Source organism: Panthera onca, chromosome B2, assembly GCF_046562875.1.
Source record: "Panthera onca isolate mPanOnc1 chromosome B2, mPanOnc1 haplotype 2, whole genome shotgun sequence".
NCBI classification, from domain to species: Eukaryota; Metazoa; Chordata; class Mammalia; order Carnivora; family Felidae; genus Panthera; species Panthera onca.
The window spans coordinates 130,558,839-130,703,017 of NC_138343.1; the positions used below are offsets into that span (position 1 = coordinate 130,558,839).

At 38.6% G+C, this 144,179-nt stretch overlaps 1 protein-coding gene and 1 pseudogene across 2 annotated transcripts; both read right to left on the reverse strand.

Annotated features, from left to right (window-relative positions):
• Positions 1 to 10,566: 10,566 nt before the first annotated feature.
• Positions 10,567 to 118,213, reverse strand: EPM2A (EPM2A glucan phosphatase, laforin). Of its 2 annotated transcripts, XM_078447421.2 has the most exons (4): positions 117,817 to 118,204; positions 78,246 to 78,420; positions 21,074 to 21,315; positions 10,567 to 12,961 (listed from the first exon to the last, which is right to left on the reverse strand). In XM_078447421.2, exons 1-4 carry the CDS (start codon positions 118,115 to 118,117, stop codon positions 12,684 to 12,686), a joined length of 996 nt encoding a protein of 331 aa, XP_078303547.1. In that variant the 5' UTR covers positions 118,118 to 118,204; the 3' UTR covers positions 10,567 to 12,683. The 2 variants fall into 2 exon arrangements, with proteins under 2 accessions (XP_078303547.1, XP_078303548.1); XM_078447422.2 differs by lacking the exon at positions 21,074 to 21,315 and having other exon boundaries at positions 117,817 to 118,213.
• LOC144616293 (ADP/ATP translocase 3 pseudogene) lies at positions 95,900 to 96,819 on the reverse strand (annotated as a pseudogene).
• Positions 118,214 to 144,179: the final 25,966 nt, after the last annotated feature.

Consider the following 144,179-nt stretch of genomic DNA (forward strand, 5'->3'; position numbering starts at 1 on the left):
CACGTGACTATTGGCCACCTGTATTTCTTCTTTGGAAGAATGTCTCTTTAGGTCATCTGCCCATTTTTAAAATTGGATTATTTTGGAAGAATCAATATTGTTAAAATGTCAATACTACCCAAAGCTATCTACACATTCAATGCAATCCCAATCAAAATTACACCAGCATTCTTCTCGAAGCTAGAACAAGCAATCCTAAAATTTGTGTGGAACCACAAAAGACCCCGAATAGCCAAAGTAATATTGAAGAAGAAAACCAAAGCGGGAGGCATCACAATCCCAGACTTTAGCCTCGACTACAAAGCTGTAATCATCAAGACAGCATGGTATTGGCACAAAAAACAGACACATAGACCAATGGAATAGAATAGAGACTCCATAATTGGACCCACAAAAGTATGGCCAACTAATCTTTGACAAAGCAGGAAAGAATATCCAATGGAAAGAAGACAGTCTCTTTAACAAATGGTGCTGGGAGAACTGGACAGCAACATGCAGAAGAATGAAACTAGACCACTTTCTCACACCAGTCACAAAAATAAACTCAAAATGGATGAAGGACCTGAATGTGAGACAGGAAACCATCAAAACCCTAGAGGAGAAAGCAGGAAAAAACCTCTCTGACTTCAGCTGCAGCAATTTCCTACTTGACACATCTCCAAATGTAAGGGAATTAAAAGCAAAAATGAACTATTGGGACCTCATGAAGATAAAAAGCTTCTGCACTGCAAAGGAAACAATCAACAAAACTAAAAGGCAACCAACAGAATTGGAAAAGATATTTGCAAATGACATATCAGACAAAATAAAGAGCTCACCAAACTCCACACCCGAAGAACAAATAATCTGGTGAAGAAATGGGGAGAAGACATGAATAGACACTTCTCTAAAGAAGACATCCAGATGGCCAACAGGCACATGAAAAGATGCTCAATGTCACTCCTCATCAGGGAAACACAAATCAAAACCACACTCAGATACCACCTCACACCAGTCAGAGTGGCTAAAATAAACAAATCAGGAGACTATAGATGCTGGCGAGGATGTGGAGAAACGGGAACCCTCTTGCACTGTTGGTGGGAATGCAAAGTGGTGCAGCTGCTCTGGAAAACAGCATCGAGGTTCCTCAAAAAATTAAAAATAGATCTACCCTATGACCCAGAAATAGCACTGCTAGGAACTTACCCAAGGGATACAGGAGTGCTGATGCATAGGGGCACTTGTACCCCAATGTTTATAGCAGCACCTTCAACAATAGCCAAATTATGGAAAGAGCTTAAATGTCCATCAACTGGTGAATGGATAAAGAAGTTGTGGTTTACATACACAATGGAATACTAGGTAGCAATGAGAAAAAAATGAAATATAGCCTTTTGTAGCAACGTAGATGGAACTGGAGAGTGTTATGCTAAGTGAAATAAGTCATACAGAGAAAGACAGATACCATACGTTTTCACTATTATGTGGGTCCTGAGAAACTTAACAGAAGACCATGGGGGAAGGGAAGGGAAAAAAAAGATAGAGAGGGAGGGAGCCAAACCATAAGAGACTCTTAAAAACTGAGAACAATCTGAGGGTTGATGGGGGGTGGGAGGGAGGGGACGGTTGGTGATGGGTATTGAGGAGGGCACCTGTTGGGATGAGCACTGGGTGTTGTATGGAAACCAATGTGACAATAAATTTCATATTAAAAAAATAAATAAAATAAATAAAATTGGATTATTTGGGGTTTTGGTATTGAGTTGGGTAAGTTGTGTAGGTTGTATTTGGGGTATTAACCCCTTCTCAGATACATCATTTGCAAATATCTTCTCCCATTCAATAGGTTGTCTTTTCATTTTGTTGGCGGTTTCCTTTGCTGTGAAAAGCTTTTCATTTTGTTGTAGTTCCAACAGTTTATTTTTGCTTTTGTTTCTCTTGCCTGAGGAGATATCTAGAAAGATGTTGCCACAGCCAATGTCAAAGAAATTACTGCCTGTGCTTTCTTTTAGGAGTTTTATGGTTCAGGTCTCACATTTAGGTCTTCAACCCATTTTAAGTTTATTATAGTGTTAGAAAGTGGTTTGGTTTCTTCCTTTAACATAGATACCCAGTTTTCCCAGCACTATTTATTTGGAAAGACTGTTTTCCACCCTTCTATATTCTTGCCTCCTTTGTCATAGATTAGTTGACCATAAAAACATGGATTCATTTCTGGGGTCTCTATACTGTTCCATTAATCTATATGCCTATTTTTGTGCCAGTACCATACCGTTTTGATTACTACAGCTTTGCATATAATTTAATATCTGGGATTGTGATGCCTCCAGTTTTGTTGTTCCTTCTCAAGATTACTTTGGCTATTTAGAGTCTTTTGTGGTTCCATGCAAACTTTAGGATTATTTGTTCTAGCTCTGTGAAAAATACTATTGGTATTTTTTAAGTGGGATCTAAGTCCATTTAGATGTTCTACTTAGAGCATCACGGGGCTCTAACTCACAACACTGAGATCAAGACCTGAGCTGAGATCAAGAGTCAGACACTTAACCAACTGAGGCACCCAGGTGCCCCACTGTTGGTATTTTGATAGAGATTACATTGAATGTATCAATTGCAGGGCAACTATTTTACGTGTGTATTTATAGGTACCTCTCTTCCTTCAAAAGGAATTATTTAAATATGACATTTATAATGGATAAGGCAATGTGGTAAAAATGGGTGGAAATACAAAGCAGGCCAAGGAGTAAAGTTAATTCAAAAAAATATCCTACATAATCCTAATTGTTACTGAGAAGAGGAAAACATAATTATTAGTAAGCTTCACAGTTGCATAAAGTATTATTTTTTTATTGCTCAGGGAAATAACAACTGTGCTTAACTCCCTGGCCAGAAGAAAATTTCTTCCATGAGATCGCTTACTGGGAGAATACTGTGCCATGTAATACAATCAAAAATATTCTTAGTGCACATAGCAGTGTACTTCATAAGGCTATTCTTTTGGGAAGGTCATCAGTGTTAGCCCACGATGACAAACCATAAAGGAATTGAATACATGCAATTCTCAGCAAGAGACTGGGTTGAAAATGCAAAATAAGATTTTATAGGATCATGGCTTTCTGATGTTGGTATATGATACTTGTTATGATCTAATATTGTTAAATACTAGTAGCATATATAGAAATAGTTGTTAAAATGCTTAAGACAAAAAAAGAACAAAAGCAAACCTTTGATAGTATTTTCATTAAGTAAGTTACCCCACCCAATCATTAACTTACATTTTAAAAAAGCTTTCATGAAATATCTTCCTCACATGTCTCTTAGATAAAATATAAATTAGATCTGGGCACAGGATTCAAAGAAGTATTTGGCTAACATAACATGGGAGTGCGCAAGAGCCTATGTTGTTAAGTGCTATTTTTAAGTCCTAGAGATGTTATAGTGCAGGGTGCTAAGTGCTTCAAGAGTAACAAACATGGGGTCTCATGAAAATGTCTGACAGGAGTAACCTTGAAGACTCATGAGAGTCTTGAAGATATCTCAAAGAGGGTCACTTTGGAGACCCAAAGGATGAGTTGATGTTGGCCACACATAGATGGGAGGAAAGAGGACGCCAGGCAGAGGAAAGAGCATGTGCAAAAACCAGAAGGCACAGAGGTCTTAGAACATTTAAGTAACTCACTGTCACTGAAGAGTACTCTTGGGGGACTTAGGAATAACAAGAGAAACTAGAGGCAAAGGCGTGGTCTAGATCATAAAGTGCCTTATATGTCACAATTGGAACCCTTTACTTTTTCCCAAGAACAATGGGGAGGTATTGGGAAACGTTGAACGAGAAAGAGACAGTATCAGAGTTGAGTTTGAGAATGGTTTCTCTGGTAGCAATGTAAAGAATGGACCAGAAAGGAGTAAGAATGGCAGAAGAAAGATAAGTCAGGATCCTTTATTAAATTATGTCAGAGCTGATAGTTGGGAGTGGACATTGCTAAGAGATACGTGGGAGGTATAATTGAAAGAACTTGTTGAGTGGTTATAAGAGGCCTAAATGGAAAGGAGATGACAAAAATGACATTCAGTTTTCTGACTTGAGCAACTGGAGAGAAGGTGTTGCCACAGTCTGCCCAACAACAACAACAACAACAACAACAACAACAAATTGGGAGACTTGGCAAAAGAAAGAAAACTTTGGTTTGTGGCATATTTACTGGGAGATGTCCAAGTAAAAATGTTTAGGAAAAATTTTTGATATAGAGCCCTAGACCCCAAGAAAGGGCTTTAGAGCCGAGATTGAGATTTGGGTGTCACTGGTACCGATAATGATCGAGAAAACTCTGATTTAAAGTGGCAAACATACTCTACCTCCTGACATCTGAATGGAAATTACAATGTAAAATTTGAAGGCAGAATTCCACCTGCCACAATGAAGAGAAAGGTAGGAAGGATTACCCAGCAGATAAGCTACTTCAGCATGAAACAACGCTTTTGGAAATGTGCCAGTGGATGAAGCAAAGGAAAGAAAGCTGTGGCGATGAGGAGATGGAGAACCTCAGGGGAGGTGGATAATAATATGTTCATCTTCCAGTAACTTGAGAGTCACTGGGCTTCATGTTCTCGATTTTAATGGAAGTTGAGAGAACATAAGAAAGTAAAAATGGGATGGTGTGGTAATTTTAAGTCTAGCATGTGCCCTCACAAATATTTTCTTTGCCATACCTAACAGATTTTTTTAAGCTAAGATAGAAAAGAGAAAGTATATCAAATACATCTTATAATTATAATAATTTCAACATGAAGGAAGGCAAAGACCAGTGGATATAAGTCAATGTCAAAGTTCTTTCCTTGTAAGGGAGAAGAAATCATTAAAGTCAAAAATAAAAACAAGACAGGAGAAAATAAAACAAAAAAAAAAAAGCAAAAACAATTTTTAAATAAAAGCTAAGCAAATAGAAATAAGCTCAAATACATCAGTAATCACTATATACAGAAATGGCTTACATCCCTGAACTTGTGAGGTACTGGGCAGATATAAGCTTTGTTTGAACACCATTCTGTAAGAAATAGAGGATGGTTACCTTGTTTGTTCACAATACAAAATCTTCACTGAAATTGTCTGGAACATAAATCCACTTTGGGATTTGTCATTTAACTTTAGAGGGCAAGAAGAGGATCTCTACTGAATGAAAATATATTTCATTTTACTAAACAACCATATAAAGCCAATTAAATTGCATTCCATGAATTCTGAGTTTTCTCTAAGAATTAATGGAAGCTTTGATAGGTGTGACAATGACAGTTATGTATTCTGTGCTGTTCTAGGTCCAGCTCTCTATTCTATCACTGTCTAGTTTCTTCCGAATTTCTCCTTTATAATCCATACCATTCTGATGCTATGCCAGATCATTTAAGACTAATTGGTTACAGTTCAGGTTTTAAATGACAGCCATCCCATTCACTGAATGCTAAGTATTATTTCCTTTAGTAATACTGGTATAGTGCCTGATACAATTATGGGACAGGAATTCATCCTTTTATTTGAATGACCCCACATTTGCTGACTTTTGGCTGTCTGGAATTTATTCGTGAGTTTCTGTCCTTTGGTCTAATGATAACTTTCAGATTGCATTAAGCTTAAAGGTTTTTCCCCATGGACAGATTCTTGGAAATCCTATCACACCCTCTAGTTACAGGAGCCCAACGCTTAACTTTTTAACTATTCCACTCCTACTAGACTGTATGTTAACCACATATTTTATGTCCACACTAAATTAATGCTAAGAAATCAAAGATAAACAAAAATGATTATGAGAACATCTTTAAAAAGTGATCAAAGAGCTTCTTGGTACAAGACCAATGATATGAAACATACAAATACATTTTTACCATACTCTTGATGACCTTACCTGAGGGAAAAAACAGCTCATTATTCAACCAAAGAATGTTTTGAATGTGAGTTGTACTAGATTTTTGAATATGTTTTATTAGATAAGAACTTGTTCTAAGTTTATAATGTAAGTGTATACCTGGAAACACTAAACACTGTCATGTGAATCGTCTAAAGTTTCTCTCATTTAAATTTCTACTTGAGAGTTCTACTTCTAAATGAGAAAACCCAATTCATATGTTCAGGGGCTAATGATTCCATTTGTAAAAAATCTCTTGTTTTTACTGCTTCTTCCTCTGCTTGCTTCTCCTCCTTCTCTTCCTCCTCCCCCTCGCTTTCTTCTTCTTCTTTCTTAACCTTTATACTCAGTATAATTTATGTCTACAGGTAGGAAGAAGAAGTCATAAACCTCAAGCCAGCTCCATCCATTTCACTTTTTTCTAGCTACTTGGGTAGATATTATGATTACCTGTTTCATATAAGGCTTGGAGACTATCTGAAGGTATAATTCTATAGAGCATATTTGTCTACTGTCCAAAAAATGGAGAACTTTCAATATCTTCCATTTGGAGTTGGCTTCCAGCTAGCTACATAAGAACCATTGCTTAAAGGACAAGAATTACAAATCCCAAATATATACATGTCCTGAAGTCTAATAAATCCACCTCAAATGGCTTTTCTCCATCACAAAATTTCAAATTGCAGGTCATAATTCAAGAGTTTCCATCTTCCTTTTAAGAACTATCCTCTGAAACCCACTTTTGGGCACTGCCCCCAGGAGAAGCAAAATGTAAAACATAAGCTGTTCAAATTATATCAGGATCAAAATGTGTTTTCATGCTACAAGTTATGACAAAAATAACTACTACTTTAAAACTAGAATGCATGTATTGGTAGCGTACCAATTACAATGTCTTCTGCCATAAACAACAGAAAATACAACTCTAACTAACTCAAACACAAAGAAGAACACCACCATACACAACAGGAAGCCAAGGAGGTGGGTAGATTTCAAGGGTAACTTAGCAGGTACCTCCAGCTTCATCAGTCTCTCTCCTCCGTCCTTTTATGACAGCTCATTCCCGGGCTGGTAGGAACATGATTCTATTAGCTGGGATCACATATCCACACACCAAAGGAAGAAAGAGCGTCTCTTCTTGTAGTTCTTTCTTTCTCCAGGATGAGAGAACTTTATCCAGAAGCCCTCAGAAATTCTTCCAGTATCTCGGGGGCCCGTGGTAAAGCACATTTTTTTCCGGTACTAATCTCTGTCACCTGGGAAAGGCTTTTTTTTTTTTTTTTTTTTTTTTTTTGCTCAAGTCTGGATCCCTGAACCAAAAATGAGAAGGTTTTCTGTCAGTGTTTAGCTGTCTTAGCAATACTATAAATGTGGCCTGACATCAGGTTAATACCTATAAAAAGGAAAACTTGGCCGTTCGGGTCCCTCCTTCCAAATTGCCACTCTCCTCCAACCTACTTGGGGTTTTTTCACTTTCCAGAGACTTCAGGTAGCTATTTACTGTAGTTTTACGGTTTGACTTATGTCCCTCCCCCAAAAAATTCATATGCTGAAGTCCTAACCTCCAATAGCTCAGAATGTGACATTATTTGGATATAACTAGTTAAGACAAGGTCATACTGGAGTTGGGGATGGGGGGGGGGGACCACTATTCCAAAGTGACTTGTACCCTTATAAAAAGGGGAAATTTGAACACAGGCATACGCCCAGGGACAACACCATGCGAAGATGAAGGCAGAGGCCAGGATGATGCTTTTACCAACCAAGGAACTGACAGCAAACTCAGAGACAGTCTGGGAACAGATCCTCCCTTACATCCCGCAGAAGGAACCAGCCCTGCTGATACCTTGTTCTCAGACCTGTAGCCTCCAAAATGGTGAAACAGTAAATGTCTGCTGTTTAAGCCACCCAATTTGTGGTACTTCTTAAAGGCCGCCCTAGCAGAGCAACACACATACTATGCCCAGTGTTTATACAGGGAGGTCATCAGATTACTCCCCCAGACCAGGGATGAAACTGTCTTACTTAGAACAAGTTAATGTTTTCTCTACGCTTCTAGTTTTCTCATCTGCAAAATAGGGGCTATGACAATATGTACCTCATAGCAGTGGTGGGAAACTGAAATAAGCTGATATGCATAAAGCATAGAGAACAGTACATGAAACACAGATGCTCTCAACAGTTACTAGCTATTCTTGGCCTGCATCCATTGGACTATAATCCAGGCTCTGACAGAGGCACTCTAGGTGAGTCACCAAACAAAACAATCTAAACTGTGGCCCTTCTGAGGCTGACATTGTAGCGAAAGGATGCAGACAATAAAACAAATAAGCAAGTTATGTAATGTACGGGCCAGTACTAAGTTCCATAAGCAGAAAGGAAGCAGAGAATGGGGAGAGGGAGGGCTGGGGTTGGACATGGCAGCTGTTGATAGGCTGGCCCAGAGAGGCATCCCTGGAGGAGGTAAGAGCCTGAGCCAGCACACCAGGCAGACAGAGAAGCAAGTGCAATTGCCCTGTGGTAGGAGCCAGCCTGGAGTACTCAAAGAGCAAGAAGGCCTGTGCGGCTACAGCAGGATGAGCGGGGAGGCCGTGGGAGAGGAGGTCACAGATGTAACAGAGGACCGGCGTACGTGTCCCAGGAGGGCTTTTGCTTGCACCCTGAATAACATGGCAAGTCACTGGAGGTTTTGAGCACAGGAATGACATGATCTGACATACATTTTATAGGATCACCCTGGCCACTAGGTGAGAGTAGATTTGAGGAAGAAGAGAACAGAGAGACTAGTAAGGATGCTGTTTCCAGAGTCCAGTCTAGAGGTCACACTGGCTCTGACCAGAGTTGGTCAGTGGAGGAGGTAAAACGTAGTTAGCCTCTAGATGCTTTGACAAGAGAAGTGCCAAGTTATCCTGATGGATTGAATGTGATATTTGAATGAAAGAGAGGAGTGAAGAATGGTCTGAGGTTCAGTCCTGAGCAACATTAACCGAATAAGGAACAGACTTTGGAGCAATGGGTTGGGGAAGGAGAGAGTGAAGTTGTTATTACCATTGTCTCACCTCTTACCTTTAGCAATTTTGCCATTATTATTGTTAGAACGACCAAAGTAGTTGCTACTATTGTCCTTCCTCTTCCTGTTACTATTATTGCTGTTGTTATTGTTAGAATTTGTTACTTTTTTGCTGTTATCCTTCCTCTTCCTGTTACTCTTACTGCCATTTTTATTGTTCGAATGAATGAAGTTGTTACTGTGGTCCTTCCTCGTCCCCTTACTATTACTTCAGTTATTGTTATTAAAGTGAGAGGTGGCTTAACCCACGCTGTCCTGTTTAGTCTCAGTCCCGTCTCCAATGGCACCTTCTTTGTTCCTTATAGGTAACAAGCCACTTTGGGGTCAGCACATCACATCCAGCTGCCCCTTTTTCCTGCTGAAATCTGGTCCCAAAGGGAAGTCAGTGGACACAGAGTGTGCCCCCCTCTCCTGGGAACATGACCTCATCTCACCCCTGTTCCTCCCATCACACCTTCCCTCTCAATCTCCCAGGACAGTCTTTGTGAAAGGAAATCCCTGCCTTTTCTTCCTTTGGAAATTCCATTGCCCTTTGCTTTTTCTCATTTTAGCCATTTTTCTTCCGCTTGCTCCATTTTCCATTAATCCTTCCCCACGCACGGTCCTGGCTGTTCTTGCTCATGAATTCTGCTGTAACCCTTCAGTAAATCTGAATAAATTCTGCGATTCGTCTTCCCAGCTTTTCCCTTCCCTCTGGCTGTCAATTCAAGCTCTTGCCCCAGGAATTGTTGCTTGGTGTCTCTGAGTGATAGTTTGCTCCTGTGTCAAATAAAGGAATTAACTAGGTCATCTGTAAAGAGCCTCTCAGTTGTAACTTCTGAACACCCCGACTCGGTGTTTTTCCTGTGCGGCAAGTTCTCCTTTCTAACTCATCTTCACAGCCTGCCTTTCACACTCTGTTTCCAGGGTCCTAACCACATTTTTTTTTTTCATCGTTATTTAACCCACACCTTAAGTTGGTCAAAAAAGGTTTATTTTTCTAGATATTTCCTAATATTACACACAAAATATTTGAGGGACAATGATTCAAGCTTAAAGAAGCAAACTTATATGGACATTTCTTAACCATGAGTGAGATTTTGCTTTTCTTTAAGAAATCTGTGACTGGAAAGTTTGGTTAATGCCAGTGACAAGCAGTTAATGGCACGGTTTCTGCTTTGATTTTCTGTGACACACTTTTGAGGTTTTCATCCTCACTTCTTTGTGGTGCCCTCACCTTTGTCTTCCTTTTGTCCTGTAACTGCCGATTTTCATCAATGACCGAAAAAATAAGAGTGACAAGGAAAAAACAATTTAGCTCAGCTGACTGTTTCTTCTACAAATAGGGAAACACAGTGTGTTCTCCTGGATTTCAGATTAAATTAATAAAAAAATTTAATCCTATAAACAGAGGTCAAAGCTTATTATTTTGAGAGAGAGAGACAGAAAGACAGAGAGAGGGAGAGAGAGAATCCCAAGCAGGCTCTGCACTCTCAGCACGGAACCTGATGTGAGGGTCAAACTCATGAACCATGAGATCATGACCTGATCTGAACTCACAAACTGTGATATCATGACCTGAGCTGAAATCAAGAATCTGACGCTTAACCGACTGAGCCACCCCCGTGCCCCAATCAGAGGTCATTTTTAATGCTTTTATTTAGCAAAATTCCAGGTGATTTTGAAATACATCAGACATCCATTTATTGAGGACAAGAGAGGTTATTCTAAAACATTCTTTAATAGCACTAAACTGATTTTGCCTATCAGGAGAAAAAGGAGAAAATCCATCCATAGGGGTCTTTCTATAGTGGTGGTTACATAGCTGAACTTCTCAGGCATTAAAGAAATTCTCACACACATGTACACACACACATAATTAGAAATATTCCATTTTTAAGACTGAATTTTACACAACACATTATGATCATAAATGGGTTACTTGGATACAATAGTTATCTCTAGTTATTTTTAGCAAGGGAGCTAGATTTCATAATACTCAATCCTGCCTTATAAATTTAACTTTGTAAACTTGCAGGAGAAATGTGAGCTGTCTGGCCTTCTCTGACAAATCAAAAGTCATCCCGCGAGTCCCACAGTGAGGACACCCCTCCCTCCTCTGAACTCCAGGGAACTCACCCATGTGTCCCCCATACGTCCTAATTCACAGTCTCTCATATCTATCAATAAATAATTATGGAAGAAAAAAAGGAGCAGAAAAATAAACAGGCATTGTAACTTAATAGAAAAAGCACAGGCATTGAATCGGACAAACCAAGCTTTGTATTTCATTTCCTCTATTTATTCACCGTGTGATGCTGGGCAGTTGATTTAACTATCTGAGCCTTCACTTCCTCATCTATGTATCAGAAGTAACGAACCGCCCTCATAGGGTACTGTGAAAGTTAAATTAAAATTGTAAAGCACCTGGCACGCACGAGGCACCCAATAAAAGTTACTTCTCCTTTCCCCTATTCTGGCCTATCATTCGTGGTTCGACCCTACAGTGTGGTTGACTGAACACACGGCTGTTTCTGTGCTGCGACCTTTTCGAAGGCAAAGTCTTGTTAATCTTTGTATTTCCTACAGAACCTAGGGTAGTGAGCTAGATATCCTGGAGGCACAGTTAACTATGTATTGTTTTAAACTGAGGGCTGAAACAGGATGGCTCCTAAACTGTGCAACAATTATTCATGGATTGGGGCTCTTTTGGTAGGACAGCTCCCCTCTTGAGCGATGGCTCCGGCCACTTGGGTGTTGAGACAGCCCATCATATTTCAAATTAGGTTGCCCAAAACATAGCCACTTTCCTAAATTCTCTGGCAACTAACCAGAATGATGTTCCATTTCTCACTGTAGACACTGCTGCAGAAAAACTGACCCTACTCTGAGAGAAACAGAATCCACTATACTGTGCCGAAAAGACAAGTTGTGTTGAAAGCACTGAGTCACCTCAACGTGGGTTTTAAACACCAGCTGGCCCCCGACTAGCCCTCAGACCTCGGGCAAGCCGCCAATGCTCCTTGAGCCTCAACTAAAACAAGGAGACAGACAATAACTCTCCTCTGGTTGTCACACAGGGTTGTGGGTAGAGAAGAAAGGTGATTCCCTAGAACCAACTTGAACAACTGTGAAGCAGGATGCCAACACGAAGTCTAGAAAGCCATCACTTTTCAGTCAATGTGAGCTCTTCCTTCGTCACAGCCCAGGCCTCTCCCCCTATTCCCTTCTCTGGCAACTAACCAGCTCTCATTTTATCATTTCAATTCAGCTGAGCAGGAAAGCAATGCACCTGTGTGTGTGTGTGTGTGTGTGTGTGTGTGTGTGTGTATCAACACACAAGTGATCAAATCTACACTCCTGCCTGTCACATCACAATGCAGCAAGAAGATGTGGTCATTAATTCGCGCAACAAATCCAGCAACTGTAAAGCAAAGGGCTGGTGTGCAGGCAGGCAGCAGGAACTTGATGCATTACTTTTCCGTCTGATGCTAGAACACTGCACAGCGCAATTGCTTGTGGCTTTTTCTCATGTGTCAGTCACAATTTCCACTGTAAAACATTTCAAAGAAAATACAGTCCAACCAAAGCATAATAGAAAGTCAGCCCCAGACTAGAGGGGGTGGGTTGTGGGAAAAGCCAAGTGACCAGTCTTGTTAGTTCTGATGGAATCTTCGTTTCTAGGTCTTTCCACTGACGTCACCTAAGGAAACTGGGTTCCTAAGGACATCAGGAGGGTGGGGAGGCAGATGGGCCATCTACACACTACACACGGAAGAACGAACCTTCCCAAATTTCTGAAAAAAATCTTCTTCTGCCCGGGCCAATGCGTCTTCATCAATGTACACAGCCGGCCTTTTGGCCATGAGGAAGTACTGCACCTTCCTCAGATTCCAGCCCAGCACGTACTGGAGCCAGCCGCACACGGCCGCGGTGGACCGGCCGACCCCGGCGTTGCAGTGAACGTACACGGTGTGTCCATTCTCGAGCAGTGCGTGGAGGAGACAGACAGCCTGAGGCAGCATCTGTACTCGGCCTGGGATTGAGAAAGCACAGCACATACACATGAATAACGAACCCCAATATCGCCACTAATAATAAGTCCTGCAGCTCCTGGTGAAATCAGTGCCATGCAGAGAGAGGCGGGGACGTTAGAGCTGGCTCCATTCCTTTGTTTTGACGGAGAAGGTGAGATGATATCAAAGCCCGCTAACGATAAAGCAGAAAGAGCCCTCCAGAGGCAATGGATCAGCTCTGAACCTTCACTTGCTTTTGCTTTGAGTGACTTCTGCATCGGCGCAACTTTCCTTTCAAAGAACAGTTAACCACTGTCTATAGTCAGAAGAATGGATTTTTACATCTATCAGATTGGCTTGTACAGATTGGGCAGAGATTTAGAGGATTTCACCTGGACTTTCTTTAATCCAAATGGATCTTCGGGATAAATGCAAAACACAGAATTAATCCATGTTCGTCAAAGGAGTCAATCTTCTTCACTCAATATATGCTAATTTTCATTTGGCCAATGAGATGCTAACATTAATTGACACACATGTGATAAACGATCATTCATTTGTTCCCTCATGAACCAGTGAGTATTGAAATGATTCCATTTCTCCTTTGCTGTGCAACTGTGATTATAGTTATTATCACCTCATGACTATTATTTTGATTATCAGGTGATCAAATGTCTTCTCTTTTACACACTGAAAGGATAGGCAATGGTCTGCTCAGGCCTGCTTGGACTCTCTTATCTCATGAGAGGCAGGAGCCCCCTAAAGTCATCAAACTCCTAGATGCCTGGAGTTTCTTTTGTACACAGGTTCTCAGAGCAAAAACAGTAAATTTGTGGCGGGGGGGTGGGGGGGGTGGGGGTGGATGACGGTCACTATAAATTATTTCAAAGGGGAATGAAAGAAGGAAACTATACGGATTACCTAACCTGGATTATGTGCCTGTGACTTGACACGCTCTAGCTACTCTGTGTTCTCGAATTCACAGGGGCACAATGGCGCTTCACGTTGCTACCCCCCTGGATAACTGGAAAGGTGGGGAAACTCCCCCCTCAAATGATTTCAATGCAGATCCTCACGGAGGCCTGGAATTCCATGGTGGAGTGGAGCCGCGAGGTCATGAGAACCACTGAAGTAAGTTTAGACTTCCCTCTTTAGATGTCCTCTTTTAAAATGCAAGTGCCCCTTAAGAGGCCAACACAACACATGGGAATCAGGGGTCAGCATCTCAGAAGAACAGATAGATGTTACAAGACCCCATCATGGTTTGAAGGCCCTCTCACTTGCCCCTCCGTCTGGGGTGGGTCCACCTTAGCCTCAGGCTCACCTTGCTCTGAGACAGGAGCAGAAACATCTACATGGAAGCCAGTACAATATTCTACGTTTGTTGCTGGCATTCTATTCATCGCTTTCCAAGGCATCTAAAGCTACAGGTCCCACACAGCAGTTTAGGGCCATTTCTGACTGGAATGTCTTTAGTCAGGGCACCCTTCGCAGTTCCTCAGGTTCCATCTCCTCCTACTGCCTGTTGCCATACGTTCGTGCTCCCTGCCTGATCGCCGAGGGCATCTGAGGTGGGGACACACCAGCTCCTCTGTGCCACTTGAGTTTGCAGGTCCAAACCCAGCCATCAAGTGTAACCGATTTGCACTTCCTCACTAGGCTGTGGGGTACTCTGAGGTTAGAGCTGGGGGGGGGGCATCCCATACAGGCAGCTGCTCATGGCACTTCCCCAGAGGCAGTCACATATCACTGGAGATGGAAAGATGCAAAATGTCATATGCACCAGAGAGCTGTCTCATTGCGTGCCTCAGGGAGAGTACTGTGTACTTGACTTACCATGTGAGCTGGGAGATCAGAAGAGGCAAAACTTCCAAAATATGCTTGAGCAGCCCTGCCAACAAGGGTGAGGCCTGCCCACGTGCAAGCCTTTTGTTCTGCGGAAGGGGTGTTAGAGGTGTAGCCCAAGTAATACTGGCTGGGAAGGGAATGACCATACAGCAAACTGTGAAGCCGGGCTCTTCCTGCTCCTGCCACAGCTGGCATCACGTGCCAAGCTCCCTGTTACAGCTGCCTCTCCAGCTACCGTGTACTTTGCCAGGAGATGAGCTGAAAACAAATTTATTTTCTTGAAATACAGCTGACATACGATGTTAGTTTCAGGGGTACAACCCAGTAATTGGACAATTCTATACTACATGCTATGCTCAGCACAATAGGTGTAGTTACCATCTGTCACCACAAATATTATAAGATTACTGACTAGGGGAGCCTGGGTGGCTCAGTCGGTTAAGCATCTGACTTTGGCTCAGGTTCTGAACTCACAGTTTGTGAGTTCGAGCCCTGCATCGGGCTCTGTGCTGACAGCTCAGAGCCTGGAGCCTGCTTCAGATTCTGTGTCTCCCTCTCTCTCTGCCCCTCCCCTGCTCACACTATCTCTCTCTCTTTCTGTCTTTCTTTCTCTTTCTTTCTTACTCTCTCTCTTTCCCTCTCAAAAACAGATAGATTTAAAAAAAATTAATAAAAAAATATAGCCTTGAGAATCATTATTAACATGGATTTTCATTAAGTGTTTAGTGTCCAAATAGTGACCATGTGCTGTAGGAGCTTCTGGAGTCAGAGCCCCAGCCCCTGTGTTCCGCTTACACAGCATCGGTGCCACCAACCTGCCCAAGCCCAGGTTCACATGGACCCATCAGGATCCCTTCCCCCAGCGCACTCTCTGGCCAGAGATTCCCGGAGGAAGGGTCTGCATCAAATGGCCCAAATGAGGCAATATCTCTCCCTTTCCTTTTTATCTGTAAAAGGTTCTTCAAGAGGCATGCATACAGCTTAGAAGTTGAAAAGGGAAATGTGTGAGTTTGGAATTTTGTGACCTCGGACATGTAGTCCTGGAAAGTAAGTGGCAGCTGCCATCGGGAAGCTCCAGAAGGCCCCCCGTTTAATTGCCGGTTTCACCCTGCAGTGGTCTTCTCCTAGAATCACTTAGCCACCTCACTTAAGAACTGCCACACAAATATTTCAATAACATAACAAAAAACTAAATGAGAAGAAAGGACAGCAGACAAGGACCTGGTCCAGGATGTCGACCTGTCTCGGCCTGGCCTCCACTGGAGCGCTCACTTATTTTGATGTCTAGGGACTACAAATCAGTCTACTTTGATTAATGACAGCTAACATCTACCTGCCCCTTCTACCTGCCAAGTGCTGTTCTAAGCACTGTGCATGCAATAGTTCATTTACAATCACCTTTTAACAACTATGAGGTTGGTACTATTATTATCCTCCATTTATACCTGAGGGAACTGAGACGAGGAGATTTGCCCAAGGTGACCATTCAAACCCAGTCAGCACAACTCCAGAGCCTCTGGTCTTAACCACTATACTACTGCCCTTCCCTAACCTGCCTGGTCTGTGGTACTTGCTGGCCCCCATGCTGTCAGTCTGAATTCTCAGCCTCTGACCCCGACCTACCTGGTTACACTGTTGCTCCTAACCCAGGTGAGAGCAACATCCTCGCTGGGGGTTAGGCCTTCTGCCCTACAGGAGCTTTCTGTGCCCAATGGGCCATATCCCTCTATTACAAAACCCATTCTAGGGAGCCTGAGCTAATGCAAAACCCACCAAGGAATAAAAAGAGGGTGTCCATAATCAGACCTTGCACAATAAACCGGTGTCAACAAGAGCCTCTAATTTTTCATGTTTCATATACTTCGGTTCCATATAGAAGTTAATTAGATAAGAAGTTTCCATGCATACAAATGATAATACCTAAAGGCAAGAGAGAAATCCAGATTTTTTATAGCAAGTATTCCAAATTTTAACTGTTGGCAACTAAGTTGAAAATTTTAAACCCTGTGCAGGTCTAACAAAACATTTAACTGTCTGTGGTTCTTACTTTGGAATTTAAAACAGGCCTTGGCTCTCCGTGGATGCTCAAGAAGCATTCATTAAGTGCATGAATAAAAAATAAAATGAAACAAAATCCAATAATACTAATTAGATCTGAGACACTACCAGACCCCTCTAATCTAACTTGTGGTCCACACCTCCTCTAGGCTAATCCGACTCTGTAATGATTAAAAGCTTCTTGAAAGCATGCAGTGAGCAAACAAAGATTGGGAGAGAGGGGACAAGGGCTTGAAATCAGGGAGAGGAGTGGAAAAGGCCCTGAAGATGCCCTTTACCTAAGGTTGACCTTGAAAGAAATTACTTCTGGAACATCTCTCAGCCTTTCCAACACATACACACACACACACACACACACACACACACACACACACACACACTCCCTCCCTCCCTCCCTCCCTTTTTTACTCCAGGCAGATTTATGGCAGGATATATGATTGTTTTATTTGAGCATATCTCCTTTTTCACCTTTGCAGTGTAATATAGATAAGGTCCATACTGTCTAGTACATCCTCTGGTAGAAAACTAAGAACTTGGGACTAAAAAATATAGTCCCAACTTTGTGATTTTCAAAGCACTTTCATATCAATCATCTTATTCTATTGTTATAAACCTATGAGGCAGAAATAATTACCCCATTTTCCAAATGCAGGAGCTAGCCTGCTTGATATCACAAAGCTCCGTGGTGGCAACAAGGCCCAAGCCCAAGGTGTTGTGGCCCCAAGGTCAGTGACCGCCTCATGGCAGGGCTGCACGCACAGGGTAGCGTTGGACAGAACTGTCCAAACAAAGGGGCAGCTGGGGACTCTGGGAAGCACATTAAGTCGTTTGGGAGGCAAGGGCAGACCATTTGTTATCACCAGCACTGCACTGATAGAGGTCAAAACACAATCGGAGTACTTCCTATGTGAAAGAAAACTGAATTTTAATGAACAGACTTGGGTTTTTTTTCAGGTGACTGCTAGATTTGGGAGCTTTTCATGTCTCAGGTGAAAGACACAAACCAATTTTTTTTTAAGAAAAGAAAAGAAAAATCCTAACTAACTCCTCTACATATGACAAAATGTACAAGAGTAAGGATCGATAGTACAATTGATTGTAACAGGCCTGTGACAACCAGTGGTGACAGTCAGGCCTAACACACTGTCTTCTTTCTCAGACTTTATCTGACAGCATTATGCTACAGCTCAAAACACTTCCAGATGGATTTTTCTCTAGAGTTCTAAAAATATTCAGCTAAATTAACCTATATGTTCATTGTGCTAATATTGTGAGCCACACAGATTAATCTACTGGTCCAAACCTCCCCTGCGACTCTGGAATGGTCATTAACCCTTTGATTACTCCCCCAGTTATGCTGAGCCAAAGAAAGCCTTCATTTAACCTTCAGAGTTTGCCACGTGGGAGCTTTCATTCACTGTCATTGGTGTTGCCAAACTGCCTCAGTGTAGAAGGTGTTCCCCTGTTGTGGTGGGGATGGGGACCTGGTGACCCTGTGACCCCCCAAAAGAATTTAACACAACTACCGTGGGCCTTTGGGGGTGGAGTTTTCCCTCAGGCTTCTGCATACCCCGAACTATTGAGCAAACACCTATTAGTCACCAGGGCCCTCGGGTAATCAATGCCTGGAATGGAACGGGACACGGCTACAGTTAGCAGCTCAGCTACTCCAAGCTTGTCTCACGTTACACTCCCAACGGGTAACGATGCTATGAAATCAGAATCAAAGCAGCAAGAATCAGAACGCTCTCTGGAAGCTACAGGCACGTGGTCCTTACAATCTTCTCTGTTTTGAAACCAGAAACACAAAGCACTTTCGTATCAATCATCTGATTCTATTGTTATCATCTTGTAAGGCAGAAACTATTACCCTATTTTCCAAATGCAGGAACTAGTTTGCTCGATATCACACAGCTACTCAGGGGCTTTCATTCTGCTGTCACCGGTGTTTGTCAAACTGCCCCGGGTGGAAGGCGCTCCACTGTTGTGGCGGGTATGGGGGCCTGGTGACTGCGTGACCCCCGCAAAAGATTTTAACACAACTATAGTGGGCCTAGATTCAACCGATGGTCTTATGTGCAAGCGAAGTTATTTTGTTTCCTTGAAAAACAGCACAGCTCTAATGGCTCAATCAAGTTTCTTTGGGCCAGCATTACCACCAAGAGTAACCAAACAATCTCCTCTTCAGGAAGAAAAATTACACCTCGTCCCGAGTGATGGTTCAGTCCAGCCCAGCCATGAGAACCACCTGAGATTCATAAAGAGCCAAGGCAGGCGACAGCCAGGTTCCCAAGGATCCTCAAGGTCTTCTGTCCCCACCTACATCCTGGACTGTTGACTCTGGGGAGACAAGCCATCTCCCTGGCAAATGGTCTTTGTCTAACTCCAGGTCATCATGAGCACAGGGGACTGAAAGTCCACATGAGCACGCAGGGAGTAGCGTCATAGCGCTGTGTCTGCAGCCATGATCCAAGTCTGACTGCCTGTGTTGAAATCCAGGCTGTGTGTCTTTCCCTATGACCTTGGCCACACTACTTAACACTTTCGTACCTGTCTCTTCCTCTGCAAAATGGAGATAACTACATGTGCCTGGAGTCTTGTCGGAATTATAGGAGTTGGGCACGAAACTGCTTAGGAGAGTGTCTGATACGTTATGTACTTTGGGGGGAAGAGGACTGAGGGTGGAGACATTTCCTGGCTAGGCATCCCTGCCTTCCTTCTTTCCCCCAGAATAGCAGTTCACCAAAGTCCCTTGCCAATGCCATTCCCACAGCCCTCTGCTGCCCCCTGCTGACAGCCGGTTGAACTAGTAGTGTAACTTGGTTCTCTCAGCTTCACTTCCCCTCATTCCTTTCCCAGAGAGAACCTTACTCTACCGCCATGCTGAAATACAGAGCATTCCTGTAAAATGCCATGCCTTAGGCCTTGACTTACACTGTTTCATCCACCTGGCATGCCCTTCCTCCCTCTCCATCAACCTGTCAAAGCCACGCCCACCTCAAATGCCATGACATTGATATAGCCTCCCTGTGCTTTTCTCCCCACCTCATAACCCATAAGGAACACGTGACTCGTTACTCACATCACATTCTTCTCTGCATTGTAATTAGTTTTGAGCTTGTCTTATCACCTCTTGCCATTAGATCAAAACTATGCCTTCTGTCTCTCTCATTTTCCCAGCAGCACACATGTCCTGACCCCTCTTCACAAAGACATGCTCAGCCAGTACTTGTGCAGTAGCTACAGCCTCACCATTGCCACCCTGCCCCCAACTGTGTCATCCCTCATTATCTCTCACTTCAACTATCGCAGTAACCTCCTAACTGGTGTCCCCAGATCCACTGAGAGCCCACCTCCATCTTTTGTCCACGGGGCAAACCGCACTTCTGAAGGGGAAAAAAAAAAAAAAAAAAAAGGTGATCTTGGCACTAGCCCAGTCTCCCACCCTTTCAACTGCTTCTTACTGCTTTTAGGAGACAGTCTAAAATCCTTATTGTGGCCCAAATCTGCAAGATCCTCTTCCTTCATTCCCTGACCTGCAGCCATACTGGGCTTCTTTTAGAACATTCTATGTTCTCCTGCAGCAGAGACTTCCTAAGCTGCCCCCTCTTGCTGGAAGCCTCTTTCCCACCTCACCCCCAGCAACCCCATCCTTTGATCTAGCTCAAACATACCTAGAAAAACCTTCCTTGACCCTCTTCCTACATCTGATTTGCCTGTGCATATGCTCTCACAGCAGTATCTTTCTAACACAAGTTTCATCGTATTTGTAAATTTCTGTTCGTAGTTATTTGATTAATGTGTGTCTTCCCTTTAGGACTATAAGGTCTATGGGGACAGGAGCTATGCCTGCTTTTCCTCACCACTGTGTTCCCAGCTGCCGGCATAATGCCACACATACATCAGGCACACAATAGACATATAGTTAATGAATAAACAAATCAAAGGAGCCATGTTAAACAGACTCTTGGCCAAATTATCAAAATATGTCAAATCTATTAAACCTAAAACCTTATAGTTATTCCATTTCTATCACTCATATTTAAGTCACTCAATTATAGACATAAAGGTAGGTGGGTAGGTATATAGGTAGGTAGACAGATGATAGATAGATAGATAGATAGATAGATAGATAGATAGATAGATAAGACAGACAGACAGACAGACAGCGATGGCTTCTCTGAAACACTTCAACAAGAAGCCAGAAAGATTTTTCTGATGCTTACCTTCAGTGCTCATATCTGGGGTCGGCATCCAGATGTAGACCAAGCCTTCTTCCTTATATAGCTTAATCATGGTGTCTGGAGTCATGGGTTCTGGGTAGCGGTTACAGCCTGAGGAATTCTGTACAATATCCCATTCAGTCTGGAAATTCATTACAGCTGTAATCCCCAATTCGTGCTTCAGTTTGATGGTTACATGCTCCACTTGACGAGGGCAGCTACCCAGCCAGATATTTGGGAGAATTCTAATGAGAATACATAGAGGCAACTATTATTATTGTTACTGTTATGGTTTGAGGTCTGAGGAGCTACAGAAAATATGTGGTAATAAAATGCAATTAACCTTTAAATCTGACACAGGAAAAGGTGCATTAACAATATTAGATGTTGTAACAGTATTATTGATATAATAATATTATTATTGAAAGAAAAAATACCGTAATGTTGTTTTTAAGGAAACAAACAATTCAATTAACTAAAATGCTAGGAAATAGGCAATAGCAAGCCAAATCCAGCAACATATTAAAATAAGTCCACCAAGTTGTATTTATTCCTTGATTGTATATGTGGTTCAACATTTGGAAACTCATCCACATATTTCAAACACTAATAAGTTAAAGGCAAAACTCCCATGATTATGGGAGTAAATCCTGTAAAACATTTACAAAAATCAGTCATCATTCCTGTTTAAAACTCTGCGTAAAAATTTCAAATAGTAAGAGAACTTTTAAACACCAGAAACTAACAAACAATAGTCTTATTTTAAACAAAATCAAAGTCAAGATTATATCTATTAGTACCCAACGTTGTCTTACATGTTTCACCTAATGCTACAAGTTAAGAAGAAATATAACTATCTGTAAAAAATCAAAAAAGAAAAAGAAAATGCTGTCATTATTTTTCAACTATGTTTCCATATCTAAATATCCCAAAGTCTAGATTCTACCCTCAAAGTTTCTGAGTCAGTAGATCTGGGTTGAGAGTCCAAGAATTTGGACTTCTCTAACAAGTTCCCAAGCAATCCTGATGCTTCTAGTTCAGGGCAAAACTTTGAGAATCACTCCTTAAAAGACTCAATTACAAAGCTATACAAAATATTACAGGTATTAAGATATATGGATTAAGGAAAATGTACCAAAATCAAACAGCTTTTCTGTGTGCCAGCAGTAGCCAGGTAGAAATGGGGAGGTGGAGGGGCGCCTGGATGGCTGTGGCTCAGTCGTCTGACTTCAGCTCAGGTCATGATCACTCAGTTTGAGAGTCTGAGCCCCATTTTGGACTGGCTGCTATCAGCACAAAGCCCACTTGGGATCCTCTATCCCACACTCTCTCTGTGCCTCAAAAATAAATAGACATTAAAAAAAAAACAGAGGGGTGCCCGGGTGGCTCAGTCGGTTAAGTGGCCGACTTCAGCTCAGGACATGACCTCACGTTTTGTGGGTTTCAGTCCCATACTGGGCTCTGTGCTGACAGCTCAAAGCCTGGAGCCTGCTTCGGATTCTGTGTCTTCCTGTCTCTCTGCCCTTCCCCCCACTCGCACTCTCTCTCTCTCTCTCTCTCTCTCAAAAAACAATTTTACGTTCATTTGTTAATAAACAATAAAAAAAAGAAATGGGGAGGTAGAGGTGAATCTCATTCAAAAATAAAAGCAAAATTATAAAACAACTAGGAAGACATTTAACCAGAAAGATTTATGAAACTTTATTGGACATTAAGAAAAAAGACAATGAATAAATAGATATACTGTGATTTTATAATAATATATATTTGGTCTTCATCGCAGTTTCTGGCACAGTTTCCTAAGTGATGAGAGCCATAAGGTGTCTTTTGCTGTGTTAATGAAGTAACTTCTGGATAGCACCTAAGGATGGCCTGGTTGACCAGGGGAACCAACTTTGTGATTAGAGGGACTGAACCTGAAGTCCCACCCCTTGGCTTCCAGGAAGAGAGAGGGCTGGAGGTTGAGCCAATCATCAGTGGCCAATGATTTAATCAATTATCCCTAGATAATGAAGCTTCCATAAAACCCAGGATTCCAAGGTCAGGATTCCAAGAACTTCCAGGTTGGTGACACAGAAAGAGTGGGGCTCCCAGAGAAGGTCTGGAAGCTCCAAGCCGTCTCCCACATTCCTTGCCCTGTGCGTCTATTCCATCCGTCTGTTCCTGAATTATATCCTCTTAAAGTAAGCCAGTAACCTAGTGAAACATTTCCTGAGTCTGTGAACTGCTCTAGAAAATTAATCAAACCCAAAAAAAGGAAGCGGTCATAGTACCTGTGATTTATAACCAGTCAGAAGCACAGGTAACAACCTGGGCTTGCAACTGACATCTGAAGTGGAGAGTGGGGGACAGTCTTCTAGGACTGAAATCTTAACTTGGGAATCTGATGATACTTCCAGGTAGATAGTATCAGAGTCAGGTCGAATTGTAGGACCCCAAGTTGGTGCCCAGAAAATTGATGACTGTATGGGGAAATCTCCTCACCTCACACACACATTGAAATTGGGTCCCAGAACCCAAAAGAAATACCATGCAAATATCATAAAAATGCAAATATTTTCCAAATCAATATATAACTTTAATGAACACTATTATAATTTATTGTGTGTGGTATATATTGTCTTCCACACTGATTATTTCACACGTGTACATTCTCTCCTGACATAATGGGTAAATACTCTATTTCAACTTTATTTGAATCACGTCACCTAGAACTTTACTAGGTTCAATATGAAGCATTCAGACAACAGTTTATAAATGATGATGGTAGATGTCACCTGATGCTCACCAGTGCTCCCAGTTATCCTCTTTCAAGCATGGAGGACTAAATTTCTTCTCTGCCTGAAAGTTAGAGCCATCTGACTTGCTTTTGTCAATAATAAGTGAGCTGAAGTAACATGTGTACCTTCCAGAAGGACATATGTAGGACCTCATGCACAGGTCTCCATGCTCTATCTTTCCCTGCAGCAATGGTCATGAAAACATGTGTGGATAGTGAACTGCTAGAAGACTGAAGTGGTCTAGAATGCTAACTAAGCTCAGGAGGCCAGCTGCCCTGGAGAGCCAGTGGCTTGTTGATTTAAGCCAATTTTGCCATTGTTTGTTACCACAGCATAACTTGACTTGTTCTAACTCGATGCCTAAATAACTAAAGCCCCTGATGTGCAGGAAAGAAACAGAGCAGAGGGACTACACTTTTATTTAGCTACTTTCAGAGTGAGCTTAAAGCAATCCTTCTCTGTTGGGGAAAATTTTGTTTCCCAAGGGATATTTGGCCACAATTATGGAGACATTTTAGATTATGACACTGGGTGGTGTTAATGGTATCTATTAGATTGAAAGTGGGGATGTTGCCAAACATCCTATAATGCATAGGGTAGCCCGCACAACAAAGAATTAGCAAATCCAAAACATCAATAATGCTGTGATTAAGAAGCCTTGGGCTGGGGGAATAAAAATGGAATAGACCTCCTTACTATGGGAGGGAAGAAAGGGAACCTGGGACAGGGAATAAGACCAACATATTTGACACAGAGTTTGTGGCTCATCAGTTATGCCATTCTGATAATACGATATTCCACGTCATATTTTAAAAACATATTTTAAAATATGTATGTAGGGGCGCCTGGGTGGCTCAGCCGATTAAGCATCCGACTTCGGCTCAGGTCATGATCTCACGGTCCATGAGTTCAAGCCCCGCGTCGGGCTCTGTGCTGATGGCTCAGAGCCTGGAGCCTGTTTTGGAATCTGTGTCTCCCTCTCTCTCTGACCCTCCCCTGTTCATGCTCTGTCTCTCTCTGTCTCAAAAATAAAATATTTAAAAATAAATAAATAAATAAATAAATAAATAAATAAATAAATAAAATATGTATGTATGTGCATAAAGAAAGAGAGTTAGAGAATGAGCAAAAGTCTAATAGTACAGAGTCGAACAGCACTAAACATTTTAAGTGTGGTGTAATGGAAAGGGCATGAAACATAAGCCAGAAACAATGCCAATCATAGCATGATATTTTTTTAATGTTATTTATTTTTGAGAGAAAGAGAGCAAGCAGAGGAGAGGTAGAGAGAGTGGGGGTGGACAGAAGATCCGAAGCAGGCTCTGTGCTGAAAGCAGCGAGCCCAATGTGGGGCTCGAACTCGTGAACCGCGAGATCATGACCTGAACCAAAGTTGGATACTTAACCAACTGAGCCACCCAGGTGACCCCATAGCAAGATAATTTTAAAAGCACTTGGTAATAACTGTGTGACATCAGGGAAATTTATTTCTCATCTCTAAGCCTTTGGCTGATCATCTTTAAAATGGGTCTAAAAATAACTAATTCATGGGAAGAAAATTCAATGTAATAAGGTATTTGAACAGGACTGATACTAGTGTATGTGCATAAATGCAAGTGGCATTAATGTCTAGTTGTTATAATTTACTTATTTTAGTAATTTACTTTGTATTGTAATGACTATTCAGATAATTTCCCATTGTTCTGTGTATCCTTCATTTGAATGCTGCAGAGTTTGGAATATTCACTCTATTTTCTTAGATGAAATCCAGCTTGTTTTTGTGGGGTTTTTTCCTTATGGCTGTTGTTATTGTAGTTGTTAATGTTAATGTAAGAAGCCAATTGACTAATCCTCAAATATGGGTATTATCCACCCTCACTGAAAATATCTCACAATATCTAGCATCATCTAAAACTTGAATCCTACTTATACTCCAGAAGATAAACCAATTTTTTATTGCTACTTGGGCTCTAACAGGATCTATTCGAGAGACAGTCATAAAGTGGCTGTGGAGTGAGGCCTAGGAGTCTGTGGAATTTTTTTTTCAAGAAATTGACTAGGGTATATATATTACATATACAGCCAGATTCCAAAACCACTAGCCTGGCAGATACCAATAAACATGCAGAAGTTTAGTACAGAGATCTCAATACCTTTTAATAGCAGCAAAAAATACGGCAATGAGAGGGAATGAAGTGCTCAGCCCTACACATCCATATGAAAATTAAGTCTGTGCCTTTCTCCAAAAATACTTTCAAGACTATGGGACGCCTGGGTGACTCAATCGGTTAAGCATCTGACTGTTGCTTTGGGCTCAGGTCATGATCTCAAAGTTCATGAGTTCAAGCCCCACATTGGGCTTCAAGCTGACAGAGCAGAGCCTGTTTGGGATTCTCTCCCTCTCTCTCTGCCCCTCTCTTGCTCATTCTCTCTGTCTCTCTCTCAAAATAAATAAAAACTTGAAAAATTAAAAAAAAATACTTCCAAGACTAAAAATGATTCCTAGACAGATTGAGGAATGGGAAACTGTTAGGAGAGTGTAGCTACAAGGATATGTATCTATGTTTATGTAGTATCTTCTAAAAAGTCAAAACTAAATCTTCTTCTGAGTCATGACAAGTATTTAATATAGTTATATTTCTAAGAATAAACTTTTGCAGAAAAAAAAGTTTTATTAATGGGAGTCTTGACTATTGCCACCCTTATTCAACCAAATTGTATTTAAATAAAATCCATCCCATTAATATTGCAACTTAACTAAAGACCAGAGGTGGGGGAACAGGGGATGGATGGATGGATGGCTGACATTCTGGAACCTTCCTTTGTTGGACTGCAAATCAAAATCAATTTCATTCATTTGGGTGAATGTGGACCTGTGGTTCTAGGTAATCACATCACAAAACTACACCGTTCGCTTCACCTGTCAGGCTGGGGCCTGTGTTACAACAGCAACTGAAGCGTATGAATGAACCAGTGCCTGCTTGCTGTACCTCAGCTGTCAGTGAATGGAGGACTTGCTGGCAATGATGAGTGCATCAGACAGAATGAGCATCCAAGCACTTTGCAAAATAAATACCGCCGGGCATTGACAGGAGGAGGGGGCATGGGATAAACAGAAGATATCAGCAAAAAAAAAAAAAAAAAAGCCAGTTATATGGACACCACATCACAAGTTCAATCACTAATGGGCTTGAAAAATGGCAGAATAACCTTTTCCTGAAGGTGAAAATTAGCATTATATTTTGTCCATAAGAAAAAAAAAAAAGTTAGGAAACACAGAAATCATGCAATCAATGAATGAACATAGGATTTGTTTATCTCTTATCACACTAAGAGACCACCACTGTTGAAAACAGTGCCCAGTTCCTAGCCGTACAAACACAACACCATTTTAAAGAGGAAGAAAATGGATTTTGCTGAGTTTCTTTATAAAACCCAGCTAAGGATTTAAAAGCAAAAAAAAAAAAAAAAAAAAAAAGATTAGCACATTTCCTAAGTTGGATAATTTTGCTGCATTTACCTTATTTAATATTTTATGGGCAATTCAATGTTAAATTAAAATGTGATCTGGCTTTTAAATAATACTTGAGAAAAAAAAAAAGTCTATCAGTCCTATCATTTAGATCTCATTAGTGGGAAAGCAAGAGAAACGTTAAAATCAACCTCCAGTAAGCTCCAAGCTTCATTAGCACATGTAACTCCTGCTGAAAATCTGTCCTCTGTGTCAACTGCTATGTTATTAATACCAAACTTCTACCCAAAAAAGGGTGCTTCTAATACACTCTAGTTAAGGCTAAATGACTGTGCAAAGACAAGTTTCAACTTAGAGAATGATACTAATTAATTTCTTTATTAAAATAGTTTTATTATAGTTTGCTTACAGGTTATAGACTACAGTATGTAGATAGCACATTCTAATTTCTACAGGTAGTTAGTTTCTTAGATTTTTGGGGGGCAGGGATGTGCTTGAGTTTAAAGCCACATGAAGCAAATATTTTTGACATATGTTCTTTTTATTTTCTATATTAAAAATGACATATAATTAATTCTTAAGGTCTGTTATGGGTTGAATTGTATTTCCTCTAAATTTCTAACCCCAGCACCTCTTCTTCCTTGGAGATAGGATCTCTACAGGGCAATCAAGTTAAAATGAAGCCCTCAGGGTGGGCTCTAATCCAACATGACTGTTGTTCGTATAAGAAGGGGAGATTTGGACACAGACACGTACAGAGGGAAGATGATGTTAACATAAAAGAAGACAGTCATCTACAAGGCAAGGAGAGAGGCCTGGAACACAGCCTTCCCTTGCAGCCCTCAGAATGAGTCAACCCTGTAGATACCTTGATCCTGAACTCCTGGCCTCCAGAACTGAGATAGTGATTTTCTGTTGTTTAAAAGCCACCCAGTTTGTGGCACTTTGTCAGACCAGCCCCAGGAAACTAATACAAAGTCTGAACATTCCAATGTAAAATATATACGTTCAATCATCCAGATTCTTCAAATATCCATATATCAAGTATGCTTAAAGTAGAACATTTTAATAGATTTTTTTCAGCTTTCATCCTGATCTCTGAAAGTCTAAATTAACTTTTGATTGTGGCATTCCAATCGTCCTCTCATACACAATACTACTCATCCACATTCCTTAACTCATGTCCTTCAGTCCATCACTTGAGCACCTGCAGCATGGCAGACAAGATCACCAGGCCCCTGGTTGGGCTATTTTGGCTTACTTCTTTCACGAATTCATTCTGTTTGTTTGCTTGTTCTCATTTTCTGAGAGAGAGAGAAAGAGAGAGAGAGAGAGAGAGAGAACACACATGTACATGCAAGTGGGAAAGGGGCAGAGGGAGGAGAGAGAAAATCTTAAACAGGCTCTGCGAACCCAACGCGGGGCTCAGTCTCACAACCATGAGATCATAACCTGAGCCAAAATCAAGAGTCAGATGCCTGACCAACTGAGTCACCCTGGCGCCCTTGGGTTTCCTTCTTGATCTAATAACTCAGTTCTGAAGTTCTGAGATATCCAGTTTTGGTAACTACAATATAGTCTTGGGTCCCTTTGCTTGGCTTTCAGAAACTGGACCTCAATGGAGACTCACCTGAAATATGTAAGAGCACAGTCTTCAGACTCACAAATTCTTAACCCTGAGTCCAAGAGACTTTGGCTTTCTGAGTTTTGAGAATTTGTCGCCCTGAAATTTGGTTTATAGACCATATCAATAGATTACAGTGGTAAATAAGACAACTGGCATACTTCATTTTCTTAAAGTCAGTCACAGGGTAACACAAAGATTGAGACAAATAACTAGGCTAAGCAGCCTCAGTTGGTTACTGTGATACAAATCTCAACAAAATGTTCTATTAAAATATCCTCTTGGCATGTTAATTTTGTTTCCAATATTGAGCACTCCTTGAAAGAGTAAAGTGTCACATTTAATACTTTTTCACATAATGAACTTGAAGGGATTTGTTTAAAATTAATCACTTGCATAATGAACGAGGAACCACTGAAGATCAAAGAAGTAATTAAAAATTAAACATAAGATTTTTTTTAAGATTGTTCCAAAGTCATTCTATCTATTCAACAAATATGTAATGATGCTTGCTTTTTGCTGGGAACTTAATAAATCGTGAGCAAGACAGTACACCCTCATTTGAGCCTACATTCTTTGAGAAAGATAGGCAATTAGCAAACAAATATACAAAATGTATACAATTAATCTGTAATGCGCTACTGAGGACATAAACAGGGAGTTAAAATAGAGGATCATGGGAAAGTTAGACAGTCAGGAAGGCCCTCTCTGAAAAGGTGGCATTAAAACCGAGACCTGATGTGGAAAAAGGAGTGAGACATTTAATGGTCTTATGGTGAGAAGGAGGTATACCTTAGGAACTGACAAGAATCTGGAGACATGGAGTGAGGTGAACAAGAAGGGACTAGGGCATGAGATACACTGAGAAGACCATGCCAGGCCTGACTGCTGTGCTAGGGAATTTGTATAACAAAACAAAAGCAATAGAAAAGCAGTGAAGGATTTTTAAGTAGAGGAGTTACACGGACTTATGTCAGCATTTTTAAAGGATGACTCCACCTGTTATGGAAAAAATGGATTGGGCAGAAGACAGAGCAGAAACTATAGAGGAAGAGGGAGGACTTTTGGGATAGTGATGGCTTGGAACACAGCGGTGCAGATAGAGAAAAGTGGATTAACTCAAAATGTACTTTAGCAGTGGAACCAGCAGAACTTGCACATTAACCAGATGAAATAGTTGAGGGGAAGGAAAAATTCAAAAATGACTCCAAATTTACTAATGTGAGACCCTAAGCTACAGTTGCTTAACCAGGTCTGCCTTCAGTGAAGCCTACCGCTCTCAGTTTGTGTATTATGTATTTTTACAAGTTTCAGATTAACCAACATTTCACCAGGCATCATGCTAATGGCATCCACATGCCTAAAAGCTTGATGATATCAAACTATTCAAACTTCCTTTCAGTGTTCCACTCAAATCTTTATTCCCGTTATAAAAGTGTTAATAACATAGGGTTTTTATTGATGTGAGAACTTTGTACACAGAATACGTTAAATCAACTAGATTTAACTCATATGAAAGAAATATCCATGTACACAATGTGGTACACAGGAAACTGATGTATCTACTCAATCAATTCACTAAAGATATTTTTTAAATTTATTTTTTATACCTGTGGGTCTTTATTTCAGCTCTAGAACAAATAAAAATGAATTTAGGAAACATGACAATCAAAAAATGAAAAAAATCATGATTTTTCTTTTTTTATGGTAATTCTTCTTCATTGCCAACCAGTCATTTGAGTGATTAAAATAGGAGTTTCTAGTGAGAAAAACAATTCTGTTCAGTACTGTCAGCACAACAGATGTTTCCATTGTAAATTTCTTTTTTCTTTGAGATTTTATTTTTAAATATCCTCTACACCCTGTATGGAAACCAATTTGACAATAAATTTCATATTTAAAAAAATAATAATAAAATAAAATATAAATAAGTAAATATCCTCTACACCCAACATGGGGCTCAAACTTATAACCCCAAGATCAAGAGTTGCACACTCTACTGACTGAGCCAGCCAGGCGCCTCTCGTTATAAATCTCTTGACAAAAAAATAAAAAAATAAAAAGATGGGATTATTCATCTAGACCAGTGATTTTCAAATATTAATGTGGAGACAAATCACCTAGGGATCACCTTAAGAGGCAGATAATGATTCAGTCAAATCTGGGCTAGAGCCTAATATTCTGCACTTTCACAGACTCCCCCGTAGTACCAAGGCTGTTGGCCCTTGGAACACACTTTGAGTAGCCAGGAGTACTCTAACAATGGTGTTGACTCTAAAAGTATTATTTGATTAAACATCACAACAGTTCACTACATTTCAGTACTCAGTACTTCAGTACTTAGGAACTCTGTTAAGCAAATGAAGTAAGATCCTTGTGCTAGAGCAAACAGAAAGACAAGCATTTTATCTCTATTACTGATGCTAATATTAGAGGCCTGATATCAACCATGCAGGGAGGCTGCTACTTTTTAAAAATTTCTCCTAATTACAGAACATTTTAAAATCTCTTTAGCCCCTGATTTTCCAGTGAAGAACCTGCAGGAAGCCAAATGACTATCTTACATAACAATCTTGCTTGGCTCTAAGACATTCCTCCTTTCTACAGCACTCATTGGCTTCTGGAGAGTGACCTAAAATTCCCTTTTGTGTTATCTTTTAAAAATGCAGTTGGAGATTTTTTGCATATAGATGCTGAAAACTGGGGAAATTTCACATAAGGCTTGAATATTACGGGGGAACTAAGGGATTTAAATGGTGGAAAACTCTAACGCAATTAGCAGTGTTGCAGCCAAGGGTGTCAGAAACTAGGTAAGGTTCCAGAAAGACAAACAATGAACACCTCCACTTCCCTACTTGATGTGAGTTCTTACGATGGTAAGAACAGAGGAGAGATGTCAAACTATTAATATTCCAATATTGAGACCTACAAAATCCCTGAGAAGCTTTGCTTCTTTCTTTCAGCCTGGAGTCAGGGCACATGGTATATTTCCCAGTGTATAGAGAGAAGACATGATAGGCAATAAACCCTCCTAAGGATGAGCAGATCAAAAAGCCCTCTGTTTTTAGTTACCTGCGGATCCTGAGGCTCCACAGATATGGGAAAAGAGGCCAGGTATCAGTGATACTTCATCTCCTTATGTTATTCCTAAGAAAGGTCTTAAAGAGTCAGACATGCAGTCTAATACAATTCTCAAGGAGGAGAAGTACCACTTATACCCAAACCAAAATTGTCATATTTAAATTGGTCATCTTTAATAACTCTACTCGTTATGAGAGTGCATTCAGTTACGTGGTGCTCTTACTTGCAGCTAATTTGTTCTGGCAAGACCTTCACAATACAGTTTTATTTAAGACCATCCATTCCACTGAGCATTTTATTAATTGAAGTGCTTAATGGGTAGAAATTGGCCTTAATTTTCCATGTTTCATAGCCCAGGACATTGTCGTCTCCACCTTGTGCTACGCAAGCACTAAGGTTTCTTTCAAGACTTTTGAAGATATTTATTCTGCATTCACAACTGGACTTAAGCGTGTGGAGAAATGTTTGGATCTCCAACTTTTGAAATATGTCTGATATCTAAAGCATATGTCCCTTAAACAATATGAACCCACAGACTCCTATTAATGATATTCAGTCTGGTGTCAAAGAGCCAATTCCTATCAAGTCCCATCTAGCACAACTGATATCCACAGAGAGAGTTTAGTGTGTTTCTATCTCAGTTCTATCGCTGTTCAAGATTACATCCCCAGGTGGTCCCATGTATCCTATTAATCACTTCCATTACCACACATACTCTCAGTGTATTCTTACTATGCTTCTGTCTCCTTCACAAACTCTGTATCCTCTACAAGCCTTTCAAGTGTAAATGTTTCTCAGAGTTTCAGAACGTAACTCATCTCCCTAATATACATTGCCATCTATAACTGACATCTACATGCTGGTAAATTCCAAAACCATTGCCTCCAGCTCAGACCTCAGTGCTCTGCTGGAATTCTCCAGTCAATGTCCCATAACTATCAACTGAACTCGTCTTCACTATCTTCCACTCTTTGCTCCCTACTCACAAACCTAATTTTCCACTGTCATTCTTCATCTCTGTAAATTATCCCACAGCTTCCCAGTCATCTAAGCCAGGTAACTTTACTTAATTCTTCTCTCTTCCCCTTCTTATAGTCATTAATCCATATAAGTCAATCTCTTAAACAGCTGTAGAATCTGTCCCCTATTCTACATTCTTATTGCTTCCCTTCAGATCTTAACACTTAAGAAGTGAATTATACAAACAGCCACCCACGTGACCTCCCAGTCTCTTTCCTTCCACAATGTAGCTAGAGTCATCTTTATAAAACACAAATCTGATCATGTGACTCCCCTGCCTAAAATAGGGAAGTGACTACCCATCACTTTCATGCAGTCTATAAGTCTTTGGCCTGATCTTTGGAATCTGATCCCCACACATATCTCTGATTCCACATCCCCATGTGAACCCCACCCTCCAACTTAGGAGAGACATTTGCAATTTTCCTGACTGCTCAGTACTCTTCCCTGCTGCTTAACCTGCTACTCTTCCTCTGGAAATGCATTTTCACGGCTCATCTTAAGCCTATCCAGTCTTCTCTGATCTCCCGTGGTCTCACTTAGGTCTTCCTTCTTTGTGTCCCCAAAACATAAACAATCACACACCTTCATTTTGAGCTCTGTCCTCTCTCACTCTGAGATGTTGGTTTTACTGAGCATTTCCTCCTCTGTACTGTGAGCTCCTTGAGAACAAGAATGATCTTATTGATATCATATTCCCATAACTGAACAGTGTATCCAGTACATTGTTAGCACTTAAAGCAAATAGGTGACTGAACAAATAAATGAATAAGTGAATGAACAACTATAGAAATGTCTACCTTTTCATGATATTTGGTTCACTCAACTACATGAGGATTCATTCAACTATCATAAACTGAACATCATTTCTATGACTTGCAAAACTGTGGTGAAGACATTTTCAGCTGTATTATCCCAAAGATATATGTATTAAATTATTGGTTGAAATTAGTCCAAAAATAACAATTTTCTCTGCGAGTGTGGAAGCTGTTTTTACCCAGAATATAAAATTATGTCCTTAGCATGTTTTACTTTTTTGCCTTAACTGCCAGAAAACTTAAAGATAAATTTAATGTTTCACAGTAGTAATTCGACCATCTCAAATCCTGGGAATTTCAACCCCATCACTTTCATACTGTCTATAAGTCTGAATTTTGATCTCCAGATGGTCCACTGCTATGCTAAATTCCTCTAATATACATGCTTTCTTTTCTGAAGTCTTCTATCATAAACAATTATAATATATTTAAGTTGCTGAAGAAGAGTGGTAAAACGTAATCCTCCAAAATACATGATTCTTCTACAATAAGTCCCAGGCATTAAACAAACACATAAAAGGTAGAGATCAGCCTCTATTTGAGCCATACTGACTTACAGCAACCTATCAGAGTCAGTCTATCCTGCAGCTATGCATGTCAAACCAAAGGCTCCATTCACATAAAACTGATTGAATATTATAGCTGCCAGCACAATCTATCTGCAATAATAAAGTTCCACTCATGCTTGCAATGTGGTCACATTTTTATTAATTATAACCCATGGCCCACATAAGTTTTATTTCATTCCATGTAGTATTTTAAATGTTAGCTGTTAATGTAGGTGTACAATTTATCAGACAATAACAAATGTGACTCTAGACCAGTGATTTGCAACCCTGGTACAGACATCTTTAGAAATACTTAAGCCAGATCCGCAATCAAAACAGAATTTCTAAAGCAGTGGAGTGGGGCTCAGCATCATTTTTTCCAAGCAGCCCAAGTGATTCTGATGTGCACTGAATCTTGGGAACACTGATTTAGACCCTGAGAGAGAGATGTGAGTTGGAGATAAAGATCTGTCATCTTCCCCTTGATAGAGGATTGCCTATCCCATTTTTTTTTAAAGTGACAATAATTCTATCTTTTAAAAATCAAACTGTAAATTCACCCCACTGAAATGGGACTAGTTATAAAAACCTGAATTAGAAAAAGGAAATTAGAGATGATTACTCATTTTTAAAAGGATTTTTTTTTTTATCTTTATAAAGGATTAATTTAAACATTTCTTCCAGTGAAGGGCAGTGATTTAACTGATCTGTAGACTTATCTCAGTTACTAATTATGCTTGTGACCCTTGCAAAGTCACTGAATCTCTCCAGACCTCACTGAGAGAACTGGATTAAAGAAGCATCTTCCCAGCTCACACGGTACCTCACACAGGTGTCTACATGTTATGTAGAGGCACAGGGTGGCCCAGGCCACAGACCCTGGAGCCAGGCTGCCTAACTTTGAATCCCAGCTCCACTAATTATGGCACCTTTGGCAGATTATTAACCTTCCAGTGCCTCAGTTTCATCGACTATAACATGACATTAATAGTAACTCTACATCTCACAGGGAGATTAAATGAAATAATATATGTAAGAGCACTGGTAAAGTATTAGTTATCATTCCTGTTACTAATGTTACACTCCTGAAAAAAGTCAGGACCTTTAGTATACTAATGCACTGGAGTCCTTCTAAGAAGGGAAAATATCATATAGCATTTCAAAAATACATTTGACCACTTAACCTTTGATTGTGGGGCTACAGCTCTCCATGGAGCACCTTTTCAGGAAAGCCATACTATGTGGTGATGGTTGTGACCTTTTCAAGGTGTGATTCATCTCTATGTCTTGGAGACCCAGAAAACTAGGGCCCATGAACCAAAGCCAGCTCACTATCTGTTTTTGTAAATAAAGTTTTAATGGAACACTGTCGTGTTTGATTACATATTATCTACATCTACTTTCACGTTATAACAAAAGAGTTAAGTAGCTACAACAAAAACCATAGAACCTAGCAAGCCTAAAATAGGTACTGCCCAACCCTTTACAGAAAAGCTTGCCAATCCCTGCCTTACATATGTAATATATGGGGAAGCCTATAGCTCTACCCAGGGTAACTTAATCACCAAACAAATTATATTTTATGAATGGGCATTTCTAGTCCATCAATGTGCTTGGCTGATGGAACGAAAGAAACACTCATCAATGTGGGATGAAAAGAGATGACGGGAGGCTCTCAATAATTGGCTGGACAGGATAAACAGCGAGGACCACAGAGGAAGAGCTGCTGATGGGGAACAAACAGAAGGCAACTGGAAAAACAGAAAATGACCTGAAGCCCTTGACCCTGGTTGAAGGTGCTAATGTATGATGGGCACTTTGTCCTATCATCTCCCCAAAAGTCTACACACCCTCCCCAAAATATTACATTTCATTTATAATTACTACTATTAATCAATTACAATCATAACAAAATGTTTTTGTTATTCTACTTGATTCTTATGTATTATTATCCTAATTTTATAATGAATAAACCAAGCCATGCAAAGTTAAAGCAACTTCTGCATATCTAATCAATGGTTGAGCTTGTAGTCACACTGGGATTTTTTTTTTTTTTGGTCTCAGATTTTCCATCATGCCTCAATTGAAGATTTTCAATTCTAGAACTGCTCTTAAGTGCAGAGAAATGCTATCTAAAATTCTGATGATCAGGATTTCTTAGGCATGGTGCTAGATAGTTGTTTATCATTGGGCAAAGTTTTACTAGGTCTACCCATACTAACGATCTGTTCCTCTCCACAAGTTTGGCTCTTGGGTGAGGGTGAGGAATAATGGGAGATGAAGGGGCAAGGTGATATAAGGCATCTGCCTACATCCTGCATAGATAGCAACCCTGATGAAATTTATCTTACCAAGAAATATAAAGAAGGGGATTCATTCAATATGAGTAAAAACACAGGAAGTTATTAAAGAACAGACAAAAAATGCAGTGTTTGAAATGGCAGCTGCAAACCTTATCTTTTATATTCCATTGCTACAAAAACTAGCCAGCTTTTCTTAGCCAAATGTGAATTAGAAGAAACATAATTTAGTGTTTAGAAAATATGCCTAATTTTCCACCAAAGCTATACAATTTGTCTTGAAGTAAGGAATTCAACATCAGCTTTTTAAAATGATGGTGATTAAGTAGACAACAATATACTTCCAATGTTCTGTTCTTTTCATTATTTGTGGCACCCTGATGGAAAGTAATTATGCTTGAGCGAATTTTCCTCTTAGATGTAATTTGGACCACTTATCTGAGATTCTCAGAAGGGAGCTGAGTTGACAACTAAAAGAGAACACCTGTTTCCATCAACGTAAAGGAAGCTTTCCTGAGAGACCTTACCGCTGCCTACCAATGCATAGCATGGATGCAATGAGAAATAGTGAGTGATGTATTAATGAATTGCCTTCTCTATCCAACAAACAGAATCAGGAATTAAGTTGTGTATTTTTTATGTTTGCATAAGGAAAGGAAGAGGAATGGTCATGAATATAAAATAACCAAAAGAGAAGAGGGAGTGTGGTGCTGATTGAGAGCCCTGAGTGATACTGATGCCCATGCTAGTGACCAACACACCTGCCATCGTATGTCCCTCAGCTACTCAGAGCATTTTTTTTAATTTTCATAATTTAGGATTCTGTTACTTTATTAAATAAGTCAAAGGGATCTGCAGAAAATGTTGGTAAATGTTTTATTGTTTCCAACACAAATTATGGATGTGAAAATTCTATCTATCCTCTTCTCGTTGATATAAAAAGTAGGCAGCTGGATGATACTTACGGTGCATAAAAGGAGGATGGTCCCATGGCTTTACTGAAACACTAAATAATTCCATTTTCTGACTAGGACCCATGAAGCTTCCAATATACTTTTAAGAGGCGTTGTTTCTTTTATGATCTATAAAAAGCTATCGTGCTATTATGTTGGCTTTTCCAATGTGTTTTAGCAAACAGCAGAAAGCACTTTCACAAATACAACCATTTGGCCTATCACATTCATGAGATAAACATCAACAAATAAAATTAGTACAGTACAAAAGATCTAAAACACAATTTAAGTGGATCTATTGAAAATCAGTTAATGGATTTCAAAAAAAAATTTTTATTTTCCTCTACCCTCTATTTTACCATCCTTACTTGTTTGTTTTTAATGGGAACCTAATTTTCTAATGGAAACTCCTGAAGAGAAATGTTACAACCAGTCATTTTGGTTGTTTATCTTTGTAATACATTAGGATTTTTTTCACTCTGTCAATTTTTTTTAAGTATTTGCAAGACTGGGTACCTGAGCTTTAAAAACTTTCTATTAAAAGAATATACATTAAAAATACACATAAGTAGACTGCTCAATACATCTTTTTACAAACTGAACATAACTGTACAGCCAACACCCAAATCCAGAAACAATTGCTACAAACCCTAGAAGTCTCTCCTCCTATTCCTTTCTAATCATGACAAGGATAGCCACTATCTTATCATTCAGAATAGAAGGAGAAATCTAAGAGTTTCGCAGACAAACAAAGCTAAAGGAGTTCACAACCACTGAACCAGCCCTACCAGAAATGTTAAGGGGGGGTGGAGGGGACTCTTTGAGTGGAAAGAAAAAACTATAATAAGAGTAGGAATCAAAAAAGCAGACAAAAGGAATTCCTACTCAAAAAGTAGGAATCAAAAAAGCAACCAAAATAAGTATACATGTAAAAACCAGTCAAAGAACTCACAAAATAAAAGGAGGTAAATTATAACACCATGTACCTAAAATGTGGAGGGGGGAGGGGTAAAGAGTAGGCTCAAACTTAAGTGACCATCAATTTAATATGGACTGCTATATGCAGATGTTATACACAAACCTACTAGCAACCACAAATAAAAAACCAATAATAGACACACACAAAATACAAAAAAAGGAATACAAGTATGTCACTAAAGAAAGCCAGCAAATGATGCAAGAAGAAGAGAAGAAAGGATGACAGAAGAACTACAAAAATTACCACAAAACAAGTAACAAAATAGCAATAAATAAATGCCTACCAATAATTGCTTTGAAAGTAAATGAACTAAATTCTCTAATAAAAAGACATAGGGTGATGGAATGGATACAAAAAAAGACCCATCTAGGGGCACCTGATTGGCTCAGTTTGTTAAGCATCTGACTTTGGCTCTGGTCGTGATCACATGGTTCATGAGTTCAAGCCCTGAATCAGCTAGGCACTGATGGTTCAGAGCTTGCTTGGGATTCTCTCTCCCTCTCTCTCTGCCTCTCCTCCACTTGCTCTCTTTCTCACGCTCTCTCAAAATAAAGAAATAAACTTTTTTAAAAAAACAAAGACTCGGGGCGCCTGGGTGGCTCGGTTGGTTAAGCATCTGACTTCGTCTCAGGTCATGATCTCACGGTCCGTGAGTTCGAGCCCCGCGTCGGGCTCTGTGCTGACAGCTCTGAGCCTGGAGCCTGTTTCAGATTCTGTGTCTCCCTCTCTCTCTGCCCCTCCCCTGTTCATGCTCTGCGTCTCTCTGTCTCAAAAATAAATAAACGTTAAAAAAAATTAAAAAAAAAACAAAAAAACAAAACAAAGCCAGAGTAGCAATACTTATATCAGACAAAATAGACTTTAAAACAAGACTATAACAAAGAAGGACACTATAAAATAATAAAACAGACAATCCAACAAGAAGATATAGCAATTGTAAATCTTTATCCACACAATATGAGAGCACCCAAATACATAAAACAGTTAATAACAAACATAAAGGAACTAATTGATAGTAATACAATAATAGTAAGGAACTTCAACACACAGTTACATCAATGGACAGATCATCCAAACAGAAAATCAACAAGGAACCAGTAGCTTTTTATTTTTTCAATTTTTTTTAATGTTTTTATTTATTTTTGCGACAGAGAGAGACAGAACATGAGCAGGGGAGGGCCAGAGAGAGAGGGAGACACAGAATCAGAAGCAGGCTCCAGGCTCTGAGCTGTCAGTACAGAGCTCGATGCGGGGCTCGAACCCACAGACTGTGAGATCATGACCTGAGCCGAAGTCGGACGCTTAACCGACGAGCCACCCAGGCACACCAGAACCAGTAGCTTTTAATGACACACTGGATCAGATGGATTTAGCAGATATATTCAGAGCATTCTACCATAAAACCGCAGAATACAAATTCTTTTTAAGTACACATGGAACATCCTTGAAAATATATCACATATTAGGTCACAAAACAAGTCTTCAAAAAGATCAATGTCATACCATGCATCTTTTCTGACCACAATGCTATGAAACTCAAAATCAACCACAATAAAAAATCTAGAAAGAACACAAAATACTTGGGGGGTAAATAACATCCTACTAGACAGTGAACGAGTCAACCAATAAATCAAAGAGGAAATCAAAAACACATGGAAATAAATGAAAATGAAAACACAATGATCCAAAATATTTGGGATGCAGCCAATGCAGTTCTAAGAGGGAATTTTATAGCAGTTCAGGCTTACCTCAAGAAGCCAGAAAAAATGTCAAACAATCTAACCTTACACGTAAAGGAGCAAGAAAAGGAAAAACACACAGAACCCCAAACCAGCAGAAGAAAGAAAAAAATAAAAATTAGAGCAGAAATAAATGATATAGAAACTGAAAAAAAACAATAGAACATATCAATGAAACCAGGAGCTGGTGTTTGAAAAAAAATCAACAAAATTAATAAACTTCTAGCCACATGCATCAAAAAACATAAAAAAAAGAGAGAGGACTCAAATAAACAAAATCATATATGAAAGAGAAGAAATAACAACCAACACCATAGACATACAAATAATTGTAAAACATTATGAAAAATTATATGCCAACAGGTTGGACAACCTAAAAAAAACAGATAAATTCCTATAAACATATAACTTATCAAAACTAAATCAGTAAGAAATAGAAAATGTGAACAGACCAATTACCAACAATGAAACTGAATTAGTGATCAAAACACTTCTAGGACCAGATGGCTACACAGGTAAATTCTACCAAATTCTTCCAAAGAGTAGAAGAGGAAGGAAAACTTCCAAATTCATTCCATGAGGCCAGCATTACCCTGTTTCCAAAGTCAAACAAAAACACAACAAAAAAGTCAATATCTCTGATGAAGATAGACGCAAAATCCTCAAGAATACATTAGCAAACCAAATCCAACAATAAATTCAAAAAATTGTTCACCATGATCAAGTGGGTTTATTTGTGGGATGCAAGCGTAGTTCAACATTCACAAATCAATCAATGTGATACATCACATAAATAAGATAAAGGATAAAAACCATAAGATCATTTCAATAGATGCAGAGAAAGCATTTGACAACGTCCAACATCCATTTGTGATAAAAACCCTCAACACAGTAGATTTACAGGGACCATACCTCAACATAATAAAGGCCATATATGAAAAACCCACAGCTAACATCATATGCAATAGTAAAACACACACGCACACACACACACACACACACACACACACACAAGAGCTTTTTCCCTAAGGTCAAGAACAAAACAAGGATATCTACCCTCACCATTTTTATTCAACATAAAATTGGAAGTCCTATAGCCACAGCAATCAGGCAAGATAAAGGAATAAAAGGCATCCAAACTGGTAAGAAAGAAGTAAAACTTTCACTATTTACAGATGACACGATACTATATATAGAAAACACTAAAGAGGGGTGCCTGGGTGGCTCAGGTGGTTGAGCATTTGACTTAAGCTCACATCATGATCTCACGGTTCATGGGTTCAAGCCCTGCATCGGGCTCTGTGCTGACAGCTCAAAGCCTGGAGCCTGCTTCAGATTCTGTGTTTCCATCTCTCTCTGCCCCTCCCCTGCTCATGCTCTCTCTGTCTCTGTCTCTCAACAATAAATAAAAGTTAAAAAAAAAAAAAGAAAACACTAAAGACTCCACCCCAAAACTGCTAGAACTGATAAACAAATTCAGTAAAGTCACAGGATACAAAATCAATATATAAAAATCCATTGTATCTCTATACACCAATAATTAAGCAGCAAAAAGAAAAATTAAGAAATCAATCCCATTTACAATTGCACCAAAAATAATAAAATTCCTAGGAATAAACTTAACCTAAGAGGTGAAAGACCTATGCTCTGAAAACTGTAAAACACTGATGAAAGAAATTGAAGATGATACAAAGAAACGAAAAGGAATTCCATGCTTAAGTGTTGGAAGTATGAACACTGTTAAAAATGTCTATGCCAGCCAAAGCAATCTACACATTTAATGCAATCCCTACCAAAATACCAACAGCATTTTCACAGAACGAGAACAAACAACGCTAAAATTTGCATGGAGACACAAAAGACCCTGCATAGCCAAAGCAATCCTGAAAAACAAAAACAAAGCTGGAGGTATCACAACTCCAAACTTCAAGTTATATTACAAAGCTACAGTAATCAGAACAGTATGGTACTGTCACAGAAACAGACACATAGATCAATAGAACAGAACAGAAAGCCCAGAAATAAATCCATAATTGTATGGTCAATTAATCTTTGACAAAGGAGGCAAGAACATGCAATGGGAAAAAGATAGTCTCTTCAACAAACAGCACTAGGAAAACTGGGCAGCTCCATGCAAAAGAATGAAACTGGACCACTTTCTTTTATCACACACACAAAAAAATAAACTCAAAATGGACTAAGGACCTAAAAGACCTGAAACCATAAAAATCCTAGAAGAGAGCACAGGAAGTAATTTCTCTGATATCAGCCATAACACCTTTCTAGATATGTTTCCTGAGGCAAAGGAAATGAAAGCAAAAATAAACTATTGAGGCTACATCAAAATAAAAAGTTATTACACAGCAAAGGAAACAATCAACAAAACTAAAAAGACAACCTACTGGATGGGAGAAGATATTTGTAAATGACATATCCAATAAAGGGTTAATATCCAAACTATTTAAGAACTTATACAGCTCACTCAACACCAAGAAACCTCAAATAATTCAATTTAAAAATGGAGACATGAACAGATATTTCTCCAAGGAAGACAGGACAGATGGGCCAATAGATACATGAAAAGAGGCTCAACATCAGTCATCATCAGGGAAATGAAAATCAACACCACAGTAAGGTATTACCTCACAACTGTCAGAATAGATAAAGTCAAAAATGCAAGAAACAACAAGTGTTGGCAAGGATCTGGAGAAAAAGGAACCCTCGTGCACTGTTAGTGGAAATGTAGACTGATGTAGCCACTGTGGAAGACAGTACAGAGTTTCCTCAAAAAGTTAAAAATAGAACTACCTTATGATCCAGTAAGTGCACTACTGGACATTTATGCTAAGAATATGAAAACACTAATTCAAGGGGTGCCTGGGAGGCTCAGTCAGTTAAGTGCCCAACTCTTGGTTTGGGCTCAGGTCATGATCCTGTGGTTTCGTGAGTTCAAGGCCTGCATCAGGCTCTGTGCTGACCGCAGGAAGCCTGGTTGGGATTCTCTCTCCCTCTCTCTCTCTGTCCCTCCCCCACTCATGCTCTCAGTCTCTCTCAAATATAAATAAACTTTAAAAAAAACATTAATTCAAAGGCATATGCACTTCTATGTTTACTGCAGCCAAATTATAGAAGCAGCCCAAGTGTCCATCAATAGAGAAATGGATTAAAAAAATGTGGTGTGTATACACACACACACACACACACACAGATATGTAAAATGGAATATTATTTGGCCATAAAAAAGAATGGAATTTTGCCATCTGTAACACACAGATGGATCTAGAGAATATAATGCTAAGCAAAATAAGCCAGGGAAAGGCAAATACCATATGATTTGACTCATATATAGAATTTAAGAAACAAAACAAATGGACAAAGGGAAAGAGACACAAACCAAAAACCAAACTCTTAAAAATAGAGAACAGATAGTTACCAGAGGGGAGGGTGGGGGGGAATGGGTGAAATAGTTGAAGGGTATTAAGACATTTATCTTGATGAGCACTGACTAGTGTATAGAATTGTGAAATCACTCTATTGTACACCATAAATTAATATAATACTGTATGTTAACTACACTGGAATTAAAGTTTTTTAAACAAAAATTTTGAGGGGTGCCTGGCTGGCCCAGTCAGTAGAGTGTGCAACTCTTGATGTCAGGTTGTAAGTTTGAGCCCCATTCTGGGAGAAGAGACTTAAAAATAAAATACTTACAAAAAAATTTTTTTGAAGACTAACCACTATTTTGACTTTTAACACAAAGATTACTTTTGCCTTTCCGGTGAGTTCATGAACTTCTATTATCTTGCTTAATCTACAGGCAGAAACAGAGGCAAGAACACCTAGGGCAGTTTGTATAATGCCATGCAGATCTTGAAGAGTGAAGTCGAGACTTCTCATCTAATAGTTTCCACAGGACTGCCTGTTCTCTAAAAGCCTCCTAACAACCAATGGAGAGTGAAATCCATATGAGAAGTGTAGCCTTTTTGTACACTAATTTCTGACTGCTTTAAATACAGGAATTAAAGGTCACTTTCTCGGCGTAATTTATCCCTACTAGCCCTTTGATCTTGTTTGCACTGATCTCTAGGAGCTCATCATCTAGGAAGAAAGATTAAGCATGGGAAAAGGAAGTAAGATATATATGGCACTCAGTCTTTCAGCTCAAGTGACAGTGCTCACCTTCCACTGGTACTGTTATTAGTTGCCACTCTACAGAGAAAGAGAACTAACTATATACATGCAGAGAGAGAAACAGATTTATTCTATGGAATTGGCACAAGCGACTAGAGACTGGCAAGTCCAAAATCGGCAGGGTAGACCAGCAGGCTGGAGACCCAGAGACCAGCCAATATTGCAGCCAAACTCCAAAGTCACCTGCTGGCAGAATTCCCTCTTCGGGGAAGGTCAGTCTTTTTCTATTAAGACCTTCAACTGATTAGAATAGGCCCACCCACATTATGGAAAGTAATATACTTTACTAAAGTCTACTTATTTAAATGTTAATCCCATCTAAGAAATACCTTCACAGAAACCTCGAGAATAACATTTGACCAGATATCTGCATAGTGTGGCCCAACCAAGCTGACACCTAAGATTAGCAATCACATGCTGCCTCTAGAAGCAAGTCTACTGTTCTTTAAACTTGTTTAATGTATACATCATTACTAATATGTTCATGCATTTAACGCTGTACCATTCCAAACGGACAGTGAGTTCTAAAAAGTCAGGGAGCTGATCCTGCATTTCTTTGATCCTCCACTGTCCTGATCTCAGAATTCATTATATTTGTTGATCAAATGGTGTGTTTTTAAAGTGTCAGTTTTACCATTTTCTGCATAGGCCGTGCAATTCTAATATTGCATAAAAGCATAGACAAGCAGAAAATTATTTCAGGACCAGGAAGCAGAAACCAAAAAATAATTAACTTTCTATGTTACTGAAAATTTTGATTGCGGGAAATACAGAAAAGGTTTTGATATGCCATACTCAGAGTTCAACAAAAATTCCCAGTTGCCTTAAGCGCTTTACAAAGTCTATCAAGCTTATTACCATCTGACCTAGATTCCAACTCACTTCTTTATTTCCCTAGCATGGGAAGGTATGAGTAGTAATCTGTTCTCACTGATATCACTTCCTGGTTACTCAAAGTTTAAAGTGAAGCAGAGGATTTAGCTTACAGTTTGATAACTAGCTCCTGGGTGGCTAATATTGAACCCAGTTTCTGCTTAGTTTGAGTCTCCTGTGCCAACAGAATGATTTTCTAAAGTTCCTGAAGTTTTGGGCAATCTTCCTGTTTCCAGAATCCCTTGCTTTACTCGTATAATGTTACACCTTTGCCACTAGTAATTGGATCTGTTTATAAGCCTATTTCCTGCTCTACACTGTCAGCTCCGTGAGGATAACATTTGTACTTACCTTTGTGAGTTGCTTTGTCTCGGCCCAAGATTGTACGGCTGGTCTGGTTTATTTGGTTTGGTTGTGTGTGTCTGTGTGTATGTGTGTGTGCATGCACACAAGCAAACACATACATGCCATGTTGACACTAAAGCAAATCTGGACTTTTGGAAGTTCCAAGAACCTGGTATTCCAAACAGCAATATTTTACCGTGAAATGAAAACAGGACTGGTCTTCCTAATGGTTTATTACCATTATATTCTATCATATGGTATGTATTTAAGGGCCTAAACATCTGTTATTATACATCTTAGAAACCATCCAAAGTTGTTACAGAACTGAAAAACCGCTATCAAGTAAAAGCTACTCGTGTATGGTTACAATGATCAAGGAAAAAACGATCCGAGGAACTGTGTAGTGACTTTGGACTATGTAGTCAGCACCCAGTCACTGAAATAAGTTACAAGAATATAGACATAAATAAGATAAATTCCTTAACAACAAAAAAAACACTTCCAAAACAGAGATCCAAATCCTCTAAAATAATAGTTGAGAGGTAGAAGACATCATTTATTTTCAAGTTTGCAAGCATAATTACTTTAAAAATAATAACTTAAAATCTGAAGGACACAAATTTGCAAGAAATGTGCTACTTGATGAAGATGTTGCTTGTTAGGCTTTAGAGCTTCCTAAATCTTTTTAAAAGAGAATTTCTTCAGAGATTGGCATACGTAAAAATTTTTTGGTTGGTATGTCTGTTGAAATGGTTCTGATGAGGGGCGCCTGGGTGGCTCAGTTGGTTGGGCGGCCGACTTCGGCTCAGGTCATGATCTCGCGGTCTGTGAGTTCGAGCGCCTGCGTCGGGCTCTGTGCTGACCTGCTCAGAGCCTGGAGCCTGTTTCAGATTCTGTGTTTCCCTCTCTCTCTGACCCTCCCCCGTTCATGCTCTGTCTCTCTCTGTCTCAAAAATAAATAAACGTTAAAAAAAATTTTTTTAATAAAAAAAAAGAAATGGTTCTGATGAAACAAAAAACTACTTTAAAAAAAAAAGGAAAAGAAAGGAAAATTGGCATTTACTAATTCAAAAATTGATTTTTAAGTTGCAAATATAAAAATTTATCTCATTAAAATGTACTACATCATAACACAGGAAACAAGCTTAGTCCTTAGTGTTGGGAAGATGTTTTTAAGAGTTGCTACTGCTGGATATCTTTAAGGTTTTGACCCAAAAACGCAGTCTGAGGGCATAGCTAAGACCTATTTTTCCTGCAATAATTGAAAAGGAAATGCTCAGAGCAAATCTAGAAATCTACTAATATGCAAAAAGGTAGGGAAGTTATCAGCTAAGATGTCAGATTTCAAAAGTCTATGATGATGATAAAAATGAAGCCACAGAGGGGTGCCTAGGTGGCTCAGTGGGTTAAGTGTCTGACTTTGGCTCAGGCCATGACCTCGTGGTCCATGGGTTTGAGCCCTGCATTGGGCTCTGTGCTGACAGCTCAGAGCCTGGAGCCTGCTTCGGATTCTGTGTCTCCCTCTCTCTCTGCCCTTCCCCTGCTCACACTGTCTCTCTCTCTCTCTCTCTCTCTCTCTCAAAAATAAACATTTAAAAACCTTTTTAAAAACAAATCCATAGAAAACACAACAAATTCTGCCACAAAAAAATCTCAAAAAGTATGACTAATTTGGCCATGTTCACGTAGCTAAATACACTTTTAAAGAAGCATATACATAGTAAACATAGGAGTCTTCTTCCTCATCCCCTAATTTTCTTTTCTGATAATGAGTATTTATTTTCACTACATTTTTTTATAACAGGACAGGATAATTCTTGGACAGTAGTCCTTAAAACCAAGAGTCCTGTGTTTGAATCCCAGTTCTGCAACTTAATGGCTACATTAAGGTGGTTAACAGATTTAACTTCTCTATGGTTTAGGGTCCTCATCATTAAAATGTGGATATTAACACCCATATTATAAAGGGTTGAAAGAATAAACTGAATTAGTGCAGGTAGTTACCCAACATAATACTCAGTAGGTAGGAAATGGCTCAGGAAATTTTTAATTACTTTCTTACTCTCAACGTTGATTTTTTCTACTGTTTTCAAGTGTTCTCCTGTTACTTGTGATTTATAAAAAAAAAATACACAAGGAATAGAAGACTAATTAAATCTCAGCAAAAGGCAGCATTTACATAGACTTCCAAAATCTTCCTCCCAGAACACACCTAACCCGAAGTCAACATAGTGAAGAAGAATATACCACCAGGTCTGCAACAAATAGAAGAGACCAACCCTATACTACCAACCTCAAGAAATGGTCAAAATGTAAAACCATGGAACCAAGTCCAAAGAATCAGCACATTACTTTATTTAAGCCTGGAAACAGTCTATTAACGTAAGTTGTACTGCTATCATTATCTTAAGATGATGCACAACAGTAAAGTAATGTACCCACAGTCCTAATGTTAGGGAGTGGCAAAGCTGGAATTCAAACCTTGGCAGCCCAACTCAGAGAATATGTTTGGTTTTTTGTTTTTTTCTTTTAAAATTTTTTATTTTAAGTAGGCTCCACACCCAGTGTGGGACTTGAACTCATGACCCTGAGATCAGGAGTCACCTACTTTACGGACTGAGCCAGCCAAGCACCCCTCAGAGCATATATGTTTAATGACCACATTACATGAGCAGAAATTAACTTTAGAATAAAATGAAAAAACCTGCCCACACATTATAGGCACATATGTACCTTGGATTCATACCAGCTGAACAGACACTGGTCTAAGAGAAAAAGGCTTCCTTCACCCCTACTGATTGGTGATGATGAGCCTTCTGATGGTCTGCAGTCCTGGCTAGGACTGACTCAAGATATTAGCTGGACTGAGTCCTATAGAGTGGATGTGCCATGCAAGACCATCCCAGTTCTATGATTTGCTTGAAGACCTCTTAGGAATAAGCATATAATTGTATTCATGGCTGAGATTTCTTACAATGAAAGGATAGAAAGCAAAATCAGCAAAGGGAAAAAGTGCATCGGAGAAGTTGGGATTTTAAACCAGTTGCAAGATTCAGAGTCCCCTCCCAGGATGTGCTGAATTCTTCAAGCAGCAAGTTGTGACAATAAATAAGAAGTGTTATCTACCAGAGTGGCTCATTAGAGACACTGTCAATGCTTTTCACTTGGGGCTACCTGAGTAGCATGCACCAAAATTCTGGACTCCCAGAAGGAAGGCGGATTTCTGAAGCATAAATACATTCTTTGCATATCTTAAGCACAGTGAGCCACCTTTACTAGTTAGGGAAAGTCTTCAATTGGTACAGAGTACCATTTACTAGCCAAATTCCCAGACAACACCAGAAGGGCCAATCTTGCAAGCAGGCTTTTCTAAGAAGAGGCAATCTCAGGCTGCTCTACTTTGTGCTGCACAGGAGACATGATCTGAGTTTCCCTCTATGACCCTGTAACACTTCCCTTTTAACATTCTACAATTCTTTATTCATAATTTTCTTATAATTTTCAATTCTTCACCTTTCTCTATGCCCACCTGCACACTTGTCCACTGAAATTTTTACTCATCATAATTAGTTACTTCTGAAAAACATCCCCTCTGAATTGCCAATGACACACGAGCAGACTCTCTGGCACTCTAGAGGATCAAAGAGGGGAGAATGCATTGTGTCTGATGGTGGCCAAGCTATGACTTCGTAGCAATCCAGTTGTTTTCCCCCCTACCCCACCCTGTGGCACCACACAAGGCCTACCCATGAGTTCCCAAAGTTTTGGGTAAGTTCTAGATGGCAAATACTAATGATCCATGAAAGTTTATGAAGTTCATCATTCAATCCACACATATAACCATCATTTATCTGCAAGGAATTATGTTCAAAGCAACCAATAAATGTGAAGCTAAATTCAGACATATCCTGCACTGAAAGAATATACTGTCTTCTTGTTAGGATGCATTATTAAATAACTTTCCCATAAAATAAGAAGTGATCAATAAGCATACATAAGCAAAGGGTAGGGAATACAAGCAAGGCTGGGAATTCAACAGTGGATGAAGTAGATACACTATTACACCACACTAACACTACACTCATTACCAGAGAACGATCCACAGGAAGTGGCATCAGAGAAGAGAACTGGTCAAGACCAGGATATGTCAGTACGATTACGTAATGTCAGTATGATGGAAAAATTAACATGGTTACAGTGCTGTTATCAAAGGAGCCACATGAAGCTGGATGGGATAATTTCCTGACCCACCATGACTATTTATTTTCTTATTCACAAAATGCCATGCACAGTATTTGATGTCTCAAAAAAAAAGTTCCTGCTCTACAGAGCTCTTTATCATTCCTTTGATAGCCTGGCAGCATGAAATTTTCCCAGTCTTGTAAATAAAAATGAACACAATTCAATATTGCATGGATAGGAGTAAAAGATCTTCTTGGGTCTTACGTTTATTACCTTATTTATTAGGAAATGCTAGAAATTTTTTCCATGTCTACTAATAGAGGCAGAATTCATTTTAATGTGAGTAACAGGTTTAGAATCAAGAATAAAATTAAAGAGTGATAAATTACAATAAACAAAAGAATATGCTCCATTTTTTTTTTATTCGAGAAATTGAATCCTTCTGATTCTAATTTTCCAGACATGTATAGTAGTTTTGTTTCTTGGGTTTTTTTTGCTTGGTTTTGTTGGTTTTGTTTTGCTGTTTTTTGTTTGTTTGTTTGTTTGTTTGCTTGTATGGAAGCTGTACTTCCTATCTGACAAGATGTAATCTCATCATTAGGATATATTTAGTTTTTCTTTCTGACCTTTGCTTTTTCTCATTTACATTCTTCTCTGTTCCCTTTCTTCTGTTTGCCCCTTCTCCCCCCATGCTAGCTTCTTTAAAACACTTGATCCATAATCAGGAATCTGTTTCAACATCAGTGGCATTTTTGTAAGAACTTGTTTGGTCAGCTGGGTTCTGAGGCTGCTACAGAGCGGGTTTTTATTAGAAGTTTAGGAACATGAGGCAGCCTTTGTTGAGTTTTTCAAATTCATTTTAAAGACTACTTTCATGTTCTAATCAAAAGACTGTCATTTCACTCTTAAAACATCTGAAGATTTACAATCTCTGTGCCCAGAGTCTGCTGAACTCAAGACATATGGGCACACAGGTAACGCATCTCATTGAACTGCGCTTTAACTTTCTCCAAAACTGATAATACCAAATTCCCACCTGCTTCCTATATCCTAAAACTGTGATTGTTTCCTCAACTGTCTGTTTCATTTCCTTTACTTTTCTCAGTACCCTAGCTGCCTTTATGTACACTCTGTATTTACTATTTTGATTTTCCAAACAAACAAAAAAATCTACTTGCATTAGCAAGAAAGCAGCCCAAGACAAACATCTTTAAATAAGTTGAAGAAATTAGTCAAGTCACCAAGATGAAATACTTTAAGCCAAAGCTGGATAGTAAATACTGTCTGCATCTGTCCAAGCATGCAGCCATATTTTACTCTTCTCTTTATTTTGCATTTTATTTATAGATATGTTCCATTAAATGACTGACCTGTTCTGCACTCCACAGCATTTTAAAATTTTACTGCCTTCTTATTTTTCATGAAGATCTGTAGTTTGGAGTCACCATTTACAACACAAGAGATGACTTTTGCTCCTAAACTCATTATTTCTCCTTATTACAATTACTAGAACTCTGAGACAGTTTCAATCAGATTTCGTTGTTTCTTACTTTTATTTCTAAAAGCAGAAATCCCAGTAGATGCCGTTCCTATTCTTTTCATTTAAAATACAACTGAAAGATCTTATTTCAGTCTCATTCTGTGATGGCACAGTTCACTGAATTCCAGATGACAGTTATGTTGTTTCCATTAAAAGTCAATTCTTATTTAAGAATAAAAAATTTGCTCTGGGATGACACACACATTATAAGGCTATTTCAAAAACCTAAATAGGTAGAAAAATCTATTTTGCCTTTTATAAGTTAAAGTAGTGAAAAGCTATAACTGCTTTCTAAATTCAAAACCCAGAAGTGGTTTTCATTCTTTTATGAAATTAACGCTGTTAATCTTGCCAATAGATTGGGGTATTAATTTAATTTTTAATCCCCATTGTCCTACTGTATTTAGAAATATTTTCTAAATATTTTCTAGATGTTTCTAGGCTTAGATACTTTTCCCTATACAAGCTCCAGAAAGATCTTTCAGACTGCTGTAGTGGAAGAAAAATTATTTTTCCTACTACCCTTCTAGGTTCTCTGGCTGAGGCTCTGTAAATTAGGCTGACAAAAGGCAGATGCATAAGAAAAAAGCATACAAATTTATTTATATTAATATATAACTTTATATATTTAATATTATATAACATTTAATATGTTTTTCATGACATAGAAGGCTTCAAAAGGAAATGAGGACCTAAAGAAGAGGTTAAACCTGAGAATGTTTATACTAGGTTTGATGAAGAGTGGGAAGTTATGGGAAAACGTCATGGGGCAAAAGGATATGAGCTATGGGCAGTAAACTGGGAGAAACTTAGCAAGGCCTGTCCATTTGGAGCCTTCTCAGTCTTCAGGGATATGGATGCTCCTTTCCTCCAGGCATAAGGAAGGTGCCTCTCACACAAGGGTCTCAATATCTGCTTTGGAGGGAGGTCAGAAAGTCCTTTATATACATGCTATTTCTCAAATTCTTTCAGCCTACTATATTCAATATCCCAAGGTGCCATATTTTGGGATAGTGTGTTCTAAACCCCATCAATGTGAAGCTGGATATGCTTGAAGATTAAATAACAGAAGAGGCCTAACTCAATCAGAGTCCCAAAACAGATGTGATGCAGGATCAATCATTTGACTTACAAACTAAAAAAACGATCAATAGAGGTAATTTCTTAGAACTCATAACATCTTGGACCACAAGTCTACTCTAAAACTTTAAAGTATATATCAACCCAAAAAATTACAATGCCAACAACCAGATTTCTATGTGGTATCTAAAATTATTACCCAACCAAGCCCTCTACATACAGCAAAGTAGTCTTTGTACGGCACAGAGCAAGTGGGGGTGGGGAAAGGATGTCATATAAAATGCTGTAAGAATCATATGTTCTGGAGTTGTGCAAAGCCATGGTCCTCTACCCAACCCTCTATGAAGTTTTATTTTTAAACAATGGTAAGAATCTAAGCACAATTTTAAGACAGTGTGCTTTACCCAAAAGGCATTTGCTGTAACTCAACAGTGCAATTATTGAAAAGATTTTATTATGATGAGAAAATAAGAATATAAGGTAAATAAAACTTGTACTAATTTCCTTAATTCATAAAATGTTAAATACCATGGACTCCCCTTTATTAAAAAATTTAAGTTTTTGTAAGCCAAGTCACATTTTATTTTCCTTAAGTTTACTTATTTATTTATTTATTTATTTATTTGAGAAAAAGAGAGAGAGGGCATGAGGAGGGGAGGGGCAGAGAGAGAAGACAAGAGAGAATCCCAAGAGGGCTTGGAACCAAGAACCATGAGATCATGGCCTGACCCAAAACCAAGAGTCGGACACTTAACCAACCGAGCCACCAGGCTCCCCAAGTCACATTTTGAATGCAGAGAGATTTTAACAGGAATTCAAGACCTTACTTCAGTCAGGGACACCTAAAGGAAATAAGTTGAAAAATCACAGAGAAGTAAAAGTAATTTAACTGGATTAATATCTTCATAGTAATATATTTAATTTGTCTCTACCATGGAACTATTTATATTTGAACGACAGACACAAGATCATGTTTAACATTATTCCCCCAGTGTCTAGCTTCTGGCAAAAAAAAAGGGGGGGTGCTTAAAAAATAGTTGAATGCATGAATGGAACAAAAACAGACCAAAGTTACCTGATTACCCATATGAAGAACAGGATACAGAAAGTGATTTAAATATGTGTTTACATATGGACTTCAACCCCATGTTGTGTGTGGCCAGTTAATAAAGTATCAAGAAGAAAATGAAAAAAACAGGAAGGATGATAAATAGGAGAAGACAGAGGAAGGATAAGAGAAAAACAGGGAAACAGAGGCACAGCAGAAGAGACAGTGGAAGACAAAGTGAGTGGGCAGCAGGAGAGAAGCAGACTGGAAATACAGAAGATGGAAGAGAAATAGAAAACATGGCAAAAAACAAGGGCAAAATCTGATCAAAAAGGCGCATTCGTACATTAAGTTTTATAAATGCCATCCCACAATCCGTTCACCCAAGCATGAATTTCAGTTTAAACTTCTCATTACTCATCTTTGAAATGTGAAATAGCTGGTTAATTACTGTTTACAGTTTTAAGAATTTTTTTTCTTTCTTAATTTGTCCCAGTCATAGTGACAGTGACCAGGACATAAACATTCCTTGGGGTATTATTAATTCAGGCCAGGGACTGATCATGCCTCTCAGCTCTAGCCTCAAAATGCTGATTCCTCTAAATGTAAGGACATCTCTTCACGAAGCGAAGAACGCTCTGTGATATAAGTAAATGCCATAGAACTTCATTATTATTCAAGTACAAAATTTTTAACATCACACAACACAATACAGGGTACATGGTATAGAATCAAAATGACACTTCTAAATTAAGCTTTTTAGGTTGTATTTTTTTCATGTAGGGAATGATGGTAAGCTCATGGAAAAGGTTTTGAAACTTGGGTGTTCTGATGTTCAAATCTAGTTCTATAATCAACCACAGGAATTTCTAACTTCTGTGATACCATTTTTATTGCCCTTTTTATTCTGTCCTGACTTAACAATATCTGATTTGAATATCCCCAATTAAAGAATAGCTCTCAAAACCCCAGCAACTGCAAATAGTGATTATTCTGGCTGAGGACCATTGACCAAAGCATCGAGAATGCTCCTTGCTCTTTCACTGCATCCCTAGGCTTTGCTTTCTTTGAAAAGATCTGAAGTAGTAAAAAGTCGTCGTCATGGCTGTAAGCAATGAGACCCGTGAAGCCCTACTCCCAAATCCCTGGTAACACCAGAAACAACAGATAACTCAGAGTGAACTTTCAAGGGACAGAGCATGCTTCAGAAGGAAATGGGATCGAAAAAAATAATCCATGTGACCACCTGCTATCCCAGAAAAACTGAATGACAAGTAGCCCACCACCCAAAAAACTCTATATTCCTTCCTCCTTCCCACTATCTTCTCTGTCCTTCCTTCTTTTTTCTTCTTTTCTAATCTTTCTAGGCTATAGTAAACAGACAAGTAGCTTTCCAAATATAGACAAACTCCACTTTGCACAACAAAATGCTCCTCATGATGTGTGTAAACCTTTTATAACAATTTAACAATGCTTCTCATCGATTTGTTGTTTTTGAGATGCTTAAGTTTCACTCCTGATTGATCATTAATTTTAGCTTTAGGTTTCTCTTCCCTCCTAAAACTAGACCCTCCCCCCCAAAAAATGTCTGGAAATAAACCCTTAAATCCTTGGGGAGGTCACCATTTAAACAAATTTTCCAGTGACTTCCTATTGAACGCAAATATGTCTCTTTGAGCTTTGGGACTTTACATACTCAGCAACCATAAAACTAAGCATGAGGAATCAGACCTCAGTAATTAAGCTGGAGTAGCAGTAGAAAACCAATGTGACATAGTTTATACTAAGAAGATCCTCTCATAAAATGCCTTCCTCTAAAACCAATATGCCTATTCATAATGGCAAGTGCAAGAAACATTGTGAGGAAAGGGTGTAGCAATGGAAATGAAGATTAAAAGTAATTGTTGGAGAAAAACAAAACAGGCCTAACAAAGGGATCTTATGGAAGAAAGCATTGTTGGGATAAGATCTACAATCTAGGAAATGAGGAAATGAGACAAGCAACTGGCACAATAGTTCAAATTTATAAGGTGGGAAAGGATAAGTGAGTTAACTACAAGGCAAATAACTGAATAAGTAATGCTTTTCAAAAAAAATGGCATGAAGGTCTGGGAGAAAGGAAAAGGTTTCAGGTTCTTATAATTAATTGAACTTATCGAGATTTATGCAGATTATATAAACTTTAAAATTTGATTAGAAAACATAAGTTGGCTCTTTTTGGTCATTTGTTTGTATTCAGAAATGCATTTGGATCAGAAGTTGGCAGTAAAATACTCTGCTACAAGAAACAGCTCTCCTTGTCTTACGAGGAGAAAACAGGCACATGGAGGAGAATCTGGCAATGATGTCAGCTGTTATGTAGCTCTGGTTTTCACTGTGCCCTCTAGAACAGGAGAGGATACTTTGTAAGATTCCTTTTCTCCCACACTCAGAAGTAGCAAAGGATTATGGAGCATTATGTTGGTTTTACTAGCCCAGTACAATCTTGTTCAACATCTAAAATTTGCTCTCATTACCCTGGGTCCTGGAGTAGTCCTGCCCCAGCACTCCGTCAAACACAAGTGGCCTGCGGGTAGAAAACAACCCTTTCATTATAAATGGAGAGCCTTTACAAGTACATGGTGTGTGTGTGTGTGTGTGTGTGTGTGTGTGTGTGTGTGTGTGTGTATTGATACACCATGTATTTTTTCAGAGTAATGTTTACACATGCTAATCAATTAAGTTAATATGTTTATTGCTACTGATTCACTTATCAAGAACAATAAATCTACATGACATTCAAAGAAAAAACTTCAAAGAACTTAGGAAAAAAAGGATGAGGAAGGTGTTTTATAATTTATCCAAGCATGAAAATGAAGATCTCATTTTTCAAAAAAAAAAGTCTGTGAACAGAAAAGTCACAATAGACTTATGATATAAAAATAACCAATAGCAAAACTGATCTTCATATACAGTAACATATGCATTTTAACTACTATTTCTGAATTGATCCCTCCTCATGGGTTTAACACTTCTATACTGTTCAGCAAAGATGAGGCTATGATCTGAGAAACTCATCAGTTATGGTCATAATCAATGATTGGCAACATGATCTAAATATTCCAACCCTCTGAAAACAAAACAGAATTCCCTGATGTATTCACTGATTCTAATATAAATACATTCACTGGTCTTCCTGAAGTGGACCTTCCATAATGGCTAAGAATAAGAAATTTAATTCTAGCTCTGAAAAACTTGTTATATAATCCCCACCCTACCAAGACTCTATTTTAATGTGCTACGTAGACTCCTTTCTGATCAGGCTAGAGTCACACAGAAAAACATAGAAAAAGGCTATCTCAGATTGTCAAAAATATTCTGTCTGTCTCCTGTACTCATTTATTATGAGAGAATAACTCTTCTTTGGTTGTCATGGCCACTACATATTGGAATTGAGAAAGTCTTGTAAAAATTAAAATTCATGAGTCAGTACATTTACATTCCATTAGTTACCCAGTCTATATATCCCACTCAAAGTCAAAATTCCTCTCTTGTTACTGTCATCTGATGACCTTGCTTCCTATTTCTCTAAGAAAATAGAAGCAATGAAAAACTGAACTTCCACACTTCTCACTATCACACTGACCTACCTGTAACCATGCCCAAATATTCTGCCTTCCTCCCATGACCTTGGATGAACTGTTTGTTCCGGATTCAGTTCACTCCTGCTTACACAAAGATTTTGCTCCTACAACTCTCTTTTTTCTTAATCATTAATTTTTCTCAACTCTATGTGATGTTCTTCAACATCAAAACATTCTATAGTAGCATCCATCTTACAAACTACCCTCCACTACCCTATAGATCCTTATTTCTCTGCTCTCTTTGGTAGTAAAAATCCATATTTATAGAATAATATTTTCACATTTTACCCACATGACGACTTAGGGATCCAATTTGCTTAATTTATATGATAGAATATCCCCTCTTTTATACTAAGATTTGGACATAACCTGAGATCTGATCATCAATTTTCCTCCTTCAATCAAGCTTCTCTCTCAATCAGCAGTGACCAAGACATTTCAATCATAATTTAAATAACATGCTGTTGATATTCAAAGCAGCACAGAATCTAGCTACTTTTTTTATACTTGTATGATTCCACAACAGCACGCAAGCAAACACTTATTTCTCCATGAATTTTAGCAGATATTTTAAAGGACTCTTAAGAAACAAGAATTAAGGGGTATGTCTGCATTAGTCCATACTACCATTAGAACGCTGTTATTTATCATTAATATTTTTGGATATGATATTGAAAATAAATCATCCCAATATAATTACGTATATAATACATAATCTACTTAACATATTTAAATATGTTTCATATGAAATATATTTTAATCATATGCAAAAGAGGATATCCATCAATTAATCTGCCTTATAAAATATGAACAACTTTATTTATAGAAGAAAAAGGAATTCTTTGAGGAATCTCACACATTCAGTTAAAACTCAATAAAAATCACTGCCTAACCAAAAGAATTCAACAAGAAGGAGGATTATGCTGTTTTCTGCTACTAGGATGAACAATTATAATCTTGGCTTCGATGTTTAAAAAAGTCTCAAATCATTCAATCAGATGTGAATGCCAACTGAAATTAGATTCTTCCTTTAACCAATGGTATCTTGAATGTGAGTTACTGAAGTGGGACAATGTGATTGATTCCTACTGCACACAAAATTGTGTAGCTATTCTTTATTTACTCCAAAAGACATTTCTTGTCAAAATTTGATTATAAATATGAGCAGTGTAAAAATATTATTATATAAGCATATACATACTTACTAAGGCTTATTTGTATACTGGCTATAAAATATGTGTATTTCCAAATATAGCTTCTGGAATTGGACTGAATGTATGTCCTTGGCTACAAAAATGAGAGAAAGTACCATCTAGAGGCAGCACTATGTGGAAGGCATTTAGTCCCTGGATCTGAAACCAGAGAAGCATATATAGAATGTAGTCATTATTCGGCCAATGTAACATGCCGGCAAAATGTTGCATAAGCCTTTGTTTTTTAAATTAATTTTAATGCTTCATTATTTCCAGAACTGCCTTTAATAGTCATCAAATTCAACCAGCTCACTTTTGCTAATCAGGAAACTGAAATCCAGAATTGTTGTTCTAAGGCTACCCAGCAATAAATGAAAGAGTTGGTTGGTACCCAAAGTCCTTACTTTCTCTCCAAAGTAATTAATTTCATTCATGTTAGAAAATGTGCTAGATACAACAGGATTTTTTAATGTGAAAAATTATTGTTCTACAGTCTTTAAAACAATTTTGAGTTTTGAAAATTATTGTATATTGTATTGAAAATACTGTTAATCTTTATAAGCCAAAGGGGCTACAAAGTAAAAGAATGCTTTCATAATACTTTCTATGAACTATAACTTTTTAAAAAGCATATAAAGTGTGATTTTCATGAAGTCTAATTTATGTCTTTTGAAATGTGTTTAGTTAGCAATAGGCCTTCTCAAGATACAGAAATTACAGGGGCACCTGGGTGGCTCAGTCGGTTAAGCGTCCAACTTCGGCTCAGGTCATGATCTCGCAGTTCATGGGTTCAAGCCCAGCGTTGGGCTCTGTGCTGACAGCTCAGAGCCTGGAGCCTGTTTCAGATTCTGTGTCTCCCTCTTTCTCTGACCCTCCCCTGTCCATGCTCTCTCTCTGTCTCAAAAATAAATAAATGTTAAAAAAAAAAAATTAAAAAAAAGATACAGAAATTACAATCCCTTTCCACTAAAGCCTCATTGAATTAGTTATCAGTTTTTAGCAAACATTTATTCTTTTGCATTAAAAAGCAATCTATTAGGGCACTTGGGTGGCTCAGTTGGTTGAGCGTCAGACCCTTGATTGTGGCTCAGGTCATGATCCTAGGGTCATGGTTGGAATTAAGCCCTGTGTCAGGCTCCATGCTGAGTGTGCAACCTGCTTAAGATTCTCTCTCTCTCTCTCTCTCTCTCTCTCTCTCTCTCTCTCCCTCTCCCTCTCCCTCTCTCTCTCTCTCTCTCTCTCTGCCCTTCTAGCCTACTAGCACTCTCTCTCTCTTTTTCTCTCTCTCTCTCTCTCAAAAAAAAGGGAGAGAGAGAGAGAAAAGAGTCTGTTCAAAAAATATATATTGAAGAGGGAGATGTAGCTTGGTTCCAAGTGTAGCCTGAATGTGGCTGATTTTTAAAATCTTATTCTAGCATGGTAGAATCTGATCTGGGTCAGAAGAATAGAATACAAGCTAAATGTGAGAAATAAAGAATGAATTGAATATTTACTGAGCTATTATTTACCAAGTTTTATGTTAGACAAATTGATTCCACATATTTAATATGAGACTTTCACTAAATCCCTTTTAAAAAACAACCTAAAGAGATTTTGTGAAAAACTAAACACACAAAGCCACAAGAAAGAAGAGAACAGGAGGAAAAATGACAAGATCAAAATTCTGGAAGCTGCAAAGCAAATGACTGATTCCTGAACAATTTAGCAGACCTGAAAAACCAAATCCTAAGGCTAGGAGTGGAAAACACTACAAACAGATGGGAATTACATTACAGAATCCCCACCAGGCTCAGACATTGGGTTCACCAGGCAGTAAGTGAAAGGAATAAGGGGAACTGTTTTCAAGTTGTTTAAGAAGCAGCCAGACCCTCAGATTCATTTTCCCACTTTCCTCAGCTGGAAAACCCTTCCCTCCCCAGTCCTGAACAAGGCTGGGAGTTTATTCTATGGAGAAAGTTAAACAAGTTTCTCGACTGGGGAATACTCCAATAATTAAATGAAGGGCTCCTAAAAAAAAAAAAAATAAAGGATGATAACAGAAATAAAAACTAAATAGCAACTGGGGTGCGTAGCTGGCTCAGCATGTTAAGCATGCAACTTCGGTTCAGGTCATCATCTCACGGTCCATTAATTCGAGCCCTGCATCAGGCTCTGTGTTGACAGCTCAGAGCCTAAAGCCTACTTCAGATTCTGTGTCTCCTTTCTCTGCCCATCTCCCACTCATGCTCTGCCTCTCTCTCTCTTTCTCTCTCAAAAATAAACATTAAAAAACCCAGTAAAACTAAATAGCAGATGATAAAATGGGTTAAAAAATATGTTAGAGGGAAAAAAGCAAAGATGTCCAAAACAGAAGAGACTGCTAGGAGTTCCAGAAAGAAAGGAGAAAAAAATCATCAAAGAAATAATTCAAGAAATTTACGTTCAAAGAAGTATCTGGGTTTATAGAATTTAAAATTCTACTCACGAGAGCCCAAAAAATAGACAAAAATACACCCACATCAAGACATACCATCATGAAATTTCATAATATTAGAAATAAAAAGATTCTCCAGGCTTCTCTATAGGGGGGAAAAAAGCAGTTCAAATATAAAGGATCAAGAACCATAATGACTTTGACTTCTCAATAGCAACCCTGGAAACTTTACATTCTTCAAAGGAGATTTAGACATTTGTGAAGAGTTAGGGGTATTAAATAGCATTTACATAGGCATACAAATAAACATGAAAAATACTGATCTCATCGAAATTACTGTATAACTATGTCAAGAAGACTGAACAACAGAAAGGATATCACAGAATTGAAAGGATATCAATGAATTGAATATTTATTGAGCTACCATTTACCAAGTTATGTTAGACAAGTTGATTCCACATATTTAATGTGAGACTCTCACCAAATCCCTTTTGAAAAACAATTTAGGGGGGCCTGGGTGGCTCAGTCAGTTGAGCGTCCAACTTCGGCTCAGGTCATGATCTCGCGGTCTGTGAATTTGAGCCCCGCGTGAGGCTCTGTGCTGACAGCTTGGAGCCCGGAGCCTGCTTTGGATTCTGTGTCTCCCTCTCTCTCTGCCCCTCCCCTGCTCATGCTCTGTCCCTCTCTCTGTCAAAAATAAACAACCGTTAAAAAAAATAAAATAAAATAAACAATTTAAAGAGATTTTGTGAAATCTCTTTCAGAAAAAAAGACCCAAAAAAAGAGCTAAATCTTCATACTTTGCAGTATGAGATCAATAGGTAATACCTAAAACTAAAACAAAGAAGCGGGAATATATTCACATTATTTATCATTGAAGGTAATTAGCAAATAATCTGCTTAAGATGTGAAAATGGTTGTCCGTGGAAAGACCAAATGAGGGGAGATGTAGGGATGTAGGTAGTCGTCTTCTTTTCATTACAAGCCTTGTAGATAAACTAAATGTGTTAAATATGTGTATAACTTGACTAAATTTTAAGACTAAAATATACCACACAAACTCTCTAAACACAGTTATATTGCCTAATGGGTCTGAATTTCTATAAAAGAATATCCATAAGCCCAGAGTGTTTATCAGCATCTCTCTCTGGATCTGAATCTTAAGAGGGCACCAGAAGGTTCTCTTCTGGACATGGTCTCTAAGTTGCCCTATGTACTGTTGTGTTATTGTAATGTGTTGTGCAGGCTAATTATTAAAAGTATCTCTTTTCACTCTCAAAATTATCCTGATTGAACAACATTATTTGCTCAGCTAAATGTTACTTTCCTACCTCTGTACGTTCGCACTTGCTATCTTCCTTACTTGACGTCCCTCTCCCAAATGTCCTCCCTCACATTTCCATTCAAGTTCTATCCATAAAGATTTCCTTGAACTAAACACTTCTCCTCCCAACCCTCATCGCACTGCATATACAACTTGAGCATAACAATTTTCACACTGTGTTGCAGCTGCATATGTTTTCATACGAACATGAGTTTCTGAGAGCAGGGATCATTGGTCTCCATCTTCAACCATCTAGCACTAAAGATGGGGGCTACACGCAGCAACCCACATGACTGTCACTGAGTGACTGAATTTGCCACATTATATAAAATTTAATTGTTGGACATTTGTAGTCTTGAAAGACGTGTCATCATGAAAGATACTGACAGCTCAATTCTGGAAAGATTTATCCCAACCATAAAAAAAAGTGCAGGCACAATTCCACTCCCATATTCAAAGTTAAAGATGATAGTTTGACATTACAAATTATTGGGTGAGTTTGAAGATCTCTATTTTTACATACGTGCAAACATATATATGTATGCATCTATTTCAACAGCTACAGTAAATTCACAACTTATTTTAGCATTATACATAGTCAAATGAATATAGCAAGCAGATAATTAGATGTTTTCAAGTTAATAACGAAATATATGAATGTCTTTACAATTCTTTTCTTAGAAACTTAACTCGCATTTTTATCTGGTCCAGTTCACATGAGGGTGAATTGTTGCTGGAATTAATTCATAAGGGGGGTTAGACTAAAATGGCTGAAAGCACAGAAGACCTTCCTCTTCCAAATTCTAAGTTACTGTCTTTATTGGATGGAGTAAGCACACATATTCTCAAACTTGTATGCCCAAAAGAATCATATGGAGAGGTTGGAAAACAAGATTCCCAGGAGGCAGTTTCAGGATGGCAGTGTAGGAAGACACTGAGGTCACTTCTTCCTGCAGACACATCAAATCTACAGCTACATATACAACAACTTTCTCTGAAAAGGACCTGAACACTAGCTGAGCAGCTCTTCTACCACAAAGGATAAAAAAGCCAAACTGAAATGGGTAGGAGGGGCAGAGACACAGTCTCATGGGAACCACACCCCTGCACAGCAACCCACAAGCAGATGGGGTCTCACAAATGCCAAGCACATCCCTGAGAACTGAGGGGTTCAAGCCCCACCTCAGCCACCCCAGCCCTTGGGATCTTCACTAACATCTTCACCCCCAAACATCTGACTTTGAAACTGAGAGTTACATCCAGGAGACCCAAAAGGCTGTTGTAAAAAGAGACTCTTAAAGGGGTCATGCACACACTCACTCTGAGCCCCTAGTGCAAAAGCATCAGGTTGAAACACATCTAGACATATGCGAAGGAGATTCATTGGCTAATCTTAAAAGCATCTGCCAGAGGGGTGAGGGTCTAGTAGAGCTGTCTCTGGGGACAGAGGTGCTAGCAGGCACAATTTTTACACTCTCTCTCTACCTCGCTGGCACCACTTGGCAGACCCCTACACTCTCCTGTGACCCTGTCCCTGTGACCCTGGTGGGTTTTCCTTGGCCCAATGCTCCCCTACAACTCTGCCCTGCTAAACCTGGCAGGCGGGCAACCCCAACCCAGTGCTCTCCCATTGCCCTGCCAAAGCCAGCAGGTGCATGCAGTCCACACAGAGGACTCCCCCTGAATGCCTGGCACTGGTGGCAAGGGGGCTTGTGTCTCTGGGCCCCAGAGAACTGAAACATCAGGGAGATAGTGCTTGGCAGATTGCCACCTATAGGTCACTGCACAGACAGCAGACTGAAGCACATCACCAGTCTTCCTGTGACCAATCCTTCAAGACTGAAAAAGATATTCGTTTTACCTACTACATAAAAATGAAACAGCTAAGCAAAATGAAGAAACACAGGAATATGTTCCAAACAAAAGAACAAGATAAAAACCCCAGAAAAAAAAAAACACCTTCATGAAACAAAGATAAGTAAACTAACTGATAAAGAGGTCACAAAAATGCTCATCAGTCTTGGAAGAAGAATGGATAAACACAGACCTAGAACATAAGAAAGTACCAAACAAAAGTCACAGAGCTGCAGAATATAGTAAGTAAAGTGAAAAGTACATGAGCATGGTTCAACAGCAAACTAGATGAAACAAAAGAAAGGATTACCAACATGGAAAACAGGGCAGTGGAACTCACACAAACAGAGCAGCAAAAAGAAAAAAAGAATTTTAAAAAAGTAAAGACAGCTGAAGGTACCTATAGGACAACATCAAGAGGAAACAACACTCTTCTTACAGTGCTCCCAAAAGGAGAAGGGAGAAAGGGTCAAAAATTTATCTGAAAAAATTGTGGCTGAAAACTGCCTTAACCTGGGGAAGGAAACAAACATCCAGATCCAGGAAGTCCAGAAATTTCCAATTAAGAAGAACCAAAGAGATCCATACCAAGACACATTATGATTAAAATGTCAACATTTAAAGATAAAAATAGAATCTTAAAAGCAACGAGAGAAAAATAACCTGTGACATACAAGGGTACCGTCCTGACAACACACACACACACACACACACACACACGACTATCAGCAGATTTTTCAGCAGAAACTGAAGGCCAGAAGAAAGTGGAGTAACATATTTAAAATGCTAAAAGAAAAATACTTCCAACTAAGAATACCCTAGGCAAGATTATCATTCAGAATTAAAGGAAAGAGAAGTTTTTCAGACAAGCAAAAACTAAACCAGCCTTACAGTAAATGTTAAAGGGACTTCTGTAAGCTAAAAATAAAGGACACTGATTAATAATAAGAAAACATATGAAAGTAAAAATTTCACAGTTAAAAATAAGTATAGTAGTAAAAGAAGTGGACTAATCACTTAAAAAGGTAGCATAAAGTTAAAAAGACAAAGATAATAATAGTGATAAAAAATTAGTTAAGGGTTACACAAAATAAAAAGATGTCAAATGTGACATCAAAAACATAAAATATGGTGAGGGTAGTAAAAATGTAGAGTTTTAGAATGCATTCAAACTTAACTTGCTATCAACTCAAAACAGACTGGTACAGATATAGATATAGAAATAGAGAAATATAGATTTGGACATGGATACATATGTAGATAGATTGATATATACAAGCTTCATGGTAACCACAAAGCAAAAACCAATAGCAAATACGGGAAAGATAATAAGACAGGTATCTAAACATAACACTACAGAAAGTCATCACACCACAAGGGAGGAGAGCAAGAAAAGAAAAGGATAGGAAGAAAAAAACTATCAAACAGCCAGAAAACAATTAAGAAAAGACAACAAATACATACTTATCTATAATTACTTTAAAGGAAATTCTCTAATTAAGAGATATAGCGTGGCTGAAGGAAAAAAGAAAAACAAGACCCATATATTTGTTGCCCACAAGTGACCCACCTCAGACATAAGGACACACAAACACTGAAACTGAAAGGTGGAAAAAGATATTTCACGCAAATGGAAACCACATGAAACCTGTGATAGCTCTCCTGATAGCAGATAAAATAAACTTTAAAGTAAATAGTTTATGGGGCGCCTGGGTGGCGCAGTCGGTTAAGCGTCCGACTTCAGCCAGGTCACGATCTCGCAGTCCGTGAGTTCGAGCCCCGCGTCGGGCTCTGGGCTGATGGCTCGGAGCCTGGAGCCTGTTTCTGATTCTGTGTCTCCCTCTCTCTCTGCCCCTCCCCCGTTCATGCTCTGTCTCTCTCTGTCCCAAAAATAAATTTAAATAAATAAATAAATAAATAAATAAATAAATAAATAGTTTATTTATTAAATAAATCAAATAAATTTTATTAAATAAAAATAAAAGAAATAAACAAAAATGGGCATTACATAACGATAAAGGAACAAATCTGGCAAGCATATATAACACTCATAAATATGTATGCACTCAACACAGAAGCACCTAAATATGTAAAGCAAATATTAACAGACCTATGGAGAAATTGAAAGCAATACAATAATAATGAGGGGATTTAATATCCTACTATACAGAATATTCTCTTCAAAAGCAGCAAAATACATATTCTTCTCAAGTGCACATGAAACATTCTCCAGGATAGATCATAATTCAGCCACAAAACAAGTCTCAATAAATTTAAGAAGACTGAAATCATACAAAACATTTTTTCAGACTACAGTGATATGAAAGTAGAAATCATAAAAAGAAACATGAAATAAGTCACAAATATATGAAGAACCAAACTGCTACTGAACAAATGAGTCAACAAAGAAATCAAAGGAAAAATAAAAGAATACCTTGAGACAAATGAAAAATTATAATACAACATACCAAAATCTATTAGATGTAGAAAAAGTAATACTAACAGGAAAATTCACAGTAAGATAGGCCAACCTCAAGAAATGAGAATAACAATCTAGGGGTGTCTGGCTGACTGAGTTGAAGAAGCATGCAACTCCTGACCTCAGGGTCGTGAGTTCAAACCCCACATGTGGTGTAAAAGAAATACTTAAATAAATTAACTAAATTTTTAAAAAAGAAACAAGAAAAATCTCGAGTAAGCAAACATTACACCTAAATGACTAGAAAAGGGAGGAAAAAATGAAGCCCCAAGTTAATAGAAGGAAGGAAATAATAAAGCTCAGAACAAAGATAAAGTGAAATAAAAACTGAAATGACAATAGAAAAAATAAAGACACTAAGAGCTGATTCTTTGAAAAGATAAAAAAATGGTAAACCTTTAGCTAGACTCACTTTAAAAGAGAGAATATTAACAAATATATAACATCAGAAATGGAAAAGGAGAAGTTACAACTGATACCAAAGAAATATAAAAAATCATAAAATACTATTATGATAAATTATATGCCAAGCACAACCTAGGAAAAATGGGTAATTTCCTAGAAACATAGAATCTTTTAAGACTTAATCATGAAGAAACAGAAAATCTGAATAGACTGATTATTGGCAAGGAGAGTGAATCAGTAATCAAAAACCTCCTAACAAATAAAATCCAGGACAAGAGACTTCACTGGTGAATTCTACCAAACATTCAAATAAAACTTGATATCTATCATTTTCAAACTCCTCTAAAATTTTGAATATGAATGAATGCCACCAAAAGCAATTTACAAGGCCAGTATGATTCTAATACCAAAACCAAATAAGAACAACAAAAAAGGAGAATTACGGGCCAATATTTCTGATGAACACACATGCAAAAATCCTCAACAAGGGGCGCCTGGGTAGCTCAGTTGGTTGAGCATCTGACTCCAGCTGCTCAGGTCATGATCTCACAGTCTATGAGTTCAAGCCCCGCGTCGGGCTCTGTGCTGACAGCTCAGTGCCTGGAGCCTGCTTCAGATTCTGTGTCTCCCTCTCTGACCCTCCCCCATTCATGCTCTGTCTCTCTCTGTCTCAGAAATAAATAAACATTAAAAAATTTTTTTTAAAAATCCTCAACAAAATATTAACACACCAAACTCAACAATACATTAAAAAAGTCATATACCATGATCAATTGATATTTGTTCTAGGCATGAAAGGATGGTTCAATATCTGCAAATCAATCAATCTGATATTAACAAAATATTAACAAAAAACCTGTTATTAACAAAAAATAAATACCATATGATCATCTCAATAGACGTATGAAAAGAATTTGACTAAGTTCAACATCTGTTTATGATAATAACTCTCACCAAAGTAGATAATAAAGGGAATGTACCTCAACCTTATAAAGTCCATATATTACAAGCTTGTAGCTAACATCATACTCAACAGTGAAAAGCTGAAAGCTTTTCCTCTAAGATCAAGAACAAGACAAGGGTTTCCAACTCTTGCCACCTTTATTAAACATCGTATTGAAAATCCTAACCAGGAAATTAGGCAAGAAAAAGAAATAAAAAGTATCCACATTAGAAAGGACAAAGTAAAACTGTCACTAAAACTCTAAAGACTCTACTAAAAAAAAAGTTAGAACTAATAAACAAATTCAGTAAAGCTGCAGGATGCAAAGTGAGCACACAAATATCCATTGTTTTTATACACTAACAACAAACTATCAGAAAGAAAAGTTAAGAAAACAATCTCATTTACAGTTGTGTCAAAAAGAATAAAATACCCAGGAATAAGTTTAACTAAGGAGGTGAAAGACCTGTACACTAAAAACTACATGACACTGATAAAAGAAATTGAAGAAGACACAAATAAATGGAAAAATATTCTGTGCTCATGGATTAAAAACTTAATATTATGAAAATCTCCATATTATCCAAAGCAATTCATGGATCCAATGTGATCTCTTAAAAATCCCAATAGCAATACAACAATCCTAAAATTTTTATGGAACCACAAAACATCCCAAATAGCCAAAGCAATCTTGAGAAAGAAGAACAAAGCAAAATCACACTCCTTGATTTCAAACTACATCACAAAGCTCTAGTAATCAAAACAGTAGGGTATTGGCATAAAGACAGACACATAGATCAATAGAAGAAAACACAGAGTTCAGAAATAAACTTTCGCATATATAGCCCATTAATTTATGATAAAGAAGTCAAGCATACACAACGGGGATAGCAGAGTCTTTTCAATAAATGATATTGGGAGAACTGGACAGTCTCATGCAAAATAATGAAACTGGAACACTATCTTACACCATACACAAAAATTAACACGAAATGGATTTAAGACTTGAATGTAAGACCTGGTACCATAAAACTCCTACAGGGAAATATAGGCAGTAAGCTCCTTGACCCTGCTCTTGGCAATATTTTTTTGGATCTGACTCCAAAGATAATGTTAACAAAAGCAAAAGTAAACAAATGTGATTACATCAAACTAAAAACCTCTGCACAACAAAGGAAATTATCAACAAAATAAAAAGGCAACTTACTGAATGGGAGAAGATGTTTGCAAATCATATTTTTGACAAGGAGTTAATATCCAAAATATATAAAGAACTCATACAATAAAATTCAAAAATGGGCAGAAGATCTGAATAGACATTTTTCCAAATAAGACATATAGATGACCAAAGGTACATGAAAAGATGCTCAGCATCACTAATCATTGGGGAAATGCAAATCAAAACCACAATGAGATATCATGCTAACATGTGTCAGAACGGTTGCTATCAAAATGACAAGAAGTAACAAGTGTTGGTGAGAATGTGGAGAAAAGGGAATCCTCATTCACTGTTGGTGGGAATCCAAATTTATGTCACCACTCTGGAAAACAGTGGAAATTACTCAAAAAACTAAAAATAGGGGCACCTGGGTAGCTCAGTTGGTTGAGCATCTGACTCTCCATTTCAGCTTAGGTCATGATCCCAGGGTGGTAAGACTGAGCCCCACAGCAGGCTCCATGCTGAGTAAATTAAATTTTAAATATAAAATTAAAAAAAAAAAACTAAAAATAGAACCACCATGTGGTCCAGAAATTCCACTTCTGGTTATTTATCTGAAGAAAAATTAAAACATGAATTCAAAAACACAGATGTATCCCTATGTTCATTGCAGTATTATTCACAACAGCCAAGATATGGAAACAACCAGTGTCTGTTAATGGATGAATGGATAAAGATGTGATATCACACACACACAAATACACACACAATGGAATACCACTCAGCCATAAAAAAATAATCAAATATTCATTTGCAACAAGGACGGAACATAACAGTATGCTGAGTGAAATAAGTAAGACAGAGGAAAGGACAAACACCATACGATTTTACTTAGATGTGGAATCTAAAAAACAAAACAAACAAATAAAATATAACATAACACATAGATGAAGAGAATAGATTGACAGTTGCCAGATATGAGAGGGCTGGGAGGTGGGGTGAAATGGGAGAAAATTGTTAAAAGTGCAAACTTACAGTCATAAAATAAATAAGCCATAGGGACATCATGAACAGCATGGTGACTACAGTCAATAATATTGTATGTATGCTATGTAACTTTATATAGTGACAGGGGAAGCAAGATTTATTGTGGTGATCATTTCCCAGTGTATATAAATATTAAATCATTATGTTGTACACATGAAAGTCATGTAATGTCATATGTCAAATATGCCTCAATTTAAAATTTTTTTTTAAATCATACCACTCAACTGATTTTCAAGTAGATGACTCTGGAACTGAAATGTGAGAAATCTTGGAAATTAAGAGGATGCTTGAAAAGTAAAGATATGGCTCCAGGTCCATTATAAACAATTGTTATTTATTCCCAAGTTTCCAGTTATCTATGTTATAGAGATAAATAAATAGAGGAAAAAGAATACCATTATTTAGTTCTAAACTATGATAATTCTGAAATTTTATCCCATTTATATATGTATCTAGCTATGTGTTTCTGTGTGTATTATATATTACATATATACCTCATGTATAAATATGCTTTATATTGTATGTGTTACTTATATATGTTTTATATTTTCGTATATATATATTATATGTTTTTTCAACCTATTATTATCCTTCTCAGATGTAAATATATACAGTAAAATGCAGGAAAAGCATGATTAAATTCAATATCAATTTATGATAAACAACTCTCAACAGATGGGTATTATATATATATATATATACACACACACACACACACATATATACACATACAAATATATATGTATATATCTGAACATATACATATATACACAAATATATATATATATTATATACATATAAATTCTATGTAACATATATACATACATATATATATATATACACACACATCTAAGAAGAATAATAACAAGTGGAATTATCTGAGAATTCAGTAGAATAGAGACTTCGATGTAAAACTAAGTTGCTTTAAAGAAATATTTTGGGGGGCAACTGGGTGGCTCGGTCAGTTAAGTGTCAGATTTCAGCTCAGGTCATGATCTCACAGTTCGTGGGTTCACGCTCCACATTGGGCTCTGTGCTAACAGCTCAGAGCCTGGAGCTTGTTTCGGATTCTGTGTCTCCCTCTCTCTCTGCCCCTCGCTCACCTTCTGTCTCTCTCACTCTCTAAAATAAATAAACATAAAAAAAATTTAATAAAGAAAAATTTTTAGATATTTACTTATTTTTGAGAAAGAGAAGCGCAGTGGGGCAGAGAGAGAGAGAGAGAGAGAGAGAGAGAGAGGATATGAAGCAAGCTTGTGCTGAGAGTGAGAGCCCAATGTGGAGCTCAAATCCACGAACCTGAGAACATGACCTGAGCCAAAGTCAAACAACTGAATGAGCCAACCAGGCGCCCCTAAAGAAAATTTTTTAATTTACCCTTTTTTGTATGAACTGTGAATGAACTGTGAGAATATGATTCATACGCATCCCCCTTACAGCTATGATACTATATGTGAAGAAATACCTTTTTTAAATGCTGAAACATCTGGGACTCCTGGGTGGCTCAGCTGGTTAAGCATCTGACTCTTGATTTCTGCTCAGGTCATGATCTCACAATTCATGAGATCACCCCTGCATCAGGCTCTGTGCTGACAGCAGTGAGACTCCTTGGGATTCTCTCTCTCCCTTTCTCTCTTCCTCTCTCCCACTCTCCCTCTTCCCCTCTCTCTCTCTCTCAAAAAAAAAAAAAATTGAAACATCTATATGGGGAGCAAAGACTCTCAGAGTGAGAGGTGTGTCCCACACAGGTCCTCCTCACCTTTTCATGCAGAGTAGGGTAGCCATAGTGCCCAAGCTGATTGTCTTCTTCTGTTCTACTCAGGGAGACATGATCTACCCACATGCACACAGCTTGTGCCAACACTGTTATAGGATTAGAAGCTAGTAATTGCAGAGGAAACTCATACCCATCAAATTGAATAATCAACCTACTCTTTCCATTAATAAATGTGAACAACTACAAATTTCCAGTTATATTTAAAACCAACAACAAAAGGGGCACCTGGGTGACTTAGGCAGTTAAGGGTCTGACTTCAGTTCAGGTCACGATCTTGTGGTTTGTGACTTCAAGCCCCATGTCAGGCTCTGTGCTGACATCTCAGAGCCTGGAGCGTGTTTCAGATTCTGTGTCTCCCTCTCTCTCTGTCTCTCTGAGGTTTGGGCTCTGTCTCTCTCTCAGGAAAAAAAACAACAACAAACAACCAAACAAACAAACAAAAAACAATGTTTTAAAACTAATGACAAAAAAGAGAAAGGTCAAACGAGAAGAGAACAACTGATTCTGAAGGAAACAAGATAATTCCAGTAAGACAGGAGGACTTCAAATCATTCTTAATAGTATTATAAGAAAAACTCAAGAAAATATCCATTCACAAACTAGAATAAACGAATATGCAATAAGCGAATAACAAAATAAGAGTCCATGAAAATTAAGAATACAATTATCAAAATTAAGGAAAAAAGTTAGTTGAGTTGGAAGAAATAAAATAAAGTCTCCAAAATTTAAATCAATAAAACCAAGAGGTGAAAATATATTTAAAAAGTCCAGAATAAGATACAAATCCAAGATGCAGCAAAGGCAGTCCTAAGGGGAAAATACATTGCAATCCAGGCCTAGCTCAAGAAACAAGAAAAATCCCAAATACAAAACCTAACCGCACACCTAAAGGAACTAGAAGCAGAACAGCAAAGAAACCACAAAGCCAGTGAAGAAGAGAAATAACAAAGATTAGAGCAGAATAAACAATATAGAATCCAATAAAACAGTAGAACAGATCAATGAAACTAAGAGCTGGTTTTTTGAAAAAATAAACAAAATTGATAAACTCCTAGCCAGATGTCTCGAAAAGAAAAGAAAGAGAACCCAAATAGATAAAATCACAAATTAAAGAGGAGACATCACAACCAAAACCACAGATATACAAACAATAATTAGAGAATACTATGAAAAATTATACACCAACAAACTGGACAACCTGCAAGAAATGGACAAATTCCAAGATACTCACATACAACCAAAACTCAAACAGGAGGGGCACCTGGGTGGCTCAGTCGGTTAAGCGTCCGACTTCGGCTCAGGTCACGATCTCGCGGTCCATGAGTTCGAGCCCCGCGTCAGGCTCTGGGCTGATGGCTCAGAGCCTGGAGCCTGTTTCCGATTCTGTGTCTCCCTCTCTCTCTCTGCCCCTCCCCCGCTCATGCTCTGTCTCTCTCTGTCTCAAAAATAAATAAACGTTAAAAAAAATTTTTTTTAAATAAAAAAATAAAAAAAAAAACTCAAACAGGAAGAAATAGAAAATTTGAACAGACCCATCACCAGCAAAGAAATTGAATCAGTTATCAAAAATCTCTGAATAAATAAGAGTCCTAGGCCAGATGGCTTCCCAGAGGAATTCTACCAGACATTTAAAACAGAGTTAATACCTATCCTTCTCAAGCTGTTCCAAAAAATAGAAATGGAAGGAAAGCTTCCAGACTCATTCTATGAAGCCAGCATTACCTTGATTCCCAAACCAGACAGAGACCCCACATAAAAAGAGAATTAGAGGCCAATATCCCTGATGAACACAGATGTAAAATTCTCAACAAGATACTAGCAAACTGAATTCAACAGTATATTAAAAGAATTACTCACCATGATCAAGTGGGATTCATTCCTGGAATGCAGGGCTGGTTCAATATTCGCAAATCAATCAATGTGATACATCACATTAATAGAAACATATGATCCTCTCAATAGATGCAGAAAAAAGCATTCGACAAAATACAGCATCCTTTCTTAATAAAAACCCTCAAGAAAGTCAGGATAGAAGGAATATACCTTATCATCATAAAAAACATATATGAAAACCCCACAGTTAATATCATGCTCAACTAAGAGCTTTCCTCCTAAGATCAGGAACACGACAGGGGTGTCTACTCTCACCACTGTTGTTTAACATAGTATTGGAAGTCCTAGCTTCAGCAAAGCAATCAGACAACGAAATGAAATAAAAGAAATCCGAATTGGCAAAGAAGAAATCAAACTTTCACTTTTTGCAGATGACATGATACTCTACATGGAAAACCCAAAAGACTCCCATGAGCTGCTAGAACTGATACATGGATTCAGCAGAGTTGCAGGATACAAAATCATGTACAGAAATCAGTTGCATTTCTTAACACCAATAATGAAGCAACAGAAAGAGAAATCAATAAATGGACTCCATTTACAATTGCACTGAGACCATAAAATACCTAGAAATAAACCTAACCAAAGATGTAAAAGATCTGAATGCTGAAAACTTATGAAAAAAATTGAAGAAGACACAAAGAAATGGAAAAACATTCCATGCTCATGGATTGGAAAAACAAATATTGTTAAAATGTCAATACTACCCAAAGCAATCTATACATTCAATGCAATCCCAATCAAAATTGTATGAGCATTCTTCTCAAAGCTAGAACAAACAATCCTAAAATTTATATGGAACCACCAAAGACTCCAAATAGCCAAAGTAATGTTGAAAAAGAAAAACAAATCATGAGACATCACAATCCCGGACTTTAGCCTCTACTACAAAGCTGTAATCATCAAGACAGTGTGGTATCGGCACAAAAACAGACACATAGACGAATGGAATAGAATAGAGAACCCAGAATTGGACCCACAAATTGCATGGCTAACTAACTACTCTTTGGCAAAGCAGGAAAGAGCATCCAAGGGAAAAAGTCTCTTTAGTAAATGGTGCTGGGAGAACTGGACAGCAACATGCAGATGAATGAAACTGGACCACTTTCTTACACCATACACAAAAATAAACTCAAAACGGATGAGAGACCTAAACGTGAGACAGGAAACCATCAAAACCCTAGAGGAGAAAACAGACAACAACCGTTTGACCTCAGCCACAGCAACCTCTTACTCAAGGTGTCCCCAAAGGCAGGGAAATAAAAGCAAAAATGAACTATTGGGACCTCATCAAGATAAAAATCTTCTGCACTGCAAAGGAAACAATCAACAGAACTAAAAGGCAACTGACAGAATGGGAGAAGATATTTGCAAATGACATATCGGATACAGAGTTAGCATCCAAAACCTATAAAGAACTTACAAACTCAACACCCAAAAAACATATAATCCACTGAAGAAACGGGCAGAAGACATGAACAGACACTTTTCCAAAGATGACATCCAGACGGCCAACAGACATATGAAAAGATGCTCAACATCACTCCTCATCAGGGAAATACAAATAAAAACCACCCTGAGACACTACCTTACACTGGTCAGAGTGGCTAAAATTAACAACTCAGGAAACAACAGATGTTGGCGAGGATGTAGAGAAACAGGAACCCTCTTGCACTGCTGGTAGGAATGCAAACTGGTGCAGCCACTCTGGAAAACAGTGTGGTGGTTCTTCAAAAAATTAAAAATAGAACTACCCTATGACCCAGCAATAGCACTACTAGGAATTTATCCAAAGGATACAGCAGTGCTGATTCATAGAGCCACATGTACCCCAATATTTATAGCAGCACTTTCAACAATAGCCAAATTATGGAAAGAGCCTAAATGTCCATCAAATGATGAATGGATAAAGAAGATGTGGTTTAAATATACAATGGAATACTACTTGGCAATGAGAAAGAATGAAACCGTGCCATTTGCAGCAACATGGATGTAACTGGAGGGTATAATGCTAAGTGAAATAAGTCAATCAGAGAAAGACAGATGTGATACATTTTTACTCATATGTGGAACTTGAGAAACTTAACAGAAGATCATGGGGGAAGGGAAGGGAAAAATAGTTACAAACAGAAAGAAAGGGAGGCAAACCATAAGAGACTCTTAAATACAGAGAACAAACTGAGGGTTGATGGGGAGGGGGAAGGGGAAAATGGATGATGGGCATTGAGGGTTGCATGTAAGCAATGAATCACGGGAATCGGCTCCTGAAACCAAGAGCACAGTGTATACACTGTATGTTAGCTAACTTGACAATAATTGAAAAAAAATTTCCTATCTAGTTCTAAGATGTTAAATTTAAACAGAAAATGTGATATTCAACAAAAACAACAAAGATATAAATCCAAGAGGTCCAAAATCCATCTAGGGAAGGTTTTTAATGATACAAGAAAAACAATGAAGGAAGAGGAATAATCAAATAGTAGAAGAAAATCCCTAGAGCCTAAGACACGACTCTTCAGCAATTGTGGTCCAGGAAAAATGAAAAATAACTCATAAACACATCCTCATTAAAGGTCAGAACATCTCAACAGATGCTTCTTTTCAGTTCTCTTCTCTGGATCCTCTTCTCTTTGATCTCCAAATTGTATGGATCCATGGGCTTATTATTTTCCCTTATTTTCTTTTACTCTGCTATATTTCACTCATCCACTAAATGATTCCATCTAAACTCATTACTTAGAAGTCACCCAGATAATGATAACCCCAATTTTATCTGTCCACTCCCAACCTCTCCATAAACATCCAGATATCAAATTGATTTCCTTTCTGCAATCTAACCTACATTTCAAATGTAATATGCCAACAACAGAATTGTTATCTCAATCCATACTCTAGTCTTCTCATCTCGTCTTCCTCATCTCAATACACAGCAATACCATTAATCCAGTTCTTCAGACCATAACGCCATAAGTCATGCTTAACTCCTCCCTTCCTCATGCTCTGCTTCCAATCCATCAGCAAGGCCAACATCTAGCATGGATTTACAGGAATGGTGTGTCCAAGAAGAACATGAATTCCCTAATACCATGATGAAATGTTATACTCATATTACCACTCACAACCCTGTTTGTATTAATTATATCTCTCATTCAAAGCAATACAGTTTTTTTTTATGTTTTTTTATTAATTTTTGAGAGAGAGAGAAAGAGAGAAGAGAGTGAGCAGGGGAGGGGCACAGAGAGAGGAAGACACAGAATCTGAAGCAGGGTTCAGGCTCTCAGCTGTCAGCACAGAGCCCAATGTGGGGCTCAAACTCATGAACTGTGAGATCATGACCCAGCTGAAGTTGGACGCTTAACCCACTGAGCCACCCAGGAGCCCCAAAGCAATAGTTTTTAAGAAGATGAGAATGTCTCTCTTTGTCTATGATACAAACACTGCATGATCCACAATAAATAGTATTTACATGATATTTTAAATGTTGAATATTGGTTTCCATTTTTAAATCATCAAACTATAAAAGACTTACTTATATTTAGTAAATGAAGTGTAAATTCTATAAACCCCGAGAAGGTGAAAGTAATGCACAGTAGGAGTTAACAGGCGGAAGTAGATGTGGAGGAAAATATGGGGACAATAAATCCCTGACTTACCCAGTAGGAAATCAAGAGGCACTGTCAAAAATTTATGGGTCGAGAAACAGAATTTTTATGAAGTCAAATAACAAAGGAATTTTTTAATGAGCTGGTAGGGATTGGCAGTGGGGAAAGAGAACAAATAGAAATGAGCTAAATCTCTCTCATGCCACAGATAGGAAATAATAGCTATTTTTAAATTGATACATTATATGAATTGATAACACGATAGGAATATTATTTAAGACTTGGATTTAACCTCCAGAAAAACTAACCATAAAATCATTGGAAATAAGTACTTCTGATGAGTGGAAATGAAGGAAAGTGTACTGAACCTTACTTTTTAGTTAGCAGCCTCATTAGTGTTTCAATTTTTATTATGGCAAATATTGCTGACCTAACAATTACATACACAAAAAATAAATATATTATTAAATAGTATAGCAAATGATCACATCTGATCTAGTTTTATGTCTGTATTTACACATGTTTATCTGAATAAAACTTTATAAAGAGACACCAGTTTTTGTTTCACTGTTGGTCAGTAGCATAAAAGATATACATGCTGGTCTAGGATCCACTATGTAAGTACAAAGATTGGCCAACTACAGTCTGGTCAAAATACGTTGATGGCAGTTTATGTAATTAATAAAAGAATTCTATAAAAAGGATCCTTCACATCTAGAACCAGAAAAGCTCACACAATGATTCACTATAATTTATCTCCTTAAGGTACTGCAGGCCCACATGCCTCCCCAAAGGGAGACACTGCTGTTTTGAACACAGTAAACACTTCCATTGTCCTAATACTACCTCTCGTCCTACTTCTATGCTTATAAACATGGCACTATTTTTACCTTGAATAATGCATGGCTTGGTGGCCTGCAATATTAAAATAGAAGTCTGTTGTGTGCTTCATCTCATTGGTGTGCCCAGTGGCCTCAATCCAGTGTCCTATTGGGAGACAATAAACACCATCCACCAAGTTGTTTTCATTATAAGTACAGCAACGGTCGTGGTGAGGTCCATTGCCTGGAACAAGAAGAAATGACAAACAGAGAAATTAAATCAATGTTTTGCTTAAACAGCCACAAAGTAGCTGATGCAAAATTAATAGGAAGAAGAAAATAAATATAAAGCTGCTTAATCTACACATTTCAGTATCAACCAAAATAGGCTACAGTGAGGGGAGAAACAGAAAAAAAATTTGTAGAGTTACATATGAATTTCACAGAGTTCTGTGCTCCCTTTGAATAAATGCAGATTTCCAGAAGCATATTAACTCTCAGGCTTTTATGGTTACCTCTCACTGCCCTAACTGCCCGTTGTGAGTCATTTTGCAGCCTTTTTATCTTTTGGTATGCAAATTCATAACTAAAATCAGCAATAAAGCATTTTAGTATCATCTCAAACAAATGAATTTTTTTAATAAATACATTAATAAATAATAAAACAAATGATCACATCCAACCTACTTTGCATGTAAATCAGTGGTTAGTACTATTTTCAGATGGGACACATAGTATCATAGAGATTAGCTACCTTGCCCAAGGTCATAAAACTAGTAAATGCAGCACCAGTAGCAAACTGATACTCCTAGTCCCCCATCTTTTAGGCCCCTGTTCAGGACCTTCATCCTGTTTTCTACCTACTTCACAAGCACCAGCACCGCCACCTTCCTTCCATTGAGTAAACCAAAAGAGACAGAGGTGGAAGAACATGTCTCTGAAAACACTATTTGTCTATATCACATTCTGCCCAGTATCTATTACACTAGTAAACAGATCCTTTATTTCTATGAAACTTACAATTCATACATTACTTCTATTCACCCTTCTTATGTGACCACCCTATTTCAAATCATGCCTTTCCTTAAACAACCTAGTTTCCATATATTGTCTTTAATAAGAAAAACATGTAAGCAAAATAAAAATAGGAATAAGTCACATTTGTTACAAATATGAAAATCTGACTCATTTGTTCTTTTCTCTCTCTTACAAAACATTTTACCTAAAGTTATTTGGCATAAAATGTCAAAAACAAAAAGTCCTTAAGTCATTGGGCAATTCTTTGGGATATAATTCCCCCCCCCCCAATCCAATAGAAGATACAAGACAGCTCCTTTAATAAATCATCACTGATCTTCTTAGATCAGACTTCTCTTTTTCTCTTGATGACTACAAGGCACTACACCAATTTCTCCTTTACCCTTGATATTTAATAGATGAGAAACAAACCATACTAGCAGCCCCATTTCTAAAAATATATCAAATAGAAATATAACAAGAGTAAAAAATGATATATAGAGATACATGTATTAACAATACTATTTTAATAGCAAACACTCTAAACTATGTAAGTTCATCTATTCATTTTTCCACAAATACTTACTGATTGTCAACTACACAATCCACACTATGCTAAGTCATGTTAAGGATTTGGGTATTTACTGTAAGAGCAATAAAAAAATGAAACATTTTAAGTAGGCTGGTAACATGACCAAATTTTTATTTTGAAAGTATCTCTCTTGTTACAGAGTAAAAAATTAATTCAAACGCAATGAGATTAAAGCAGAAAAAGTCCATTTAGGAAAGGACTTCATTAACCCAGGCAGGAGATGATGAAAGCCTGGAGGTAGAAAAGAGAAGGAGTGGGCAGATTCAGGAAGGAAAGGCCACAGGAATGGTGGATTAACTGGGTATGGGAGGTGAAGGAAAAAGGGAAGCAACAATGACTCTAGGCTTCTGGCAAATATAACTCAATATAGAGTTGTACCACTCATTAAGATGTGAAATCTGTAAGAGGTTGGAAGGGAAGATCACTAGTCTGGTTTTTGTATGGGGCTTGAAGTGCCATTTAGATACAAAAGGAGCTGTCACATGCAGAGTTGGCATAATTGGTTTGACAGACCAGAGATCTGAACTAGAAAAATAAGCTTATGAGTCATCAAAGTGGCAACTGAGGCAAGGAGATAGATGAGTGACAAAGAAAAACAATATTGATGTAGAAGAAAAGGTTTCTAGAACAAAGTCTGAAAGCATCCCAACATTTAATAGCTAGATAGAGAAGGATAAGCTTACAAAGGATGTACAGAAATAAGTTGGAGAGAAAGACCAGGAGTGAGTAAATGAGGTGGAAAAACATGAATAAAACTGTAAATAGAGACTAAAAACTGGGTGAAACTGGGTCTGACTGTTAAAGGTAGTTACATCTGGAGAATGGAGTTGGGATGGGGCGGACCATTTTACTCTAAATTATTGTGAATTCACTCGATTTGTCACAGAGCACAAGTATTACTTTTTGGTTTAATAAAGGAATAATACCTATGGTTCCCACTGTTCAGTACAATAGACTTACAACAATTTAAATATTACAAATTAAATAAATACAATTATTCAGGAGCTCAAATATACATAAATTAAAATATTCAAGAAAAATTATTTACATAACATCAACCACCTCATCCCTATAATTAATTTTTGGAAATACTCATTTTTAGACACACATGTTTCAGGAGAAGTAACAAAACATTTCTATTTCTTTCACCAAGAAGGTATCAGTGGAGGCCACTAGAAAGCTGGGACTCCCTTGGGGCGCCTGGGTGGCTCAGTCGGTTAAGCGTCCGACTTCAGCTCAGGTCACGATCTCGCGGTCCGTGGGTTCGAGCCCCGCGTTAGGCTCTGGACTGATGGCTCAGAGCCTGGAGCCTGCTTCCCATTCTGTGTCTCCCTCTCTCTCTGCCCCTCCCCCGTTCATGCTCTGTCTCTCTCTGTCCCAAAAATAAATAAACGTTAAAAAAAAAAAATTTAAGAAAGCTGGGACTCCCACCATACTCAGTAATAATAAGGTCAATCCCTTCAGTTGTCAATGGATGGGGAATCTGGGTAACAAGGCAGCACTCCCACCCTCCTAACGGAGAGTGTTAGAGGAATCCAGTTAAACCCAAAGATTTTAATAAAATCCAGAGTCACGTTACATAATCCTCAAAATGGCCACATTTCAACAGAAAGTCATTCCTTACATCAAATATCACAAAGATCTCAAGCTAAATAAAAATTTTAAATGTTTGAAAGATGCCAACATCAAAATGACAGAGATGTTAGAATTATCTGAAAAGGATTTTAAATTTCAACAACCCATTAGAACACATTTGAAACAAATGAAAATATTAGAAAGTCTCTGCGCGCACACGCGCGCGCACACACACACACACACACAAACACACACAAAATAGATGACGTAAAGAAGAACCAAATGGAAATTTTAGAACTGAAAAATATAACAATTGAAATAATAACCTCAGTGGATAAGCTCAAGAACACAGTGGAGCAGACAAAAGAAAGAATCAGCAAGCTGCAAGACAACAGAAATTAATCAATCAAAGCAACAGAGAGAAAATAGAAAAAAAGAACAGATTTAGAGACCTGTGGGACAGCTGGGTTGTTTCTAGGTTTTGATTATAATAAATAAAACCACTGTAAAATAAACAAAACTGCTGTATACATCTAACATTCATGCAGTTGAATCCTGAAAAGAGAGGAAAGTGTGTGGCTGAAAAATTCTTGAGAAAATAAGGTCTAAAATCTTTCCAAACTTGCCAATAAACATAAACTACAGATTCAAGAAGCTAAGCAAATTCCAAACAGGAAAAATAAAGAAATCCATGCCACTACATATCATAATTAAATTTCTGAAAACTAAAAACAAAGAAAAAATCTTGAAAGTAGCCAGAGAAACATAACAATTTAGGAGAACAATTCAAATGTGAGTAGGCTTCTCAAAAGAAGCCTATAAAGAAGATCTATAAACAGAAAAGAAATCACTGAACATCAGGAAGGATGAACAGAATAAGCAAATATAGGAGTAAAAACAATAGACTTCTCTTCTCCTCTTGAGTTTCTAACAAAAATTATAATGCTACCTGATATGTTTCTACATGTATAGAGAGGAAATATTTAAGACAATTCTATGAAGAAGGGGAAAAGGATAAAAAGGAAGGTAAGATTTCTCCACTTTATTCAAACTTGCAAAATAATGACACCATCAACTATAATAAGTTATGTATGTATGATGTATGTAAATAAAAATAAAATTCTAAAAAATGTTCAAATATGTACTATACATGGCATATAAAGGTAGGAAAAACACATGGGGAGAAAAAAAACAGAGAAAACTAAAATGAAAAAAATAAAATGACAAACTTAAGTCCTAACATAACCAATAATTACATTAAAGTTAAATAGGCTAAATACACCAATTAAAATAGAGTGGCAGAGTGAACTTTTAAAAAAAAGAACCAATTGTATGATATCTAGAAGAAACTCACTTCAAATTATATACAAGATGGAAAGTAAAAGTGTTGCAAAAGACATACCATGTAAACATTTATCAAAAGAAGGCAGAAGTGATTATGTTAATATCATATAAAGTAGAACCTTCACAGCAAAGAAAATTACTAGAGATAGAGAAGGAAATTATCTGATGTTAAAAAAAAAAAAAACAATACTACACTGTTTAACTAACTTGAATTTAAATGGATAAAAACAAATCTTAAGTATCAACCTATCAAGAAGCTATAAGAATTCTAATGTGTATGTACCAAAAAATAGAGTTGCAAAATATGTGAAACAAAAACTAAGACCATTAAATGGAGAATAGACAAGTTGGGAATTATATTGGAAATTTCAACACTCTCTCTCAACAATTGATAGAAAAACTAGGAAGAACATCAGCAAGGAATAAAATAACTCAACGACACCATCAACCAATGGAATTTAATTGACATTTATAGAACACACCACACAATAATAGCAGAATGCACATTTTCAAGTGTGCACAGAACATATACCAGGCCAAATCATATCCTGGACCATAAGATAATCTCAAAACTTTAGAATTAAATCACACAAAGTGTTTTCTCTGACCTCAATAGAATCAAACTGGAAATCAATAATAGATGATGGGAAAATATTCAAATACTTGAAAACTAATCAACATATTTCTAAATAATCTATGGGTCAAAAAGGAAATCTCAAAGGAATTAAAAACACATTGCAATGAATGAAAATTAAAATAGTATGTATCAAAATACTATGTGTGACATAGCTAAAGCAGTGCTGTGAGGAAAATTTATAGTCCAAAAATGCATACAGTAAAAATAGGAACAGTTTCAAATCAATTATCTAAGCTCCCCCTCAAGAAATTATGAAAAAAAGAGCAAAATAAATCCAAAGCAAATGGAAGTAAAGAAATAATAAAGATAAGAATGGAAATCAATGAAATTAAAAACAGAAAAACATTAGAAAAAATCAATGAAACAAAGAGCTGGTTTGTTGAAAAGATCATTAAGACTGGCAAACCTCTAACAAGACTGGCAAAGAAAAGTGAGAAAAGGCACAAATTACAAAAGAAAGAAAAGGGAGAAAAAGAAAGAAAGAAAAAGGAAAGAAAGAAAGAAAGAAAGGAAAAGGGGACAGGAAGGAAAGGGAAGGGAAGGGAAGGAAAGGGAAAGGAAAAGGGAGAGATGTCACTACAGACTTTGCAGGCGTCAAAAGTGTAAGAGAATACTATAAAAAATAAAACACACATAAATTTGACAACTTAGATGAATTGGACCATCCTCAAAACACAAATTACCACAACTCACTGAATATTAAATAGGTAATTTTAATATTCCTATAACTCTTAAGGATATTGGATGCATAATTTAAACCCCCCAAAAAGAAGTTTCAAAGCCCAAGTAAGTGGTTTCAATGAATAATTCTACCAAATGTTTAAAGAAGAATCAATACCAATTCTATGCAATCTCAACACAGGCATAGAAAGAAAGAAAGAAAGAAAGAAAGAAAGAAAGAAAGAAAGAAAGAAAGAAAGAAAGAAAGAACTGTCCCTATTTGCAGATGACATAACTGTCTAGAAGAAAACCCCAAGGAAACAATAATACTAATTAAAAAAAAAAAAAACCTCCTAGAATAAGAGAGTTTAGCAAGGTCACATGGTATAAGGTAATTATGCAAAATAAATTTTATTTCTATATAATAGCAATGAACATTTGACAATTAAAATTAAATACAATACCATGCACTTAGGTATAAATCTAAGAAAAACATGTACACAATTTATATGCTTAAAACCACAAAATGTTAGAAAAGAAATCAAAGCAGATCTAATAAGTGGAGAAGCATACCATGTCCATGGATTGGATAACTCAACCTCTACCTCTGACACAAAAATTAATTCAAAATGGATCATGGACTTAAATGTAAACTTTCAGAAAAATTAGGGGAAAATGCAATATTTAGGGCTGGACAGAGTTCTAAGAATTCACACTAAACACAATCCAAAAGGAAAAATTTATAAATTTGATTTCATCAAAATTATAAACTTTTGTTCTGCAAAAGACCTTGTTGAGAGAAAAATAAGACAAGTCCAGATTAGAATAAAATACTTGCAAACCATATACCCAACAAAGGACTAATCTAATTTTATTAGACTATATAATTTTATTAGAATCTAAATAGACTAATTAGACTAATATCTAATTAGAATATGAGGAAAAGACAAGAAATGGCAGTTCACCAAAAAAGATATACAGATGGCAAATAAGTACTTGAAAAGATGTTCAACATCACTAACCTTAAGGAAAATTCAAATTAAAGCCACAATGAGATATCAGTACACACCTATAAGAATTTTTTTTATTTTTATAAAAGAAAAAATAGGACATCAACTTCTATATACAAAGCTTGGAGAAATTGGATAACTCATACACTGCTAATGAGAATGTAAAATGGTACAATCACTCTGAGAAAATGTTGGCAATTTCTTTTAAAAATTAAACTTGCAAGTACTATACTACCCACCTGTACTCCTGGCATTTATCTCAGAGAAACTAAACTTTCCTTCACACAAAAACCTGTAGAAGAATTTTTACAGTAGTTTTATTTATTATGGTCAAAACCTAGAAATAACCCAGATGTTCTTTAGTGTGTGAATGCTTTAACAAATTTGTGATACATCTATACCATGATTAGCCATAAAAAGGAATGATCTATTGATATGTGCAACAACCTAGGCGAATTTCCAAAGAATTATGTTAAGTGGAAAAAATGCCAATCTCAAAAAGGTATACATACTCTAGGATTTCATGTATTTAACATTCCTGAAATGAAAACATTTATAGAGACAGAGAACAGATTAGTGGTTGCCAAGGATTGGGGAGGGTTGGAAGGTTGAGGGGGAGAGGGAATGTTGTGGTAATGAAAATATTACCACTGAGGGAAACAATAAAAGTTACACGGGATCTTTCCCTATTACTTCTAACCATCGCATGTGAATATACAATTACCTCACAATAAAAGTGAATTATCTTTCCAGATTGGAGCTGGTCATTGCCAGTTATTCATTAGCATTAATTTAGTGTAAGTAAACATACAAATAGCTCACTAAAGTAGGATAAACTAATATGTTATGGGCAGAAAAGTGGGAAAGGATTGATTTAATGAACAATAAACACCTATTTCCTTGGACCAAATTTGGCTATCATGTTATTTGTTCATCAAGGCAAATTTGGTAAGTTAATATAAAGTGAATAAATGTGAAGGAGTAAGACGCTTGCTTTCTGACACTCCAGTAAAAACCAAAGAAGAAACCTCAGAATTTAAAATCATAACACATTACTTCAAATAGTTCTACCAGTTTGAAAGTTCAGGTTAAAAGAAGTTTGTTCTTTACAAAGTCAAAAGTTTTGCAGTTATATTAGATAAGCAAAAACTATTTGGATAGTGTAGTCTACTTAAAATTAAAATTATAATTATTATGCACATGTTATTTTATTTGAATCTATCCTCTTTGGAATTTGACTACTTTGAAGTTTTTATTTCTAGCACATGAAAATAAATTCTGAACCTAACACATTAATCTCTAATTTTAGCTAGTAATTCACCCAAATCAAATCTCTCTCATGCCCCATCTGTTACTACCTCAAAAGTTATTGGTGCATAAAGTTGTACAAACATGTTATAGCCATTACCAACTCTTCAGCAGTTTGATATTCTGTTCTTATGGCACAAGTAAAACAAAATAAAACATAAAAAGTCTTTTTGTTCAGCGAATTGCCTCTTTAACAGTGGATCCTGTTCCAGTTGAGCCCTTCGATAAATTGCAATATGCAATGGTAGAAAATAGCTGAGATGGGGGCCAGTGGTGGGAGACAGCTGAACTGCCTCAAAGACTAGAGGACTCAGAGGCAATTAAAGGAGAGGATGGGGGGGGGGGGGGATGTAAAGGTTAAGAAGGAAAGGTAAAATGGAGAAAGAGGAAAGAGAAGAGACAGTTCAGGGGAAAGCTACGTAAGGTAAAGTGGATAGTCAAAACAAGCTGGTCATGAGAACACCAAAGGGCAGTTAAAGACAAGCATTTTAATATTATTTTGAAGTTGTTTGCCCTCCTGTAACATCCCTCTCTTCTCTTCTTCCTCAACCCTCAAAATTATCTACTACATTCACACATGAATTTCTTATGTGGACAGAAAGAAGACAGTCCACTAAGAAAAATTTACTTAAAAACTTGATTCCTTGCCTACATTGAGTTGATGTAAAACAGGGCAACATAAGCAAGGCCACAAGGAGGTGCATCTGCTAAGCAGAGCAGAAGCAGGAAAGCAAACTCAAGGATGACCACGAGGATATAAACCTTCCCTGCTTCCACAGGCATCTTAGAGAGGTTCCCAAATTCTCACAACAGGGACTGGATAGAATCTGTAGTATATATGGGGGTGCCTGGGTGGCTCAGTCAGTTGAGTGCCCAACTCTTGATTTCAGCTCAGGTCATGATCCCAGGGTCATGGGATCGAGCCCCATGTTGGGCTCCATGCTGAGCATAGAGCCTGCTTAAGATTCTCTCTCTCTCTCCCTCTGCCCCTCTCCCCGGCTCACACTCGCTCTCTCTCTCTCAAATAGATTAAATAATTAAATAAATAAATATCAGCACCCATACACACACACAACAGAATAAAGTGTTAAGATATAAAACAATAAGATCTAATAAGAAAATGATACATAATACAACACATAGAACATTTTTACTTACAAGATTTTTTTCTTAGTTCATTAAAGAAATGCACAAATCTTAAATGAAAAATATAAGTAAACAACATTTCATGCTACTGGCAAAAATAATGTTATTTGGCTAATGAAAGCTAGGAAATCAATGACTACCTGGGGATATGAAGAAATTTCTATACTAACTCAGGCACACAGACAAAACCTCATTCCTGTAGAACAATATTGCATTAAAATAATAGGAAGTTCATACAGTTAAGAGTCCATACCTATAGTTAGAGCTGAAATAACATCTAAGAAAAATCCAGTAAAAAGCAATCCAACAAATTCGGGAAAGAGCTCCAAGGGTTTTGATTAAAAATGATAGTAACTCCAAACACAAAAATGTGGCCCACTTAGCCATGATAAAAAACAGGAGTTAGACTTAGAGATATGAAAATGCTATTTGTTAAGGAGGCTAGAGTTTGGAGAACCAAGAAAGAAAATATCAAATGTGACAGGATGATTATGGTAATGAGTCAAACATCTGGCTCAGGTATGTGTGTGTGTGTGTGTGTGTGTGTGTGCGCGCACGTGGGCACATGTGCATGTATGCACTTGTGTGTGTGACTGTCTTTCAAAGTAGAAAACAGGATTAATTATGATTCCTATTTTTATGGCAAATAGTAAGTTGAAATGTGGGGTACATCAATATCATCCTTTCTGTATATCTGGACATACAAACCTGCCCATTCCTTTTAGTCAAAAATGAGCCACTCACACTAAGACATTTACTTGATGGAACTACAAGTCAGCAGGCTCATCCCTAACCTCTGCACATAATAGATCTGGCCTCACTAATAATCAGACTTAAGACCATTCATATATGCCTCCAATCCTATGAGGTCATCAACAAAAGTCCTTGAGACAGTTGTTTAGTAGGTGGGTATGATGTGTTGGTCCCTTCAAGGTGACCTTGAGGTATACAGAAAAGGGGAGCAGCAGGAGTGATTAATAAAGCTCAGCCTTGGGCCCACTCTCTGCCAAGCCTCCGGGGTGGGGGGAGGGCCTTTTAGGTAAAACTCCCAGAACAGTCTTGACCAGTTCCAGCTAAGACTTTAAGGAAAAAAGTTAACACCTGCCAAGCCATAGAAAGCAGAAAACATTACAAGGGAAAACTTCCATGATTATAGAAAAATATAGGTGAAATGGAGGCTTACATCAAGCTAGGTTGAAGAAATATAACAGAAAAAAAAAAAGAACTTACAGAAAAAGAAAAATTCAATAGTTATTTTCTTAAAATATTTACTAATAATTTGAGAGCTCCTTGTTATGAACTAAATTATGTTTCCCCCAAATTTATATGTGGAAGTTCTAAAACCCCAATGCGGGCTGTATCTAGATATAGAGGCTTTAAGGAGGTAATTAAGGTTAAATGAGATCATAAGGGTGAGATCCTAAACCAAAAGGACTCGTGTCTTTACAAAAAGGGGAAGAGACACCCGAGATCTCGCTCCATGCACATATAGAGGAAAGGCAGTGTGAGGATACAGTGAGAAGGCAGCCAACTGCAAGCCAGAAAAAGAGTTCTCACCAGAAATCGAATTTGATGGTTCTCTGATCTGGGACTTTCAGCTTCCAGAACCGTGAGAAAATAAACCTCTGTTGTTTAAGCCACCAATCTAGAATATTTTGCAATAGCGGCATGAGCAGACTAATGCATTCATACCCAAGAAATATCCTAAAGTTTAATGCATATCCAAGTATTATTGAGAACTTGTGTATCCAGCTCTGTGGTAAACTGAGGTTGAAAAATGAAATTTAAAACATGATTCCCAATGAACGGACCCTTGTTAGTTACACAAAAGTTACACAAAGCAATTAGTGAATGAAACAAAGCTACCTTAAATTATGAAAGTAATTGTAAAACCATATGACAAAATACTAACACATAAACGAAATATTCAAGAACGGCAAATAGGCTTCCTTTCCAATGCGATTTTCAATGTATGGTGACTGAAATGCTACGTTAAGATATATTTTAATGGGCAACTGGCCCACTGGGAAAGAAAACTATGATAGATTTATGATGTGTACATGGATGTGGAAGACTGAAAAGTGGAGACGGCTGTATCCGTGTGGGCCACAATTACCAAGAAAGGATTTGCAATGGAGGGGATGGCTCTCAAGTTGTGACTGACAACAGGGTATGTTCTGGATACATAACAGAGAGGACAGCAATGTATGAATGAGTATGATTCAAAGCAGGAAGTAGATAACAGCAACAAATCTGTTTATTCCAGTGGGTAGAGTGACAACACAATATAGACTCAGGGGGTTGATCCTACTTACCAAATTCTAAAGTAAGCACAGTGAAACAACTGACTTGAAAAAGCAGAGAACAGAACTACCACTTGACTAGCCATTAGTTAAGAACTCAGATTGTTTTCTAATGCAGAAGATTTACACTAATTAGGGATTCATGATGATACACACATCTCAAAATGGGAAGCATCTCGAGGATTGAAGCCTCTCTTGAAAAGTATGCCAAACAATGGCATAACCAGGCAATTATACTTCCATTTAAATTTTTTTTTTTTTAATTTTTTCAACGTTTTTTATTTATTTTTGGGACAGAGAGAGACAGAGCATGAACGGGGGAGGGGCAGAGAGAGAGGGAGACACAGAATCAGAAACAGGCTCCAGGCTCCGAGCCATCAGCCCAGAGCCCGACGCGGGGCTCGAACTCACGGACCGCGAGATCGTGACCTGGCCGAAGTCGGACGCTCAACCGACTGCGCCACCCAGGCGCCCCCATTTAAATTTAAATATAATAACAGAGCTCTCCTTCTTATAAAATTTTTAGGGAAAATCTGAAACTAAGATTGTTATTAATAGGCTTGACTCAAAGCACCAAGACTGAATTATTAATAATTCATTCAATGTGATGATAGTCTAGAGCAAAGCCAAAAGATTTGACCATCTGATTTGAAGTGATCAAATCTTTTGGTAGCTAATTATGCCTTGACTCAAGGGATTAAACAAGCAGATCAGCATATTAAAATGCTCCATCTCTGCATAATTGGATATATTTTCTGGATATTGCATTTACTTTCTGTGTCACATGCAGAGATGCTTATTCATGTGTTTAATAAATTTTTTCTTAATTGCTCTAATAATTTAAACTGTCATTTAAACAATTTTTATGGTAGTGTCTAGACTTTTGCTGTTTGTAAATTGGCAGGTCAATTTTTCTCACCATAGCACTCCCAGAATTGAGTAGAAATTTTATCGTGTTTCATCATCTGAACACAAATCCAAGTCACTCTAAAATAGAGGAAGCATCTATATTAGTATTAGACTCCCTATATAGAAGAATATGCTTCCGACCAGATTTCACCCCTTTGTTTTTCATAGCTTCATGCCTACTACAAAAGCTCCTGGGTCACCTCGTGTACTTTCAGACAAATAATGTTGAGGCAGAAGGTGATAACCTTCCCTACAAGGCACATCTCAAGAGTGTGAACATTTAGATGCAAAGAACACAAAATAATCATATTCACCCCAGGACTCTGAAGAACACTGAGGATTATTTTACATTTAACCTCCTCCTAACCAAGCAGACATGCATTTTAGCGGTTCCATAGTAAGTAAATGTTTGGCATAAAAATCTCTCTTCAATTAAGATTTTCTAGAGTGTCAAGCAAATGGTTTAACAAAGTATTCCCTGATCTAGTTCTGAAGTGAGAACCATCTGTAGTGGCTTTGTGTTTTGCCTTCCTCCACAGAAAAAGTATTTTTTGATATTATAGAGTTGATGCAAACATCATGCAGGCATGACTCTAGTTACTGGAAAGAAACTAGACATGTACAGCTAACTCAAATAGCAAATAGAGTGGTCAAATATAATTTTTAAAGACCAAGTTGTTTCTGAAATTGATGAGCCACAGTGTTTTCAATGTGATATTAGTGAGATATTACAGGCTGTAAAAAATAAAAGAGGGCCAATCAGAGACATTATCTTAGAAGTTACCATAGCTATAAACATAAACTACGTCTGTATAAGAAATAGTTGAAGAAGGGTTTTGCTGGTCTCCGGACTTTGTCTGATTCCAAGCAACAGAAAATCTGACCAACAGGGACTTCAACAAATACAGGTCTATCTCTCTCATAATAAGAGGCATAAAGCCAGGCAGCCCAGAACTGATGTAATACCAAGTGCTTTTTGACTGTCCGCTTTGCCACCCTTCACACATTGACCTTGTTGTCACACTTGTCACCTCATGTTCAAAGACTGACCCCTAGGCATCACCGGACGGACACTCCACTTCCCAGTCATAAAAAGGGGGAGGGACCTAGGTTCCTTTTCATGGGAAACGTGAGAGCTCTCCTGGGAACCACACCTAAAAAACTTCTTGCATCTCATTCACCAGAGCTAGATGACACAGCTCTCCTGAGACCAACTGCTAGCCCTGGGGGGATAAGAGAACCACACAGATTAAAGCACTAATGATTCATCCCAGTGCGGTCAAGACAAATCAGACAAAGCATGGGGGGACAAATGCTAATTAGGCCACTGATAGTGGCTGTGATGGGCTTGAGCATGTATGTCATCTTTTCCCAGCAAACCATTTTGGAAAAGGAACCACGTGTCTCTACCTGATTTTATTCAAACGTACCCAATGCATTACATGTGAATTGCAAAGTATTTTTAAATAAATCAACGGTAAAACTGAAAGCATTTTAATGCACTTTACAAACTTGAAAATTGCCCAAAAGACAGAGGGAGAGAGGAACAGACTGTTTGTCCAGTTCTTGAGATGTTTGGTTCGTAGAACCTCTTTGCTGTAACACAAAATCTCCTCCTGCTTCTAGCCATACACCTTCCCCATCCCTCCTCTTCCAGCTTTCCTGTGGGCTGCCCTGCCATCATCTCTTATAACCTTCTCTTTCCCCTAACTAGCCCTGTCCTCACCAAATATACCCTTCTTCAATATTCAATCTCCAGGGCACTACAATTTGACATCTGCCCTCAACACTCCACTAAAAAGACTTGAAATGAAGTCATCTCCTGTCAGATTCATTTTTTATCTTTCTTTACCTGCCTATAGCACTTAAAGATAGTGACCACTCTCTGTTTAATCTTTCCCCTGTTGACTCCGTAATACTCCTCTTCTGGAAGGCAGTATATTAGAACAGTTAAATGCATGGGCTCATGATCCAGACGGGGACTCCATTCCAAATTATATGAATTTACCATCTGTAAACAGAAATGAGAAATCCCTTTAAGCAATCTGTGCCTCCATTGTCTCATTTGTGAAAAAGGAATCCTGGTACCAGCTCCTTCACAGGGTTGTTATGAGAGAATTCCATTAGATAACCCATTCAAAGGATTTAACATAGGACCTACCACAGCTGGTGTTCAGTAAGAATTCTTAACTACTATTCCTCTCATATCCCTTCCAGTCCTTCTTGTCAGTTTGCAAACTGTAGGCTGACTTACAAAACAGATGTACCCCGAAAAGAAGCTCATATCGTTTTAACAACAGCTTTGTCCAGACCTATATGTTTCAAGACAAAACTATAGTAACAGTGACTCCACATGGGCTCATGTGTTCCAAAGACAGGACCACTGAGTTTTTCAACAACCCACCTAGTTTATAAATGCTGACCAATTTCTGCCCAAATCATGCCAGCTTCTCCCTAAAACTAAAACTAATTGAAACATCCAAATCTTTTCACTTTGAATTGTTCTCAAGGCAAATTTCTCTTAGTTCTCTCTGTTTAAAAATAGCTCATTGGTGCAAATATAAGACTTGACTTTTATTTTCTTCTTGTTGGTTTATTCCTACTTTGGGGACTTCAAATTTTGAATATTGCTTCTCTCAAACAAAATAGCTACTATCTCGTCCAGTTCATCTCTTACCAGGAAACTTGATAAGCATGCGTCCTAAACTACTGATAAAAAGATTTAGCAGGAAAGGATCTAGAATAAAGTGACTTGTAAAAAGCCACTTGCACTCACCCTCATGTTCTACTGGTTCATCAGTCAGCTGTACAACTAGCGTGAATCCACCTAGCTTGTCTATTAGCCAGCCAGTCATTTTCCAATTTGGGGACAAAAAAATTGGGAAATTTTTCTAAAATTCTTTACTGAAACTAAGATGCAACATTCCTCCATTTTTCCCCTTGTATAAATGAGGATTGTTATTTGATGAGGTAAGACTTCTAAAGCAATTTTAAAGCTCCTTAAAAATATGTAATGATGGCGAAATATCAAGGTGGGGTTTTTTTTATCTTTTTGTGAGTCATAAGTCCCTTTGAGAATCAGTGAAAAGCTATGAATAATCTTCCTCAAAATTAAAAAAAATTAATGTTTATTTATTTTTGAGAGAGAGACAGAGAGACAGAGAGAGAGAGACAGAGCATGAGCAGGGGAGAGGCACAGAATCGGAAGCAGGCTCCAGGCTCTGAGTTGTCAGCACAGATCCTGACGCGGGGCTCGAACTCATGAGCTGTGAGATCTGACCTAAGCCGAAGTCAGACGCCTGACTGAGCTACCAGGTGCCCTTCAAAAAATGTTTTTAAATGCTCATGCACACAGTGCATACAGCTTATCATTATTATGTATAGTGGAAAAAGGAATTGTGCTTTATAATTATGGCCATCAGAGAAAGAGATGAAATTTTCATTAACATATCAATTCAACTTTAGACATAAATATTTTTTTAACTTAGTCTTTTTTTTTTCCTCCCTGAAAACAGCAAAGATCTATTTGGCACAAAATTTAAATTAAACATCAAGAATCACCATTTAAAAATGAAGATTTCTCTATCTACATCAAGTTTTATAAACAGCTTTTCAACAGCCTAATTTTTCCAAAGCACCTAGCTGCTTTCTCTTGTACATACAGAATGTAGTCTTTGCGGACGTATAAAAATCATATTGACGGTCTCTTTACAGGTGAAAACTAGCATTCCACCATGTTGCTAAAGAATTTTTACTTTTTCCATGCTACAGAACAAGACTACTCCAGGAGACCTAGCCTGCCACTTACATTGAAGCCTCAATATTAACAGAAGTCAGCAAGGAATCACTTACCAAGATTTATAAGGGTACTTGTCTTATTTAACTTATCTTGTAGAATTGATTCTTGAAGAAATTCTGACACAAAGTTAACTGATATGAAACCATGATAAAGTGTTTCTCAAACACGTCATAGACATCAAAGGAATGCACAACAACTTTATGATCTTATGATACACAGGATAAAATAAGCAAGCATCCATGATAATATCAGTCAAAAATGTCCAAATGAGTTTATTTTTTAAAAAAGTCATTGTTAAAGCATTCACAAAAAAGCCAGTGGCAAGATTTTTATAGGTGATTTTCAACTGGTTTTAATTACCTACATCAAAGTAATTTGCTTACATCTGAACAAAATTAAGCTATCTAACACTTCCTCCCAAATGAAGCAGAAGTTCTGGACAAACCTCTCTCTTACGGTGACTGTCCTCACATTTATGTCATTAAATCTTTTTTAAATGAATGGTGACTGTTTCTCAGAATTCTTTTGGGAGATAGGGAGTACACAGGAGGAGAAAGTGGAAAGATAAGTTGGGGAGATAATGAGATTGTGATTAAATTCTTTTCTTTTTTTTCTGAGATTATATACAAACTATAGAATTATAGTAGAGTACAAGTGAAATACTGCCACCCAGTGGAATTATAACATAAATAAAATCTTGAAATCTGAAAAGACTACAAAAATTCCCTATCAATTTTTAATTGGAATGATAAAGCTTAGTGATTTTCAAAGTACTTTCAAATATATTATTCCTCAAAAATAAAAGTCCAGTGGGACAGACAGCAACTGTGTAAGCACATCTTTTCCTGAGTCTGAGGTTCTAGTGGATTAAGCGACTTGACAGAGCCCTATGTTCACTGGAGCCCAAGGATGCTTATACCACAGAGCCCTCCTGAAAGACCCTCTGCCTACTCTTGTCCAAACAAGAGTTTTATTTTCTTTTGTTTTGTTTTTTCTCTGTGTCCCAGTTTTTGTGGTTTTGCAGGAGAATGCTGGACATGAAACATAATTGCAAACATTCGGCTGTGCAAAAGAGAACAGTGCTTAAGTACAAACCGAGACATGATTCTTAAATTAAGTGCTTAAACACAACTAAGGTCCCACAACCACCTGGACTCTAGGGTCAGTGTGGCAGAACTGCCTGTGGACTCAGGAAGAGGTCCTAAATCCCCTTCCCACCCCCAGCCTCCACAACCAATACATGGAATCTGGTGCCAATGGTCCATCGCAAAGAGCTCCTTTTAGAACCTTCCCCAGTCCTCTATACGTGATCTGGCCGGGACAAGGACACTGGAATTTCTGGAATATCAGTGGCCCCTAACATAAGTATTCTACGTGATGGCCTTGGTCCCCGTGTCTGGGAAGCACACCGCTAGGACTTTCTTCAGCTCGCGTACAGAACCAGCACAAAGGCGCACCCTGGCCCCCAGGACATTGGACCATGTGCCCTTGAATAAGGTTTTGCCCCCTTCGTCATGGAAGGTTTCCACCAGCAGTCGAGGGTCCCCTCGTATGTAACGTCAGCTCCTTTGTGCCCCCACCGCATCATCACCCGCAACTGCACGGTGTCGAAGGGGCAGGAGAGCCCGCCTGCCGCGGCTGTCACGGTCTGGGGGTGTTCCTGGGGCCCGGGAGCGTGCCTTCGGCTGGGTCGTACACGCCGAAGTAGGCCGCCGGGTGGACAATGGTGATGCCCTGCCCCAGACACTGAAGCCGTGGTCCAGGCCCCGGTGCCTGGTCATCTTTACCAGACAGTCCCCCAGGCCTTTGAACTCCTGCTCGGACTTCCCCATGTCGGCTGCCACTTGGGTTCTGGCGAAATCCCGCGGGGGCGGGGGGGGGGGGGGGGGGGGGCATGAAGCAGAGGGAGGTGGCTCCAGGTGCCCCACCTGAGGCCAGATCACCGGCAAAATAACTCCAGAACTGCGTGCGCTTGTCCACGCCCCTCCCCCCTCCAGGAAGATCTGGTTGTACTTATCCCGGAAGGCCAGGTTGAGGGCGTGTGTGGGGAAGTAGCGGATGATGTTGGCCAGGTCAGGGCAGCACGCCCTGCTCCTTGGGGATGCGCACGATGCAGTCTGCGATGCCCTTGCACCGCTGGTTGGCGGCAATCTGCTCGCACCTGCAGCAGCCACTGTGCCCGCTGATCAGGGTCACGGCCGTCTTAGAGATGGTGGCAGTGAGGTCTCCAGCCAGGAAGTATTTCAGAGAAGAGAAAACAGAGACTTGGCGATTATCAAAGCTTCTCAAACATCTCCAAGGGGTCTTGGGAACATAGCTTGAAGCAGTACCCCATACTGTCATGAAAATTCTTGGAAGACTTGTATTTTTCCCTTAAAAATTCCTGTGAGATTTGTGCTCTATTCTAGATCATATGCATGTCTCCTTCAACTTGAAATAATGTTTTTGTCCCCCTGAAATGTCTTTTAGACACTGTTGCTTTAAGACAATAGTGGATTTCTATTATTCACTAGTCCAGGACCACACTGAAGATGAGAAGACAGTTTTAGTATACCAGTTTGAGACACCTGGAAAGTACCTTGCTCAAGTTCATTCATTCATCAAGTATTTAATGAACACCCGCCAAATGCTAGGCATTGTTTTAGATCGTAGGGCATGCTATGATAATAAACACCTAAGTTATCAGGTCTCCTAGAAGAGCAAAGGTTTATTTCTTGCCTGGGCTGGAGTTCACTGTGGATTGGCTAAGCAAGGGCCATTCTTCACATTTCATCATCTTCAGGCTGGGATCATCAGACAGAGCAGTCACTATTTGGAACATCAATAGTAATCTCTTGGCAGAGAGAAAGGAGTACGGCAAAGCAATAGGAAGTGACACACATCATTTCCTCTTATATTTTATTAACCAAAGCAAGCCATATGACAAAGATATTCTTCTTCAACAGAGCAAAGAAGAATAATTCACCCAGAGGGAGAGGATGTGAACACTGGCAAACAATTAACAGTATGCCTTACCCCACCTTTTCCAAATATGCTGAGGAGAGGTGGTTCTGGGTAACATAAAGGACAGAGGTCAGATCTCTCAGTCTGCCAGATGGGAATTCAAGCAGTTAAAAGAAAGGGTTATCATAGAAGGCCAGAGGACTTGGAGTATGTAGATGTCAGACACATGAGATCTACACGAGTATGTATTAGACAAGTAGAAACGTATTTCGAATGTTTATAACTCTGATTTATGGTCCCAAGTCCCAGTACTGACACAGTACTTTATCAGCACAAAGTCCTGAAAGCTGCCTCTTTCTACTGCCGGATACCACATCTGATCAGAAGCAATATGGCAGGGTTGCTCAATGTACCTATAAATAAAACCATGGCCATGGAGGTGGGAGTGGTACACAAATTATATCCCTGATCAACATGTCAGGGTTGCCTAACTCAAATGTATGCCAAACCCACAACCAGTTGAGTGGGGCAACAGAGCCAGTACAGGCACTAATCGTATACAGTAAAACCTTGGTTTTCGAGCATAATTCATTCCAGAAACATGCTTATAATCCAAAACACTTCTACATCAAGGCAATTTTCCCCATAAGAAATAATGGAAACTCAGATGATTCGTTCCACAACCCAAAAATATTCATATAAAAATGGTTACAATAGGGATACCTGGGTGGCTCAGTCAGTTGATCGTCCAATTTTGACTCAGGTCATGATCTCATAGTTCATGAGTTCAAGCCCCACATTGGGCTTGCTACTGTCAGCTTGTCAGCACCAGGTCTGCTTTGGATCTTCCGTCCCCCTCTCTCCCTGACACTCCCCACTCATGCTCTCTCAAAAAAGTAAGAAAAAAAAACACTTAAAAATGATTACAATACTGTAATATAATACAAAATAATAAAAAATACAAAATATAAAGAAAAATAAACAAATTAACCTGCACTTAACTTTGAAAACCTTCGTGGCTGCTGTGAGGGAGACGAGAGAGGAGGGTTACTGTGTAGGACAACTTTCTCTATCACTCACAGAAATCACTGCTGTCTATTGGCCCAATGGAATCTTTTTCTTTTCTTGCAACGTTAACAAGGAATCTATCCAACGACATTTGTTTTTGCCTCCTTTCGAGGATTTTGTGAAAATGTGACATTGCGTTGTTGTTGAACAGATTCATTGCTCACACTACTACGGCCTTATTCAGGTGGTGCTTTTCTACAAAATTTGGCACTGTTTCCCACATTTTACATATCTCCCTAATCTCATTTGAAGTAAAGGATTTGTCCGCTTTTTTCTCCTCCTCCTCTGCAGACAAGATGCAGATGTGGATTTCTTATAATATCTTGCAATTTCAGCCACTCGCATACCTCATTCGTACTTCTTGATTTCTTTCTTTCTTAACTTCCACTGTAATCATCTCCTTCTTCTTACTGCCTTTCTTTTCAACCTTTTTCTGCATGAGGGCCATTGTACACGCTCTCATGGATGCTGACTACAGTACAGTATTAATAAACTCTTGTCATATACTGTATTTAATGTAACTGGCAATAAGGCAGCAAAGGGTCTGTATCTGCAGGCAGCCTGACATAGAAGGAAGCAAAGCACTCCTAGCTGACTCTGGTATGGAAAAGCAAAGGACGGTCCATGGGCGCTTTTAAGTGACAGAAAATACACTAGTGCCAGTTGTGGGCACCTTCCAATGTTCTGAAAAATCACTTATTTCTGCCTAACACCGCGGCCTGAGACCAAACATCTGAGCATGGGAGATGATCACTCACAATCCCACAGAGAGAGAGAGAGAGAGAGAGAGAGAGAGAAGGAGAGAGGAAGAGAGAGAGAATGAGAACCAGTGGCTCAGTTGTGATCATGTGACATTCAGCATCACATACTACTCATATTGCAAGACATCGCTCATTTATCAAGTTAAAATTTATTAGAAATGTTTGCTTGTCTTGCAGAACACTCACAGGACAAATTACTTGCAATCCAAAGTTTTACTGTATATGACTAAAACTATATGAGTTCACTAAACTGTGTGCTATTTTCATAGCTCCATAAGATCTCCAGTTGGAAGAGTGCATAGTATTCCTTCCCGTTGCTAATGCTGGAAGGTTGAGCCTCTGACCAGAAGCTCTAATGAAAGCCTTCATACTGAATCCAACCAACACGGATGGCCTCGGCAGCTGCCAGAGAAAAAGAAAGCAATCTGTCCTACAATGCCACCAATGGACCATGGCAGACACCCCATAGAGATTAAGATACTAATCCCCTGTATCCCTAATCCAAGGAAATAAGTATATGCCTGTATGGGTGTTGTACCTTAACCAGAAGGTTTGGTTTAGATAGATTCAATAATTTTACATCATATAATCATTTGTATTTAAGAACTGTATCATAAGTATAAATTATTTGAAGAAGCCGCCTCTGATTTTCATATTATTCCACCAAAGCCAATGGAATAACGTAGCATGGTTCACTGCAGATCTAAGACTGCCACAACTGTGACAGAAATCCAAGAAAAGCGATAGCATTATCAAAGAGTTGCATGAAATGTTGGGGGGAAATAAAGAGTCTGGGTGGCTGGAACTCTTGATTGTTTTCAGCAAGCGGCAGGAGTGCAGACAAAAGTAGATAATTGACAGATTGTGAGGAGCCTCAAAGGTCATAGTAAGAAGTTTGGATTCATTTTGTAGGAAATAAGAAATCATCAAAGAATTTTTAATCATAGATGTGACACTATCCAATTTGTATTTTAGGAAGATAATCCTGGTAGCAGCGTGGAGGAAGGACTGAATAGAGAAGGGACACAAAGGAGTTAGATTTTGTAAAAGGCCACTGAAATGCCAAGAAACCAAACCATAACAGAAGCAGTAGGATGAAAATAAAAAGAGGTGGCTGGGGGTGGGGTATGGGTTGAATGGAACTATTGCAACTTGCAGAATCCCTTACAGTGGTCTCCCAAACCACCTGGTTTTCAAAAGTACCTTGGGAAACTGTAAAATTCTTAGTCCCTGGCCAGTCTCAGAACTATTAAATCAAAATCTCTTAAGGATGTAGACTAGGAAATGCTTGTCACACCCCAGGGGTTCATGATGTAATCAGCCCAGCCTAAGAAGTTATGCTTCTACAAACTTACTTAAGTGACTGAGCTAGTGTCTTTAAATCATGAAAGTACGAATGAAGAATGTATAATCAGTTACAAAGAGCCCCATATTGTATGGTTCCATTTATATGAAATATTCAGAATAGGCAAATGAACAGAGACAGAAAATATATTACTGCATTTGCCAGAGGATGGAGGAAGGAGAAATGGGGATTGATTTGTTGTGAAAATGTTGGAGAATTAATGTTGATTACACAACATCGTAAATATACTAAAAACCACTGAATTTTTACGCTTAAAGGGGTGAATTTTATGACATGTAACTTAGATCTCAATAAAACTCCTTTTAAATAAATGAATTTCTAGATTCCACCTTTGGAGATTCCATAAATCTGCAACTGACCCAAGAATCTGTATGTTTAAAAAGCTCACCAGGTTGGGGCACCTGGGTGGCTCAGGTCATGATCTCATGGTTCGTGGGTTCGAGCCCTGCATTGGGCTCGCTGCTATCAGCACAAAGCCCACTTCAGATCCTCTGTTCCCCTCTCTGTCTGCCCCTCCCCCGCTCACTCTCTTGCGCTCTCTCTCTCTCTCAAAAATAAATAAACAAATAAAAACATTTTTAAAATGTTTTTAACATTTTAAAAGCTCACTAGCTCAATGAAAACAATCAACAAAACTAAAAGGCAACCAACAAAATGGGAAAAGAAATTTGTATTAACATATATGATTTTAGTATCCAAAATCTATAATGAACTTATCAAACTCAACACCCAAAAAATGAACCCAGTTAAGAAATGGGCAGAAGATATGAAAGACAATTTTCTGAAGAAGACATCCAGATGGCTAACAGACACATGAAAAGATGCTCAACACTACTCATAATCAGGGAAATACAAATCAAAACCATGATGAGATACCACCTCACACCTGTCAGAATGGCTAAAATTAACAACACAAGAAAAATAGGTGTTGGCAGGGATGCGAAGAAAGGGAAACCCTCTTGCACTGTTGGTGGGAATGCAAACTGGTACAGTCACTCTGGAAAACAGAATGGAGGTTCCTCAAAGAACTAAAAGTAGGGGTGCCTGGGTGGCTCAGTTGGTTAAGCATCTGTCTTCTGCTCAAGTCATGATCTCCTGGTTCATGGGTTCGAGCCCTGTGCTGGGCCCTGTGCTGACAGCTCAAAGCCTGGAGCCTGCTTCGGATTCTGTGTGTCTCTCACTCTCTGCTCCTCTCCTGCTCATGCTCTGTCTCTGTGTCTCAAAAATTGATAAATGTTAAAAAAAAAATAGAACAATGCTACGATCCAGCAGTTGCACTATTAGATATTCACCCAAAGGATACAAAAATACAGATTTGAAGGCATACATGCAGCCCAATGTTTATAGCAGCATTATCAATAATAGCCATACTATGGAGAGAGTACAGATGTCCATCGACTGCTGAATGGATAAAGATGCGTGTGTGTGTGTGTGTATGTGTGTGTATATATATATGTATATATACATACATATATATATACACACACACGTATATATATATATGCGTATATATATATATACACACACACGTATATATATATATATGCGTATATATATATATATATATATATATATATATACACGTGTGTGTGTATGTGTGTGTGTGTGTATATATATATATATATATATATATATATATATACACATATACATACTGGAAATTAGCCATCAAAAGGAATGAAATCTTGCCATTTGCAATGACATGAATGGATCTAGAGGGTATTATGCTAAGTGAAATAAGTCAATCAGATAAAGACAAATATCATATGATTTCACTCATATGTGGAATTTATTTTTTAATGTTTACATTTGAGAGAGAGAGAGAGAGAGAGAGAAAATGTGAGCGGGGAGGGGTAAAGAGAGAGGGGGACAGAAGATCTGAAGTGGACTTTGTGCTGACAGCAGAGAGCCCAATGCAGGGCTCAAACTCAGGAACCATGAGATCATGACCTGAGCTGAAGTCAGACACTTAACTGACTGAGCCACCCAGGTATCCCTCCTCCTATGGGGAATTTAAAAAACAAAACAGATGAACAGATGGGAAGCGTGGGGGTGGGGGAGGGGGGGGGAGAAGAGAGGGAAACAAACCACAAGAGACTCAATGATAGAAAACAAACTGAGGGTTGATGGAGGGAAGTAGGTGAGGAATGGGTTAGATGGGTGATGGGTATTAAAAAGGGCACCTGTTGTGATGAGCACTGGGTGTTGTATATAAATGAGGAATCACTGAATTCTACTTCTGAAATCAATATTGCTCTGTATATTAACTAATTAATGCACCAGGTGATCCTAATGCTCAGTCAGGTTAGGGAATCACTGATGCATCTAGAAAATTCACTACAGAGTTCCCTGAGTTACACTTGCAGAAAAAGAAAAGATGCCAACAGCAGTGGCTCAAAATGAACAAAGCAGAGAGAAAGGCTGTCCCTGCCTCAGTCCTCCAGGCCTCAGGAAAGAAGGCCCTACTCACCCCCGCACAGAGGATGCCCCCCTCCCTCCTGCAGTCCTCATTCCCACCTCCCTCACCAGCTGCCCCCAAAGCACTCTCCCCTGTACAGCTCAGCCACCCATCACAGGCCTTCCAGGGAGTCCTATCACAAAAGGCCTAAAAACTTAAATGCCTTTGAACCCCAGACTTCGGCTTTTCCCTTGTCACTCTAATAAAACCATGATTCTCACATCTGGCTGATTTCTAAAAATAATTCTGATGCTTTTACTTTCACAATTACAGAAAAAAATAATGAGGGAAGATCCCATCTTTCTTTAAATACCAGGTTTGTGGGGCGCCTGGGTGGCGCAGTCGGTTAAGCGTCCGACTTCAGCCAGGTCACGATCTCACGGTCCGTGAGTTCGAGCCCCGCGTCAGGCTCTGGGCTGATGGCTCAGAGCCTGGAGCCTGTTTCCGATTCTGTGTCTCCCTCTCTCTGACCCTCCCCCATTCATGCTCTGTCTCTCTCTGTCCCAAAAATAAACGTTGAAAAAAAAAAAAATTAAAAAAAAAAATAAATAAATAAATAAATAAATAAATACCAGGTTTGTTTAAAACACTATCCCTTCTATAAAGACTTCCCTAACCCCTCTCCCATTCCTGAATTCTTACTGGGATGAACTTCCTCCACATCACTGCATATAGATTTTCAGATTTCTGTCACGGTCCCTCCTTGATTATAAATCTTTGTCTTCTCAGCTAGAATGTAAATCTCTTAAGTTCAAGAGCTGTGAATTTTTCACTGTTGTTTCCAAGCACCTATTACAATTCCAAGTGGATAACTGAGCCTCAAAATTGTGTTGAGTTGAATATGTGAATCAAACACCTATTCTGATTTGTTAGGATTTTTTTCTAATTGAGGAAGGGAAAGTTATATACATCCTTTCTCAATGGCTAATACCAAAGTAAGGTTTTAAACAAGACTAAAATGTGAAGTTTAGTGAAATTAATACATTTTTATTTTCATAGTATTTTTTTCATCTTTGTAATAGCAGAGTACCTAAAAGAGTTCCCTGTTTTAAGTCTGATTTGGATGATGTCTCTCTACATTCCTCACACCTAATTAGATTGATTCACTAATGAATTCTAAGTGCATCTCTCTGAAAAATAATAAAACCTCTTCAACTACAATCAAAAGACATCATCAAGTAAAAATTGCAGATTCAAATTTCCAAGCAGAGTAAGTAAAGACTGAAGCTTTTGCAAAAATGTATACACAGTTCGGGGGTAAAGTGCTTTTCTAAGAAAAATTTTATAGGATACTCCCTCATTGCAAACAAATGCGAAATATCACTAAAAAACGATAAATATAAATAAGCCAGTGATAAAATCCTGTCAATATTTTAATATAAAATAATTATTACTTCCATTTACAAAGCATATTCGTATGTATTAGCTCAAAACTTCTTCATAATTATTCTGAACTAGTGTTAAAGCGATGCTTTAAGCCAACATGTTTCTGTATTCAACATTCAGAATCCGCACCACCTCAGAACTTAATACACTATATTGAGATTAGCTCTGAATAGAAGATCATGGAAATAACAGTGTAACCTCCAAATACAATCTTCGGTGAATGGGAGTCCAAAATTTCTCCAGCTCTGGAATTGTTCTGGGTAACGGTCGTCACGCTCCTCAAATAGATTTTTTAGTGATTTCAGTCAATGATGAAGGTAATAAATTGGTACTTTATAGCAAAAGACATGAATCTAAATGCTATAGTAACTTTTTCCAAAGGCACAAATAGTTCATAAAATCTACAAATATAGCATCCAGAAATTTTGGCAATCATAAGTGAAATGTTGATAAAAATCTTCTTTGCTCATGGACATAATATAGAATTATGACAATACAATATAATATAATATATTACATCATTATAATATAATTATAATATAATAATATAATATAATATAATAACTATAATATAAAATTATAGTTTACTAAACTGAAAAGAAAATGATTTCACAGTAACCGTTTATCTAATTCTCTATGGTTTAATTAGCTAAAATTCAGGATAAAGCTCTATGTTATGTTAACGTGACAGTATGATTTAACAGTTAAAAACATGAAGGTCATAGAACTGAAAATGTTAAGCTTCTCACTCGGTGCATACTGGCTGTACTACAGACCTACGCTGGCTGGACGCAGCCCAGGATCCCACCATCGGAGCAAAAAACAGAGAACTGTCCAGATAACAATATTCAAGTTGAGGATCTCGGAATAACAGAACATTTTAATGAGCCTTCCTGTACAGAAGCCGATAGCGAGATCTAAGAGACGCCCAGCGAGGGGGACCTGACCTGCCAGCAGAGCCTGAGTCTTTTGCAGAAAGTTGAAATCTCCTCTGACGTTTCTCATCTCATTAAGTCCAACTGTAAATCTTTTCCTCATTCCCTCTCGCATCCCAAATACTCATAAGCATTATTTTTACACAAAGAAACACAGTGAAATATAAAATCTCCACTATATGCATTTTATTTTCCCAAATTAAACAACATAAAGTATGTTATACTTGTTTAAAATTTTTAAATTATTTTCTTAGTATTTTTTATTTTGAGACAGAGAGCAAGCAAGGGAAGGGCAGAGAGATAGGGAGAGAGAGAAAATCCCAAGCAGACTCCACACTGCCCACGCAGATCCCAACACGGGGCTCAAACTCACAAACCATGAGATGATGACCTGAGCCAAAATCGAGTCGGATGCTTAACCCTATACTTGTGCCCCTACACTTGTTTAAATTAATGCTTTATCCAACTGATTATTTTGTTTCTTTAGGAGCAGCAAAGAACATTTTTAAGATTGTAGTCGATGTACCACCTTTAAAAAGAAAAAGTTCATAACTTTTCTCCCTCCACACTGTGTGAGCATGCGACAATATTTTTTCTTTAACCTACCCTAAAACTAGAACCTCATTCTGCTTCTAGGGGACATGAACAAATCGTATAAAAGCAGCAAGAATTTTCATTTCAGCTCTCATTAACTCTCTGGCAAATGATAGAGGATCAGGTACTAGAGGAGACTGAATAAGAAACTGCAATAATATCTACTCCTGGATTATTTTCCTCCTGTCTAGTACAACTGGTTTGGATCCACAAGGCAAGGAAATGCTTGCCATTTTGGTTTGAAGATCCTTCTTGATGTTATTAAAAATTCGGGTCATTTTGGCTGATACAACACAAAAAAGAATGCTCTCAAGAAAAAGGAGTTGGGGAGCCACCAAGAGAATGTCAAGAGAAGGATCATTTGGAGTAAGTAGAGTATCAACTCACTTCCCCATTCTTTCTCATTCTCTGTCAATTCCCTTCTCGCCGATAATACAGAGATATCCCAGATCTTACACAGCCAGCACGAACTCTTTCTCATCTGTGAAGTCCCACAGTTAAGAGTTTGTAGATGGGATATTAAAATTCATTCACCAAATTCCCATGCCCTGCTTAGTGCTGAATCATGCCTAAAAGAAGCTGTTTCCCACAGCCAGCGTTTCCCATAGGTTAGCACCGTGTGAGCTTAGATTATCCACTAAACCTCTTTGGACCCCACTTTCTCCATCATAAAATGAAATCAACGTACAATAATTTCAGGTGACCAAGAAACAGTAAAGTTTCATTATAATTTTTAGGTGGAATTTTTCATTCAACAGTAATAAACTATTACCAAAATAAATCTTTCTTGACCATGTCATATGTCACTCTTCAAAGGTTTCCTTATCCTTGTCATTCCTATCTCATTACACTATTCTCCTGTAATGCTCTACCAGGCCCCTCTGTGTGTACTGCCTTTTTAATGATTCCTTAACTTTGATTCCTTCCTTTTTGATGGTTCCTTTGAGTGTAGTAAGCAAAACTATGTTCTTGAAAGACTCTCACCTCATAATGGATGAAACAAAGGACCAAGGTCATACTTCGGAGATTGTTCTTCTACTCAAAGTTTATCCAATTAAAATTGAGTGCACTGTATCCACAAAACTCAGCTGCAATGTGGATGATATCTCTTATTCAGTACATGTCCATCTATCCTCCACTCAAACCAAGTCTTCCCCAAGGTATAGCATAGCTGGAGTAGAAGCAGAAGTAGAAATGGGAAAGGCAAGTAATATTGGGAGATGTAGCATAATCTAGAATATAATCCATTGTATGGATTAGTCAAATATTACACAAAACTGCTGCTTCTATGAACATAAACTTTCTTCAAGATCAATGAATTTTGTATTGAAAATGAAAAGACCAAGGTAATTCAGCTGCTATAAATTGTTGGCTATTTCAAAGTGATAGCTACTACTTTCTTCTAGGCACTTTATGAACTAGTCCTCGTAACAACCCTAGTACAGTTTTTAATCATCCCTTTTTAGAAAGGAAGCAAACAAAGTTATGGGGTTAAGTAATTTATATAAGGTTATACAAGTCTGTGGCAGAATCTGATGTCTGATCAGAGTTTATCCTATTCCAAACACTTGTTCTTTCCACTGTGCTATGGTATCCCTTCATATTACCTTCTAAATACATGTCTTTTATCTAGAGTATAGAAAACAGTGAAGTAGGCATAGGGCAAGTTTTCCCACCCAAAGACAACTGATAACCTTCTTTAATAATTTAGAATGTTAATAATAATGAATTAGATATTAGAAAAAATTTACTACACGTTGTGGGTTGAATTGTGTCCCCAAAAATTCATATGTTGAGATCCTACCCTTCAGTTCTTCTGAATATTATCTTATTTCGAAACAGTACCTTTACAGTAGTAGTCAACTTTAAAATGAAGTCACTGGGATAGGCATTAATGCAATGTGACTGGTGTCCTCATAAAGAGAGAAAATTTGGACAGAGAGATGCATAGAGAGAAGATCAAGTAAGGATTAGGGAAAAGATGACCATCTACAAGCCACAGAGAAAGGCCTTGGACAGATCTTTCCCTCACACACCTCAGAAGAAACCAATCCTGCTGAAACTCTGATTTGGGACTTCTAGCCTCCAGAACTATGAGAAAATAAATCTGTTGTTTAAGTCATCCAGTTTGTGGTAATTTGTTATGGTACCCCTAGAAAACTAATACATTATCTTAAAATATAAAGTTATGCATGGTGATTTGTTTAATCTCCTTAAATTATAATAGATTATTTAAAAATTAGAAATGTTCATGTCATTTCTACTTTAACATAATCATTGTTGTGGCACAAAAAGTAATATGAAATGAAGATAAATTAATTTTTGAAAAGAAAAAAAGAGTGGAGTAAAAATAGTGATAATTTGAATGTTGAACTTACGGCCATTAACATCTAAAACCATAAACCGAGACAGAGTGTTACTGAGTAGGGACAAAATTTAATGCCAGGTTCTAAGTAAAGAGTTAAGGATCTTCAGCATTAAAGAAAACAAGGAGGGGTGCCTGGGTGGCTCAGTTGGTTGGGCGGCCGACTTCAGCTCAGGTCATGATCTTGCGGTCTGTGAGTTTGAGCCCCGCATTGGGCTCCATGCTGACAGCTTGCAGCCCGGAGCCTGCTTCGGATTCTGTGTCTCCCTCTCTCTCTGCCCCTTCCCCATTCGCACTCTGTCTCTCTCTGTCTTTCAAAGGTGAAGAAATGTTAAAAAAAAAATTTTTTTTGATTAAAAAAAAAAAAGAAAACCAGGAAAACAACCTAATTTTAACAAGAAAAATACATATATTAGACTCTGTATGTGTGTGAATCCATGTACATATAAATACACACACACATAAATATATTAGAAATAAACCACAAAATCAAGAATTATTTTGTGGGGCATCTGGGTGGCTCAGTTGGTTAAGCATCTAATTCTTGATTTCAGCTCAGGTCATGATCTCACAGTTCGTGAGTTTGAGCCCCAAGCCGGGCTCTGTGCTGGCTCTTTCTCTCTCTTTCTCAAAAATAAATAAACATATTTTAAAAAAGAATTGTTCTGCAAAATTTTTAAAAATATGCTAGAAAAATATCTACCTGCAAACTTTTAAAAATCAGTCCAAGACTTCTTCTCTTTCCTGTTAAAGTAACAACTAAAACAATGGCACAATATATGAAACAACTGCTTTCAAATGCTGAACAAAAGGCAGCACAGGACTATAATTTCTGAGAGAAGAGAAAGAAACAAGGCGAACAATATGAATGCCATGGATTTCTACTTATAGAGAATTTCTGAACCATGACACAGGGACAGGATTCCAAATAGAACTTAATGGTACCTATAATTGAGAAAACAGAAATACAAATATGGGGAGAACAGGGTGAGTAGAATTTGTAAGAACAAATTCCAGAAATGAGAAAGCAATGAAGAGAAAGAGTTTGATAAATCTTCACAAAAGTCTCCTAGATTCTTCAGCTTCGTGCCAATCTGTGGCTGCATAAAATGAAATTTGATAGAGCCATACAAAGGACAAATGGCAAGCCATACAAAAAACAGAGTAAATTTCTGAATATTGTATGCTAAAGACTTGGCAGAGCTAATACAGAACGGAGAAACATGTGCATTTCCATCAGGGTGAGGAGATCTTATTTAATACATGGGGCATTCAAAAGAGAACATTAGAAGGGTCATTGTTTAGTAGTGGGGCTAATTTAGCCCTACACTAAAAACTACTATGTACCTATATAAACCTTATAAAACTTCGAGATAAACTTCAAAGGTAACTAATTCACAAATAACTGCCAGAAAAAAAAATTTGAAATTCTAAAACAATGTAAAACCACAATGTCCAGCATCCAAACAAATATCAATAGATATGGAAGTCAATTTCCTTTTTTTTTTTTTTTTTTTTTTTTTTTTATTTATTTTTGGGACAGAGAGAGACAGAGCATGAACGGGGGAGGGGCAGAGAGAGAGGGAGACACAGAATCGGAAACAGGCTCCAGGCTCCGAGCCATCAGCCCAGAGCCTGACGCGGGGCTCGAACTCACGGACCGCGAGATCGTGACCTGGCTGAAGTCGGACGCTTAACCGACTGCGCCACCCAGGCGCCCCAAGTCAATTTCCTTCTATGTATCAGCAATGAACAATTGAAATTTAAAATTGAAAAGTGTTTTGGGGCGCCTGGGTGGCTCAGTCGGTTGAGCGACCAACTTCAGCTCAGGTCATGATCTCATGGTTCATGGGTTCAAGCCCCACTTTGGGCTCTATGCTGACAGCTCAGAGCCTGGAGCTTGCTTCTGATTCTGTATCTCCCTCTCTCTCTGCCCCTCCTCCACTCATGCTCTGTCTCTCTCTGTCTCAGAAATAAATGAACATTAAAAAAAATTTTTTAATAAAAAAATAAAATAAAATGGAAAAGTTTTTAAATACACCCTTTAAAATAACACCCCTCCCAAAAACAATGTATAAATCTAACAAAACACGTACAGGATCTGTATGTGAACAACTACAAAACACTAATGAAAGAAATCAAAGAAGACCTAATTAAATGGAGACATATTCCAGGTTCATAGATTAAAAGACTCAGTACTGTTAAGATGTCAATTTTTGTAAACTTGATATATAGTCAATGCAATCCCAACCAAATCACAGCAAGCTATTTTGTAATAACAACAAATTGATTCTAAAATTAAGTGAAAAGGCAAAACATCAAAAAGACTCAACACAATACTGAAGAAAACAAAGATGGAGGGTCCATAGTATTAATATTTCAAGATTAGCCAAAAACTACCGTAACCAACCCAGTGTGATGTGGGTGAAAGAATGGGCACATAGAGCAGTGCAAATACAGTCAACTGAGTTTTAAAAGGCACATCAAAAAAGGAAAGACAAAGTTTTCAACAAATAGGGCTGGAACAATTGGATGCCCACATGAAAACCAAAAAAGAACCTAGACACAGGCTTTGTATCATAAATAAAAATTAACACAAAATGGATTATACACCTACATGTAACATGCCAAACTATAGAAAGCTTCTAGAAGATAACACTGAAGGAAATCTAGGTAACCTGGACTTAGAAGTGAGTTTTTTATTCAAAACCAAAAGCACAATCCATAAAAGAAAAAAAAAAAGTTGGACTGCATTAAAGTTTAAAGGTTTACATTGTATATAATACTGTTAAGAAAATGAAAAGACAGGTGACAGGGAGGAAATATTTGCAAATCACCTATCACTTTAGAATTGTATCCAAATATTCAAAGAACTGTTAAAAGTCAGCAATAAGAAAACAAACAACCTACCTAAAAAGTGGAGAAGAGATCTGAGCAGACACCCAATTAAAGACATTACAGATGACAAATAAGCATATAAAAAGATGCTTCACATCATTTATTATTAGGGAATTGCTAATTTAAAAAATCAGAGGGGTGCCTGGGTGGCTCAATTGGTTAAGTGTCCGACTTCGGCTCAGGTCATGATCTCATGGTTCGTGAGTTTGAGCCCTGCATCGGACAGCACAGAGCCTGGAGCCTGCTTCAGATTCTATGTCTCCCTCTCTCTCTCTGCCCCTCCCCTGCTCATGCTCTGTCTCTCTCAAAAATAATAAATAAACATTTTTTAAAAATTTAAAAATCAGGGGAGCCTGGGTGGCTCAGTCGGTTAAGCCTCTGACTTCAGCTCAGGTCATATTCTCGCAATTTGTGAGTTCGAGCCCCGCATGGGGCTCTGTGCTGAAGGCTCAGAGCCTGGAGCCTGCTTCAGACTCTGTGTCTCCCTCTTTCTCTCTATGCCCCTCCCCCACTCACACTCTCTCCCTTTCAAAAATAAACATTAAAAATTTAAAACTCAGAGACTACTGCATACCTGTAAGAATAGTTAAAATCCAAAAAATTAACAAAATCAATTGCCGATGAGGATGTGTAGCAATAGGAAGTCTCATTCATTGCTGGTAGAAATGAAAAATGCTAGAATCACTCTGGAAGATGGTTTGGCAGTTTCTCCTAAAGCTCATTCTAGCTTTATATGATTGGCAAACCCATTCTTAAATACTTTTCAAAATCTTTATTATGTGTATATAAAAACTTGCACATCACCGTTTACGGCGGCTTTACTCACAATCACCAAGTGAAAAGAAGTGTGTGTTTTGGACAGGAGAGGACTGAGCTGAAGTTACAGCTTTCTAGATAAAAGGGATATCATGGCTGACACTTCCACTCTTCTCTCTCCTCCCATATTCCACTGGATGCAGAGGTGGTGATAAGAGCGGCAGCTGGTGTCCTGAGGAAAAAGCCAAGGAAATATGATGACCCCTCTCCTGACATCCATGAGCTGTGGACCATCACCACCTCCATCTATCTATGTACTTTCTGTAGTGGAAAATTTAACTCTTATTTGTTTAAGCAACTGTTGTGTTTTCCTGATAACCTCCCGTTAACCACCGTATATTCTAAACTGTCCCTGAAACACTACACACTTTTGGGGGGACGTGTTCCTCCTCAACTCCAAGAAGGGTTTGCTGTTGACAGTGCTCATTGTACTCCCACCTCCTTGGCAAGAAGGATTGGTTCAAGAAAAGTGAATTCCGGTTTTCTCCCCCCACAGTTTTCTTTTTTTTCTTTTTAACATTTATTCGTTTTTTGAGAGAGAGAGCTTGAGCCGGGGAGGGGCAGAGAAAGAAGGAGACCCAGAATCCAAAGCAGCTTCAGGCTCTGAGCTGTCAGCACAGAGCCCGACACCAGGCTCAAACTCACGAACTGTGAGATCTTGACCTGAGCCGAAGTCCGACATTTAACCCACTGAGCCACCCGGGTGCCCCTCCCACACATTTTACTAACTAGAGCTGTCAGGGAAGAACATTTTTTTCTTCTCTGGCTTTGAGTATGTAAGCCTGGAGCTCCCTGTGGGGAAGTCTAGCTTGGTAGAGTTTGCTTGAGAGAATGAAGTCCAAACCGGAGTAAAGCAAACCCAAGGGGGAAGAGAGAGAGCTGGAGAGCAAGTGAGGAGACCTCTGTCTGGTTAAATTCCATGCTTCTTTTAGTTTGGTTATATGTGTTAATAATGATTTCTTTTTTTTTTTTTTTTTTAGGCTCATTTACACTCAGTTTTCTATTACTTGCAATCAAAGAGTCTAGGCCAATATAACTAATGTGATTTTAAATTATAAGATGAAGTATGAGGAAAGGAAGAGGCACTATGAGAAAGATTAAGAGAGGAGTTAGGGAAGATTTCTAAAATAAAGCAACAGGTAAGAAGAGATCTAACAAATAAACAGATGCAAACCTGGAGAAGACTGGAAGGAAAGAAGGTTTCCCACATGGCTCCTCCCAGCCCACCCTATCAGCAACATGAATTCAGTATGCCCTAAACATAGAAAGGAGAGGTTTTTCTGGAAAGATCTTGAGACATCTATGGATCCACCCAGTAGAGGTAAAGGTAAAAACAAAACAAAAACAAAAAACAAAAACAAAAACAAAAAAAGCAATTCCATTTAGGAATAAATAAGCTAAAATATCTTTCCACATAGTAAAGTTTTGTTTGCTTGTTTGTCTGTTTTTACTCGCTAATTGTAAGGACCTGGAGCTGGCTGGCTCCCCAGCCTCACACCCTAAGGAAGGAAACCTCTCTGTGCAAAATCTGTCAAATTACACAGTATCCCATGCATGACCTCCCATGTAGAGGGGATCTGGGGTAAGCATAAGCAACTTCAAAACAAAACCAGCCCAACTACCTATACTAATCCACATAGCCTTTATTCATAAAAATGAATGGTCATCCAAGGATTACCAGATATTTGAGGAAAATCTGTAGTATAAAAAAACAATTGCCTATAGAGAAAAAGAAATAAATGCAAGACAGAAACAACTTTCAATCAATTCTATCTAATGTCATCATCGGAAAGATTCGGTTATTAATTGTATCCATACAGGAAGAAAAGCAGTTCCTAAAAAAGAAATCAGAGAATAACAGGAAAAATGTGGAAGATTAAAAATATGATTACCAAAAAAAAAAAAAAAAATTCCAGTGTAAGGACTAAATCATGGAATGGCTACTATTAAAAACCAAACACTGGGCGCCTGGGTGGCGCAGTCGGGTAGGCGTCCGACTTCATCCAGGTCACGATCTCACGGTCCGTGAGTTCGAGCCCCGCGTCAGGCTCTGGGCTGATGGCTCGGAGCCTGGAGCCTGTTTCCGATTCTGTGTCTCCCTCTCTCTCTGCCCCTCCCCCGTTCATGCTCTGTCTCTCTCTGTCCCAAAAATAAATAAACGTTGAAAAAAAAAAAAAAAAAAAAAAAAAACCAAACACTGAGGGGCACCTGGGAGGCTCAGTGGGTTAAGCGTCTGACTTCAGCTCAGGTCATGATCTTGCAGTTCTTGAGTTCAAACCCCACGTAGGGCTCTATGCTGACAGCTCAGACCCTGGAGCCTGTTTTGAATTCTGTGTCCCTCTCTCTGCCCCTCCCTCCCCTCTCAAAAATAAATAAACATTAAAAAAAAATTAAAAACCAGGGGCGCCTGGGTGGCTCAGTCAGTTAAGCGTCCGACTTCGGCTCAGGTCATGATCTCACGGTCCGTGAGTTCAAGCCCCACGTCGGGCTCTGTGCTGACTGCTCAGAGCCTGGAGCCTGTTTCAGATTCTGTGTCTCCCTCTCTCTCTGACCCTCCCCTGTTCATGCTCTGTCTCTCTCTGTCTCAAAAATAAATAAACGTTAAAAAAAAATTTTTTTTTTTTAATTAAAAACCAAACAGTGATCTGAGAAACACTGTCAGGAAAATCCATCCAAACACAAAACATAGAAAATACAAGACAAAATTTAAGAGATACTTACATATATGCAGAAGGTACAATATATGGGTAACAGATATTTCAGAGGGAAGAACAAAGAAAACAGGGGAGGAAATGAAAAAATAAAAAATTTCCCTGAGTTCAAAGAAAGAATTCCTGAAATTGAAACAGCCAACCAATTAACTGTCAAGGAATATAAACAAAAGAGACTCCGATAAATCCTGGTAAAATAACTTAAGGAAAGCTTGTAAAGCTTCAAAAAGGGAGGAAAAAAATAAACAGACTGCCTACAAAGGAATGGGCTTAGTCTAGCATCACAATTGTCAATTACAATGGGTGCTAGAAGGCGCTGAGGCAACGGCTTCTAAGGCAAAATTAATTTGAGACTAGAAAACTCTACCAAATGATCAAATGTGAGGGCAAAATAAAGATATCCTCAGGCATTTAAGTATTCAGGTATGTAACCTCTCAGATAGGTTATCTCTCATTTACTGTTTCTTCAAAATTATTTTAGGATACAATCCAAAAAAATGAGTAAGATATTTAAGAAAGAGGAAGACACGGAATCCCAAACAATGTAACTAACACAGGGGTTCAATTAAGAAAAAAAAAGAAAAAAGTCCCAGATAGCTGTGCTCAGAAAGCTATGTATCAGTGAAAATTAGAATAACCCCAATTTTTCAAGGAAAAATATTTTCAAAGAGTGAGATATCTGTATCCATCAAATACTTAATCAAGCTGGGAAATTCTGATGATCAGTGTGGGTCTTCTGCTAAAAAAATTTAACTAGAAATTTTAAAACAAGTTGTAGAAGAACATTACCACCCAAATACAAAGTTTAAGTAAACTCTAATCGTAATTTATAGCAGAAGAGCAGAGAATTTTTCCTTCCGGTGGCACAGGTTCCGTGTCACAAAATTATATTTCCCTTTTAATGAGACTAATTGCACTACTTGGTTCTGCAGTAATTATTTCCCAATCATAACAGTAAAGGTAATAATCACTAACACTTACTTAACACTTAATGTAAGTCCTATTCTAATTCCTTTAGATTTTAGTCAGTTTGGTTCTTTCAACAACAGAACAGTAAGATTTAGTAACTTGCCCAAGGTCACACACAGGTCAGTGAACCCAGGCATTCTGGCTCCAGAATCCTACAACACCTCTCACAATGCTGTTTGTTAATTTACCATTCTTAGAATCAAGTTACCAAATCTAAAACAAGAAGGAATAGTAACAATTATAAAACAAAATATAAATTATACAAAACTTACCAATGTAGAGAAAATAATTAACCAAAGTAAGGAGAGAGAGAAGCATGTGTAAGTCAGTTATTTTTCTTATCCTCTTACACAGGAGTAACTTTCCATATAATAGAATTCTAACACAGAAATTTCTATGTAATAGAAAGACAACAATGATATAAATATATAATTTTTATATCAAAGAATAATATAAAAATCAGCAAAGATGAGAAAGATAATGAACTTAAATTCTTCATATTTCACAGTATGATGGCTAAATTTATGGGTATACAGTGGCTGTCGATTTCTAATTTTAAAATATTACATATGATTTACCTAGTAACTCAGAAAATCTAAGCTCGGAAAAGTTAAACTTAATACATTAAGAAATAGCAATAATAAGCAAATTATTTCGAACTCTGAAAGGAATATCAGAAAAGCTAAAAACAGAAAAGGAGAGGGACTAGGGAAGGGTAAGTCTTTAATTTTTAATAAAATGACCAGATATTTTACTGTGAAAAATTATTATATAATATCATTAATAAAAGTAGTATCCTACTGAAGTATCCTATAAAGAAGGGCATATAAACTGGTGAGGCTACCTTTCAATTCTGGCATGGTAATACAAAGTAACAATAAATACCACCGGGCCATAAAACCCAGTGGGACAAGGATAATATATAAACGTATTACAGAATACTCAAGCTCTTTACTGATTCTTTGTTTCCACACCATTATGACTAAATGGCCCATTTTTGTCATATAAACTTCTACAGAGACATTCATTTCATCATCGTTAGACAACTACTGAATCGCACATACTCCAATCCTGTACTTTGCACACCACACTTAAGAGAAATTGCCATCTGAATTCACACATCGCCGGCGGGAGTCTACATTGGTAGAACCTTTTCAGGGTATAATTTAGCAGTCCTTTTTGAAACGTAAAATATGGCCACACTTTGACCCAACAATTTCCCTTGGCAGAATCCACCCCACCGCAACACTCCCAAATACTCAAAGACAGCTGCACACATTAAGCTATTACTGTTTATAGCAAAGGAGAAAGAGACAACGTAAATGCACCCAAGTTGGATGCAGACTATCCTGTTGCCGTTTAAAAAACGAAATACATCTCTATGGAGTGACACTAAAAAGCATCCGCAACATATCGTTAGGCAAGAAAAGGCAAGGCGTAGAATCATCTATTACACGATCTGCGCGTGAGACAGATACATGATAGGTTGACAGACACATATACTGGCAGTTGGCAGTGGGCTTAAGGTGTGCGGAGGAAACAGTAAGTTTTTACCTTGAAAGTTGGCTGTTTTTACAACTACGTATACTGTGTGTATAGCCTAAGAAACCAGAGTCTGGCCGAAAAGAGAAACACTCAACATGTTTGCAACTCGCTCACTCTCAGATCTAAGAGGGAAAGGAGGCGCGAGGATGAGCGAGCAGGCCAGCTCCACCGGTTGGGTGATTTCTCGGCGAACGAGGCGGGAAGACACAGAAACCACTAAGGCGGAGCTGACGAGCGAACCCGGGAGCGGCCGGGGCGCGGGGGGCGCGGGGGACACACACTGGGCACCGGGTGCTGGGTGTGCCGGGAAGAGGGCGGAGGGTCGGGGAGCAAAGGCGAAAGGGGCGCGCCGGGACCCGCTCCGCCGGGCGGCCGCGAAGGGTCAGCCCGGGGCACCCGGGGAGTTCGGGGCGGCTTTCGAAGGCCGGGAGGGGGCGCGCAGCGGGCCCCGGCCGAACGCCCCAGGCCGAGGCGGAGCCCCGATCCCCCGGTCCGCGCCCGGGGACGGCCGCCGGCTTCCAGTACCTTCCCAGGAGAGCTCTCCTCCCGGCTCCCGCTTCAGGAACTTGTACCAGAATGTGTCCACGCGGCCCGGCTCCGCCCCGTCCTGCGCCGCCTCCTCGGGCGCCAGCTCCACCTCCCCGAGCCACAGGCCCGGCTCCTGCAGCGCCAGCGCCCCGGCGCCCGCAGCCGTGCCCGCCGGCCTCAGGCGCACGGCCCCGCGCGGCTCCCAGCCCCCCAGCTCGGGCCGCGAGCCCACGACCAGCAGCTCCGGCCCCCGCCCGGCCACCGCGGGCGGCACCACCACCCCGAACCGGAACCGCATGGCGGCGGGCGGCGCGGCTGCGGTCCCCGTGTCCCCGCGGCCGGCGGACGTGGCCCGAGCGCGAGGCGGCCGCGGCGATTGGGCGGCGGCGCGGGGGGCCTGGTCGCCAGGGGCCGGGGCGCCGGCGGCGACACGTGCGAGGATGCACCTTTTTTGGGCTGCATCACGCGGCCCAGGAGCCGGGGCCTGCTCCAGCCCGGCCTGTGGCGGCGGGAGAAGTGGGCTCCGCCGGGGAAGGACGCTTGCCCTGGCCGGCCGCCTGGTCCTGCAGCGCGGCTCCGCGGGGCGGCGGAGGGAAGGAAGGGGAGGCCAACCCGGGTTAGGAAACGTATCAGAAGCCCCGCGAGTTTCCAGTCGTCTTTCCCCAGGCCACAAAATGATCTTTGTGCGGGTCGTAAAGAACAAAGGAGTGGCCGGTAGTGAAGTTAGGGGAAGATCCCGGACCAGGTATCTGGAGAGCTCTGGCCCTTAAACTCGCCCTGCGTCTCTGGTTGTTTGTAAATCGAAGGTATAAAATAACTGATGTTGAAAGACGCTGCTAGCTCTTGGAAGGTTGATCTGATTGCTGGAAGAGGCGCCATTCGACCCATATAATACCCTCTAGTTCACTTTTTTACCAGCTTTTTATTTGAAAGCTTGTGAATGGGGGTGGGGGGGGGGCAAAATTTCACGTGTTCATAATATCCTTAGTAAAGCAAAAAAATACAAAAATGTTAATCATACAAACTCGGTGTCTTAGTGGAACATCTAGTAAACGAATATGCTTTACTCTTCAATATTGATGTATTCCATTGAGTGGTTGGTTGGTTGCTAAGCTTCACGGTAAACACAAAGAAAAACGTGAAGACAGCCAGGCTGGCCAAACATGGCTGACTCGGTAGCAAAACAGACACTAAATCATAGTGGCATGTGAGTCAGTTTATTCAACTTGCTGTTACAAAATATTCTTACGCTCATTTTAGGAAATTGAGAGTCATTGGGCCATGCAAGGACCCTGGGAGCTGACAGTTGAGGACTTTCTTGTGTTCTCCTGGGCAGCTTGTGTTGTACACTGTCCAAATGGCATTATTCCTACCAGCTCTTCCAAAGTACTGCCCATTCCGGTATATAAAACAAGGAGAGGAAGAAAAGGAAGGGAGGAAAGAAGGAGAAAGAAAGGAACGAAGGAAGGAAGACGAAACAAGATATTTAAGAAGCATTATTTCCTTTTCTCTTATGGTAAAGAAGTTGAGTAATTTTAACAGTTGAAAGTACTCCTTTAATCCCCTGAACAAAATCTATTCTAGCCTATTTTATGGCATGGATTGAAATACAATACAAATATTATGGCTACACTGTGCACTGAGTAAAATGCAATTGGAAATAACAAGATCAAAAGGACATACACCAAAGCCTCAGTCGTACTTTGTCAATCATTTGAATTTATTAACCATGAAAATTATAACGGCCATTGCACCATTATGATGAACCAGGCACGTGGTTTTCAAACTCTTATTATCTCATTTAATTCTCTCACCAATCCTATGAGGTAACTAACCTTGTTATCTCCATTTTTATATGTGAGTAAAAAGGCACAGAAAGTTTCAGTAAGCAGCCCACAGCAAGGAAGGGACAGAGACATTGCTAAAATTCATCCATTTACAGTTAAAGATGTATACACACACACACACACACATATAATTTGATTTCTAGGAGAATCATTTACAGAATGCCTTCAAATCCCAGCGTATTTAAAGGAGTTATTCACCACTAGCTCTGAATGAAAAATGAACTTCCTATAATTATTTCCAATAACCAGTTTCATCCTTAGGAATGATGAAACAGATGAAGCTAAACTAATCAATGAGTCTCTAAAGGCATAAATGTCTTGGTACTTAGAGTGGATTTGACCTCAGGCCCCAGAAAATGGTCACTGTTACGCCTTTATACACCTATCTTGTTGACACTGAAATACAAATTTAAAAAGTCAAGGTGAAGAATTTTACCAGGCATTAAGCTGTGTTATTCCCAGCTTTTTCTTCCTGGTTGAGTTCTCCATGTGAGATTTCTTTTTACATTTCAAAGAATCATGGTATTTATTGGAAGGGATTATTTATGGGATCCATTTGAGGTCAGATTCTTGAAGGTATTAAGACCAGCTGAATTTAGAGCAAGAATCAGCTCAGTAAAGAAACATAATTCTGATAATAATTTTTGAAAGACCTAACTAATTTGTTGTCATTGAATTTCATTTGTATAGTGCTATCTCATATATAACCGCAATATTTCTTGAAGAATGGGTGATAAATTCACATTTAGAGTTGCAGGATCCAATTCAAATGTAAATTCTTTGAAAGCTCCCTCAGGGAAAGCTATTATTTGGAACTATGGTAATTTATGTTTTCTGAAACAATCTTTCACTAGTCAGTGAGTTATCATAAATCTTCCCTCATAATATTGTATATGTACAGACACACTCGCTGCTGCAAATCATATTTCATTGAAATAGTTCAGGGACCGTTATGAGCATTAGTTTATTGCTTGTCAGAACACACTAAGAATTACACGTGCCACATATACTATTCCCAATTTTGTGGCTTCAAAAACAAAATAAAAACAAACCCTTCCAGAGAGAATTTGATGATCGCTTAGAAATTTTGCATATTGCAACTTACTTTTCTCTGGGTTGGAAAATTGTACGTTAAGCTACTTGAAATCCCTTGGAGGCTCTGGAACAACAGACTGATTTGATCCACACCAGAGCTTCGTCCCAAAATTCCACATTTCTCAACTATTTTAAAAATGCATGTCCCTCTAGGATACATGTAAAAATCTCCTATCTGCAGAAGATTCCAGTAATTCCTCTTCCCACCCCATCCCACCGCAGACAAGTACTGCACTGGCAGTGCGTCACCAACAGTCAGTTTAGTCAAGCATTTTTTCCTGTAATTTATGCCATAGAAAGATTGATTTTTTTTTAATTTTTTTTTAACATTTATTTGTTTTTGAGACAGAGAGAGACAGAGCATGAGCGGGGGAGGGTCAGAGAGAGAGGGAGACACATAATCCGAAACAGGCTCCAGGCTCTGAGCCGTCAGCCCAGAGCCCGACGCGGGGCTCGAACTCACGGACCGCGAGATCACGACCTGAGCCGAAGTCGGCTGCTTAACCGACTGAGCCACCCAGGCGCCCCAAAAGATTGATTTTTTTTAAATGGTCCGAGTATAATATTAAAAGGAAGCATACGCCTTTTCAAAAGAAATTGCCCTACCCCTTCCCTGACACAGCCCATTCCCACCTGCCGTCAGCATTACAAAACCCACACCCTCTCTCCACACCTCTCAAAGGAGAGACTCTTCCTGACAGGTCAGCCAAGCCTGGGTTCTGTCAGGCAATGACCTCAGCTCACTTTTCCTAGGGACAGTAGAGAGCCAAACCGGGTGACTGGACCTTGAGGGTAGAGACACCAGCTCAGAGCTTCCTTCAGGTGTAAGAAGATCCTCCTAGGTCTGGGGGAATTCGAATGGCAGGCCAGTTGACACCTTTCTCAAAAGGGGTAGAGGGCTTGGTAACTCAACCCCTAGGAATAAAAGAGTGGTGGCTGGAAGGGATGATTTGAAACTCCCAAGGGAACTTGCAAAGCGTTTGAGAAAGGGGAAAGAGGTTAGCTGAAAGCCGAGCTGGTTCATTTAGACTTAAATGGGGAATGGAGACTGAGGTGGGGGAGAAGGGGGACAGTGGGGGTGGGACAGGGGGCTGGCAAACGTCACAAGTACTTTTTAAGAATTTGAACAATCTTGGGGTGCCTGGGTGGCTCAGTCAGTTAAGCATCTGACTTCGGCTCAGGTCATGATCTTACCAGTTCATGGGGTCGAACCCCGCGTTGGGCTCTGTGCTGACAGCTCAGAGCCTGGATCCTGCTTGGGATTCTGTCTCCCTCTCTCTCTGCCCTTCCCCAGCTTGCTCGCTGTCTCTGTCTGTCTGTCTCTCTCTGTCTCTCTCCCTTAAAAATAAACATTAAATACTATGTGGCGATGAGAAAGAATGAAATATGGCCTTTTGTAGCAACGTGGATGGAACTGGAGAGTGTTCTGCCAAGTGAAATAAGTCATACACAGAAAGACAGATACCATATGTTTTCACTCTTATGTGAATCCTGAGAAACTTAACAGAAGACCATGAGGGAGGGGAAGGAAAAAAAAAAAAAAGGTTAGAGAGGGAGGGAGCCAAAACATAAGAGACTCTTAAAAACTGAGAACAAACTGAGGGATGATGGGCGGTAGGAGGGAGGAGAGGATGGGTGATGGGTATTGAGGAGGGCACCTGTTGGGATGGGCACGGGGTGTTGTATGGAAACCAATTTGACAATAAATTTCATATTAAAAAAATAATAAAATAAACATTAAAAAAAATTTTTTAGGGGCGCCTGGGTGGCTCAGTCGGTTAAGCGGCCGACTTCGGCTCAGGTCACGATCTCACGTTCCGTGAGTTCGAGCCCCACGTCCGGCTCTGTGCTGACAGCTCAGAGCCTGGAGCCCGTTTCAGATTCCGTGTCTCCCTCTCTCTCTGCCCCTCCCCTGTTCATGCTCTGTTTCTCTCTGTCTCAAAAATAAATAAACGTTAAAAAAAAAAATTTTTTTTTTAATTTTTTTAAAGAATTTGAACAATCTGTAATTCACTCTTTGCTTATTTTTCCTAACCCTTGTATGTGTTTATATCAAGAATAAAGTATTTTAGGGGTGCCTGGGTGGCTCGGTGGATTGAGCATCCGACTCTTGGGATCAGCTCAGGTCATGGGGTTTGTGGGTATCAGCTCACAGTTTGTGGGATCAGGCCCATGTGGGTCTCTGTGCTGACCCCATGGAACCTGCTTGGGATTCTCTCTCTCCCTCTCTTTCTCCCTCTCTGCCCCTCCTCTGCTCATGTGAGCTCTCCCTCTCCCTCTATCTCTCTCTTTCAAAATAAATAAACTTTTGGGGTGCCTTGGTGGCTCAGTTGGTTAAGTGGCTGACTTCAGCTCAGGTCATGATCTCACAGTTGGTGGGTTCAGGCCTCGCGTCAGGCTCTGTGCTGACGGCTCGGAGCCTGGAGCCTGCTTCGGATTCTGTGTCTCCCTCTCTCTCTGCCCCTCCCCCACTCAAGCTCTGTCTCTATCTCTCTCAAAACTAAATAAACATTTAAAAAAATTGTTTTAATTAGTGGAACTAGCCACTTATACAAAAATATATACTTGTCCAAGCATGCACTATGGACATTGTCAAAGTCTAATTCTCCAAAATGACTGTCATATAAATTAATGAGGGAACCAGCAGGATGGTAAAGATGGTTCAAAAAGAACTCAAGATCTAATGTATACAGACTCTGAAAGACTCCGAGAAGATCACTAGGTTAGATACAAAATGGATTCATTAAAAAAAAAAAAAAAATCATCTATTAAAAAATAAATAAATAAATAAATAAATAAATAAAAATAAAAATTAAAAAAAAATCTTAAACAGAATAAAAACAGGAAAATCTCCAAAAAAAACAAAAAAAAAATGGATTCATTTACTACTGGGCAACGAAAGACTTGGGTTTGTCTATCCTACCACACAGAAATCACTTGCATCCTAAATGGATAAAATCTACAATATCGAATTTATAACTTTAGTAGGAGGGTCTGAACCAATAGGAAATAGTAACATCAACTGGGCACGAATATCCTGTAGAGAATGAAATAACTCTGGAATGAACCTGGAGCGCACTGCTCCAGCCTGCGGGACAGGCGGTCACCCTTTCAACCCCAGTTCTAGGTTTGGGATACTTTTTCTTAACAGTGTATGACAATAATTAATAATAATAATATCCCCATTATTGAGCTCCTGTCTATCACGGGCTGGGCACTGTGCTGAGTGTCAAACACACCTTATTTAATCCTGTCCACATTTCCATGAGGTAGTCATGATCTCCATTATCCAGAAGGACACAAATTGTCTGAACATTAACTGATTTGCCTAAAGCCATACAGAGCTAATAAATGACAGAGCCAAGAATTGCACCCGGAAATGCCAGACCTAGTAACGTCTCCGGGCAGGGATTCAGCACATGGTTGTGCAGCTCAATACTACACAGAAGCACCAGGCTGAAGGGATGAACGGAGGGGGCTGCTGAAACTCCATCCATGCTCCACTTGCAAAGCCTTTTGTTCTGGGTGCCTTTTTCCTCCCATAAAATATCTGCTCCTTGGTAAGCTTCGTGCTGCATGGCAAACCTACGTACAAAGCCATAAGGGCTATGATTGCTCAAGGGTAACACATTTCACTATTTCCTTCTCCCAGCAGAAAATTTTGCCAGTTCTCACAAAGGCATATATAAGATAAGCCCTGATTCCAATAGTGTAAGAAAAAAAAATTGATAGCTGTTTAGATACAGTTGGCAAACTTCAATATTTTTACTCATTGGGACAGATCCTTAGTAAAATTACAGCTGTAAACAGATTATATGCATCAGCCTGGACAAATACAGATGCATCTGACTAGACTTAAAACAGTAACTTAGATTTTATATACAGTCACTGTGTGGATATTGTCTGTCTTTGGCGTCAGCCATGTGGGAGATTCTGCACTAAGACTTTGTTCTGCAGGAACTTCACCAGAAACTCCACAGCCTTTCTTTAGCTCAAGGATCTCCAAGAGATGAATGAAACAGGAAACAAAAATATATACTTCCTTAGAAGGAGGCCAGAGACTGCTACTATGAAACAGTTTTTGTAACCTGACTTAGCACATTTCCCTTCAATTTCAGCCAGAAATGTGACCAAATGGATTGCAGTGTCCTTGTCTCTATGCCTCTACACAGAAAAGAGCTTGCAGAATTTCCAGTCACCCTGGGGTGGGGAGAAAAGGATAAGGGTGGGAGGAGCTCCTTCCGACAAAGACATTGTAACAATAGCACCTGTTGTTCCCTCTGAGGGAAGTAACATGGTTGTTGCAATCTCGTTGGTCTGTGACCTTAGAAGCCTCTGGTACTGTCTATAGCAAAGGACGCAAAACAGCAGACCATACCTGACAGACAGACAGACATGAACTTTTATTTAATTTGCCAAAATATAAATATTGGAAATTTCACAGGAATATCCAAATTTTTGTCTTCTCTTGGAAAAACAAGATTTGGCAAGAAGGTGCCCCAGGCTCCAAGGCATAAAGGGCTGGAACCCAGTAGGGACTGCCGGCCCCTTTGATGGGCTTGAACTCCTGACACTAGGTCTCCACCACACCCACAAAGTCTCCCTGAAACTGGGGCCAAGTTGCTGTTTACCCATGCACTCCAAGAGTTTCTGTTTGTTAGTCTTTATGATAGCATTATAAACAAAGAAGCAAGTATGTGGAGATGCTGGAAACTTCATTTATTGTTGATGCAAAGGTAAAACAGTGCAGCCACTTTGGAGAACGATTTGGCAGCTCCTACAAAGGTTAAACATCATGCTACCATATGACCTAGCAATGCCACTCCTTGAAACATATGAAAACATACGTCCATTTAAAAATCTGTAAACGAATGTGCATGGCAACATTATTCCTAGTAGCCCAAAATTGAAAACAACCCAAATGTCTATTAAGTGATGGCCAGATCAACAAAATGCAATGGAATATAATTTGGCCATTAAAAGGAATGAAGTACTGAGGTATGTTGTAACTTGGCCTGACTTTGAAAATATTATGCTAAGTCAAAGGGCCGGTCACAAAAGACCACATATTGTATGATTCCATTTATATGAAATGTCCAGAACACAGGCAAGTCTACAAGATGGAAAGGAGTGGTTGTCTCAGGTTGAAAGAAATCGGGAAAATGAGGACAAATGAAGAGTGATGGTAAAAGGTATGGAGTTTGGGAGAGGGAGTGTTAAAAATATTCTAAAACTGGGGTGGCTGGTTGACTCAGACTGTGGGCATGTGACTCTTGATCTTGGGGCTGTGAGTTCAAGCCCCATGTTAGCTGTAGAGATTGCTTAAAAAAACAATCTTTAAAAAATATATTCTAGGGGCGCCTGGGTGGCTCAGTCAGTTGAGTGTCAGACTTTGGCTCAGGTCATGATCTCACGGTTCCCAAGTTCGAGCCCTACCTTGGGTTCTGTGCTGACAGCTCAGAGCCTGAAGCCTGTTTTGGATTCTGTGTCTCCCTCTCTCTCTGTGTCTCCCTCTCTCTGTGCCTCCCCCACTTGTGCTCTGTCTCTCAAAAATAAATAAACATTAAAAAAAAAATTAAAGGGACATCTGGGTGGCTCAGTCGGTTAAGCGTCTGACTTCGGCTCAGGTCATGATGTTGCAGTCTGGGAGTTTGAGCCCCTCGTTGGGCTCTGTGCTGACAGCTCAGAGCCTGGAGCCTATTTCGGATTCTGTGTCTGCCTCTCTCTCTGCCCCTCCCCTGCTCACACTCTGTCTCTGTCTCTCTTTCAAAATAATAAATAAACATAATTTTTTTTCAATTTAAAAATAAATAATATATTCTAAAAGTGATTGCGGGGGCGCCTGGGTGGCTCAGTCAGTTGGGCGGCTGACTCCGGCTCAGGTCATGATCTCACAGTCCGTGAGTTCAAGCCCCGCATCGGGCTCTGTGCTGACACATCGGAGCCTGGGGCCTGTTTCAGATTCTGTGTCTCCCTCTCTCTCTGACCCTCCCCGGTTCATGCTCTGTCTCTCTCTGTCTCAAAAATAAATAAACGTTAAAAAACTTTTTTTTAAATAAATAAATAAAAATAAATAAAAGTGATTGTGGTCATGGTTGCCTGAATCTGTGAATATACTAAAAACCATTGAATTGTACACTTTAAATGATTACTTTTATGAATAATATCTCAATAAAACTGCTACCAAACAGAGCAAGTCAACTATTACACCAGCCGTGGGCCTCTTTAAGTCATTTGAATTTTCAGATTCACAGAGGATAAGGACCCCAGAAATTGTGTTTCTAAGATAACTATATGACAAACATGTTATATATTAATAAATTACATGTTAGACTAGTAATATGCTCTCATGTATATGTTTCACAGTTTTTAATAAAAACAATAAATAAAGTAACAAGCGTAGTATGGTAGTTCTATAATTAAAAAATGGAAAATAGAGAAAAGAAAATATCTTGGGTGTTTATTCTCCAAAGAGAGAATATCAAATTTATTTAAAATCAAAAGGTGAACTATTTCATACACTTTAGTTCAGTATGAAGGAAGGAACGAGTGCAATTATGCCATTTCATAACAGCAAAACTTAGTATATTATAAATTGTTACAATCTGTTTGTTTTACCTTTGGCAGTGAGTATGTGAGTGCACCACCCACAAGCTTACCAGGCAAAGAGTATTAATCATGGCAAGGCTAATATATATTTAATAATCTCATTTAGTTATCAAACTCTTTGAAGTATTAGGTACGTGAGATTGCTTTTTTTAAGTAAATATCTTTGGGATGCAGTAACATTCTTTTGAGAAAGTGTGATTTATTATCACTGGGAGGAAAGAATTGATTTTCCAGAATCTTTAATTTTCACTAAATGTCCAGGCCCAGCACAGTCACTGCAGGACCAGTAAATTCACCTGGAAAACATACTGTGGTTTCATTAAGTGTGTATGTCCCAGGTGGGGTAGCCATTGATTCAATGATCAATTTAGAAATTCCTCCATAGAATAAATGAAAACATAATTTATATCACCAGATTAATGCCTTCAATAGTCTTTATTAATAGTTTAATATAGTCTGCTCACCATATTGTCCTGAGTTAGAAAATCCAAAGAAAGAATAATTGCATTTGAAACATCAGAGTTTCAACCGCCAGAAGGAACTCTCTATTTCAGCCTCTTTGTTTGATGTATGAGGAAACTGAGACTCTTACAAAAACAGTTTTAAGTTTCTCGTTTATTTGTTTTCATCTACAAATCTAAACTTCTAAAACATAAAGGATTATGAAAGAGACACACTTCCCCTTGTTTCCATGCTCTTCCTCCTCCCTCCACGTGGTAACCTCTAGTGTCAATGATACATCCACCAGAACATACACAATCCAAGATTGGTAAAAGTGATTTTCCTTAAGAAAATAGCTATATTAGTGCTATTTTGGTTTTGTGGTCAATATAATTGTAGAATTTTTTAGGAGCATCTTCTACTACCCTTCCAAGAGAACAGTTCCCTATATCATCCGCATTTTAAACCCACGCCATGCCTTGAGATATTCCAAGAAGTTGTGCCATTCTGGGTTATGTTCAAGAGCCATCTTAAATTTTTTTAGAGTAGAGATATTTATTACACTGCTTTCTTTCCAAGTTAACCCATCCAAAAAAAGGAAAAGTATCTTTGACACTTCGCAATAAAATACAATGTTCTCTGTACTCAGGAGTTGAAGGTGTATCATTCTCAATATATGTTCCTTTACCTCCCAGGCGGACAACCCCCTCACCCCCAAACACCTCATGGTAAATGGGGATTGATCTTATCTCCTCAGCCAGGAGACAACTAACACACACCCTTAACTTGAGAGCAATTTATTGCTCTCCTAACTTCTAACCTATGAAATATTCCCTATTGTTTTCTCTTTGTCTACATTCCCTTCAAATGCCCTTTTGGGAAAGGCTGAGGCAGTAGGTGTTCAGTCGGGATTAGGTAACGCTTTGGTAACAAATGTCTTCAAAGTATCCATGACCAGAGTTTATGTGTCCATCTCACATGTCCTTCTTGGGTTGGCTGTGTATCTGCCCTACATCATGTTCACTGCAAGACCTCCCACAAAAATTAACAGAAAATGATGTATAAATATCTTAACTTGTTTGCCCCCCCCAAATAAGTTAATTCTGGTGTGTCCGGAATTCTGGCTCCTTTGAGTTTCCTTAATGGCAGCAAGCTCTAGTCATCCACACTGGTAATTGGCTGGAAAATATACCCTATTTTGTCTGCTTTTGTTCCTTGTCTATTTCCCCATCTCTACTGCTATTTTTCTTTCCTTCCCAGATAAACGATTCCACCGAACCATATTTGCCATTTGTGTAGGTCACAAACTATGGACTATCAGTAGTTTCATATGTTTCAACTTAATACTTGAACTTGAATCCTCGATTTAGGGTTTGCTTCTGGGACACTTGTACAAAGAAACTTGGTTTCGCCTATTTTTTGAATTTTGTATAAATAAAACCACACTGCATGTTTTCTTTTGTAACTTAAGTCTTTTGCTCAAGACTATGTTTTTGAAACACATACATGTGGCATGTAAGTATAGCTCAATTATTTTTGTTGATGTGCAGCATTTTGCATTGTTTGAATATCCCATACTTTATAAATCTTACTGTTAATAGTTGGATGAATTATTTTCAGTATGGCCCTATTACAAACATAAAGCTATGAAGAGCCTGGTTTGTACAACCTGAGGTACACTTGCACAAGTTTCTCTGGGATCTGTAACTAATAGAATTGTGAAACCATAGAGTATGTTCATATTCTATCTGGTTTTTAAATAATATTCAAGATAGGAAACAATAACCTTTACTGGGTTGCAATCCAGTATGTACATCTTCCCAGTCTCTACTTTCTGCACAGTATACCTTCAGTGTAAGAGTTTTAATTCTATGCAGACCTGAGTTGGAAAGAAGGCAGAGGCTTTTGATTCCTCCTACATTTTCTTCTTGAAGACTGTAATCTCCCTAATCTTTCCCTTTTCTTCAACAGATAAATAAATCCAATTCCTTTAGTCATTGCTTCATAGAAGCTTTCCTTATGCCTTCAGTTATTTCCATTACCTTCAACTGAACTGCCTCCAAATATTTCAGATGCAGGATGACCATGTAATTTATTGTCCAAAGCAGATCAATTTTGAGAATGAAAAGGGGTGTTAAAATAATTAACAATGTTAATTGATTTACAACAGATGTAAACTAGATTCATCCCAGGCAAGCCAGAATGTACTGTTACCTTACTCATATTAGACTTTATTAATGTGTTCTCAAAGCAAATAAGGAAGGCTTCTGGAGGACTGACACATAGTAAGTATTAAAGAGGCGTGGCTGACTACATGACACAGTCCCAATTACAGTCCCAGTCTCAGAGACTTTATTATTAATTTATTATGCATAAGTAACAACACATATGATATTTCTAAACAGGAAGGGTAAAACATTGATCTCTTCGTGGCAGTAAGGTAATATTAGCTATGTTTTCAACCGTGTCCTTCAGGGAAATTGTGATTGCATATTTGATCTTCAGTCTGGCAATAGACACAAATCTCAATGGCAATTTAGTACAAAAAGGAGATTTTTCAAAAGCATTAACTGTTTGCTAAGCAGCATTGGAAAAAAGGTAAAATTGGGAAAATTTTACTAATTTCCCGGATATTTACTGACTTCAGAAAAGAGCTCTCTTTTAGATAGAAACTGTTTGACAATTTGTTCTTGGAAAATGTAGTGTGACATTTTTCTACAAGCAGAAATAGGCAAAACACAGCTATTTTAGCTATTCTTTATTGTGAAATAAAGAAATCTCACAGGGTTAGTATATTTGTTTATATAGAACAGTCTATAACGCACCTCATTGTTCAGATAAGCAAAACGTTTGAATAAAAATGCAAAATATTTAGGAAAAAGCTTAATTGCCTCAAAAACACTTGGATGTTCTCCAATAGTTTGGTAATAATAATAGAAATGACTGTTTAACGGGAGCTATGTTGTGGCAGTCACTGAGCTTTAGGCTTTGGTCAGATTATCTAATAAAATCCCCTAAACTAAAAATTATGATTCCATTTTTCTGGTTAAAATACTGAAACTTAACTTGTTACTTAAATGTTTTCTCCATCGCAAGTTAGCAAGTGGCTGAGTTGACTTTTGAATCCAAAGCTTTTTGACTCCAAAGTCCTTATGCTTTTCATAAAATATTTAGAGCCTTTGATTTTGTTACCACCTCATTAAAAAATGTTATAGTTCAAATTACATTAAATTAATTGAGACAGCAAATACAGTACTGAGACGTGAGGATATTAGGTTTTCAAAGCAATTCAAAATGATATATGAGTAGAGATTTGGGGGCCCACTTTAAAAAGTAGAAGCTAGGGGCGCCTGGGTGGCTCAGTCGGTTAAGCGTCCGACTTTGGCTCGGGTCATGATCTCGCGGTCCGTGAGTTCAAGCCCCACGTTGGGCTCTGTGCTGACAGCTCAGAGCCTGGAGCCTGTTTCGGATTCTGTGTCTCCCTCTCTCTCTGACCCTCCCCCGTTCATGCTCTGTCTCTCTCTGTCTCAAAAATAAATAAACGTTAAAAAAAATTAAAAAAAAAAAAAAGTAGAAGCTATACCTTCCTTAAAAGTGTATTTCTTTTTTTTTAATTTTTAAAAATGTTTTATTTATTTTTGAAGAGAGAGACAGACAAGTGGGGAAAGGGCAGAGGGAGAAAGAGACACAGAATCCGAAGCAGGTTCCAGAGCTGCTGTCAGCACAGAGCCCGATGTGGGGCTTGAACTGGTGAACCACGAGATCATGATCTGAGCCAAAGTCAGACACTTAACAACTGAGTCACTTAGGTGCCCCAAAAATGTATTTCTGAATAAAAACAAAGTAATTATTAATATTTAAACACTAAAAAGAGTTTGACTTAATCTAAAAAAATAGAAAAAAAATAGATACTGTTTTTTAAAAACGTTGAATTTCACATTCTCGGAAAGCCAATTTAAACATTGTACATTTAGGAAAAAATATGTATTAATTAGTATGATAGTGTAGGTAATCTAGTAGGAGGAATTTAACCCCCAAATTCACAGAGATAAGATATTTTCTGGTTGCCTCTCAACTCTATCCAACTTTTGCTATGATAAAAGTTCACTGTAGTGGAGAAATTTTTAACCCATTTTGTATGAGTATGATATTATTCTGAAGCAGAAAACTTGAAATCTTTGTAGTGTTCCTGTGCAACCTGACCTTTTCAAGGTGCACAGAGAGTAGAAGCTTTAAAAGTATTCTTGCTGATTGTTTTCATTGCCCATCACACACAGGAATTCTTTTGTTTTCTATTTCACTCTTCCATCTAATTTCCATAAAGGAATCACTATTTTCCTCCAATCTTCTTGCCCTCTGGCCTACCTTCTTTTATTTATCTTAGTTTTTAACTTCTAGCAAATTCTTTTGAAATGCCTGAGCCATGTTAGCTATGTTTCTCCTTTCACAGTACATTAAAAGTGATCCTTTATTAGAAAAAAAGTCATACTCTATGGGTCGCACGGGTGGCTCAGTCGGTTAGCGGCTGATTTTGGCTCAGGTCATGATCTCGTGGTTCATGAGTTCAAGCCCCTCATCGGGCTCTTGTGCTGACAGCTCAGAGCCTGAAACTTGCTTCTGATTCTGTGTCTCCCTCTCTCTCTTCCCCTCCCCCCACTCACATTCTGTGTCTCTTTCTCAAAAATAAACTTAAAAAAAAGAAAAGTCATACTTTAAAGATCTCTATGTATTGTGAACTTTAGCCTTGCTGAGAATAAATATAAAATTAATTAGTATGGTATGAGGAAAAAAGTTTTCATTTGTCAAATTACATATAAGTTCCTAAACAGGTATGAGCCACATCTTCAGTGGAAAATATTAAAAATGTCAAGATAACTTTTCTACTCACTATCTAGATATGGTTATTTTGTTGTTAGCTAAGCTAAAGATAACATATGAATAAAACTCTGGACAATATTACTAACTTAGTGTCTCAAAATCAAGAAAAGTATATTTCTAAGAAACTTAATGACTTTAAGAAGAGATGAATGGTGGCATTTTTCTTGATTTCTGAAAACTGTAAAGTAATAAAGTAAATTTAATTGTATAGTTCTGTAAGAAATATCATTCCAATGCCTGATCAGTGAACATTTGATTTTGAATGACTTAAAGATGTGGTTAAACTATAATATCATGAAGTTTGGGATTGACAAATCCTAAAGAGAATTAGTGAGTCTTTTTCAATAAAATGAAAAACTATATCTATTTAGTATGTGTGAGTAGAAGAAAAAGAAACCATGAGATGAGTAATGAAGTCAGTAATAATTACCTTTCAATGTAGTTTGGCTGTGTGTGTGTGCGCGTGTGTGTGTGTGCATGTGTGTGCGTGTGTGTGTGCGTGTGTGTGCGTGTGTGTGTGTGATCACGAGGAGTGGGTAAGAGCAGTGGCTACTAGATCATCTCAGGGAAATGATGATAGGAAGATATTTAAAGTCTGAAATAAAAAAAATATGTGACTCACTGACTTACAGTTATTTATCTGGATTTAAAATATTTGCTAAGCACCAACTAAGTACATAGCCAACGTATCAAAGCACCAATATTCATCAGGATTGCGGAGTCTTTAATCACGGTTGCCAACTACGATTAGTTCAAACTCTGCTTCTATGTTTTAGGTGTTTGCAGACAATGGAAAGGTTTCTGCGAGATCATGGGTCAGGAAACTGGTCAATGGGCTGCTCACTTGTTGTAAATGATGTTTATTGGAACGCGGGAAGGCTCACTCATTTGCATATTGTCTTTGGCTACTTTCACACGCCAATGGCAGAGTTGAGTAGATGCAACAGAAAACGAAGTGTCTCTGAGCCTAAAATGTTTACTATCTTACCCTTGACAAAAAAGCTGGCTTACCAGGGCTCTCCACCAGGGTCTGTCAGCCATGGCACTACTGACATTTGGGTCACATAATTCTTTATTTTGTGGGGCTTTTCTGTGCATTGGAGAATACGTAACAGCATCTGCGCCCTCCACCCACTAGATGCCAGTAGCACTTCTGCAGTTATGCCAGCCAAAACGTCTCCAGATGTCACCAAATATTCCCTAGGGGGTAATAGCACCCCTGATTGAGAACCACTGCTCTAGACAAGTTTTTCCAAACTCCCTACAGATTTCTGACACAAATTGCTCTTTCACGTTGACTTATATGGCAACATATGAAAAAGCCAATTTGAAGAATTTTTTCTTGAAAATACAGAAATAATCAAAAAGGAATTACAAGCTCTTGCCTCTACCTCTTCTACCCAATAAAACATACGTGGACCCATACACTCTGCCTTCCCTCTCTCAGAGGACATGCCAGTCATCCTGTCCAAGGCTAACTCCACCATTGCATGATCCCAGCCCCTGTCATCTACTCAAGGGCATGAGACAATGGCCCCTCCCCACGGTATCACCAGTTTTTTTCTTTCTTTACTAGATCAGTTACATCAGTAACATTTATGTTACTATTTCTCTCATCATGAAACAAACCAGCTCAACCTCTCTCTTTCTCTCATCTCCTTCTGTTTACTGTTCACATGTCTTTGATAACCATTTACAGTACATCTTCTGGAGAGATACAAATCTTCAGATTCAAGAATTATGATGAAGCCCAAATAGGATACGTAAATAATCTGTACCCAGATCTATCATAATGAAACAAAGGACACTGGGGATAAAGAGTTCATCTTAAAAGCAGGCAGGAGGGGCGCCTGGGTGGCGCAGTCGGTTAAGCGTCCGACTTCAGCCAGGTCATGATCTCGTGGTCCGTGAGTTCGAGCCCCGCGTCAGGCTCTGGGCTGATGATGGCTCGGAGCCTGGAGCCTGTTTCCGATTCTGTGTCTCCCTCTCTCTCTGCCCCTCCCCCGTTCATGCTCTGTCTCTCTCTGTCCCAAAAATAAATAAAAAACGTTGAAAAAAAAAATTTAAAAAAAAAAAAAAAAGCAGGCAGGAAAATAAAAGGTAATGTACAGAGGAAAGATAACTAGACTGACAGCTGCTTTCCCATAGCTAAAATGAAAGCCAGAAGATGGTTGAATATCTTTAAAGTACTTTGTGGGGTACTGCCTACTCATGAGACTTCCTACTAAAGAATTCGCACCTTCTGTCACGTTGATTCAGTTGTATCATCTTTAAAATAAGGACAATGACAGTGTACCGTACCTCCCCTGCCTACCTCACAGCATAATGAGTAGATACTGATTCCCAGCACTCATTGTCATTCTTTGCTGATCTTGACTTCCTAATTACATAACCACTTTCTGCATCATTATAGATATATTTCACATTAAATAAATGTGTTTGTATAATTACTAATCTTTTAATTTTTAACACTTTGATAGTTTAGTATCAAAGCAAAAAAAAACCACTGAATAAACAAAAATGTTGTGACTAGTAAAATATTCTAGAACCAATGATATATTAAACTGTTCCTTGTATAAATCTATAACTGCAAACAAATTTACTTTTTACTTAAAGAAGTAAATGGTAAAACTTCGGCTATATTAGTATTAAACCAGTGGTTATTTATAATCAATATCTAAGGTGGGGCACCTGGGTGGCTCAGTGGGTTAAGCATCCAACTTCAGCTCAGGTCTTGATCTCACGGCTCGTGACTTCAAGCCCCACATCGGGCTCCGTGCTGACAGCTCATAACCTGGAGTCTGTTTCAGATCCTGTGTCTCCTTTCTCTCTCTGCCCCTCCCCTGCTCACACTCTGTCTCTCTTTCTCTCAAAACTAGATAAACATTAAAAAAATTATAATCAATATTTAAGGCGATTCTAGACAAGCAGATAGGTCAATGACACGAAGCTGAATATGTTGCAGAAAGTGAAATTATTAGCAACTGCCAATTATTAGGAGCTAGCAATGTGATTGTAACATAAACTTATTACATTTGTGCTTGATAAATTTAAACATTTTTTGATGTGTCTTTCGATAAATAAAAAGATTTTTTAATATTTATTTTATGTTATATATGTGGCAAAATAGAATGTTTTCTCTCTTTTGTCTTATCAAATTTGCTCACGTAATGGGACTCATACACACACGTGCAATGCACACACACACACCCTTTTCCCACTGATTCCTTCAAGCTCTAGTTCATCCCAACTAGAATAATCAAAGAGAGAATCTTAGGCTTTGGCAAAGGAAAGATTCAGAGGCTCCATGTAGGTTATGCTATAAAAAAGGCAGTCTATTGGTAAGAAAAAGGTTTGTCTGTCTCCTGAATGTTTTTCTTTGAGAACTAAAGTAACTAAAGCACCCCCACCTAGGGAGCAAGTAAATGAAACAGAAGTAGTCTGACCTCAGCATCTATGTTGCTAACAACTGATCAAAACTCATAGACATAAAGGAGTGCTTTGGACAGAAGAGACGAAGAAGGCTTTGTCCGTGTTGAACTGTGGTACTCACAGGCCACCCAGGAGACGTTAACTGGAAGACACTTGGGTCAATCACCGTGGAATTTAGTAGAAGAGGTTTAGATCTGGAGGTCACCAAATCTGGTGTGCCTGAAGGTGAGAAGTAAATGGGATTATCTGGTTAAATGGTCAGAATGAGTGAAGAAGAGGAACACGGATGAAGCTCTGGTGTCCTCTGGTATTAAGAGAAGAGCCTTGAGACTGAGAAGAAGCATTTTTCATTCATTTGACAAATATCTGTGTGTCTGCTCTGTCTGATGCACGGAGCTTAGTAATGGGAAAACAAATAAGATGTGGTCCATGCCCTTAAGAAGTCCAGCTAAGAGCAGCTAAAATCAACACAAGGAAAAGTAGGAGGATGTAGTCTGAGGGAAGAGACAGGAGCAAGAGTTTCAAGTGTCACAGAGAGTTTGAGTAAGATAAGAACAGAAAAATACCCTAATGGAACTGGAAATTCAAAAGGTCTTTGCTGAGAATGATTTCTTTGCCATTGTTGCAGGGAAATCAAATGGCTTAAGATGGCTAATGAACAGACATGAGCTAATACAGAGTGAGAGCAAACTCCTCTTTCAAGAGGCTTGACCTGAAGAGCAGAGAGATAGGATGGGCTGGAGGGAAGTGAGGACGGCAGTGAAGCACATACGAAGTTTCTGCTTTAAAATAAAATGGAGGAGATGATCATATTCACGCGCTGAGGGGAAGTTAGGATGGGGAAAGAATCTGAATGTACAGAGTAACAAATGCTGATGGATGGAGCACCTTTCCACCAAGGGGTAGGGGAGAAAGACGGAACCCCAGTCACAAGCTACAAGGGATTAGCTCTGTGATCAAGTAGGAGTAAGTATTTTAAGGAGAAAATAAAAAGGGAGGAGGAGTAAAGATGAGTAGACACGCAGAAAAAGTTGCAGTAAATATGGGTAGGAAAACGCTGGGTAGTCTTATCGAGTCTTCTGTTTTCTGTGACGTGAGAACCAAGTGTCCCCGCTGAGAAGGAAGAGCTGGAGAGACGCTCCAGACAGCTCAGGAATGCAGAGTGGCTGGATGGCTCCACACTCCTGCAGTGTTTTGTCTAGAAAATATGTTTTTGGCATTCAGTCTTATCAGCACCCTGGCAGCGTTGGTGGAGAACCGTGAGCTGCACGCTCAGACCTTCCTAGAGCCTGCCTTTACCTCCCCAAGGTGGTGACTGCAACTCCAAAACACTGATTAAAGGTAAAGCAGCGCTGAATAATGGTAGAGTGGCGATATGAATACAACAATCCAATAAAGAGATACTATTTGGGGGAGGTTATTTTAGGAGGTATATATTTCACTAACCTAAGACTTGCATTGTTCCCAAGTTCCCAGCTCCAGCATGTCCGACCACTAATTTGCTATTAGTGTCAAAGACCCGAATTTTGACAGGAACACACTGTTTAAAGTTCATCCCTGTACAAATATCATTTCCACTCACTGGCTTTCCAGAAATGTTTGCTTGAGTGGGCAAGAAAGGAGAGGAAGTTGCAGTCAACATGAAAAGAATAGTAAATAACCCAAGTCTATTTCTATGCTGTACTCATTAATGGATGGCTATTGGCTGCTGAAACATTTACATCGCAGGATTAACAAATTATTGAAAGTGCTTATGAGTTGTGATGTTGTAATCAGTTTTGTTTTTAATTTTACACATGGATAAATTTTTAATGCAGACAAAAGTAAAGATAAATGAGGAAATTATGAGTGGTAGATCTACCCTACAGCACACAAATGAGTGAGATTAATGCTCCGAACATTTCTGTTTGTAACAGCAGCGTTGATGATCAAATTAAAAGCAGACAAAACAAGGCACAGGTGAAATTTTTGAAAATTCTCTTTAGGTTAATGATATTAAACCCTGTGAATTTTGCATATTGGATATTATAAATTGAGAGGTATATGTTAACGTATGCCATAGAGTTCGTTCTTTTTCAATGTAAAATTCACTGCTTTATAGTAGATTCACAAAGGGGACACCTGGGTGGCTTAGTCGGGCAAAATATTTTCGCCATCCCTAAAACCCTATGCCCGTAATAAATAGTAATTCCTCACACCCATTTTGAACTTCAGCCCTCGGAAACCACTAACAAACTTTCCTTCTCTATGGATAGGCCTCTTCTGGATACTTCGTATAAATGGAATAATGCAACACAGTGAAACCTTGGATTGCAAATAACTTGTTCTATGAGTGTTCCTCAAGACAAGCAAACGTTTCTAATAAATTTTAACTTGATAACCAAGCGATGTCTTGCAACGTGAGTAGTACGTGACACTGAATGTCACATGATCACAACTGAGCCATTGGTTCTTCCCTCTCTCTCTCTCTCTCTCTCCCTGAGGATTGTGGGTGATCATCTCCCATGCTCAGATGCTCGGTCTCAGGCTGTGGTGTTTGGCAGAAAGCAGTAATTTTTCAGAACATTGGAAAGTGCCCACAACTGGAACTAGTATATTTTTTGTCACTTCAAAGCACCTGTGGACAGTCCTTTGCTTTCCCATACAAGAGTAAGCTTAGGAATGCTTTGCTTCATTCTAGGTCAGGCTGCCTGCAGACATAGACCCTCTCCTCTGCTACCTTACTGCCAGTTAAGTTAAATGCAGTATATGACAAGAGTTTATTAATACTGTACTGTAGTCAACATCCGTTAGTGATAGTGAAAGTCGTCCTACACAGTAACCTTCTCTCTCGTCTCCTTCACACCAGCCACGAAGGTTTTCAAAGGTAAGTGTAGGTTAATTTTTCTTTCTATCTTGTATTTTTTTATTATTTTGCATTATAATAATTTTGTGATAAGTTTTATATGCATATTTTTGGGTTGTGGAACAAATCATCAGAGTTCACATTATGTCTTACGGGGAAATTCGCTTTGATGTGCAAGCGCTTTGGATTACAAGCATGTTTCCAGAACAAATTATGCTTGTAAACCAAGGTTTTACTGTATGTATATTTTTAAGACTTCTCTTTCACTGATGACATTGATAACACAGTATTCCCTGTGGGATTTGCTTCCAGATAATTTGCAGTGAAGTTGGGGGTAGAGGTGAAACAGAATCGGCCCTGATTTGATAATTATTGAAGTGGGTAATGGACACATGTTGGCTTACTCATGTTCTTACTACCATTGCACATGTTTGAAAATTCTTAATAAAATGTTTTCAACGTTTTTGTTTTTTTTTTTATTTATTTGTGGGACAGAGAGAGACACAGCATGAACGGGGGAGGGGCAGAGAGAGAGGGAGACACAGAATCGGAAGCAGGCTCCAGGCTCCGAGCCGTCGGCCCAGAGCCCGACGCGGGGCTCGAACTCACGGACCGCGAGATCGTGACCTGAGCCGAAGTCGGACGCTCAACCGACTGCGCCACCCAGGCGCCCCTCTTAATAAAATGTTTTTAAAAATAGTAATAAAAATAAATGGAATAAAGCAGTATGTGGCCTTCTGTGTGTGGCTTCTTTTACATAACACAGTGTTTCAAGGTTCAGTCAAGTTATAGAATGTATTAGTAATCCATCCCTTTTTATTGCCAAATAACGCTTCGTTGTACGGATATACCATATTTTTTATATAATTTATTGTCAAATTGCTTTCCATACAACACCCAGTGCTCATCCCAACAGGTGCCCTCTTCAGTGCCCATCGCCCACTTTCCCCTCTCCCAAACCCCCCAGTCAACCCTCAGTTTGTTCTCAGTATTTAAGAGTCTCTCATGGTTTGCCTCCTTCCCTCTCTGTAAGTTTTTTTCCACCCTTCCCCTCCCCCCTGGTCTTCTGTTAAATTTCTCAGGATCCACGTATGAGTGAAAACATACGATATCTGTCTTTCTCTGCCTGACTTATTTCACTTAGCATCACACTCTCCAGTTCCATCCCCATTGCTACAAATTGGCCAGATTTCATTCTTTCTCATTGCCAAGTAGTATTCCATTGTATATAGAAACCACATCTTCTTTTTTTTTAAATTTTTTTAAGGTTTTATTATCCATATTTGAGACAGAGGGAGACAGAGTGTGATCAGGGGAGGGGCAGAGAGAGAGAGAGGGAGACACAGAATCTGAAGCAGGCTCCAGGCTCCAAGCTGTCAGCACAGAGCCTGTCAGCACAATACGGGGTTCGAACCCATGAACTGTGGGATCATGACCTGAGCCAAAGTTGGACACTTAACCGACTGAGCCACCCAGGCACCCTAATAAACCACATCTTCTTTATCCATTCATCAGTTGATGGACATTTAAGGTCTTTCCATAATTTGGCTATTGTTGAAAATGCTGCTATAAACATTGGGGTACAAGTGCCCCTATGCATCAGCACTCCTGTATCCCTTGGGTAAATTCCTAGCAGTGCTATTGCTGTGTCATGGGGTAGATCTATTTTTAATTATTTGAGGAACCTCCACACTGTTTTCCAGAGTGGCTGCACCAGTTTGCATTCCCACCAACAGTGCAAGAGGGCTCCCGTTTCTCCACATCCTCTCCAGCATCTATAGTCTCCTGATTTGTTCATTTTAGCCACTCTGACCAGCGTGAGGTGTATCTCAGTGTGGTTTTGATTTGTGTTTCCCTGATGAGGAGTGATGTTGAGCATCTTTTCATGTGCCTGTTGGCCATCTGGATGTCTTCTTTAGCGAAGTGCCTATTCATGTCTTCTGCCCATTTCTTCACTGGATTATTTGTTTTTTTGGGTGTGGAGTTTAGTGAGTTCTTTTTTTTTTTTTAATATTTTATTTATTTTTGAGAGAGAGAGACAGAGACAGAGCATGAGCAGGGGAGGGTCAGAGAGAGGGAGACACAGAATCCGAAGTGGGCTCCGGGCTCTGAGCTGTCAGCACAGAGCCCGACGCGGGGCTCGAACCCACAAGCCGTGAGATCATGACCTGAGCCGAAGTCAGACGCTTAACCAACCAAGCCACCCAGGCACCCCTGGTGAGTTCTTTATAGATTTTTGGACAAACCATATTTTGTGTATCCATCTGTCACTGACAGACATTTGTGTTGATCCCTTTTTGGCAAATATAAATAAAGCTCCCACTAACATCTGTGTACAAGTTTTTGTGTAACCATATGTTGGCAAGTCTCTCAAGTGTGTGCTAGGAGTGGAATTATTGGGCCATAGAGTGGTTCGATTTTTCAACCTTTTAAATTAAAAACTTTAAAAAATTAAAACTAAAACAATTTTCTTATTTGTGAGGTGGCTGCAGCATTTTCCATTCTCATCAGCAGTGTATGTGGCTTCCAATTTCTCCACATCCTTGCCAACACTTGTTATTTTTCTACTTTTTTTTTTTTAAATGTCAGAGGGAGGGGCGCCTGGGTGGCTCAGTCCGTTAAGTGTCCGACTTCAGCTCAGGTCATGGTCTTGCGGTCCATGAGTTTGAGCCCCGCGTCGGGCTCTGGGCTGATGGCCCAGAGCCTGGAGCCTGCTTCCGATTCTGTGTCTCCCTCTCTCTCTGCCCCTCCCCTGTTCATGCTCTGTCTCTGTCTCAAAAATAAACGTTTAAAAAAAAAAATTAAAAAAAAAAAAATAAATGTTAGAGGGAGAGAGAGTGTGAGCAGGAGACAGGGGCAGAGGGAGAGAGAGAGAGAGAGAGAGAGAGAGAGAGAGAGAGAGAGAATCGTAAGCAGGCTCTGTGCTCAGCACAGAGCCCAACATAGGGCTCGATCCCATGACCCTGGGACTATGACCTGAGCTGAAATCAAGAGTTGTATGCTCAACCGACTGAGCCCCCCCAGACCCCCGCTCTACTTTTTAATTATAGCCGGCATTTGTTATTTTTCTACTTTTAAGTATAATTTTTAATTAATTATATATTAACTTTTCATTAATTATAGGTGTGAAGTGCCATCTCATTGTGGTTTTGATTTGCATTTCCCTAATGGCTAATGACATTAAACAGCTTTTCGTATGCTACTGGCTATTTGTATATGATCTTTGCAGAAGTGTCTATTCAAACCCATTGCCCAGTTTTTCATTTGAGTTGTCTTTTTATAGTTGAGTTTTGAGTTTTTAATATATTTTTTTAAATTTTTTTAACGTTTATTTATTTTTGAGAGAGCACTAGTGGGGGAGGGACATAGCAAGAGACACACAGAATCTGAGGCAGGCTCCAGGCCCTGAGCTGTCAGGACACAGCCTGATGCTGGGCTCAAACCCATGAACCACGAGATCATGACCTAAGCTGAAGTCGGAAGCTTAACTGACTGAGCCACCCAGGTGCCCCAAGTTTTTTAACATTCTTGATAGTGCAGATATCAGATATATAATATGCAAATATTTTCTCCCATTCTGTAGATTGTCTTTTCTCCCTCATGATAGTATACTTTCACACGACTCTTTAATTTTGGTGAAATTCAATTTTTCTGTTTCTAATGGTATTGCTTGAGTTTTTAATGTCATATGCAAGAAACATTGCCTAATCCAAAATCACAAATATTTGTGCCTGTGTTATTTTTTTCTTCTCAAAGCTTGATAGTTTAGCTCTTTCATTTAGATTGTTGGTCCATTTTGAGTGAATTTTTGGGTGTAGTAAGAGGAAGGTGTTTAACTTCCTTCTATACTATGTGAATATCCAGTTGTCCCAAAACCCTTTATTGAAATAAACTATCTTTATTCCCATTGAATTGTCTTACCATGCTTGTTGAAAATGTATAAATGTAAGAGTTGGTTTCTGGACTCTCAGTTGTACTCTGTTGGTCTATATGTCCATCCTTATGACAGCACCATAGTGTCTTGGTTAATGTAAGACTGGTTAATAGTAAGCTTCAAAATTGAAAAAGGTGAGGAAAAAGCTGTTCTTTTTCAAGATTGTCTTGGCTATTCTATTTTGGCATTTCCATGTGAATTTTAGGATCCTAGCTTGTCCATTTCTATACAAAAAAAGACATTTTGGAGATTTGATAAGGTTGAATTGAATATATATTGAATACATAGATCAATTTGGGGACTACTGCCATCTGAACAATATTAAGTCTTTTGAGATATCTTCTCTTTATTTAGATCTTCTTTCATTTCTTTTTACAATATTTTGTAGCTTTTAGCATACAGGCCAAACTTCTTTGGTTAAATTTATTCTTAAGTATTTTATTGTTTTGATGCCAGTATAAATTAAACTGATTTCATATTTTATTTTCAGATTGGTCATTTTTACTCATAGAAATACAACTGATTTTTTAAAAATGTTTATTTATTTTGAGAGAGAGAGGGACAGAGAGAGAGAGAGAGCACACACAAGTGAGGAAGGGGCAGAGACAGGGAGAGAATCCCAGGCATTGACATTGCTGGGCCCAATGTGGGCTCCAAACCATGAGATCATGACTTGAGCCAAAATGAAGAGTCTTGGATGTTTAATTGACTGAGCCACTCAGGCACCCCTAGAAACACAATGGACTTTTTAAGTTTTTATTCAATTTATTTAAACTTGATCATGTATTCTGCACACTTGGTGAACACAGGTCATTAGTCCTAATAGTTCTGCAGTGTACTTATTAGAATTTTTTATATACTAGATCACATCAGTCTATAAATGGAGAGTTTCACTTTTTCCTTTCAAATTTGGATTTTTTTAACATGTGTTGTTTTGTTTTGTTTGCCTAAATGCTCTGGTTAGAACCTTTAATATGATGTTGAAGAGAAATGGTGAGAAGAGTCATCCTCGTCTTGTTGCTGAACTTAGGAGGAAAAGTTTCAGTCTTTGCCATTATATTTGTAGATGTGGATTTTCTGTATATACCCTTTGTCAGGTTGAGAGACCTCCCTTCAATTCTTTGTTTGATGAGTGGTTTTATCATGAAAGAGTGCTGGACTTTGTCAAATGCTTTTTCTGTGGCTATTGAGTTAATTATGTGGGTTTTGTTCTTTATTCTACTAATATGGTGTATCACATAAAATAGTTTTTTTATGTTCAAAGAACCTTGTATTCCTG

Bases quoted from the DNA above. Each gene is read 5' to 3' on its own strand.
- EPM2A (XM_078447421.2), bottom strand. From the start codon at position 118,117: ATGCGGTTCCGGTTCGGGGTGGTGGTGCCGCCCGCGGTGGCCGGGCGG. The intron at 21,316-78,245 runs GTAAAAATAGTG...TATTCTCATTAG, and splicing joins CAAGCCATGCATTATTCAAG to AATTCTCCCAAATATCTGGC. The intron at 12,962-21,073 runs GTAAGCATCAGA...TCTCAATCCCAG, and splicing joins CCCAGATATGAGCACTGAAG to GCCGAGTACAGATGCTGCCT.